A 144,179-nucleotide genomic window follows, 5' to 3' on the forward strand; every position below is an offset into this window, starting at 1 on the left:
AAGATTTTTGGACATTGAGAAAATTATAGTGAGTAAAGGTGTAAATATTGAGCTTTAGAATTACATTTTCAACATAAGATACCTTGCATTTACAGTAAAGTACATTACAGATGAACATACTTAAATGGGTTGCAAATGAAGTGTACAGCCTATTTGTCTTGGCCTATTAAAATGTTATGAATGCTTGATTTGATAACAAATTAAGAAATAAACTGTAGATTTCAAATTATTTTATTCTTTATCAAAAGGCAGATTACTCTATCTGCATAAAAATACCACAAAATCAAAACTTTTTAGCGTGCAGTGTATAGAGGGCTCTTTAAATAAATATCGTAAAATTTCCATGCTTAATGACATTTCGTTTTGTTTTGTCCTCTAAGAATAAGGTAATAAAGTAATATTTATTTAAAATTAATCTCGTTTCAAAGTTACTTATTCAAGCTAGGTTCAAGCCTGAAAATACGCAATGATAAGATTACTTTGTGTTAAGTGTCAAAAAATATCTTTATATTAGTAAGAATAAATTACCGATTATCAATGGAAATTTAAAACTATAGTTTTCCAAGGAACGCATGTGTCCCCTGCTATACATGTAACATCATTAAAGACATAAATAAAAATAAAGGGTGGTCATGTATTTTTATAAATATTATGGTTGTTTATTTAAAGGAAAGAAAAAAAAAAACAGACAGACGGACAATCAGAAAGAGACGGACGGATAAACAGACAGACGGACAGATGCTGGGTAAAGTGATCCCTAAATGTCGCACAAAAGTAAGATATCAATACATTTTATCAATCTATTTTTCATTTCAGTAATGAAATATTCGTCATAAAAAAATACTGGTATAATGTATTTTAGAGAAAATGAACATTTGAAAAGCTTGATTATTTCTCTATATTTACATTAATTTTGCCAATGTATTAATAATCGTTTTCATATCAATGTAATTTGGGGTTATATGCATAATGAAAGAATATGATATGGCTAATAGTTAAAGCAGAACTAGTAAGTTGGAAGAAATGACAATTCTGGTTAGAGGAACAATAAAAAGAGATAATAATCATTGCATAAAGCGACATTTACTTCTTGAAATGCTTCCAAGTTTAACGTTAAAACATCAACAACAACAGCAAAATACACATAAAAAAGACATATGTCGTAATTCTTTGGGAATCCCCTCTTCATGCCTAGAAAATACAATAAATAAAAACTGGAGATTTTTTATTAAAAAATATATTTTACGTCAAGATGGATAAAACCAACTGAAGATTTGACAACAAAGTTTAAAAAAAGGATTTGCTTTCGATTAAGCATTTAACCTTAATTTCTAGTGAAGCCTAAATGAGCCGTGTAGTAGGTTTCCAATCTAGTTTTCCAGCCGATGGCAAATCTGCAATGTTAAAAGATCACCAGCATCTTAACGATTAATCGATGAGAAATTTAATAGACACCAGTGTTGCTTAATTCAAACCTTTTAGCATGTTAGTGCTCTCTGACGTCGTAAAAACAAATGGCGTTTTAGTCTCTATATGTCACAATAGTGGCACTGCTTCACAGAATGAAATTGCTATACCGTATAAGTGGAAATTTTAGCGGGACGCAAATTTGGCGATTTCTCTTTAAAATCAGTATTTAATTTTAGCTAGAAGTAATTTAAGCGACTTTACAGTGTGTAGAAAGATAGCGGTAACCTCTGATGCGGAATAAATTTTTAGCGATATTTAAATTTAGCGATCTCAACACCCTCGCTAAAAATGCCAAAACTGAATCCTCGCTCAAATTTTTTACACATACGGTAAATCCTTTAAGAATATAACTAAAGTTAAAACTCAACTAATTCCACATATCGTACAAAGGCCTTTACGTAATTTACAATACTGACCTATTACTTCTGTTTCTAAAAAAGTGTATCGTATTATATTCCATTAACTTTTTTAATTTACAGATAGGGGGAAAAAAACATAGAATGCAAATGGGAAATTAAAAATGTGAATGGAAAATAATACAATACAAATGGAAAATTATAGAAAAAGAATAACATAAAATACAAATGAAAAAAAATACAATAGCAATTGAAAATTGTACAATACAAATGGAAAACCATACAATGTAAATTCAGTGTTCTCCATCATTTGAAATATTATCGTGTCGCAGACTTTACATGAATCACTAATATTCGCGGTATTTTCGCGATCAAATTCGTAACTGAAGAACTATTCATTATAATTAGAAAAGCATAGAGCAACATCAAATTTTGGTATGATGATCGTGCATATAAATAAAAATGAATTAATGGATACTAAAAGCATTTAGAATGTCTCCAATATATAATAATGTACATACTATTATATAAACGATATGTAACCCCCCCCCCCCTTCCCCCCAACATACACGCACAACTTAAAAAGGTTTTTAAAAACATAAGTACGGTTTAAAATAAAAACTTACATAATATACATGTATCTGTATCTACCAGTTATAAGTATTAAACCATGATATTTTTATATATCTTTGTATTTTATCATGCATTGAAGAGCAGCGGAAATTCTGATCGATACAATCGAACTACCTACCATCGAAAAAGTAATTTTGCCATGATATTTTCAGTTGATCGAATTACTGTTAAGTTTTTTGAATTTGAAAAAGGAACTTTAGATTAGTAAAATACTGTTAGAGGGAACGTGCCTTTAAATTTTTCATCAATACATCAATAAATGATTACACTACGATGTTTGATTCCCAGTGCCAACATAATTCTAGAGACGTGGTTTTAAAGGAAAGGCATATACTTAACTTTTAAATATTCAAATGATATTTCAAAAATGAAGTCAACATTCTAGCAATTAAACAGTTATATGGAAGTCTGAAAACAAATGATTTGTCTTTGTTCCTTCATGAAAGTCCATCAAGAGTTTAGGAGATACTTGAAAATGCAAGGTGAAGCAAGACAATGTGTCCTAATTAAGAGATTAACTAAGAGCTCTGCATTAAAAATTGAAAGACGGTAGATTTATTTGATTAAAGTTTCATTTAGAAAGAATTTATGTTCTGATTTTCTGATCATCACGGATATTACTGTGTCGCAAAATTGTTACAGCGGCGCACACATCAAATTTGAATCGTAACTGTGTCGGGGAAAATTTTTACTGTGTCGGGGCCGCCACAATAAAACGGCTCATGGAGAAGCCTGAAATTTAAAACTATAGAATGCAGATAGAAAATTATACAATGCAAATGGTAAATTATAGAATACAAATGGAAAATTGTACAATACAAATAAAAAATTATACACTGTACAATACAAATGGAAAATCATAAAGAAATGAAAACTTAGAGAATGCAAATGGAAAATTTTTACTATTAAAATGAAAAATTATACAATACAAATGGAAATTAGAGAATACAAATGAAACAAGTATACCATACAAACGGAAAATTATACAATGCAAAAGAAAAATTATACAATACAAATAGAAAATTATACAATTCAAATAGGAAAACGTAGAACACAAATGGAAAACTATAGGACAAAACTAAAAATAATACAATGCAATTGCAAATAAAAAAAAATATACAAATGGAAAATTGTAGAATGCAAATGTTCCTGCATGCGTCTTCTTTTTACAACCCTGACGACAAAACAAACCTTTTAGGCAATATAACTTAAGGGTAGTGGACAATTTTAATGAATCGAAAGAAAGGGAGACAAATAGCCATTCCGCCTACAGTATAAAAACATGATGAAAAAAATATTTGATCCTCGAAGGTTTTGAAAAGCATATGATATATATATATGATAAATTATTTGTTATTTTCTTCTATTTATATATATATTTCTGCACTAAAACATTTGAAACAATATTTCTTTATCATATAACTAATATAATTGTAAGGGTTATGAAGATGTCGCTTTTAATTGGAATTTAAAATTTGCCATTTAAACTACATGTATTATTGAAACCAACCATTATGGCCTGCTAACTTTTGAAAGAGCTCTGTAATGGTTATTATCAACTATTGGTATTTAAAAATCTGCTCCACCATCTTATTTTGAATACGGTTATAATAGACCCTCTCGTGGGGAACTTGCTTCGTGATCGGGAGGCCCAGTACGATTCTTGTTCGCCGCGCCGCGTCAAACCTAAAATGTAATCATAGGTAGTGACTGTTTCTTCGCCAAGCGCCTGGCACTAGAAGTGAAAGTCACGGGTCTTTCGGATGAAACCTTAAAAACCGAGGTCCTGTGTCACGGTAGGCAATGGCACGATAAAGAACCCTCACTGCTCAACGGACCTGAGCGCCAAGTATAGGCCTAAAATTGAAGCCCTTCACCCCCATACGGTGACTTTTCTATATGAGTAAAATATTCTCGAATGGGACGTTATAAACAACACACAATCAATCAACAAGTCTATGCTCGTGTGATAAAGTAGAGGATACATGTATAATTGTTTTTGGGTAATTCCAAAGTATGTGAAAGCCAGAGGAGAATTTTTCAATAATTCTGACTATTTGATAAAATCTACATTTTAGATACATATATCTTATTCTAGGGGATAGATTCATTGAGTGCTGCAGAGTATGAAAGTCTCTTCTCTTTTGTTTAAACATCTATTAAACATTCCGGTAGATTTCCATGTTACTTTTAAAGGGGCATAGACACAGATTAAAAGTTAATATTTTCTCATATTTTCTGTATTTTATCATGACTTATATGTTGCTATAGCATTTCACACGGAAATATGATGAAAACTTATTTTATCTGGAAATTATTGAGACTGCGAATTACGGGACGCGTTTGATTGACACATCCTTTCACTTTCACAAAGTAAACTTTATCCTTTTAATACTTAAGAATAGTAGAAATTTTGTTGCGTATTAATGAAAAAAATTAGAGATATATAATCCAGGCCCCGGGATCATGAAACATCTTAAGCTTAAGTCAAAATCTTTTTGTTGTTCCAAAATGTTGTAGAAGTCAAGTAGACCAAAACTGAAATATTTTTTAATAATTGAATTATGCAATCTGCAAATTTAGAGATTATTTTAATAATTAATGAACATTTTACAGTCGATTGAAAATTTATCTTAAGCCTAAGTTTCTTTCATGGTCCTGGGGCCTGAAAATTCAGAGTAGAAATATGAGAATGCAAAACCAACTCACCAGTTTTGTCCGTCCGTGCTAAGTGACGTGTGCAGAGTTGGTTTTCCTTGTTCACATTTCTACTCTGAATTTAGCAACATATAACTCATGATATTATACAGAAAATTTGAGAAAATATTGACTTCAAATCTGTGTCTATTTCCCTTTATACCAGTATATGTACATACAAAATTATATATGTCTATCTTTAAAATGCGTCAATTTGACTTTTTTGAAAATATAGTATACGTTACAACTTCATGTTTCATGTTTAACTGTTTGAATTGTAACATATATGTAAGGAGAGGGCGTAATATGTTTTTAGAAATTGTGCTCAATTTCTTCGTTATTATTCATTACAATAAAATATGTTCAAACCAAATACTGGTACTTAAGTATTTACAATCACGACTTATTTGAAATTGAAGTTCTTTATAACATATCAGTGTGAGAAATGCTGAAGAAAGCTTTCGAACAATAAACGTGGAATAAGATCCACATTTCTTGATGAGTGGTGATAGCTTAACACGTGAGTATTTGGATAAATAGATGGACTTCGTACAGATATCTTTATCAAACCTATTTCCTTTGCTAATTTTGATGATCTGTCAAACTCGTCACTGTGTAAGCTTAATTATCACTTTTTATGAGATAAAACAGCTTAATGAAATCCACAAACACTTCATCCTACACTTATCGTGTAAATCATCGTCTTCCTCATCAGGTCTGCGTTATAATGTACCGAGTTACCAAGATGTTTCTTTCTCTCTCGTATGGCTGTATTCTTTCGTTGTTCGTTTCCTTGTCGACAGGAGTATTTCTCTGTCTGTTGTTTCATTGTTATGTAAAATTTGTTAAAGTATTGTTAAATTTCTTGGTAATCAGGAGAGCATTTCCGGATGATCGATGATTTATGATTTATTTACATGATGGTGATTTTGTGTTTGTAGATGAAAGCTTTTAAGTTATTTGTTTTCTTGATCTCGTATTTCAGTGTATGATAATTTTCAATATTATCAATATGTTTCAGTTGATTTCTATACAAATTGAAAAATTGCCTGCCGCGAAACAGCTATTTGATCATTAAAACATTTGAAGCAGTTCTGAATTATTTTACTATAATGTATGAAACTCTTTATGTAGTTAATAAGAAGTCTCTAAATATTTTCAATTCATATTTTTTAAAGAAAAAAAGGTCTCAAAGTTAAATTTTGTCATAAGTAAGGGTAGAGTGAGCATTATCCCGTAATAAGGGAAGATATTTCTTAGACTGATCGTTGATGGTGGGTTTGTACATCAGAATGTCATAAAACTTTAATGAATACATCCGAAAAATATTTTCAATTTTTTTTAATGCACTTTCTGTACAATAATATGTCATGTGGTTAAAATATTTCGATTGTTATTCTTGAAATTATGTTGTATTTCCTGGGGGAAAAAACTACTCAGGTATGGTAAAAATTTAAAAGAACCAGTTAACTAATTCATTTCACTTTGAAGTCGATTATAAAATTTTAAAATATTTTTAAAATATTTTTCACTGAAATTCTCACAGCAACGCTTCATGTTTAGAATAAAGTTTTAATATTTTGAAATTTAGAAATTTATTGCAACATTTCTGCATCGCTGCAATAATTAAAAATGTGACAATGCAAATGTTTAAAGATGTTATTTTTCAAACTTTTTTAAACATGATTCCATGGTAATCATGACTAAGCAACCTTTTTTATATTATGCCTATAAGTTTATAGTATCAAATATTTTGTACAAATTCTGTGACTTTGAGTGTCACAGCTCCAATGCAAGAGTTCGAGTCATTACAGAGAATGGCGCTTAATTACTGAAAGACACAGTCCAAATTTTTGAAGACTTAATCATCGTCATATTTGAAAATCACTGGGTAATGAGATATTAAAATTTTCTTTGAGGATATAACTTTGGAACCTCTGATTGGAAAGGAATGAAAACAGTATATTGTTGATAATCCATCCTCTTGATTGACGGTAATATTTTATAATCAAGGTCACCAGGCAATGTAAAGTCAGAATAAGATTCATTATTGTTAAATCAGTATAGTATAATGTTGAACTATCATTACTTGTTGTTAACCATTGCATTAGATGTGTTTCGATTCAAAGACATTTTCACATTTCAGACGCCTATGAAACGAAAAAATTCCAGTTATATTTTTGAAACGATGTATGTCGACAAGAGTGATTAAAGTTTTAACTCACCATTGAAAGATATGAATGAAGTAAATATGAGTTTAGATATCACATGAAATATAGTATCTCTTTCAAAAGAGTGTTATCTCTCAAAAAGATATATTTCTAACATTACATCAGGAATATAAAGATTCTCTATCAGGTTATTGGATGAAAATATGCACGTATGCTTAGCTTTTCTCAATTTGAGTGAAAGTTACATGAACAAAAAAAATGGTGATAATGTGTTGAAAATTTGTATTGCAATATTAAAAATGAATTAAACATAACCATATCTTTAGTCAATCTTTGTGAGGATGATTGTATGATAAAAGCACATATGTTTTTGGTTTTAATTGTTTCACATGCAGCAGATGTGTTTGTGTACAAATGAAGGCTTATTGGTCGACCTTTCGATCAATCCAATATATGGTATTGATGAAAAGGCTTGTCTTATTTATTATTCATTTATACCACACAAATTGTACTTTTTTTATTTAATAAATTTCCCTTTTGTTCAATTTTAATGATGTTAATAACAAATATTATCTTATTTGAAAGTATTTTAAAAACTCAAAATTCTGTCCAAACAAAATTTAAATTAGGCCAGGTAATATTTTATCTGTAAAATACATTTGCAATCTAACTGAATAGAATGATAAGATACTTACTTTTTTTAATTTCATCCAAATTAATGGAAATTTGTATAATCAAGTAATTAACTCATGTGATTGAATGAGTGTGTGTTGTTTTACGTTCCGTTCGAGAATTTTTCACTCATATAGAGACGTGACTCATGTGATAACAAAGAAGGAAATATATTTATATTTGGAAATTTTTCAAATAGAAAATTAAAGGTTTGGACAATCTATGGCCAAAAGACCTTTGTGATTTATTCAGTGTTGATGCACTGATTATGTAAAAAAAACCCATCTAATTAAATTTTTTTTTCAAAACTTGTACAGTCAACTAAAGATACAAACAGTTATTCAGGATCTCCATTTTCAAACAAAACATACTCGTTGACATCAAATACATCTAAAAGATTCTCAAACATTCGCGACACATGTCGTCTAAAAGTTTAAAACAACTCAAGATAAGGATATTGTTACACAGTATAAAATCCATAAAAGTTGATTAATTAAAAAAAAAAACCACTTTTCTTATATCATTTCATTTTAATATTTGGCCCAAGTAGATTTCAGAGAGAGAGAGAGAGAGAGAGAGAGAGAGAGAGAGAGAGAGAATACCCCAGGTTTATAACCTTTTGTAAAACTAAAAACTTATGGTCGCCAATGCTCGGAAAGAGCTACAATATTTGAAAAGAATTTTTCATGCATTGTTTTCAGGGAATAGTTGAAAGCTGAAAATGTATACCATGTCACCATTGTATGACTTTTATCATTGTTGAAAAACTGCATATTTTAGAAAACAGTATGATTATAAATAGATAATCAAGGTATTTTGAAGAGCTAAATCAACCTATCCCGGTATAGCTAATCAATTCACAGAGCTAATCCAATTTTAAGATGCAAGACTCTTAATCATTCTTACACATGTATTTGTATCATCATTCCAGATTCAAGGGAGGACTACAGCGTAGGAATATGACCAGAAATCTATATCTATTGACTAATAAACATGTACATGTATGTTGTGAGAAGAGTAAATAATGATGACAAGTCAGAAGCTGGTTGAATATTCACAAGTTTTAAGATCCGAGTTTTCAACAATTAAGACATTCCCCCTTCCCAGCCTCCAGTTTGTTTATGTACGCAAACCAGCACTTTGTTTTGACTTAAAAAAAATTGTGAATATATACTTAATAAATATTTATTTAATAGTGTGTCTTTCAGATTGATTTTCATTCTTAATTCTAGGAGGATGGGATGACCCAAAATCATGAATGGAATGTCAAGTAATCTTATCATTGATGCAATTTTGAATTTGGTGCAGGTCATATTGTGAACATTTCAAGTTCAGAGGGTTGGGGATGACCTCCAAGGTCATATCATACCATTAGATACATAATGACACAAGAAACAAAATTATGTAAGGTCAAGGGGAATTTTTTTTTAACCATTTTTGAGTTTCATGATCATTTGTCGATGCAGGGACAGGGGGTGGTCAGGGAGACCTGGGGGGGGGGGGGTCAAGACCCCTTATATCATTTAATCTGTCATAATACAATGACTGCTTTGGGGTTTCCGATTTTATTTAAAGCTATTTGATTGTTTTCATACCATGGAATGGGAATGACCCCCCAGGGATTTTAATTGCTTCAATGTATAACTTGCTTGTGGAATCCGATGATCTTTGATCCCTTTTAAGCTATAACCTAACCAAACCATTTGCATTTCAGATCATATTACCCCATTCTATACCTAAATTTGTACTTATCGCATGTCATAGGTACTGTCAACTTCATTAGATATGATCCAATTAAAAAACACAATGAATGAATTTCTACTGATATAATAATCTGTATACCATGTGCAATCAAATGATGATAATGGTAAAACTAGTACCCGTAGGATGACGCAAGTCCAATGTGAGGCGCGAGTCCGGAAATTTTCAAAAAGGTGTACATATGGTACTTGTACAAATTTTATGTTATAATTACAAACGATGTTTTAACATAACTTTGTGCTATCTATTTCCAAAAACAGACAACTTACGACTTGTGGGGAGAGGTGGTTTTGACAAAACTGATCGGGTTTGGATTTTGGAGGGATTTTGCCTACCCAAATACTAATAAACGTTTGGACAATTTGATCAATTCTGAAAGTTGGCATCTAATGTTTCAAGTTCATCAAAAACGCCATGCACTAATATATACATGTATATTTGTTGTTTTGAAAATAAATTTAAAAAGTTCCAATTATGGCCAAAATTTTCATTAAATTCTGTAATTTCAGACTGGTAATGAATTTAGTATATGAAATATTTACATAAGAGGCCCATTGGCCACATGTTAACCTAAGCATTTTATGCTCGATTTGACAAATACGTGTACTGTGTCAATTGTAGAATTATTGTGGCTTTTTCCTTGGTTACCCAAATATGAAGAAGTGTGCATTTAGAGACAAACACCTTAGTGCGGGTATTACTGTCCTATGATAGTATCTGTTTGCAATGATAAAATACCAATAGATAACACTATTAGAAAAAAGTAGCTGTTCTAAAAACCTCCAAATTTTTCACACGTAAGTAGAAAGCAAAAAAATTTTAATTTAAAATCCGATTAGAATTAGTTCAATCTAGAAAGTAAAAGTATTGTATTACAAGTTGAATAATGGTGGAAATCCAATCTATGTGGTTTTTATTCTTACACTTGAAGAATGCAAAGATTTTTCAAAACAATTTAGAAATATATATGATAGAATAAAATATCTGTATTTTTGAGGAATATAATGTAGAATGAAATATATTGGGATAACGAACAGTATTCAACCTCAGAGTCCATTTAAACGATACAAATCAGGAGCAGAGCAAACGCGGACCTCTTAACATCAGAGGCGGGATCAGGTGCCATGGAGGAGTGAGCATTCCCTGCCGACCGGTCACACATGCCATGTGTTCCTTGTCATGATCGGGAAATAACGGAAAATTCCATCGACAATTCGGTGGCCTAACAATTTGTATGAAAAATGTCAGTCAGCATTTGATTTAATGATAGTTTGTATTTGCTGACAAGTTCGTTGTATCGATCATAGAACTTACGAAATGATGACTTTAAACGAGACTGTTGATATTCTTGTTTCATCAATTTGTTTGTCAATAACTGACCTCGTTTCAGAAATTGTTCATACGTAGAGCATGCTCTGGCGTATCGAATCAACTGAGAGATATACACCCCATATGCAGGTGATAATGGTATATTGCTGCATAAGTCAGTGAAGTTGACTAGAGAAAAGTTTAAGTCATCATGTTTATGATAAAGCTTAGTTGTTAGGTTACTATTAACTTTATTTTCTAGTAAAATATCCAAATATGAAACAGACGTGTCAGACTCTATGGTATCTTTTATTTCAAGGTCACTGGGACATATTGTGTCGACATATGAATGGAAATAACTATAGTTAATTGATAATACGTCGTCGATATTTCTAAATGTCGACTTGAAGGCCACAGCAAGTGTTTTCTTCTTCTCATGATTTTGAATAAATTCTGTTTCATAGGAATACAAATATAGGTCTGCTAATAACGGGGCGCAAATGGTACTCATGGGTACTGGTCTCCAAAACTATATAGATATTATCAAACAGAAACCCAAGCATCTTTTTAATACCAACTTTAGAGTACTTGTGTGTACAATCAGAATGTTTTTAACAACATAATTTTGCAAATGACCAACGATAAGGTAAGTAAATTATAAGAGTTCCATTTTTATTGAAAAAGCAGCCGTCAATGATATCAAAAAGCCTGGATATTAATTTATCGTGGGGAATGGTTGTATATTGAGTTGAAAAGTCGCAAGTTTTGATGTTATTGATTTTGAAAAAAAATACAGCTTGATTAAAGTGTTTCTAAAAATTAAAGTTTTTATGATTTGGTCTATTTTGACCCTCTGACAAAGCACTGGCAGTATCTTCAAACAAATTCAAAAGGAGTGCACCATAAGATTCAATTTTCTATCGCTCTTCGAAGAAAAATCATTTGAGTAAATCTTTTTGTGAACCTAAGCTTCTGTCTTCCATCAAGCAAGGCTTTTGCCAAAAACAACAGTTAAATGTGGACAAAAGAACGAAAAATCTCAGTACTAGAACGCTAATCACCATACTTGGATAGAGGCGCATAATGTTCAGGAATAGCAGGAAAGAATCCATAAAATTGTTATAATTTGATACTGGTTGAGAAGTTATATTTGTTTTTTTAAATATATTTAAAGTTTTAATAAAATAAGTTATTACTTTGAGCTTATTAATTCAAAATAAAAGTTATCACAGTTGTAAGTTTTATCTGGTATAATTGAAATTTCTAATGTAAATCATATAATATCTAATACATAAATGGGGGGGGGGGGGACTGCTTTCTTTGTGAATGTTCTAGATATTACCTGGAAAACTAATGGTATCTCAATTCCGTTGTTGAATTAATTTGAACAAATAATTTGATATAGTATCAAGCGTGTACATTTATGATTTTAAAAAAGGCTATTAAAATCCATTAATGGTTCCAAGATTCTGTATTCAGGAGAAAAGCTGTCTTTTGAGGCACATTTCTGTACAGCCTGTAATACTTTTGTCTCCCTATAACAATAAATGTGACAAATGTCAAATTTTCCTTTCCTTTTTTCATGATGTAGTTTTCTGTTCTCTTCTTCCCATTCCTTCAAAAGTACTCATGGGGTTGAATTATTAAATGAACTACCGGGTGATAGAGAAAAAGCGTATGCCTTACATAAAGAACATTGTATCTTCTGAAAAAAAAAGTGACAAAAATACTAAAGTACATTAAAAATTAAAGACAATTCAATATAAAACAGGTGCAAAAATTCGGTATTTTAATGAGCACTCGCAGGTAATCAACAAAGAAGTGATAAACAGAACAGCAAAAGCATCTCTCTCTCTCTTAACATGGGAGTAGTAAACAGTGAAGCAAAAGCATCTCTCTCTCTCTCTCTCTCTCTCTGTGTGTGTGTGTGTGTGTGTGTGTGTGTGTGTGAGCACTGAGGTCTTAATGAAGACTAATTTGAGAATTTAAGGAATTTTACCTTGATGCTGGTATGTCTCTCAACCAAACGCTTTTTGTATCTTTCTTATGAATAACTTTTTTTTCGTCATTTTAATTACGTTTTTTACACCTCAAAATATTTTCTTTATAATTTTAAAGAAACAAACAGAGCTGCTATATTGCCGTGGATTACCAGTGAGGTTTTAACATAACGTGCCTTTAAGCCTATATTAACATTAGCTGGCTAGGATTATTGAGTATACATGAACATATCTGTAGCATTAATTTGTAGTGCTGACCTTTGAAAGGCAAAGCAATAACAGACACGTAACACTGCACATAAATATACCCCTACGGTGAAAGGAGGAAAGGGACTCTTTCTTGTAGAAAGTCAACTATAATAATAATGCGTATTTCTATTCCAACGCTAATTCATATAGAAATTTGATTTCTCTCGAGAAATCTTTTGATCAGAAATTTTCTGTGACATCATTTTTATTGACTTAGTTATAGAACAAAAGAGATTAAAAACCAGAAAAAAACATAAACCGGTCTTCAATTTACAATATTACAAGCAAAAAGGCTAGGTGATAACCAAACATTTATAATCTTGTGAAGATTACATGAATTAAGAATAATATTTTTTTAAGATTGTAAGTATACGACTTCAATATCATATGCAAAACATTCTACTTAATTGCTCAGAAGGATTGAAAAAGGATAACATATTATAAATATATTGATTTCTGTTCAATGTGTCAAAGTTTATTCAATACGACAAAAGAGCTTAATGAATTCTCTTTGTAAGCTTCACTTCAAACATAAAGGCATATGTCTATAGTCCAAATTCAAAATTAACATTAGAATAAGTGTTCTTGATTGGGGTCCTAATAGGGTCGTGTGCAAAGTGCAGTGTAATTGTGACAGCATAACGTTGAATGGGTCGAGTGTGACTGCTCGTAATGCGCGATATCACAACAATTCTAGGAGTGGTGGCACCACAATGGGTATTAAAGCACGAAAGTTTGTTGGATGAAAGGGTTAGCGTGTAAGCATGACACAGTAACGCGTGTAATCATGATAATGCGTTGTTAGAAAAGCATTTTTAGCGTTTTTGCACAATATCCTATTTGAACCCCATTTAAAGCAGACCTTAAAAATGAAATTATGATATCCTAATTTATCCTTACCGTTTTATCATACGGTAAAGGTAAAAAAGCTATATACACTGTATTTGTTGTGCCAAATCCAGAAACGGATTATTAACTTAAAGAGTAAGATCAATTTTTTCTTGCTATGCAAATATATTTCAAAGACGGACATAGGAGTTTTAGAGCATTGTAAGCATCCTTACATTCATAACTCCAGCAGACAAACAAGAAGACAAAATTAATCAAGGTTCCTCTTTTGCTTTTTGCCAGGCATGTCTTCCAATCTTGGTTACATTCTTAAAACGTGAGAAGCGTGTAATGAAATCAGCCTTAATCAAAATTTGTATTCGTTCTGTATGTTATGCAAGTTGGACATAAATAATAGCGGAAACTGATTTGATAAAGCCTGACATTGTTGATAAATTAAACCTGTAGCTGTTTGTGAAACACCCTGTAGAGAGAATCGCAACACCATCTTAATTACCGATTATTCTGTTACTAATCTATCAGGAACACAGACCTTAACCTAGCAAAAGCTCAATCAATCAGACCTACTCAAAAGTCTACAAGTTCATAGAGACTGTAAGTCAGTGAGAGACAATTGTTATTGGTTTTAAAAGGAGAGGAAGAGCAACACGTCATTTTGTCTGCATCTTCTGGATGCTTGTTTAAAGGAAACCTTGGATCCTGTCTTCGAGCTGACAGAGAATAAACGCATTAAGAGGTCTGATGGGAACTAGTTCATTGTGTTAACTTGGCGCGTGTAATTTAATCAGGATTGACAACGCGTGTCAAGTGGGCGAATTCAAATTGAGCAGAAAATAAAAGACAGAAAATAAATAGAAGCTCTCATTTGAAGACTTAATTTCAGGAGTGTTTTATGTTTTGAACAAGTCCAACTTGACAGGGAAAATTTTATTTAACAGACTAAGATCGGTCTTCAGGTGAGTAAAATAAAAAAAATCGTATGATTTTCCGGATCAATGAATTTCTTTTTTTTTCATTTTCGTGGGTTTTTATTTGATTACTATCAATTATCAATATCACTTTTCATTATCACAAGAAGTCAAGTACCCTATGTTAATTTGTGTATATTATTTTATTATTATTATTTTCAATTCTTTTTTATTTGTCAATGTATAGCTTTCCTTGTAAGTTCTTGAGAATAAGCTCTCTGTCTCTCTTTATATACATATTAAGAAATATATATGCACATATATATTACAGGTAAAACTTTGTCTTGAATTTCTATTCGAAGACAATGACCAAAAAAGTCTGCAAAAGTGATAGTGCAATAAGATAAATTTAAAAAAAAAAAACTTAATAAAACTTAATTTAACAATGCCTCCCATGATAAATTGACTCGAAAAAAGGGAGTGGTTTCAAAAAAGGACCCTTTATGTGTGAAAGATATTATGTGCTGTATTTGAGCTTTTAATTCTTATGGAATATATCTTTTTATGTATGTCTATCGATACACTTTAAATTTGTCAAAACATGATTTTGGTTGGTTTGAACAAAGTGAATTTGCAACATGTTTAGCAATATACAAATTGATGGCAAGTGCTTTTCTGTAACGATGACCCCCCCCCCCCCCCGAATGTTAGAAGCAATTCTATTGTTCTTTTCTTTCTTTGCTCCAGAGCGAAGGGATATTTTATAGTTACATGTAGTATTCCAACATAAAAGTTAAGTATTTTGAGTAGGAAACAAATATCAGAAGACAACTGTACACAGAGTGATCTTTTCCCTTTTCTTCTACATGTAGTTTAATTCCATATTTTGCAAACGAAGGTTGGACATACAAATGCATCAATATTTCCATTCTTTTGATATGTTATTAGTTGCATGAATAAAGCAACTTTTCTTCAGGTTTTAAAAATATACGAAACTAATTAAAAAAATAATAAAGTTCACAATCTTAATGACACTAGAATCTAGGAAAGTCTTTTCTTAAACATAAATAAACGTTGAGCTTATATTATATCAGTCACTAATTACTACTGTTTGATTAAAAAAAGGAGTTCCAAGTCAAATATGTATTTTGATGTCATTATAAATGCTTCCTGAACACGTTGAGATTGATTTTTGTGTATCTGAAATGATATATTTGCTTTTGCATATTGTTCAGTTCACAAATATCAATTCTATAGATTATTCAAGTGGAACCTTCACGTTAACATTTTGAGAATTAATAATGCAATTATCCTGAAAAACATTTTCATTTTCCTACCATATTTTGGGGATTTAAAAAGAAAGAAAGAACAAAATCAGCTTCAATAACAAGATATGTTTAAGAAAGAATTGTAGATCAACAGTTGTAAAATATCTTTTTACAGTCTTTATTAGGTTTTTTAACACCCAGAAATGTTAGTTGTCCAGCAAAAAAGTATCTTTTACTTGTCTGTACTAGCAAGAAATTCATTTGTAATTTGTATCTAAATTATGATGATTCCAAATTTAATAGTCATAAAATAAGTGAACGTAAGTTGTCAACTCTTAGATATTAACAAGCAATCACTTGCAAAATGACGAGAAATTTCACACTTGACATCACGATTTTATATGATAGAACCACTTGTGTCAATAAGAAATTTTCAAACACCTACTCCTCGTAAATGATGCTCTCACCTGGTCGTCACCTTTTCATCTAAAGGTATTTTTGCAGTTCCTCGTTTAATATCCTCCAAGACATAATCTCTTCGTTACAATAATATTTAGAAAAGAAAAGTAATCCCCACGCATAACACGTGTAACAACTAATTGTTTTCATTTAATGATAAAGCATTCATCTAAATCCGCTTCTGACAGTCTTTCACTTGCGAAGAATTACTACGCTTGTCAATAGAACGATTTTACCAGTGTATGTTCACAGGTTAGTGTACGGTAAGAAAAAAGATATTATTTGATATACTTATTCAATTAATTTTCATAGGACCTTCATGTAGATGATTGATTATTACTTAACATTATTTGATCTAAAATGCTTTTGGGGATATCAACTGTCTAAATACATAACATTGCCAATTCAAGATTTTATATGATGTTCTCATAAATTAGTGACCAATTGAAACCGTAGCAGACAAGTTCATATTTGATTTCCTTATTTCAGAAACCGTGCTTGAATAAAACGCATTACTTAATTGATAATGCTTTGATTGAGGCAGCAGGTTTTATATGACTGTATTTTTTTGTAATGAAGACAAGAATATCAACACAAGATAATGTATCTTACTACGTTTGTGTATTGGAAATGTTTTAAGTTTCAAATACAATTCATCACGACATAGTATGCCAAGAGTGGTAAACAGAAATTCAAAACCTTTAGGGGCAGGTTTTCGGAGATTAAAGTTTTCGGATTAATATAAAAACTTGATGTCTTTCATGTTTAGCTTCACTCCCTTGGATATCAAATAAACTCACCTGTAGATTGGATAGGTGGTGCAAAAGGTTTGTCATATACAAGGTTCGTAAAAAAATAAATTGAACTAAATCTTTCTGATAGTCGAATCATTCTGTAAGTATAGTTTTTTTGTGACGTAAGATAAAGCTGATACAGAATGAGTTATGATTATTGAATTCAAGGAACATTGGACCTGATGATAAAATACTTAGGATTGGTGTGAAAAAGACGTAGATATAGCTTCTAACACACCAAGAAAATATAATTGGTTTTCAACATCGAAAAGACAAAGGAAAATTATTTCTAGTTAATTGAAAATAAATTTCTATTTTTTTTTTTTTTTTGAAACTCATTATTTTAATGTGATTTAATTTTAAGAGCGTCTTGAATAAATTTTCCATGTCTATAATATGCTGACCTTACTTTTCATAAAAAATCCTTATGTTCGTATCAAATCTTACGCAAAAACTATGTAAGAAATACATTTTCACAAAGTGAAGAACATTACTAGTAGAAAAACTGTCAAAACTCTCGTGCATTTCCACTCCTTTTGTGAAATTAATTCAAGATAAATCTCCAGATCATGGTCACTAAACATAGCACAGGAAGTTGTAAAGTTGTGTTTTTTTTAGAGAAAGTCAACACATATCTGCTTGTGATCATATAGCCATTGTACTATACACAAACGAGAGATCTACATTCAACACTTAATAGTTCAATGCTTTCTGCAACTGACATGACTAGATCTTAGCTGACCTTTCCATAAAAGAAAATCTTACAATCCATCTTGAGATTTCTCTTACTATAAATCATTAGTCAATTTCAAGAGTACACTTATTCTCTTAAGTATTTTTGTGAAAAGAACTTTATACTATAGTTTTCCTTAAGATCAAAACTGATCGTAAGATTACGAAAACCCAACATCACTAGTGTGTCCTATGTCGATTTAATTCAGCAGCATTATATTATGAGAGGATAAATACAATTGTCGTAAAACCTTAACTTTATTTCAAATTCCCCTCAGTGCTTCTACTATTGCAGCCAAGCTCTAAAATTGTGTAACAAAAATGTTAATTTTATATCTAAGGGGCTGAAGAAAAATAAAACTGGGAAAAGGTCGTATGCGGAATTTCTTTTACAGGTATTCACATAAAAAAAATTAATTTCCATGAAGAAGTACAAATATATGTAATCTATGTCCAGTAAGCCACTTGCATAAGCAAAGTGTTATATCTTGTAATTTTATACATGTTATATACATCATATGGTACCACCAACGAAGCGAAAAATCGCCTTTGAATTTAGTGGGTCAAAACAAAACGCTATGGGAAACCGTTGTCAGAGATGGAAGTGAATTATGTTTTATTCTGTCTTGTTTAAGTGTAATATCAACAGTTTATCAGTGGCAAAACCAATTCATTTGGTTTTTACTCAGCAACTTTGAATGATGAAATATCTAAATATCCAAGTTTCAATTATCATTTGACAGTAAAGAACATATCAATTACATTTTTTATAGCATGGTTACTTCACATTGTTGAAAGTCCTATTTATCTTTGATGACGTCAAATCCACATGGAAAAAGAATTCGAAGATATTTACCAACTCTTTGTAGAATAGGTACATTCCTTATTTATCAACGATCTTTTCACAGTGAAACGGCTCACTGGTATTTATTTCAAATGATTTAATTCTTATCAAATCGACCTACTTTCAGCATCTAATTGAAAGGGAAACATTCACCCCCGAACCTTAAACTATCAAAATATGTGTCGACAGCAATTTAGACGAAACAAGACAAAGATGCACTTTAATCTTTTTTTTTTTAAATTTCAATTGCTCGTTTCTTTTTTCCGATTCGAAGAGAATCAAGATAACACAGAAAACTCTTTAAAATGTATAAGAAAAAGCACTGTGGCTCTAAATTTTGAAGGCCAAAGACCTCTTTGAGGAGTGAAATATAGGTCTTGTACACGGTTTCATTGATAACATTTAAATGAAGAGATCAGTATTCAGCATATTTATAATTCAACCGTATCCATTTTAGATCTATCCTGTATAAAAGCATAACTTTGAGACAAAACCCCTGCTTTTAAAAACCATCACGAAAAACAGTTGCACGTAGGTGTTATAAATAAAATATAAATATTTTTAGGCTATGTAATATTTGTCTTGTGTCAACCAAGAAGGAAAGATGTAAAAGCATGAACAAATACATCAGAAGCATAAAATCATTTAAATGCATAATTTATCTATCCTGTAGCATTATGACGCTGCTTTTTTCTGAAAGAAAAAAAAAAGGATTGCAATTTTAAGAGCATAGCGTCGACATATTTTCACTCATTTAAAAGAGCAAAATGCACGCTTACAGAAATTAAATGCAATGAATAATGGTAAAACAAAAAGCAGGAGGAAATCTTAAAATGGAGTATATTTAAATAAAATATTCTTACTTTTAAACTTCGAAATACTTAATCAATAAATATAACTTACATTAAATTTTACAGAAGGTTAGGAAGTCTAGTATTAGGTCATTGAGAGTACGTTATTTTGATCAATATAAAAAATACTATTCTTGCGATAGAATCTTCCTTAGTTTATCTTCTTGTTCAATTAAATCACAATGTTTCAATGTTATAATGTTGTTTTATTTGATAATGAATATAAGTGTTAGGCAGTACCGCAATCAAATGTTATTTCTTATGAAATCTGACTGCTATTTATTTGCAATCCCTACATACACAATCAAAGAACGCATTTTGTTTAATTAAAAGAAACTTTTAATTCAATACTGTCTTAATCACATAAAAATACAATGATAAATCAAGTAAACGTATTGAAAACGATAAAGCAAAACTAATTAGTGGTATATTAACTGCTGTTCTTTAGAACTCCAGGGTTTTGGCAAAGAGTATGATTCTGTTTTGTATAATTCTGTAAAAGAAAAAAAAACAACAACAAACAAACACGTGTTATGTATAATTCTGTAAATAAGCACATGCTTTGTATAATTCCGTTAAGAAGCGCATTTTTTGCCTGCCTGGTGTGCTGGTTAGTGACATTACTACATCAATTTCTGGTTAGACAATCCCATGAAAAACTATAATAATTATATACCTTACTGTAAAAAAGAGGTTTATTTCTTGAAGCGAGTTTTCTTTTTATCTTTAATTTGATGTTTTGTATCTCGTCTACATATAGGTAAATGAGAGGGGGTAATTGACAACCAAATTGCACAACTACTTCTTTTTATTGTATATTGACAAGCAAATTTATTTCTAGGGAAAAAAAATCCTCCAATGTGACCGTTGAACCATTGCCCTTAGAGTCATCAAAACAAGTGTTTCACAGTTGTCTGTATTTTATTAACACTTTGATAATAGCGACACGTGCAGATCTTCATAATTTACGTTATTGATAAAACGAGAAAGTAAATCATTTTCTGGAGAAAAAAAAACGGCGATGGAAATAACTTCCCTCATTTTTCAAGGAGTTATATGTGTTAACTTTACGCAGGATTCTGGATCCGTTCCCGGGAAGATGTGTGCAAAATTAAAATTTATTTGAGCATTATTGCCCTTTCTAAATACTAGCCACTTCCTTCAGGTCACATGTCAGATGAATGGCCACATAACAATGAATGAAGTCGATTCATAAACACCATTGACTGCAGGACATCTCAAAACAAATTTCATTACAAATACACTGTGGAGCTAATTATTTTATTCTTGTACTTGTAATCAGGTTTTTGGGTGCGTAATGCTACAAATGTCCCTCTTGAGAGTAGTTGTTGTTCATTGCGAAGATAATATTAAATGCTAAAGAAGATTTTTTCTATTTTAATGTGAGAAATGTGGAGGAATAATCAGTGCAATTTATATTCATTTTGCAATAAATATTTAAAAAAAAAATATTTTAAACCGAAGAAAATGTGAAATATAATGTGGAAATAGCCTTTATATTTTTTGAGTATGTTTTGTTAGCAGAATTAATCCATTTATCAATAATGATTTGAAAAAAAAAATGCTGCTGGTCCTTAGTTATAAGGGCCGGGAAAGATTTTTCCAAAATTCAGAGAGAAAAAATATGTCAATCAACATTTTCTTAGTCTTCCTTGTTAGTCCCCTACCGGTGAAACCGGAGGGGACTATAGGTTTCCTCTGAGTCTGTCCGTCGGTCTGTCTGTCGGTCTGTCTGTCTGTCAGTCTGTCCCACTTGGTTTTCCGCACTTTTTTCCTAAAGGCTTGCAGATATTGAGCTGAATTTTTGGTATGTGGGTGTATCTTGATGAGTTACAGATCAAGTTTGCATTTCGTTCCGCTTCATTTATTTTTGACGGAATTACGGCCTTTTCAATTTTTAGGGGTTTTCCGCAATTTTCTTCTTAACGCTTTCAGATATTGAGCTGATTTTTGGTATGTGACTTAACTTTGATTAGTTATAGATCAAGTTTGCATTTCGTTTTGCTTCATTGATTTTTGACGGAATTATGGCATTTTCAATTCTTAACGGGAACCAGATTACACTTGCCGGTAGGGGACTAGTATTGCTAATGCAATACTCTCAGAATGCTTGTTATAATTTGTCAGTCACGTAGCATAAGGCCCCGATTTTTTTGTTGCAGTATGGTCGAAAACTGGCAAATACTTGCATAAAAAATGTCGAAAAGTTAAAGACACCCTAAAGGCAGTTTATTTTTTTTGTTTTTATTTGTTTGTTTTGCTTGTCAAATATTTTGGAGTCCCCACCCCCACTTCCCCCTCCATTCTACTTTGTTGGAATCGTATACTGCATCATTAAATGAAAATGGTACAGTGTATGTGAATTCTTTCAAATGAAATTTCAGGGAAAAGGGTAGGATTGGAGAGAAGAGGTTTTCAATCAAACATAAAGCATGATGCTAACAAGAACGATGATTGTCAGTAGATGAGCTTATCTCTATCAAACAATCATATTCAACAGCACAATCTGTTAATAATACCGTGTTTGATGCAGAAGAAAATAGTTGAGGTATTAACCTCAGTATCTAGAATTATACTGTCATGGTAATATAAACCATCGATTTTATTGGGGCTATTATTAAATATATAAAAGTCTATGTACAATTCATGCTAAATCAACACTTTATTGTTAATGGAAAAAAAAAGGTCTAGATAATGTGTTTATCAGATTGTATCGCGTTATTTAATCACTTAACAGACAGTACACGAAGTCATATAAACTGCTTTGCTTACTTTTAAACTAAAAAAGATTTTTTTTCTAACTCGTATATTATACAATAGAACTGAATGAACTTTTTTTTTACCAGAACTTGTTACAGGAAGGGATTGAGTTTTAATTTCAACAAAAGACAAGGCAATTGAAAGAGACAGTAGAAAATATCGTCGGCTATCACTGAAGAGGTTTCTTGGAGTTGCTATTGACCTGAGGGCTCATAGTGTTAATGTTCTGTGAGGATGAGATTTAGAGTACAAGAAAATTGCAATATGCAAAGCTATGACAACACAAAGCTGTTAATGAAGATAGATATAATGCCAACACACTAATGAAGAATAAACACGATCCAAATTGAATCATATATAATTTAAAAATTAGCAATGGTTCAGACCAGATGAATCAATAATCAATTAAAATTTAATGATTTTTTAAGATTATTTTAGTGAAAACATATTGATCAAGTGTAGATGAAATTTCATTTCAATGAATTATCAATATTAATGACTATCAATATTTTGTTGCTGTTTTAATGCTGCAGCACATGAAAATCAGAGATATGTATACATCGGAGCGTTAATATGGAATAATTCCAATCTTAATATTGATTTCCTGTGTTTTGACTGGACGAAAACAAATTCAAGAAAAAGTTTACACATCGATAAATCTTTCGACCAGAACTACATTCTTGGCCTACATGTAGCTTTTATTGTAAAAAAAAAAAAAAAAAAAAAAAAAAAAAAAAAAAAAAAAAAAAAAAAAAAAAATCGTTACCTCTAGTCTGTTTTAGCTAAACGATTACAGAAACTTTAAATTAAATAAAAGCAATACTGACGACATACAGGACTGACAGACGGGAATGTTATGTTTATGTCACTGTCAGATCATGAGTATGAATTTTTATTTAAATCTCATAGGATATTATCGTCGTTCATAATGCTAAGCAAATCAGCTCAGTTGTCGGTAGCTGATAGGAAAGAGAAACGTACCTCAGACTCTTGCCTTATTTAGCATCAAATTCATTTTTATACATCCTATATTCTGTCCCTCTTTACACAAACCATAGCAAATCAAGGGTGTCGTCGGTATGCTACTTTCATTTTAGAGCGTCTGTTGTTAATGTCAACATGGTCAAGGATGAATTCTTCTGAAGTCTACTTGTATTTATAATATTCGTTGTCTTAAACAATATTCGAAGAGTTTTTATAAGTTTGTTTTATTGAATGTTTTGACAATTTAAGTTAAACTTTATCGATGTTCATCTTGATTATACGTTTCATTTCCACATCGCGACATAAAGTATTCCTACGCTGTATACAGAAATAACGGATTGTATGGAGGCTTCAAAGAGAAATAATTTTAAAACTTCGGAATTGGAATTATAAGAATTAAACATTCTTTTTGAAAATTTTATCGATGTGTAAACCTTTGACATTTTACTCACAAACTTAACATAAAAGTGCTTCGCACTTTTATTTAGTTTGTGAGTAAAATGTCAAGAGTTTACACATTGATAAAATTTTCAAAAAGAACGTTTAATCCTATAATAAAAAGACTTAAAAATATTTATCGTTCGTCCGAGAGATATGTATACACTGCACACCTAGTATGTGTATTAACTGATTTCATTTAAACACCTACACACATACATGTATAACTCACTCTTTCATTTCCCATTTCATTTATGAATTATGAATGTTTGCATTCAGTGTTACTAGGATTCTGAGGAAATGCATTGAAACACTAATTCTGATGGTTCCTCGTGTTTTGATGTTTGTTTTCTTTTCTTTTCTTCTTTTGTTTGTTTGTTTTGTTTTGCTGACATAGAAGATCTGCCTATTTTTTATGTTTACCTGTCTACGTATATAAATTATTTTGATAATTTTGTTTGATCTATCTCACAATTTTTCATAGCGATAAGGTTCAAGATAAATATATCAACTAAAAAATTATTATATTTCAGTCGTTCTCATTTTTAATACAGATTAGTATTAATACAAAAAAAGCGCCTGCTTGAGTGTACTATCCAACATTTTGACGATATCAATCAGAATGCGGCCTTTTGTTAAACATTCCGACAGCAGACTATGAACACTATGAACATTTACGTGATGATACTTTTTCTCCATTGCTCGAGATATATACAGAAATCCATGAGAACGTACACAAATGTCATATACCAAATATCACAAATATCATATAACTGTCAACGGATTTTTCTTTTTTTTTCCCCGATCATGACAAGGAGCACACGGAGGGTGTGACCGGTTGGCAGGGGATGCTCACTCCTCGATGGCACCTGATCCCACCTCTGAATTTTGAGGCCTGTGTTTGCTCTGCTTCAAATTTGTATTGTTTCATTGGACTTTCGAGATTGAATACTGTTCGTTTTCTTCATATTTCCTACCATCTAATATATAAGTAGACATACCACATATTTCTCAATTCTAAAGGTTAATTCATAAATATTATCCAAAAATAATTCTTCGTTTTAGTGTAAGGATATTAATAGAAAATTTTAAATCGCATGGGATGACTAGATATTTTAATTACACGTGGCGAGGCAAAATTGCTTTCAATCTGGCATTGAAATTAAATTTGCTCTTTGTACTTCTCACAATTTTTGCTTTGGAAAACAAAGCTATACGCTGTATATGCATACTTTTGTCCCCATAAAAGTTAAATTAAAAAAAAAATTGTGAAATATGTTGTATTTTATATATTGTACAAAAACTTGAATTAACAAAAAATATTTTAGTTTCGAAGTAGGTTATTGACAAGTTTTTGTTTCTGTGACGTCCCAAACTATTTGAACTCGATCTGCGTTATTTTTCAGAAAGAGAACAAAATGAATAATACTTATTCAATTTTTACTGATATACGTGATACGTGATATATACCTTTTTCTCTATAAATCATGGAAATTTTAAATTTACGTCACTTTCCTGACGTCATATCTAAAAAATGGTATCATGGCTGATGAAAATATTTAATGCTTTGAATTCTGCAGATATACCTCTGGTTTAGAACATAATTATAGATTTCTCCCTCAAAGTTTGATTTCTGGGGCAAATATTGACCATTAACAAATATTGTCCTTTGTTAAATAAAAGGTGTGGAGGAATTCGCTCACTGCATGTTCATAAAGATATAATTTCTATTTTTCATAACAATGACGTGACAGGCTATCCTCTTTAATCCCAAGATATTGTGAAATTTCATTTTTAATAAAATTAATATGGATAAAACATTGATATAAATTTTCCGTTATGTTGTATAAGCTTATGACTTGTACTCAAGGTATCATCACCCTAACACTAAACTGTCTCGTCGAGACAAACCTCTGTCTGTATGACTGTTGCCTTTCCTTTCAAACGTTCTAGAGTGTATAAGTTTACATTTTTTCGTTAATTGTTTCAGAGCATGCAAGTGGCAACAGTTGAGAACATTATTCTAGCGATTGTTTTATTCACCATGACGGGGGCAGCTCAACGACGGCCAAGACGACGATTTTGCGAGTGAGTACCTTTTGTTTGAAGAAAGCAACATAGATTTGTAAGAAAGTGAAGTTAGAATTTCATTAATTGATGATTTAGGTGACAATCTAATTAAAATAAATTGAAAAAAATGTAAGTAATAGTAAGACACAACATTGTTCTAACAAAATAGATTTCGAAAATTCGGAAATAAAGATAAAATAATATTCTTTATGACATCTAGTCTAGAGAAGCTAAGATCTTAACCAAAATCCAAAAAATAGAACTGGGTTTTGTAAATATCCGTCTATGTCTCTTATTCTGGGAGTTAAGTAAATAAGATAACAATTAATAAAATAAGCAAGTAGGGGTCCTCATCACATGATTTACATGGTAACCATTCATCATAGAAGTTTAATCTAAAACAATTTTAGAAAATTGTGAAAAGATTAAAACAAAACCTAAATTTATTAAAGAAATGAAAAGCAAGTTTTACCAAGTCATCATCTTTTATAATTTTATGCTATAGGACTGAATCAATTTTTTTTAAATCTCAGTAATGATAATTCTCAAGGTGTTATTGTAATTGTCCGTTTCCAATTATAGCTATTCAATGCCAAAATGGTAGATTTGGAAGGATTCGTCCCTTTATACCTAATTAAAATCTTTTATTTGAAGACGTTTATATATAATATCATTTCAACTATCTTAATCGATACATTATATTTTGATAAACTGGTATCAAGGGCTGTAAAACAAAATTCCACTGAGAGAATCTAGAAGAGATGTGAATGGGTAACCATGACATGCAGTGTGAATTCAATTGATAACATATTCTTGATCTGCTAATACGACTTAATCTAATCATTTTCGCCCTGAGTATTTCAAATTTCCTGCGCAAAACGAGGGAAGATGGTGACTCCGGGGAAAAAAATTATATTCTTGGGATGAATTTAGCAGCACACTAATTTATAAAAAAAAATATGAGAAGGAGTTATAAAAAGTAGAGATGTGTTCTAGGATTTTTATCAATATGGATATAGTTATAATGAAGATTTTAATTCAAAATGTTGAATTGAATTAAAACAAATGTATACCATGTACCGTAAACGTATTACATTGGCGCTGTATGCTTTTTAGCGCCATTCGCGGAAAGAAACTTCCGCTAATTCAAGTACAACGCTAAATGTCTTGCACACATATATATAAATAAGAACATTAAGAAATGCGTAAAATCAAATCTACGCTAACTTGTTCTAAAATCAATTTCCGCCAAATATCGTACACGCTAAATATGATACATTTACAGTATTTTCTTCTATGCACTGCAATCATTATTGTGTGAAGTAGAAATTACGGGGCGAATGTAAGATTGTTTTATGTATGTAGTGAGTGCAAACATTGTACATGTCTACTGCAGGCATCTCACATTCATACGACAGATAATCAACTGATTTTATGAAAAATCTTCCATTTTTTTCCAGAGTATATCCATTTGCACGCCGATGTTTGGGAGTAGCTGCTAAAAGAGACGTTAGTGCTAACATGAATACAGAAAAAAGTCGGGAACTAAAATTGTTGGAACTTAAAGATCTGTAAGTAAAAAGTGATCGCTAAATAATAGAATAATAAAATTAATCACTGCCTACTATATATAATGCTTTTAGAGCGATGTATTGTCACAAATGTAGAGCAGAACATTTGGAATTTCTTGACATAATTGGCATCGCAGTTTTGACTCAGAGTGCTTGAAAAGGTTAACGTTGTTTGTAAAAAATGATTCACAAATATAAAGGAATAGAAAACACTTTTCTTATAATTCATAGGCTTGAAAGAGAAAGATTTACAGAAAAAACAGACTCACGACGAAGCATGGAGTCTCCGGAAAACGATGTCCTAATAAAGGCCCTAAGCAGGATACTCAATAATAAACGAACATCAGGATCAAAATATCAGGTACTATTCCATTTTCGATTTTGATTCTTAAATGACATAAATTTTATTAAGAAAATAATGATAATTCAGTTGCCATTTTTTTTGGAAATATGGTTTCTTGCCATGGCAAAGACTGGTAAAACTCCTCAAGATTTTTAGATATCAATTTTTTTATTTAACGATTTTTAAAAAGTCTTCTGCGGAATAGGTTTTATATTGCTAGCGGCATTAAATTTTTTGTGTATATTAGTGTATAGAAAATTTGAAATGTTAGAATTTGAATGGTGTATTTCATTAATTTGAATTATTTGTATATTTATCATAATTTTGTTACATTTCAGGACAAAGTATTTCTTCAGTTTGATGGATTTTCACAATCTAACGACGATTATCCTGTTGAATTTTGACATTCTTGCTGATTATTGATGTTTATAACAACTTACATTTACACTTCTTCTGTATAGATACAAAATGTGGCATATCTTTGGCAGAAATTTACTTCAATAGCACTGGACAGTATAGAAAAAAATCTGAAATGATATAGGAATAAAAGTACGGAATTAAAATTGGTTTTTAAATGATTATAATTATTTGATGTTTTGATCATGGAATATTGGAAAGAGTAATTGAGAATAACTTTGTATAGACATACAAATATATAACCTAATTCTTATTATATATTTGTTTTGATATAGTTGTTTTTAGATTTAAGTTTATTTTCGAAATAAAATCGTTAAAATACCTGTACCATTTGATCCTAACATTAATGATAAATTATAGGAGTACAACTATTTTGCATGCGATGCAATGTTATTATTCATAAACTCTTGGGAGGAAAAACTTCTTCAGTAATTTAAATATGAATTTCAAAATTGGATCTTGTATTCTTAATATGAATGAAAAAGTTCAAGATAACGAACAGTGATCGATCTAAATAGAAATCTACAAACAATAAAAAAAATCTGTGAACAGGGCATAAAACACGGACCCCCGAAAATTCCAAAGGTGGGATCAAATGCCTAGGAGAAGTAAGCATCCCCTGTCGACCGGATTCATCGGAGCTCTCTGTATTGATCAGGTAAACGGAGCAATTCGAAGTTTAAAAAGTTATAAAAACAAAGGCCTTGCAATTGGTATGAGACAAGTCGGCCGAAATACGACCGAGTGATAGGTTATATTTGATAAGAGAGTCATTATAACGATCACAAAATTTACGAAATGATGACTTTAAACGCTGTTGTTGAAATCCCTGTAATAAACTTATCTGTCAGCAGCTTGCCTTGGTGAGTTGATCGTATCGAATAAGGCATTCGTAAACACCATGAGATGAATTGACGATGGAAAAGCAGAATTCATCTCATTTTTCATACAATTTATTTTAGTTGGCTCTTATTGTCTAAAGTCAACAAAAAAAAACCCAAAAGCCCCAAAAACCAAAACCAAACAAACAAACAAACAAAAAAAAAAAACAAAAAAAAAAACAAAAAAAACAAAACAAAAAACATCCAAATATGAAACAGATGTGATCGACTCTGTGGTGTTTTTCATTTCAGCTTTTGCATGTAAAGCAGCAGATACCATTATTTATGCCTGGATCAAATTATTTTTTCACTGGTTTGAGTTAAAATGTGAAGATATCGAACATTGGTTATTCATAAAAGTCCATTTAAAGAAATACACGCTATATAAACGCCGATTTTTTATGTGAAACAAAATGATTAAATGGTTTAAGAAACATGATGTGTAATGAAAAAATAATACTTTCCACAAAGTTTTAATAAATAAGTCGTTGTAATTACAAAACAATTAAGCAAGATCTACAATTAAAAATTCAGTCTTTTCATAAATATTGAAAGGAAGTGCGTAAAAAGCATATAGTCACGCATGTCTGCGGGAAATCATAGACGACGAGGTACATTGAATTTTGACTACGATTATAGATGAAAGGTTAATATCTGTCATAACAGAGTAGATGGTTAATACTAGTTGCTTTAAAAGATAAGTATCTTTAAGTGTTAGACGTTTGCCATTCATGTCAAAAGTTATTTGTATACCAAGTGGCCTACCTCGTTTTCTTGACGCCAATTTTTGTTTATCAGTCTAAAAATAGCGACAGTGTCACGTGATGCATTAATTTAAAAAGAGGCATTACTTTCCTAGTAGGAAAATAAATAATTATAATTTGACATCTTTATAACGCGTTCGTTTTCAATTGTGTAATTTACAGTATTTTCGTAACTTTAATTGGTAAACATAATAAATAAATTTCCAACTTTATTCTTAACTGACGCAAGTTATAACGTGTATAACTTTAAACAATACAACAATTACAATTAAACAATATGATGTATGAGCAGAGCCAAATCGGAATCTGAAAACGGAGGTGGAATCAGGTGCCAAGGAGGGGTAAGAATCCCCTGCCGACCGGTCATACCCGTCGTATGATCGGGTAAACGAAAAAAATCCCCACAATCAGTTCAGTGTGAAAATAATGGCCTAACAAACTTTATGAAAGATGTTTTTAGTCAACATTCGACTGACGACAGATAGTATTTGCAAACGAGGTCATTGTATCAATAATAGAATTTGCGAAATGTTTACTTTTAACAAGATTGTTGATCAACAACTTATTTGTCAATAGTCTGTCTCGTTTAGATAATATTAGTACGTAGAAAATGCTTTTGTTCATTAAATAAACCGGGAGACACAAACTCCATATGCAGGTGCTAAAGGTATATTGCTGCATTAATAAGGGACTGACGATAGAAAAGTTGAAGTCATGACGTTTATCATGCATTATATTCTTTGAAAGTATACAATCTATGCATATACAATAAGTAAATGGAAAAAAATATGGAACATTGAAAATGAGACAAAATCATTCAATTGAGCTTTCACCTCACAGGAACTTAATAATCACTACACGTACAAGAACACCTCGTAAATTATGGCGTTTCTGTGAACTCCTTCTCGTACACGTGTTTTCAAGATAAAGTGGGTGCAGTTTTAGTTTCTCCGATTACTATTATCTGCAGGAAAGCATGTAATAGGCCTGTAAACATTCGTTCTTTTATTAAATAATTGCTAGAAAAATATTAATGTGAATTTTACCTCAATGTTGCTGAATTATTAAAATAATATGAAACTAATCGACCATGTACATACAATATTAATTTTAGCTTATACCAAATTTCATTTCAATAACATCACTAATTTTCAAGGTATCGTCACGGTACCAGATTCTCTTAATTCTCTAAAATGTCGATTTCAAAGTTTCAGCTTATAGAACATACACTGTACAAGGGTATGTCAAAAGTGTTTTGAAATTATAACAAACAGAGCTGTTTTGTTATTTTATAGGAAACTTTTAAATAGCATGACAAATATATGACAAAACAACCTCTATCTCATTGAAGGTCAAGGGCCTGTAGTTTGTATAACCAAACTCAAGAAATATTGATATTGTCTGTTTACTATAAGTGTTAGATTCATGTTGTGACAGAACTGACCTTGTTAAATTAATTTTATCACTTCTATGGCTCATATTTGGAAATTAGTTTTTGGGAAAAAACCCCATCAAAACAGGTAGTAATTATTAACATATACGATTGAGAAAAAAAGATCCTGACACAGTCATAACACCAAGTACAGTAAGTTCTTAATTTACCAGTCTTGCCAAAATGTTACATCTTGGAATACTTACCATCATTCAGGCTTGGGATGTTATATGTGACTTTTTTTTTGCTTGAGTAAATTGATTTATATTTTGAGAGTATTTTATTCTTACGTGCACTTAAATTTCCATTTGTGAACCAAGTTGCGCATGGATCTTCATACTCTGTTGAGCATGCATCAGCTGCTGCGTATGACCTCTATTTATTGGATGAATAATAGTTAAGACAGAGCAGGCCGATTTCCAAATGGATGTGTCTTACAATGACAACAAACCTAGCATGTGTGATTTTATATGATTTCGATGCTGCAATGGAACATTTGCATTTTTACATACCGAAGTTATGCTGAATCCTAATCAAACTTGCATAGCTGTTGTAAACGGACAATAAAGATGCTTCGGAATGATACATATGGAATATATTTCATACAGGACAACAAAAACCTAGCCAGCAAAGGTGATTTTATGTGATTTGTTTCATACCAAATGTTAAACCTTTGTTTTTATATTGAATTGACTACGAAATGTTCCGTCTACCTGATCACTACATAGGGCTCACGGTGGGTGTGACCGGTCGACAGGGGATGCTTACTCCTCCTACATACCTGATCCCACCTCTGGAATTTCCAGGGGTCTGTGTTTTATACGTTCTTCACAGAATTCTTTATAGATTTTTTGAGATCGATCATTGTTCGTTATCTTATACCTTTTTCATGTTAATGCTGCACTAAATGGAACATTTACATGTTTACATTCCGAAGTTATTATGAATCCTAAATTGAACAAGCTTGCATAGCTGTTGCAAGTGGATAATAATGATGCTTTGGAGCGATACATATGGAATATATTCCATACAAGTTATCAGATTAATAATTTTTAAAGAGATCGATTCCAAAGTAAGTACCTTGAACATTAACTTATTAGTACAATCGTTAATAAATTTCCCGCAGTAATAAACAGACATAGGGGAAGGTATACCATTAAAGAGTTGACTTCTCAGTTTGTTTACGAAAATTGTAAAACGATAAATATTTTGCTCGACAAAGCATTCACTGAATTATTGTTTTGAAAAGCATATCTTTTCGATTTTCCCTGTCAATTTATCAACTTAAATCACGATAAAAAGATGACTGACTCATTTGAATGTGTTGAAACATGGGGAGAGGAGTTTGGAGAATATACAGCACACATATGTTATATATATATCTGACCAATATTATTGTAAATAAGACATATGATTTCTGTGCTCAAACTTATAGATTGTCATGTGATCAATAAAACACCCCTATTAAGCTGAAATTAGAAAGAAATAAATAAAATTGACCTTAGATACTAAAACACAATTTCAAATAAGATTATTCAATTCATTGACATTACCATCTTGACGTACAGTCAAGATAACAAATCAAAAGACAATGACAAATTTGTAGAGTGCTGACTCCAAAGGAGATTGTGGAAAGCCCTGTAACATCAACTTACTTTTCAGTACCTTGTCTCGATTTAAAATTTATCGTGCTCAAAGTATGCTATTGCGTACAGAATCATTATGGAGACATAAACAACACATGAATGTGATAATTGTAATGTCACTGCATAAATCAAGAAGATGGAAAAGCTGAAATCATCTCCTTTGCTATATTTAATTGCTTGTTTGTCATTAACTCCTAATATCAATAAAATATACAAATAGGAAACAGATGTGTTAGACCTTGTGGTGTATTTTATTTCTCTGCATTATATCGAGTATAATGAAAATTTCTACTTTTTTAATGGATAAAAGGTCATCGATATACCTAAGTGTATCATATATTGAAGTTTTGAACAAAAAACCCAGATGGACTAATAAAGTGGAACAAATAGTTCAATCTGAATTCCAACAGATTGCTGGAAGACGTATTCTTCAGACTACACAGATATTGTAACAATAAATTGAATACAATAACAATTCAGAGTACGTGTGTATAAAATCAGAATGTATTTTTTTTTTATTAAAAGTGTTGTAAGTGTCCATCTACAAGATATGAAAAAATCCTGAATTCCATTTTCATCGAAGAAGCTGTTGTCTATGATGCCAAATACATGTAGTCTAGTCTTTAGTTTACGTAAGGAATAGCAGTATAAAGTATGAAGGAATCTTACGTCTCGATGTATAACTGATTTTGAAAAAAAATGTGTATTCAAATTTTCTCGTTTAGGCTTTCAAGATTGCACTTTTGATAAACAATGCTTCTTCTATGTTTTTGCTCAGTACGTCTGAAGTTACTCCTTCAGAGTAGTAAATAGTTTTGTTAAGAGGAAGGCAGAGGTTTGGTAGAGCATTTACTGGATCCTGCTATGTATCTTTGAATGACAAAGTTTTGGTTTGTAAAGCAAAGTTAATTGATTCTTCAAATTCTATGTATTTGTTAAAGTTTTCTCTACATAAAACATCTGTTTAAATACTTACATAAAAGTTTTTTAGTATGGTAAAGACATTTGTTAACTATTTTCTTTAAATTGGATCAGTACCACGTCTAAGACAAAATATCTCCATTGATTAACTATAGTTTACTATAGTACATACTTTGATCTACTATGAGACTTAATTAGCACTTTTTAGATTTAGAAACTTAATATATCCTTAATTCCATACCGAAGATGTACATTTTGCAAATGTACATTTTGCAGTGTAATTATCAAGAATTTGCATGAAAGAATCGAAAAACATGGAAAAAAAAATGAAATTTTTTAGTAAAAATTCTTTAAAGCAGTAATGAGGTATTACTTATATAAAACTTTGATTTACTGTAATTAAACGTTGATACTCTAGTTAATCATAGTTAACTATGGTAAGCTATTGTTTACTATAGTAATTTTTATTAGGAACAGTAAAATCATATTGCATTAAAGAAAAAAAGTGTGTTACGCTGAATTGTAAATAAACAAAAATTACTGTACATAGATCGCCTGTGACATGCGGCTGAATATATAAAACAATACTAAATCACATATAAAAAAGTACTAGGGTAATCATATTGTTGTAATTAATATAGTGGATGGCACTTTTAATCCATACCTGTAGTGCTTTCGCCTCTAAGCTCTTCACTGAATTTTGAGTTGTGACAATAAAAACATGACATGTTAAAGTCGTTATTATAAAGTCATTATAAGAATGAAATGTTTGGAGATACGAACAGTATTCAAGCTTAAAAGTCCATTAAACAATACAAATTTTGGAGCAGAGCAAACACGGACCTCTAAAACATCAGAGGTGGGATCAGGTGCCATGGAGTGAGCATCCCCTGCCGACCGGTCACATCCGCCGTGTGCTCCTTGTCATGATCCGGAAATAACGGAAAATCCGTCGACAATTCAGTGTGTAAATAATGGCCTAACAATTAGTATGAAAAAAGTCAGTCGGCATTTGACTTAATGATAAATTGTATTTGCTGACAAGTCATTGTATCAATCATAGAACTTACGAAATGTCGACTTAAACCAGACTGGTGATATTCTTGTTTCATCAACATCATCAAGAATATGGGTATTGAAGGGAAACGTGTCCCTCTGCTTTTATACCGTAGATGTTTTCAATACAAGTTTATAACAGAATTAAAATTCTAAAGAACATTTTAAAGTTCATTGATTATGTTACATATCAGCACTATTACCTATTAGATTATACTTTGTTGCAAACTAACAACGTTAACCGCTTTCAAATTTACAAACAATATTTAATGTTAACTCCTCATTATTGCATGTTTGTAAGGATGAATGCAAGAGAAATTCGAATGATAATAATTTAAACTGAATCAGCTCGGATTTTAACATGTCTCGCTTTTTACCAATAAATACCAGAACCTTTGAAAATCACAAAAAATAAGCACACAAAGAAATGAAATCAGTATGACTGATCCTATATAACCAATACATTGGGACGAAATTCGCTGGTCAATTGCCGAGGTCAAGCTTCTGTAATATGCTGTGAGGTTCTTTCGAATCAGTTGAGATTCTGTTTTTCTTTGGAGTATTCTTTCAGCTAGCTCTTCCTTTGTCCACTTGTAACCAGATCCTGTACATTTACAGACACATGATCCCACGAGTATTGTTTCCTCCTCTATTGTTGTCTGTTGATTAAAATAAGTGCATTGAAGGTAAGCCAATAAATTTTGGTGGATAAAAAAATCATAAGGATTTTTTTCCTATACAGAAAATAATCTTAAAAAAAAATAACATGACATTTAAAGTCAAATGATAAAAATCTATGCAAGTTTGTGCATCTGTTTTTAGTTTTGAAAAAAATTGACTAATCGGTCGAGTTTGAGAATACAGTAGTTCAACCAGTTGCAAGAAGATTTTCTCAGAATTGTTTCATTCATTTTCAACGAAAATGAATCAAAAACTATTTATACTTTAAATTACGTATTGCTAAACATCTGCCATTGACAAAGAAACGTCATAAGACTTTCTGAATGGACCATATTACGATAGGCGTGGGAACAAGATAGGCTTATCACTGTACTGATTTGAGTGCATTGGAGATCTGTAAATTCAGAATATCACCTTAAAATAATACATGACTGACCTGTGTGCTATATATGTCCACTTCATTGTAATTTGTTGTAGTGCTATTTGAGTATTCTGTGGTATTGCTTTGGTATGCTGTTGACGATGCAGCTGTTATTGACTCTGATGTAGATGTTGCTGTTGTAAACGAAGAAAGCATCAATTGTGAACTTGCGGTCATTATTGCCGTGGTTTCGACAGCAGTTTCTTCTGAAGAAGTTGATATTTTGTCTGACGAGGTCATGCTATCTGCTGTTATATATCCTGTAGTCCCAGGTCCCAATGTTTTTTCGGTAAGATTTGAAGATGCCATAGTAGTCATTAAATCATTTAAAGTCGTATTAAAATCCAGCTTCGTGAGATTTCCTGAAGTAGATACGATGCTATTTGAAGAGACACTTCTCACAGACGTAGCAATATCTGTTTCAGTTGTCGTTAAATATTGTGTAGATTGGTCTGAAAAATATAATAAATATTAACAAAAATAAAATGAATAAAACATTTCAATAGAATAAAAAGTAAAACAAAAATCTGAGAGAGAGAGAGAGAGAGAGAGAGAGAGAGAGAGAGAGAGAGAAAGAGAGGAATACCTGCTATCCAATATCCAGTGATTACTGCAGCATCCCCAGCCACAAACGTGCCTAGAAATATAAGTGAGTGAGAAATTTATATGAGTCAAAAATGTCAGGCCAGAATAAAAAGTACCTAGTTTCTCTTAAGCGACCGACCCAATTAAATCGTGCCGACTAAAATTTTTTTTTAAAGTTTATTTAAATTTTTTCTTCATATTAATTAATTTTATAAAATTCAATTTCTTTCAAATTCGTTTTTTGTAAAAACGGCTGATTTTGTTCTACTGCGATTTTCAATGGTTCTCACAACATGTGCTCACAAGGGGGTTATTTCGTGATATAAAACAACGGTGACTTATAAACCTTATCATATGTCTTTAACTTATTAGAATCCTACAGTCTTGAAACATTTCATAAAGAAAATATACCATGGCTCATTTATTGTGTTACGATAATATTTGCACAAGTGTCTACGTAGTAGTTTGGTAAGGTCCGCATCATAAGGACCCACCTTGTGTTCACATCAATGAATTTCACTGCATTTCATTCGTTTTGATCTCATCATCAGTTTATCTATGTTCCATTGTTAACTATATGGGACCATAGGAGTGAATGCCCTTGCGTTTTTCATCCTAATAAATGTAATTCCATATATGTCAGACGTTCTTTCTTCAGTCTTGTACACATGGAGAAAACTTCGTAATGATAACGGTAGGTAAGGTATATTTATCTTTTTAGATACGACTTGGTTCAATTTAATATTGTAAAGTACTCTTTCCAAAAAGTTTTGAAATCTTTAATATAATTGGTTTTGGTCCTTTCTGAGATTTTTAGTGTACTTTCCATTAATAATGTCCTTAAAGATTGGTTGTTTCTTTGCTTTAAGTCCTTTTGAGGATTATTAACGGCCTCCGAGTCCCGCATGAACTACGACATAAGGCTTAACTTTTTACTTCATGACTCCGTACAACCAATGCTCCACACGATTCCCTGAAAATCGAGAGGTAAATTGCCTCTGTAAGCACTGGAAGCTGATAGCAATACGTAGTATAGTTTGAAAAATACAATCGGATGTCCATTCGTTGGGTATCTGATTTTGTTTTTAAACCTCTGTATGATATTCTATTTAAAAATCGTTTTCTTTCTTAGTTTTCTTCTTTTTAAAGGTATTAATCCATGAAATTTCTGAATTTATTTTCAAAGGATCAGTCCAAAAAAAATCATTAACCTACCTACCTACCCAACTTGAGAATTTAGGACCGAGTTAGGGAAAACAATGATATTTTTTATGATGGTATGAAGGAAAATATTTTATAGTTAATTAGATATTTTCTAACAAAGTACACATTTTATTAAAAAGCAAAACTTGAAAATTTTGGATAAATAAAATAAATTTTACGTTTAAAATTATAGCATACTTTTTATGTCTTTTGTCTTGAATTGAAAATAGAAACCAATGTCATTTGTCAGTAATGTGACAACAAGGCAACGGATGAAAATTGATTGAATCGTTCGATACGGTGCACTGAGGCAGAGTCCACTTGCTGGGGTCTCAAAACGCTGAAATAAAGAGATCAGTTTGGTGATGTTGATTAAAGATGGTTAAACAAATAATTGAATGTCTTTTTTATATCCCATGTGATATAAATTTAATATAAAGTATGAGGAATATCATAAAAATTAATAACATAAAAAAGACAAGGTACTCACTTGTGGTGCACCATTTTCCACAATGTACTCGAGAGAAGCGATTGGAGAACATCTAGACATGCTGTGTTTTATGGTTAAGTTGTAAGATCGGATGTTTGTGAGGAAGTTTTCTTTTGCGCAAGCCATTATTTGATCTATGTAGATAGCTTTGTTATCATCATAAACAACCACCTAAGGTAGAAAACGAGAGTCACGAAAACATTCATTGAGATATTACATGGACTACGTAAATTACAAACAGAAAAGTTATATAAATATGATGAGATAATACATAGACTACGTGAATTACAAAAAAAAAGTTACATAAATATGATGAGATATTACATGGACTACGTAAATTACAAACAGAAAAGTTACATAAATATGACTGGTTTAAAATATAACATTTGATGGAGAAAGAAATGTACCTTCATTGTAATCACAATTTAAAGATATAGTGTATATGTATGAGTGAAATTTGTTTGAAATTTAACGATTTAAAAATATGTTAAATTATTAATCAAGGTATGAAAAGGTTAATATAGGAACTCGCATGGTTTGTGTTTGAATATACTTTTTATCTAATGAGTTGTGTGTTTTCTATCCCTGGGCCTTGGCGAGGGAAAAGAAACACCCAACGAGCTGGATAAAAATTATATTCAACCACAAACCACGGGAGATTGTGATTTTATTACGTTTTACACATAGTTATTACATGTTTTACACTGTTAGATATATATACACTGTATGAGTGATATGGGTGAATTAAAAATTATGACCGGCAAATTGAAGTTTTTTGACAAAATTCAACTTACCATATTTTTTTTCATTTTAACACCATACTGTATATGCTAGAGTTGTCAGTAAAGTTTCGTGGATAAATGCTATAATTTTCGTAATCCGCACTGGCAAACATGTATGACAATATTTTAAAATAAACCATGATCTAGTAAATATATAAATCTTTAAACAATACACACAGCTTTAAGAACATTTTAGGCGTAAACGTTTTATACAATAGCCGCTTTATTTGCGACATATAAAATTTTTATTAAGCTTTACTTGTTTTCTAAAATAATAATCATTTAATGAGAACACTTTGTTTCAAAACTTATGAAATTAAATTCTGTCCCGTGCGCACTATCTGCGACCCTTAAAGATTGCGATATTCACGAAAATATTTAGTTATTTTCATAAAAATATTTTTGTATACAAAAAAAAAAGAAGAAAATATTACTACATCTTAAAAGACTTTCTAAAATAAAAATCAAAAGAAATTCTAGTTTTTTATCCTTCAGACTTGTTTCAGGGATATAAATAATTTAACCTAAACCTTGATCGAGTTTCTCCTCTTGTATGTAGAAAATTGGCTTTTTAACTGTTGTTTTACATTCATTGTCCCAATTTTACTTCGAAAAGTTTTAATATGAAAGAAATATGATACAAAAAAATTCCCCAAAATTACTTTTTTGTCCATGTACTCAATCTTTATTTCTACCCCCTCCCAAAAAGAATTTTGATATATAAGTTTTCTTCAAAAAATCTAAATTTTGAAGTGATCCTATTTTACTTATTTTGTTGCACTCCTGAATCTGATATTTTTTTAAATTAAACATTGTTTTAAAGATTATAACACGCAATAACTCATTCAAAGTTTGTAAAGCAGTTCTTCGTTTTGAAATTTTTTTCATTTTAGGCAAGTTTTTCATATTTTTTGGCTTCAGAATAAGATTAATTGCTTCCATAATATACGTATATTTAAAACTAGAGGTACTTGAGCACTGAGCTCACAAAATAATATTCCCGCTCCCATATGAGTATAATTGCAAAGTCCATTTTTTGCTACGGGAAAGTCCAAATATCTGTCCGATAAAAACAAAAAGTAGAAGGTGCACAATGGCTCTATGTTATAAAGATTCTGTGAAAGTATCATTAAATTTTATTCACTGGTATAGAAGGAGTTGCAGATAAGAAATGGGTACCCATCGATATTATAGGAAAGAATGGCAGTGTCTATGTTTTGCTATGTGAAACCTGAAATATGTGTCCAATCAAAAAGTAAAATATAAGGTGCACAATGGCCCTATGCAATTAAGATTCTGTGAAAGATTCATTAAATTTTATTCAGTGGTGTAAGAGGAGTTGCGAATAAGAGATAGGTACCCCAAAACGTAACAGACGGATCGACGTACAGACGGACGGATGTCCCCATCACTACACACCTCCACTTTTCAAACTTCATGGATAAAACATATAAAATTGTTTAAACTTAACTATATATCTGGAATTATTCCCTTTTTATGACAAAAACTAGCTAAAAATATGTTAAGAAAAAAAGTATATTTTATAGGACATTTTACTTCATGTGATAAACACTTTTAGCAACTGAGGTCAACCAGAAACACTTTATTCATCAATTTTTTTCTTTTATTTTATTAATTCATATTTGATCATCGATATATCTGAACATTTTTGTTGCACTCCTGACGAAGTGCATGTGACTCGTTAAAGCAGAATTGATTAGAAATAAATAACACCAGAACGTGTTTTGTGAAATTGTGGTCAAAGTATTTGAACATTATAACGATTTTTCAGTGTGATTTTTGTTTTAATTTCAGAGAAAAATTGAAAAGAAAAGATAAGAAATATCTGGACTGATAAATTTGAAAAAAGAGACAGATTTCAATAATAAACATGTTAATCATTTAGTACTAAATTATTCACATAGATCCTTATTGATCAAAGAATACGTATTAGAATGAATAGAAGTCTTTTCATCATTGAACTTGGATCTTTAAAAAAAGTGTGTTGCCCTCCTGACCGTAGAAATATAGACCTGAAACACAGACGGATCCTGTAATTGATAGATTTATTTTGTAAAAATGTTATTGTGTCTTTATTTTCCAAAATAGAAAGCAAAGAATAATATATGTACTAATAAAAGTTTTTCCATGCTAGGGAGCAAAAAACCAAACGTTACACCCCTGACATAAACGGGTATGCATATTTACTTGACTCTTGTTGATTCTACTTGTGGTTCAGATATCCTTTTTAACTTTTCAATGATATATTAGTTATTATTTTACACTTTGAAAATTCTTTTTTGACTAAATTGTCATACAAATTTTTATGATCAATGATCTTTTACACCATTGCATTTTTTCTGTTGAACTACTGACATGGTATAACATTTTTTTCAGCATCAGCCATGATCATAACTTGGGTAAATAAAAATTACTACAGTCTAAATTTAAAGCTCAATACATTGAATTTTATCAGAAAGTCTTTATTTTCAGCATAACCATTTTTATTTCTTTCACAGAGCTTTGAAAAGTATTTAATCTTCAAAATGTCACAAGAAGTGTTGCACATCTGACATATTTAGCATAATTTTTGGACATAACTTTTTTGTGACTTAAGATATCAATGAGATATTTGGCAGGTACTTAGACACATGCTAAACTATAGAAATTTAGTCACATCGCCTGTATTTTTAGAGCAGATTTTTAAATATGTGCCATTCATTTTCCTTAAATTCACCCATATCTAATTAAGGATGACATCAGAGAGTACATTATGATAATAAAATATCTTAGGTATTTTGAAATCGATATATATTTATATCGATTCGCTTTGTCTTTATGTTTCATTTGAAAAATGTATTTTACCTCGGAATTTCCAGTCGTACTATGATTATCATAGAATATACCTCCAATAATCTGCACTGTTCCTGATTTCAAAATAAAAAAAAGAAGAAATCAGACTCAATTATATAATATGGATCAATAAATTGTATGTCTCCTAAGGACACATAAAACACATACACAAAAAAGATGCATGGATTGGTCTATATTTTGGTTGTAAATTATGCATATATCAAATCTCTAAATATTAGGAAAATTGTAAACTTTCTATGATGTTCAAATTTCTTCCATTTTGCCATCACCCTTATAAATCTATTCATTTTTGTCACCTTATAGGACATTATTGACAAACTTTGAATGAAAAAAATGAAATTTTATGCAGCTAAACTTAGATTTATGGATTTTTAATTGAAGAAAGTATTCAATTGCATGTATCGCTTCGTGATCGGACGGTTGGGGGTTAGTACCCGTCCACGACAAGTCTAAATCGATTGAAAAAAGTAGCATTCGTTCCTTCGCCAAGTGCTCGGCACTTTGAAGTGGAAGTTGCGGGTCTATAGGATGAGACCTTAAAGCCGAGGACCCTGTCACAGCAGACGTTGGCATAAGTTTAAGTCTCAAATTAATGAAATAATCTTGCAATAGGTATAAAATAATCAATCAATAATTGCAAGGACATCCAAGTCTGCAATTGATGTAAAGAGATTTTGATTAGTTGTATGTTGTTTTTTTGTCCATTCGAGAAATTTTCACTCATATAGAAACATCACCATATACCGGTGAGGGCTTCAAATTTAGACCTTTACTCGGCACTCAGGGCCATTGCACAGTGTGGATTCTTCATTGTGCCAACGTCTGTCCTGACAGTAAACATCCATTTAAACGGAGTTTACTGTGATTTACTGAGTAGGGATATGAATGACTATAAAAATTGTTAATTGATTGATTAAATGTTATTTTACGTCTCGTTCGAGAATTTTTCACTCATATAGAGACGTTACCATATACCGGTGAAGGGCTTCAAATTGAGCAGTGAGGGATCTTTATCGTGCCAACGCCTGTCGTGACACCGGGCCTCGGTTTTTAAGGTCTCATCCGAAAGACCCGCAACTTTCACCTCAAAGTAGTGCCGAGCGCTTGGCGAAGGAACAGTTGCTACCTATTTTTTATCGACCTAGGTCAGTCGCGGTCGTGGTTCCAACGACCTGATCACGGTGCGAGCGCTCTACCGACGGAGCTTCAGTGACGGTTTTGTTAATTGATAAAACATTTTCGATTGATCTAAATGTTTAATTTTAGGCAAAAGAAGGTCTTTCTTCATCTCACGAAGTAGGTTTTTTAATAAATTCTGCTTCAAAAGAATATATAAACAGGTCGGCTATTTAAGAACACAATTTTGTGTCCATTCAAACAGATTGTTTTAGAGATCTTCAATATTTTTAATGTACTAGTAATCTTAGAGTAATCTGTAGAATTAGAAAAAGAAATGAATTACATGTTTGAATAAATGCATATATTCAATCATTTAGTGATAAAAATCATACCAAGATAACTTTGTAGTTGAGGTATCTGTGGAGATGTAAAAAGGAAAATGGAAGAGGAAGAATTTCTATAAATACAGAGCCAAACCATATCTGGATTTGAACTTTGAGATAAAAGTAGGTCACATGGTTCATGGCTGTAATAAAGAAAACCTAGAACAATAATTTGAAAAAAAAAAGTTGTTATTCTTAAAAGCAGGAAAATTTCCGATTTCTATGTCTTTATTGATATCCTTTTTGTTTATTGGGATACATTGTTATTTGTCATGACACACCAAATCACTTTCACTAAAGACAAGTGGATAGAGAGGAGTAAATCATTAATTTTGTGTCAGATTTAAATTTAAAAAAAAAAAAAACTGTGTACACTACCCAGTTAGGATAGCGCAAACAAATTTATGACCATCTAAAATAAAACAATTAAAAATCTACACTCATAAATTTGGTATTATATATACATCGTATTCCGGAATATACGTAAAACATTTATAAACATTGATCTTCAAATATGAAAGTTTTTTTCTGTTTAAAAGTAGCTTCTCTTTTTATCAGTACATGCATTTGCAAACAATATGAATAATCATGCTATCACAGTGTAGATTTATGGAAGTTTCCTGAACCAGGAGCGGAAATTTGAAAATTTAATGCAAGGAGAATTTCATACTTGAAGTGAAATTTGGATTCATAAATGGAAGGAACTGAATTGACTGAACTGTTGAGAACATTAGAGGCTGTCATCCAAGAAGACAAAGGTCTGTCAGTACCCGAGGTATTAAAGAACATCCACCATAAAGTGTCGCCCATTGTATTCGTAACCTCCAAGGAAGTCTGTTTTGAATTGAAATTAAATGATACATGTCTTTTTGACTTTAAGTTGAACTCATGATCAAATTATATTCACTCTTAAAAAACGTATGCCACTTTTGATGCACATTCTTTCTTTGTTTCTTATGTTTTCTGTTAAGATTTTTTTCAAAATTTAAAATCTAAAAAAGTAACATGCCTCATATGTTCTTTCAAAATAGTTTGTAAATTAACCAAATATTCAAACCTATGTTTAATCTGTTAATTCAAACTAGTGCAAGTATATTTTGCAGTACACAAACACATACACACACAGCCTCACACACCCTCACACACACACACACACCCTTGTTTGTAAATCCAGCCAACTGACTACATTTGAAATTTTACCTTCATCTCGCTTCACTGATTTAGAGGCTTGAAAAAGAGAAAGTAAGACCAGAATATACCGAGGTTAACCTTGGGATTTCTCTGTATCTACAGGAATTTTTGATATCTTTTACTTTAAGTATATTGAAATTCGACATGAATCTCACTACATTTTTACACTTATTGAACACACACGTGCAAATCAGTACAGCTAATTCAACCATCAATTCACTACAAGGTTATAAACACACAGGAAAATCGCTACAGCTAGTGATCATGTTTAATTATTTAATTGCACCGTTTATTTTATTTTATTTACTGGTATAAATGGTGTATGTATGTACAAGACAGTACACAAGATCAAAGGAAAAGATTGGATATAGGGCAAAAATGTATGTAATCAGAGCTGTTCCCATGTTGACATATGCATGTATACAGCATGTACAGCGCCGGTCTAACATAAACTCTAATTAACATTAATCTCAGAGTCGATAATTGAAGATACCTTTTAATAATCAAGGACATCATCAATTAATTTTTTATTATTAATAATGGAATGAACGATACTTTCGTTTAATGAAAGAATTGAAAAAAAAATCTTTTTTTAAGACAATCTCTAAATTGATTCTTGCGAGTAAATTTTCCGCCACTGTATTGATAGGCCTATCTTCGATTCAATTGATAAGCGCATCAAATCAATTATTGCTCCCCTTTATTGAATAGTTGCGCGTATAAATTCAGCTGATGAGAGCAGTGACGTAGCTAGGGAAAAAATTACTGTATTAAAAAAAAAAAGGCAAGGGGTCTGGGTCCGACTTGAGGCCCTCAGCGTGTCCAGGACAAGCAGAGCCCTGGTTGGTGGCCCAGGGGGCGAAGCCCCCGGAAGCTCCTGTAATATAATGGTTTTCTAATTTTTATTATCGTAATTTTACTATGTATGAAGAAAAAAGCCTAGTTTTGACAGAATCCACAAAATCTGTTTCTTCAAAAGCATTTCCGTTAGGATGAAGGCATTTCATTTTCATCAGTGAAATACTGCAGATCATACTTGTATCATCCGTTGAATAAAACTGATATTTTCACAGGTATTATTTTTACAATCAGAAATGCAAAGTGCTACGTGGCAGCACAAGTTCGCCTTTTTAAAAATCAATGTACAAAAAAATATCAAATCTGTCATATTTAGCGTTCAAAATACCATTAAAGTTCAATTTTAATTAAAGTTGGCTATTTGTTCAAATTTACTGAGCCCTTTATTTCATTTTTTTTTTCATTTCAAATGCACCTTACCTTCATCGCAATATTGTTTTGAATATTAATAGAGAGACAGTTATAGTAGAGAATAGAAAAAAATAAATAAAAAATTATAAACAGAAAGATCGAATATATTTCACAAGAGAGTTTTTTTTTTAATATTTATAATTTCAGGAATGCGATATCCAACTACAAACATCGAACATCCATTTAAAATGCCATTACATTTTCAATTATTGATTGTTTTTAAAATGACGTACTCGTGCAACGCAGTAAATTTGTACTTCAAAATACCAGGGGAATGAAAAGTTTATATCATTGCTTTAAATTTAAGTTTTTATTTAAAAAAAAAATTGTCCTTGATATTCAAAAAAAAAAAAAAAAAAAAAAAAAAAAAAGATTATAATAAAAATAAATAAATTAGATAAAACGAGAAGGAAACTGTATCAAAAATCCATTAAAAAGCTGAAAATTTCATGGTTAATATGTATGAATAAAATAAATCTGTAAAAGCGTAAGTCTTTTTCTTTTCAAATTTCATGTATTTTTTATTTTTATCGGTAATTGAGCTTTTGAAATCATTTGTTGTTGAAAATTTGTGTATTCATTTGCGTTGTTGCGTAAAGGGCGCTACGCCACTGGAGAGGAATAACTGATTTGATGCTCTCACTCATTCAGAAAATGTATTTCAAGCAGTATCCAAAGCATGTCTTGTTGTATCTTTTCTTTCCATGTAACATCTGTGCAAGATTCGTAAAGCTAAAGACTAGTCCCCTACTGGTAAAAACGGTTCTTTCCTCAACTGTCTGTCTGTCTGTCCCTCTGTAAGTCTGTCGCATGACACTTGGTTTTCCGCCCTTTTTCTACACTTTGCAAATATTGAACTGATGTTTGGTATGTGAGTCTACCTTTACTAAGTTACAGATCAAGTTTTAATTTCCGCTTTCAAGAGCTTTGACGGAATTACGGGCATATCATTTTTTAGGAGAACCAGATAACATTTGCTTGCATTGCATATGCAATACTCTGAAAATGCTTGTTAAAGTTACGAAAAAAGTTAAGCACCTAAATGGTCACTTTTGCTGATAATGAAGGAAAACGCAGCATCCGAAGCAAGACTGCTATTATCAGCAGTCAATATTAGTTGCTCGACATTTAAGCTAGATAACTTGCGATTTATAAGTTCTTTCAAAATTTAGAGTAGTGGCATGTTTGAAATAAACATTCCTTCAGCATCGAATGTTCTTTAATTTTTCCCGAAAAATCCCTGTGTCAAGAATCGTGTGGTCAGTTAGTTAAAAAAACAAACTCGAACTTCAATTCATCATAGTTTCAAAACAGTAAATATTCCGTGATCTGGGTAACCAAAAAAGTTAGTGGAATTAATTGTATTAATGATAATTCATTATCATTAATACCCAATGATAATCGCCCAAGTTCAAGTGCAAGTTCAGTTTATTCACCCAACCCAAAATAATAGTACATGGGATACATTTATAACATATATATATATATATATTTCATATAAACTGTTCAGAGGTACAATATCTATATATACAATGCAAAAACATGATATAAAATGAATAATGATAAAAATACTTCGCCGTTCCATTTTTAACTATTCTCAAGAGAAAATTCTTAAAAGATTACATATAGTTATATACCCTAATGTATAGTTAAGAAGATGCGAAGACTCCCTGACCGCTTGGTGAAATTGTGTTTTAACGCCCTACTGCTCAGATTGACCGGTGGGGGAGACTTTCAATGATTTGAAAATACGCTATCTGACAAGAAGCGCTATCTGTGGTTTAGCTAGAAAATGCTAAAATGCATGCTCTAAACGGACAGGGTGTCTCAAGCCGCCTCAATACCCTTAATAAATTCAGGGCAAAGCCCAGATGATGGCGCAGAGGAGTAAAGTCCCTGAAAGCTCCGGAATTTTGACGATGCAAAGCCAGTTTATTCATAGAAGAAATTGGAGAATAGATATATTTTTGTTCTTATTCTAGTAAGGCATACAGGGCGACTCAAATTTCTCGGTACTACATTAATAGAGTATTTGAAAATTTTTTAAAGAAGATAAATCAATCATAAGTTAATGAAATAGATTATAACGTGTACATAAACAGAAAATTTAAAAGGGCGTTTTGGGGATAACATTTTTGTATCATGTTTCTACAATGAATTTCAGTATAAATATGAAAGTAAAAATTAAGAGAAAAATTCATATACGAAGATGGCTTTCTATGCAAACTTCGTGATAATTATAATTTTGTCAATGATAAAATATGTACAACCTTTGATTTTGAGTATCCAATGCCCTGAAGGAGTATTATTTTTTTTAATCAATTTATTTTGGGGGAGACTAAACGATGTGCATGCTTGAGCATATAAGGAAATATGGAAGCTCTGCCATACCAGCCAAATTAACATACTTTTTATGTTACTTGTGTTAAAGATATATTCCAATAAAGCATGTAAATTGAAATGATAAAAAAAAACATGTGATAACTGGTTAGAAATTTTAAATATTTCAGCAATATTAATAATGCCATCACATTGTTGGGGCTCGAGTTAAATTCCACTGATGAGAAGAATGAATGAATTTAATTGCTGCTAACATCAAATCAATTACTGATCTCATCAATTCAAATGATGCACGCCTTCATTTTTCTAATGTTTGCCAGCATCAATAATTCGCATTAATTCAATTGATGAGAGCAATAATTGATGGGCACTTCAATTCATATGAGAGCAATGATTGATTTAATAATATATTTCAAGTAATTTAAGATGACTTCACTATTTCGTGTTTAAGAAACTAGGGGATAAGCCAAGCCATTTTTACACTTGCAGAAATTTGGTACGTTGACCCACTTATATATATATATATATATATATATATATATATATATATATATATATATATATATATATATATATATATATATGTAAAATAAATTTGAGGGTGTTGCAGTTCTTTTGTTATTTTCCCTAAAGTTGTAGCAGTTTAAAAGAAAAAAAAATTAGTAACAGAAAACGAAGTTAATTTGTTTCAGATACAACGGTATATACTATACAACACAAAGTAGAGCAATATTTGAAAACTGCATATCGACTTCCAGTTTGCCATTAAATCTCATTAGTCACATAGCTAAATAGGTCTCCTTTTCTGTTTTTCAAATAGGGAATTCCCTTTGTTCTGAAAAATTGCCTGCTTGAAACAGAATATATTTGATATACGCATAAAGAGACAAGAATTTTCTTCAAAACTACCATTTCCGATTTTTGTTTAAAAGAGGCATATTTCTGAAAATTACAAAAATCGAATAAAAATCATTATCAATGCGAAATACAAAATGTGTACATAAAATAGCAAAAATAAATTTAGCGTCGGAACTGGTCTAGTGGTAAAGCGGGTGGACTCTATACGCATATTCTTTTACCTGAGAATGGGTTCGAAACCTGGAAGGGCTGGTATATATACGAGGGTTGTCCGGTAAAATCGTGGACAAAGCGTTTTTCTCGAAAAATAATGGGCGTACTAAGCTGAAATTTTCAGCAAATGTTTATTTATCATATTTAAGTGCATCTTAATTTTTTTGATAAAATATAGACAAAAATAAAGATTTTATAATGCTTGAATGTGCACAGGGTACGGTCCTACGGCGCACGATCAAAAAACCAGGGTTTCATTAGCGAATACAGGAGTATTATTTCGAAATAAAAGTATTAAATAGATAAGGTTGGGGTAAAAATTATCCTATTTTTAATCCACTATCTATTATTTCGTCTTTTATAAAATATCAAGGCATCTGCTTAATTTTTGGCAGTTTCCCAAGCATTTGAAATGGGAAAGTAGTAAACGCAACACACGAAAAATGGCGACGTTCGGTGACGTTACGGCGCACAGGAGAGCAGTTCAGTTTGATTTAGATGTAGTAATGACACCCTAAGAACCTTTAAATGACTACAGAAGAAAAAAAATATATAAAAATATCACTAGATCTTTAGTATACAAGTGAAATGGAAGTTTTCTAAGGGGAAGCTTTTTGATCGGGTCCCCGGGTAGAACAAAACATACGGACAAACAGCTACTGGCAATAGCAAAAGACGCTGTCACTGTAGACCGTCGATATAAGATAGTCTATTTATAGTTGAATGATAGTGAGAGTACTGTCCATAACTTACTAATAAATCTTCAGAAGGCCCCATGTGTGTGCGAGATTGGTTCCTCGACTGTTAATGGAGGAAAAAAGGGAAAATTAAGTATGTGCATCAATGAAATCCCCGAATTTAAGTGGGGCTTATCCAACTTTTATTTAGAAAAGAGGAAACGTGACGCTGCTTTAGACACTTTGACGTTATCATCCGTGCGCCGTAAGGCAATACCACACATAACATAAAGTCTCATATTTTGTTTATTTGAGCAGATATCTATTTGAAATTTGCTATGTATATTGATGAAAAATGTACTAAAAAGTAGTGAAAGTTTTAGAACGCAGTGATGATTATTTTTTCAATCTAGACAACTTGTCCACGATTTTACCGGACAACCCTCGTATTCTTTTCATTATAAAGTAAATCCGGTTTATTCCCCGAACGTCTACTCGCTAATTTAACAATATAATTATCACACTCAATTAAGAGACCCTCTAAGGGACACAGGTATAGCGTTTACCTGTGTTACCTCGATTCAGTCTAAATTAAATACATTTTTTTTCCAAAAATTCATCAATACCTTCTTAAATGTTTTAAATACTGCAAGGAATGTTCTGTCAGAAACGTAATCGAAATGCAAAGAAGGGGAAAATCTACTATATCGTACGTTCTCCCTGTAATGTAATGTACCTATAAAAAAGGGGGGGGGTCCAAAATAACCAACCCTGAGGGGTAGAGTTTTACTGGGGGGTGGGGGGGGGCAAGGGATTAACGTAGTATGGTGACTCATGTGATGGGCCGTGGAATTGGAATTCTATAGTGTGCGGTGCATTACTCATGTCGAGTCACTACACTACTTACACACATGTCGAGTCACTACACTTCTAATATATACATTACAAATAACAACATTAAATCACATGATGAGTTATACCAGTAACATACATAAAATTATACATTCCCAACACAAGCGTCACCATACTACATGTACAACACGCATAACAAATAACAAAATTACCACACATAATAAGCAACACTACTAACACACATGTCGAGTCACTACACTACTAACACACATGTCGAGTCACTACACTACTGATATATACATTACAAATAACAATTTTAAATCACACGATGAGCTATACCAGTAACACGTATAAAATTATACATTCCCAACACATGAGTCACCATATTACATGTACAACTCACATAACAAATAACAAAATTACCACACATAATAACACACGTCGAGTCACTACACTACTAACACACATGTCGAGTCACTACACTACTAACACACGTCGAGTCACTACAGTACTAACACGCATGTCGAGTCACTACACTACTAATTTATATTACAACTAACAATATTAAATCACACACAATGAGTTATACCAGTAACACATATAAAATTATACATTACCAACACATGAGTTCACTCAACATACTACATGTACAACTCACATAACAAACTTAGAGGTACTGTGAGCACTGAGCTCACCAAATGATACCCCCCGCCTCCGATATGATTGTAATGGCAAAGTCGGGGGGGAGGGGGGGGGGGTTGGGATAAAGGCTACTACATGTATATAACACCGGTCATATTTCATTACCTGGACATCATAAATAACTGTTTAGAGTAGTGAACGAGGTATAAATGTTTTATAAAATGCAAAATATTATATATGTATTATCGAAAATTTTTAGTCATATCTAGCTGCAGATCTTTAGCTCTCCAATGGTCTGGAAAAAAATTGAATGGTTGTTCATATTGACATTATGAGAAAATCTGGGAATAAAAGGGGGAAAATTATCATTTCCTGGAGGTTAAAAAAAGGTTTGAGTCCGGCCATTTTGAAGCAGTCGGTCGGGAGAGGACAAACAAACATTTTTTTAAAGACGACCACAACATATTCTGTATGGCCATGCCATACAGGTTTACGTATGAATTGATATTATTTAAATATCAGAAATGAGCGATATTCATAAATCATAGCATGTATGTTAATTAAGTTTCTGACTGAAGCATACCTGAGAATACAGAGGGGATATCTTTTATATCTAACTGAGTTTTTAAGTCCGTCCTGAGGCTTTCTCTAGGTTGCACACCAGTATCAAATTTCAATAATTATATATTAATTATTACCAAAATTACGAAAAGTATAGAAGACATAACTCGTCTAAAACAAACTCCTCGAGAAATTTCTTTTCAGACTTTATAAGACAATGCTTTCTAAGCATACAAAAAACAAAAAACAAAAACATCCAGATAGGCAAGCGAGTTTATTGTCACCGAAGTCGAACAGGTGCTTGAAAATAATGCACAGGACTTAACCACCCTTCCTTAAATACGGTATACCAAAAAAAAAAAAAAAAAAAAAAATCAACACGATTGCTATGTTCTCACATCTGGTAAAATCAGAAAGCCAACATGTTGTTCTTGACCTCATAAAGAATATCAGATCCTTCTCCTTAATTGTTGAAACGGCCGATTTCGAGGGAAGTATTGAAAAATAATGTGCGTTGGCCACGTTTTGACGTAAACCTTTAGTTTTTACGCTATCGAATAAACTCTGTCCATAATTTTCACATTTTAACAGAAAGATACACTGTATCTGAAATACAGAGGGCCGACCTTTTACACCGTGTTTATCCCAACATACGGGGTGTATGCTATGTTGTGCACGGGGTATATGTTTTCGAAGCGATAAAAAGGGGGTCAATGTATGCTTTTTGTACAGTCAATATTTCAATTTATAGATATATTTCGCCGGAAAGCATATGCCTACGGAAGAAAGCATTATGTAAGAAGTATATGGATACCTATGAATCCACTGTATACTTTCTAGTTTTATCAAACACCTCAACACAATTCCGAGGATCAGAGCAAGATTGACGCTACATTGTGTTTATGATCAACTGTACCATAGTTAGCTGGGTTTTTTTTTCTTTTGTTAAAAGTGTAGGTTATATCTGTACATAACCAACAATACTATATGAGGTAACTACTACATATCAGAACAAAGCTTCGCTTAATCATCACTTTCATATTACTGTTAAATACACGTTATCTATATAAATGTATGTATAAATTGTCTGTTTATAAAACAGTTCGTATTTAAAGATATTGACGAAAAGTCAATGTTGTACCCGGGGTGTATGGAGCATGTTGCACCCGGTTAATCCAGATAACCCGAATCGTATCCTGCTGATGTCTGTAGCTCAATGATAATGTTCAGAAAACCTACAGGTACAGATACAGGCTCACACATTGAACTAATTTTCAGTTAAAGGGGGGGGGGGGGGTGTTGCACATATAAGAAAGTCCTCGATACGCCAAAAAAAAAAAGGATCAACTGATCTTATTATCGATCGGCTCAACTGTAAATATGCTTTATTTTCTATTCTTGAGTATATATTCGCAAACTAATAGCCCCTTCCCTCCTTCCCCATGCTTCAAAGAATTAAATCTATTCAACCATACTTTAATTCTGATGTATGTTTTCAACATTGACTTACCTGTTTTAAGCTTGAGCATTAAATGTATTTTATTTCAGTAGTAGATATACATCGAATACATCATTAGGCAAATGCTTATTTTACCCTATCCATAAGTAAATAATTAAAATGTAATTATAAACTGAAAACAAAAGGCGATTGTTAAAACGAAATTGAAGAATAATAATTCGTATATTTTTTAAATCGGTTTTCGTATTGAAATCTACACTTGGAATAAGAAATATCTTAAAATATTCTCCTAAAAAGTAGACTATAATAATATAATATACAATTTTAAAGTATGGATATCATAATAGTACTACATGTGTAATTTGTTACTTGGCATAACTTATTAAAATAAAGAATTCAGAGCAATTGATATAAGGCAAATACATGGCCATTACATTGCCATTGCTACCTACCTGCAGGTACAGGTATGATTACTTCACTCCCCCCTTGTTTTATTACCTAAACACACAGACAGATTTAACACCTTTAATCGTCCCAATTTACACAAAGCAAACGCTGATAAAAAAAAATAATAGCACCATATATGTGACACTTTTTACATTTATTTTTGGGGCATAAACAGCACAACTCAAAGCAGGCGAACAGGGAATAGCAAGTCCTGCTTTAGAGATCATATTGAACGACAAGGGTAAATAATTCTTTTTTCAAATGATATAAACTCATTCTCTAAAAAAATATGCGATTATCAAGGTTTATACGGGTAGCATTTTGCACCAAGTGGACCTTTAAACGTAAGCAGACCTTTTCTTATACGGGTTGGACCTTTTCTTAAAAAAGTTATCGTATTAGCGCCCCCGGATCTTTAAACGAGGCGGAACTAATAATATGCAACATCGGTCAATCGGTAGAGGTTGCTTACTCCTCCATGGCACCTGATCTGTTTACAGAGGTCTATGTTTGCTCTGCCCATAATCTGTTTTCATTAAATGAACTTTTGAGCATGATTACGGTTCAGGGGGTCGTAACATAAAGGTAGTTAAGTCTAAGACCATGCTTAAGTAGGACTTCAGTACAGTCTTAAACTTAAGACCATAACTAGAGCGTGCTAAGATTTGACATTCTAAGCAAAACTTAGGCGGTCGGTAGAGGTGACTTAAGTATGTTTTAACTTCTTTGAACACATATTTAGAACTATTTAAAGGTTGGCTTTCGACGTCAAAACATTCCTCTATTCATGTATGCATTAAAGAAAATAATTTTCTCTATTTAATACTGGTATAAGAATTTTATTTTTTCGTCGGGGGAAGGGGGAGGGGGTGATATTGATCACTTATTCCAATTTCACTCTCCAAATGACATTCATGTAAATGCAAAATTTTATTTTTGGGATACGATTGAATGTTAGTGGGACCTAGGTTATAAACACTATTATAAGTAAATTGTACACAGTAATCATGGATTTGTTTGTTCACTGTGAAAAAATGATACAGATTAAAAAAAAAAAACAGAAAAATTGTCGTTGAATGATTATTAGAAAACTAATAGTGTCTGTAAATTAGATTAAACGTAGAATGCAACAAGCGTGGATTCAGACAGAGTTCACTAATATGAGAGAGAGAGAGAGAGAGAGAGAGAGATGTTGGAGGTATACGAAAAATTATCTTCTTTTCGATCCTTGATTAGAATTGTAAATAAGTATATCATAAAACGTCTGCCGTCTTTGCCTACTGATATGGGCTGATACATCGGAGTAAAAAGAATTTAATATGTCCCTATTGTTATGCCCCCGTAATCGAAGATTCGGGGGCATATAGTTTTTGCCCTGTTCGTCCGTCTGTTTGTCTGTCTATCTGTCTAGCTGTCTGTTTGTCCGCAAAAACTTTCACCTTGTCCATAACTTTTGATTGGTTGGAGCTATGGCTTTCATATTTCACATGTGTATTCCTTGCGACAAGACCTTTCTTTAGGTACCATCATATTTGACCTTTTGACCTTGGAGTTTGACCCACTTTTGCAAAATTTTATGAGACTTTAACCTTGGCCATAACTTTTGAACAGTTGGAGCTTAGGCTTTCAAACTTCACATGTGTATTTCTTGTGACGAGACCTTCCTTTGGGTACCAACATCTTTTACTCTTTGACCTTGACCTTGGAGTTTGACCTACTGTTGAAAAAACTTTAACCTTGACCACTTTTGAACAGTTTGAGCTAGGTTTTTCATACTTCATATGTGTACTCCTTGTGACAATCTTCTTTGGATACCAACAGCTTTGACCTCTTGACCTTGACCTTGGAGTTTGACCTACTTCAATTTTGAGAAATTTTAACCTTGGCAATAACTTTTGAACAGTTAGTGCTAGGGTTTTCATACTTCACATATGCATTTCTTGTCACAAGAACTTCCTCTTAGGTACCAACAACTTTGACCATTTGACCTTGACCTTGGAGTTTGACCTACTTTTGAAAAACTTTAACCTTGGTCATAACTTTTGAACAGTTGGTGTTAGGGCTTTCATACTTCACATGTATATTCTTTGTGACAAGACCTTCCTTTGGATACCAACAAGTTTGGCATTGACTTTGACCTGGAGTTTGACCTACTTTTAAAAAATTTAAACCTTGGCCATAACATTTGAACGTTTGGTTCTAGGGCTTTCACTTGTCCGATCATGTGAATCACTTGTGACAAGACCTTCCCTTGGGCTCCATTTGACCTTGACCTTGCTTTTTTACTTACTTTGAAAAAACTTTAACCTTTGCCATAACTTTTCAACGGTTTGTACTAGGGCTTTCATATTTCACAGGTATATTTCTCGAGACAAGACCTTCTTTGGGTACCAACATTTTTGATTTCTTGACCTAGATTTTGACTTGCATTTGAGAAACTTTAACCTGTGCCATAAGCTGCCATACGGGGGCATCAGTGTTTCACAAACACATCTTGTTTTATTAAGAGTTTCAATTTCAAGTACATAGACGTTCGGTTATCGTGCAATGTCTGCGAGAATGACAATTTGAAACCAAGTGAACATTTGTCAAAACAAAAGAATAACGACAAACGGTAAACTGAAAACATTGCAGTCTCGAGTGATAAATAATATTCATGCATTTACAGTGAACCACTATTTTGTGTCCGTGCAATATTTGTTTTCAAATATTCAGACTAATTTAAACAGAATATTTTTAATACGAAATCTAATCTAACCTTGCTAAAACTGATAGGTAAGGACGTCAACTTTAATATATTTGTAATTAAAAACGCAACTAAATCATTTTTTTTTGAAATACATGTTATATATAAATAAATATGAAAATTAGGATGATTCATAAAATATTTTGAACATAAGTTTGACTTAGCTAAGACCTAGCTAAGTTCATTAAATTATGTTACGGTTTAAGACAAATTTTAGTAGTACTTAGGCAGGTCTTAAGATTGCGCCTAAAACACATACTTATGACCCTACTTAAGTCAAAAACTTAGGCCAAATAAAAAAAATATGTGTGGTTCCGGTTACCCGACCTTCCCTATTTTATACCCCCGACCCTAAACTTTTTTTAAGCAATTTTCATATTTTTTCCGGAATTTCCATCAATGGCTCCAGTTTAAGTTTTAGTTTCAGCAATGACGGCCTCCTTGCAAAACATAGTGCAAGTGTTTAATAGTGTTAAATCCAAAGCAAGCTAGCATGTAGGTGTCCCCTACCAATATTGACTAGTATATTATCACACCACATCTAAATGCCATTTGCAAAGCAGTGATAGGTATTATTTAGAAAAAATCAAGAAAATCATTTTGTAAAAAAAAAAAAAAAAATAATAATCCCTACCTACCTACCTTAATTTTTTTGGAAGTGTAACCGGAACCACACATATTTTTTTTTTGTTTGGCCTTAGCAAGCTTTATGTTACGACCCCCAGATCTTTAAGTTAATAGTAATACTAAAGACATTAGAAAATAACGTCAGTTTTTAGTTACGTCAGAGATTCTGTGCGCATTTTGAAATCCATTAAGACAGGGATTTTTTGCATTCAGTGTAAGTTCAACAATCAAAACCAAATACATTAGCGAATAGAAAAAAAAAATCCGGAACCTTTCGGAGAGCCGTGGACAAATTTAATTGTAATCTCCTGTTTTATTCTTTACACTTTAATGCTCGTTTTATATAGCTTTTTATTTTCTCAATATCGGAACTTGCAGGACGGTAAGGGGTCTTTGGAGCCTTCCGTCATATTCAGAGTTAATAAAGAAACAAAATTATGAATTTCGATACACACCCCATTTCAGGAAACACGACCCCTTGTAAGCAGGGACGTTATATATATATATATATATATATGCATGTGAAGGAAAACTGCATGTTGATAAAAGTGTTTAACCTCACCCTTATCCCACCTTTTCGTCCCCCACGAAATATATTTATAATTACATGTACATGTAAATGAAAGTCAAACAAAGTGAAGAGAATTGACCCACTTTATTTTTACATGGTTCTATACGTAGTAGTATAGTCGGTGTTAGAAACATGCATTACATTTGAATTAAGAAAATTGTAACAATCTTTCATTTAGGCGCAAACTGAACATAATCTGGTATGACGTATTAAGTTATTTAAAGTTATTTAAAAAGTCATACAAGAATTATACATGTGCTACATGTAGTTAAGGCATCGATCGATGTGTATTATTTCCGAAGCCCTCCGTAAACTTATTTCCGTGATTTTTTTTAAAATCCAGTTCGACCAATTGGTAGAAAACACGACTCAACTCAGAGAGACAAGAAGGGCGTTCTAATGAAATTTAAGGAAAAAGCAGCTACATGCATGGGAGCAATCTATTCAGCTACTCCTGTTTGTATCTTAATCTGCTTAATTGTGTAATTTTTATTTTATCTATGTACCAGTGATCCAGATAACATATTTGCGGAATCGTAATACATTTTCCCCCTTATTATGCGGAATCGTAATAAAAAAATATTCGAGAAATTGTAACTTATTTTTTTTGCCGAAAGATATTATCAATATGCGAAAACGTTGAACACCGCTTCACTGAAAGATGAGTGATATCCAACAAGAAGACAAAGGACAAAAAGGAATATATATATATATATATATATATAATCTCGTTTTCCTACGCATGTTCAAATGGTTGGGGTTTCTCCCTCTTTTTTGTGGCCCGAATGTAGAACGCAAATTTCAGCAAAATGTACCAGAAATTAGGGAAAAGGCCCAACCACCTAACAACCCAAATAAGATTTTCTAGTTTAGTCAATAGGTTAAGGTTTTTTTTCTTGTTTGTCAAACTGTTTTGAAGCGCCCCACCCCCGTAAAAAATCGATTTTTAACCAGCAAAAAGGAAGAAAAAATAACAACAGGCCTTATATTAAAATTTCCTATGTACATTAACAACAGTTATTTTCTCGGGAGAATAAAAAAACACTAGGGGGCATCCCTGTACCCCTTCGATACTGTATGCTCAAGATCATAGTATTTCCCGGTTTAATATCAAGGCTAGAACGTAAAAGTTAATGTAGAAAGGAAACTTGTCCCATTCATATTCAAAAATCATTTTGTGTGGCTCCAAAAAACCAATTTCCCACTAAATATGCTTTACTGACAACTTTACAAACAAATCATCAACCAGTACCATTTAATAAAATAAATGTATCAAATCTTTTCCGTGAACTTTAAAGATTGAGAAAAATATTATCTCAGAGCGGGGGATTGTCCCCGCCTTGTACGCCCCGTTTCTTTTAAGAGGTCTTTTAGATAATTTCACAATAATGTGCATTATAAAACCGCCATCGTTATTTTGATCTAACTATACCATGATATTTTAGTAGGGATATTTCCTACAGTTGATTGATTGATTGTATGTTGTTTAACGTTCCATTCGAGAATTTCCTACAGTTGAAGTCAAGCATTTATCATTTAAAATTTACAGCATGCGACCGACAAACATTTATCTGCTTTTATATACACTGTACATCAGTTTGCATTGGTCTATAATTCTTAACCAATTTGATCTTCCCAGAACCCCTTCTCCCAAGCAGGATTACACGTTATATACTTTTATCATACCTCTACTGATTTTTTCTCTATATAACATTAGATCGTTAGACGTGACTAATTCCCTAGAAATCTTTATGAATGGACTAATCCCCGTGCGTTAGTCAAGTGAGCTAATCCCTGCATCAAAAGCTAATTCCCGGTTATCTGTAATCCTCTAGATTTTACTTTTACTTTGGTATGATATGTGAATGGACTAATCCCCATGTGTTAGCAAGTAAGTGAGCTAATCCCTGCTATAAAATCATACTACCTGAATCCTCTAAATTTTACGTTTGTATCAGTATAATAAAACAGTTAAAAGTATATCATTGCGGGAGTTAGCAAGATTTTAGTTCCTCTCGACCAGGACTATTAATTGATATTATTTCATTATTCACAAAACAATTGTTTTTGTTCTTCTATGTACATATATATATTATTGTAAAACTTTGTAAATGTTGTATGGCTATTCAGATTTTATGTATGGGAGAGGACTATCTAAGTTTTTGGAACTTGTGTCCAATCCCTTTGACATATTGTCAATAAAAAATGTTCAAAACAAAAACAACTGGAATCTTGCTAACTCCCTCAATGATATACTTTAACTGTAAAATAAGTATCCACCATTCTGGTCATAAAATCATTTCTAGATATTTAATACTGCAAAAGTTAGTTTTATTCTGCAATCTAATGAAAAAATAAACATATACAAGGAAAATTAAATTTCTGTTTATTTCAAAAATTAAAATCACAAATTATGCTCATTCAAAATTCAGTCAAAATATGATCTATTCATGCAGCTTACATTACATTAGAAATTCAAACATAAGTTTATCAATGGAGGTTGATATAATATTATATTTAGCATTGTTTTAATAATTATATACACATCATAAAAAAAGTGTCTTTTTATATTATGCTTACGTATAGCAAGAGGCTACTCTAACTTACACAATAAGTCAACACTCTTTTAAATTAAACTTACTCAACATGAAAACACATAATGAGCTACACTACTTACACACATATTGAGTCACTACATGACTATTACACATAAAAAATAACATTAGTACACAAAAATGAGCTACACTACCGCAGGTAAAATTCTACATTCCCAACACAAAATGAGTCCCATGCTACATGTACAACACACATACCAAAATAACAATACAAATATATGTATTACATATAACAAATAATATTTAAACACACAATGAGCTATACCAGTAACACACTTAAAATTATACGTTCCTGACACATGAGTCACCATAATATATGTACAACACACAAAACAAACAACAAAATTACCACACATAATAAGCTACACTACTAACACACATGTTAAGTCACTACACTACTAACACACATGTCAAGTCACTACACTTCTAACACACATGTCAAGTAACTACACTACTAACACACATGTCGAGTCACTACACTACGAACACACATGTCGAGTCACTACACTACTGATATATACATTACAAATAACAATTTTAAATCACACGATGAGTTATAAAAGTAACACACTTAAAATTATACATTCCCGACACATGAGTCACCATACCATATGTACAACACACATAACAAATAACAAAATTACCACACATCATAAGCTACAGTACTAACACACATGTTAAGTCACTACACTTCTAACACACATGTCGAGTCACTACACTACTAACACACGTCAAGTCACTACACTAGTGATATATACATTACAAATAACAATTTTAAATCACACGATGATTTATAAAAGTAACACACTTAAAATTATACATTCCTGACACATGAGTCACCATATTATCTACATGTATATGTGCAACACACATAACAAATAACAAAATTACCACACATCATAAGCTACACACATGTCGAGTCACTACACTACTAACACACATGTCGAGTCACTACACTACTAACACACAAAGTGAGTCAATACACTACTAACACACATGTAGAGTTTCTACACTACTAATGTATACAGTAAAACCTTTTCTAATCCGAACACCACTGGTTCCAAAGAAATTGGCTGGATTAGACCACATTCTGGATTAGACAACATTTAATACAATTGAAGCTACTGCAGGTGACTTAAAGTTAACACTGTACTAGTCAAGATTTTGGAGTACACAACATCCGGATAAGACAAGTTTCACTGTATATTACAAATAACAATATAAAAACACATGAGGAGCTTTACCAATAACACACATAAAATTACATATTCCCAACACATAATGATTCACAATACTACATGTACAACACACATAACAAATAACAAAATTATCACACATCATAAGCTTAACAATACTAACACACATGTCGAGTCACTACACTACTTACACACATGTCGAGTCACTACACTACTTACACACATGTCGAGTCACTACACTACTGATATATACATTACAAATAACAACATTAACTCACATGATGAGCTATACCAGTAACACGTATAAAACAAGTTCTGTGAGCCAATGCTCATTGGTAATCCCCCCACCGTGATGTGAATATACATTATCATGTGAATATACACAAGTTCAGCTAAGGACAGACGCACGGATAAACAGGAAGTTGACATCAGATTCATACAAAAATAAATCCCACCATATGGCATGCCTCAACAAGAGTGTGCTAAAATTTCAAGCATCTGCAATGAGTTGTTGCTTAGAAAACTTTGACAAAAATTTGTTCCATATTATACAGACAGATGCACAGATAAACAGGAAGTTGACATCAAATTCAGAAATGAATCCCATCATATGGCATGCCTAAACAAAAAGTGTGTAAACTTTCATGCATCTGCAATAAGTAGTTGATGAGAAAACTGCAACAAAAATTTGTTATGTATGGTATAGACAGACACACAGATAAATAGGAAGTTGACATCAGACTTGTACAAAAATGAATCTCAAAATATGGCATGCCAAAACAAAGAATGTGCTAAAATTTCAAGCATCTGCTATGCCTATATGTAACTACTGAAAAAACTGCAATGAAAATTTGTTATGTATGATACAGACAGACGCACAGATAAAGAGGAAGTTAATTGGCATCAAATTCACACAAAAATGAATCGCACCATATGGCATGCCTCAGCAAAGAGTGTGCTAAAATTTCAAGCAATAAGTAGTTGCTGAGAAAACTGAGACGAAAATTTGTTATGTCTGGTACGGAGAGACACATGGATAAACAGGAAGTTGACATCAGATTTGTATAAAAATGAATCCCACCATATGGCAAGCCTAAACAAAGAGTGTGCTAAAATTTCAAGCATCTGCAATGAGTAGTTGCTGAGAAAAATGTGACCTAAAATTTGTTATGGACAGACAGACAGACACACACACAGCTAGACACAAAAGGATAAAACAGTATACCCCCCCTCTCCTTCGGAGCGAGGGTATATATAATTATACATTTCAAACACATAAGTCACCATACTACATGTACAACACACATAACAAATAACAAAATGACCACACATAATAAGCTACGGTACTAACACACATGTTAAGTCACTACACTACTAACACACATGTCGAGTCACTACACTACTAACACACATGTCGAGTCACTACACTACTAATATATACACTACAAATAGCAATACTAAAACACACGATGAGCTAGTAACACACATAAAATTATACATTTCCAACACACGAGTCACCATACTACATGTACAACTTACATAACAAATAACAAAATTACCACACATAATAAGCAACACTATTAACACACGTCGAGTCACTACACTACTAACACACATGTCGAGTCACACACTAGTGATATATACATTACAAATAACCATTTTAAATCACACGATGAGCTATACCAGTAACACATAAAATTATATATTCCCAACACAAGTCACCATACTACATACGTACACAAAATTACCACACATCATAACCTACACAGCTAACACACATGTCGACTTACTACACTACCATTCATATAATGATATATATATAAATGAGGTCATATAATGAGTCAATACATTTACAATAGAGTCAACATGCTCCTAAAACACACTTACATGTATATCAGGTCATTATAGCACTTGTTACATGTACTTACACATGAATCACTATTGAGACAAAAGAATTCTTTAGATGAACGTGTACTTGTTATTTAATCTTTGTCTAACTGTTATGATATTTTAACAGCAAATTTTATACTCTTTCTTGCAAATTCAAAGATTGTTCTGCTTTCTGGAGGGGCATTTAAACACTTCAATTGACCACGATCAAGTCATACTGACTTATTCCACTCCACATTGGCACTCTGCTATGGCTATTTTTCTTTTGTCCACACATTCTTAACAAATGGAACTGAAATACATATATAATAAAACCATTAAGGCTTTTACATTAAAATGAAATAAAATATATCAATGATCAAGTTTCCAATCTTAATTAAGACACAACAACACTTCTTTAAAAGCAAAAGGACAAGAATAAATTTAAAATTCCTAAAATAGCTAGTTAACATTTTGTGTATTTGATTTGTATTAAATGATTATATCCTTTAGAACTTGTTAGCCTGTTGAATTTGAATTACTGTAAATGTATAATATTTAGCGTGTACGATATTTGGCAGAAGTTGATTACTGAGCAAGTTAGCGGGGATTTGATTTAGCGCATTTGTTAATGTTTATGTGTATTTGTGCATGACATTTAGCGTTGTACTTGAATTAGCAGACATTGCTTTCCGCCAAAGGTGCTAAAAAGAATACACAGTGAAAAGTAATATGTTTACAGTATATGGAACGCCGCGGCTGCCTTATGTGGAGAACATTCATTATATGCTGATACTTCAACATTATATGCTGATACTTTAACATTATATGCTGATACTTTAACATTATATGCTGATACTTAAACATTATATGCTGATACTTTGACATTATATGCTGATACTTTAACATTATATGCTGATACTTTGTCATTATATGCTGATACTTTGTCATTATATGCTGATACTTCAACATTATATGCTGATACTTCAACATTATATGCTGATACTTTAACATTATATGCTGATACTTTGACATTATATGCTGATACTTTGACATTATATGCTGATACTTTGTCATTATATGCTGATACTTTGTCATTATATGCTGATACTTTGACATTACATGCTGATACTTCAACATTATATGCTGATACTTTAACATTATATGCTGATACTTTGACATTATATGATGATACTTTGTCATTATATGCTGATACTTCAACATTATATGCTGATACTTTAACATTATATGATGATACTTTAACATTATATGATGATACTTCACTATATGGTGCTTTAAAAATAGGTTAAATATCGGGATCATGATACCATAATCGTCCAAAACGCATGCAACAGAACGTACGAGAATACGATCGTAGATTACCAAATCGGATGGAATATTGCAGGTTGTTCGACGTATCCACGCCTTTCCTCAGCTAAACAGGTCTCTTTGGCCAGACTTTAAGGTTCCAGTGGATATAGACATTTCGATCGTTGTTCACATTCATCATTTTACGGAAAACTAACGTTATATCTTAAAATACATGTATGTGTAATGCATTAATTCTTTTGATAAAAGTTTAGCAGATCCTTGAACCTACATGTTATGAATAAAAGTATAAAGTTTGTCTATTTAAAAAAGTTGGTAATTTTAAGCAGTCTAAAGGACAGTGGCAGATATATGTGTGAAAGGTGAAAGAGCCCCCCCCCCCCCCCCCCCAAATAAGAAAAATGAAGAAAAAAGTAAGAGGATGAAAGAAAGGAACAAATTAGAAAATTTTATGTTTTTGATATTCAATAGAGAAAACCTAAATCTTGAGAAAACCTTTGCTCTTATATACTCATTTTTACTACAAGTATTTTGAGTTTATGTTGTCATTAATATCACCCACCCCCAATCTGGAAATCCTGTATACGCCTCTGGAATGTGTTTACTGGTTGTACAAGTTACATGATTATACGCATTATTGCAAAAAATGAATTAATAAATACAAGTAAATATATGTATTTTGATATGATTTCTTAGATGAATTTATACTTCATGAGGTATAATTTAATTGAAATTTAAGAATTTCTAGTGAAATATATTAGTTGTTTGGATGTTTAAATTTTTTTTTGAGTTTATATATAATTTTTTAAAAAAAATTTGGGGAGGGGGTGGGGGTGGGGTTGGCAAGATTACAATTACGTAAATATTCACAAAGTTCTAACTAACTTCATAAGCTAAGTCTCGGTGATTTTACAGTTTTCCAGAATGATCGCATGCATGGCATCGGATGTATAGATCAGCTTAAATAGTCCAGTTAAAAAGGCAATGGCAGCTAGATTCTGGAAAAGATTTTGAGTCATTAGTAGCCGAAATTACTATGTAGTTGTCATAACAATGAAATCTCTAAACAACAACCCCCTTCCTACCGATTTAAAAATTACATATAAAAGCGGTTTAAAGCGCAGAGCTATCAAGAACTTAAGTGCTGAAGCGTGGTTCTGAGGCCGGAACGACCATGTAATGTGGGTGTGGGGGGGATGGGTGGGGAGGGGGGCTATCATATTATGGAAATTAATAATCTGTCCTTGAAAATGCTGAAAATAAATCAGTATGTCCTTCACTGGGAAGACTTCGGCGTAGTGGTAGCCACACCCCTCTCCCCAAAGAAATAGTATTTTTGAGTTAGGATAGACTTTTTTGTTCAGTTTGTGTGAAAATAAATAATCTGTACCTGGTCATCTAGAAAATGAATAATCTAGTGACATGAAAATAAATAATCTGACTCGGAAAAAAAATTGAACCCCCCCCCCAAAAAAACGAATCAAATGTGTGTCCCATAAATTGTATTATTCTGCTTTGATGTCCTGTACCATCATTGATTAAAAAAAACAACCAAGTTTTATAACCATGAAGAGTTCCTAAACTTCCAAAATATCTTAAAAATTTTGCGCAGTACACGCCCTTTTTGCAAAGCTATCTTTGTTTAGTTCACTCTTAATATTATATATTTACTCTCTACCCTTTCCAAATAAGCCAGTGTATTCAAGACTGCTTACACATTCCCCCTTCCCCCTTTCGTCCCATCAATATGCCAATACATGTACATATATATACACCAATACATGTACATGTATATATACTAAAACTATGCAATTGAAAACGATTTTTTGGGGATTTTTTCTCTTGTCAAAGAATGATGATTCCGATGTTTAACTTATTTTTTAAAGCACCATGTAGTGAAGTATCATCATATAATGTTAAAGTATCATCATATAATGTTGAAGTATCATCATATAATGACAAAGTATCAGCATATAATGTTGAAGTATCAGCATATAATGTTAAAGTATCAGCATATAATGTCAAAGTATCAGCATATAATGTTGAAGTATCAGCATATAATGTTGAAGTATCAGCATATAATGTTAAAGTATCAGCATACAATGTTAAAGTATCAGCATATAATGAATGTTCTCCACATAAGGCAGCCGCGGCGTTCCATAACAGTATATTCACAACTTAACATACACTTTCTGAAATTTTGGGTTAGGCCATTCCAAGTTTTTTCTCTGTTTAGCATCCACCCATCTTTCAAAAACCTACCTACCTATTCACAAAAAACACACAAACCAAAAAAATAAAACAGAGACTTTATAGTCGTAAAAATGACGTCATTCAAAAGATTTGATTTTATAAATCTATTTTTCTCTTAGAAAGATCTATTCTTCAGCAAAACCGAGGTATTAAATGCTTAAAATATTCCTAATATGACATCTTGTAGACAAATATTTATAGAAATTGACAGAATTCAAAGATTTTGACCAGAATAACTGATTTCAGGACTCCTTATTATGTTCCCCAAACGAAGTTTGGGAACATATTGTTTTTACTTTCTTTTTTCGAAATTTCTTCTCTGGTACTTTATTGTCCGCGAGTGTTCTCGGAAACTACTCATCCGATTGAGATGAAACCTTTTTAGGGTTAATAGGAATGTTGTGTAGATGTGCGGAACAAAGGTCATTTTGTATGCACGTGCGCGCGCGTGCGATGAGTGAAATGGCTGATATACTTAATATAGCCATAACTTTTATATTTCTTGATGAATTGCTTTGAAACTCAGAATATAAAATTACATTAGTAGTCTAGACAAATGACTTGGTCAAATTAGCATTAACCCACGTGCATGCACTTCACTCTGATTGGCTGATACAAAAATCTCAATAACTTCCTTGTTTTTTTGAGAAAACACATTGAAATTTAAAATATACATGTAAGTATATATTATAAGGTTCTACAACATATTATATAGGATATTGCTTGAAAACACGTGCATGCAGATGTGCTGCAATCCGATTGGCTGACACTTTAAATGACTATAACTCCCTTGGTTTTCAACTAAAGAGGATGAAATTTATAATATAGACAGGCACATTGGCTCCTACAGTACGATACTTTCAAAATTGAATGCAACGTCATGCCTGTGCGTGTGCTGAATTCTGATTGGCTAATATTTAAATGGATATATCTCTTTTATTTTACAATGAAAATCTTTGATATTTAACACAAATGTATATATTGTGAGACACTATAAGAAAATTTATGTGTTAAATGTAGAAAGCACATGCAAGCACATGTGCTGAAATTTGATTGGCTAATACCCATATGGCTATATCGGAGTAGTTTTCCAATAAAATACCCTTAAAAATAAAGTGTCCATCTATATTACAAAAGTATTGTCTAATTCAATGAAGCTTGAAGGGAATGGGGCATCATAAGGGATTGGGGAGCCGTTTGGGGAACATCTGTAATGGTTACCATTACAATTAGCACTAGTTCTGTATGTTTTTTCTGATATGGGGTGTCAAAAACCAAGGCACACGCAGACGCTAAACATAGAAAAAACTTGGAATGGCCTTATCCTTTTCTTTTGCCCTTGCCATTAATTTCCTTTCAAGCTTTCCAGTTTAAAGAGCCAAACTTTAATCTCATCTTCTTCTATAATTTACATATCAAAAGGTTGGAATCTTTACAGTTAGGACTATATAAGTACTCACAGAACACATGCATCTAGACAAATAAGGATTTTTCAAAATAAAAACATGCATCCAAGCAAGTCACTTATAAGAATATTAGATTCATTTAGCTTTTCCTGTATATTTATCTGTCTCTCATTAGTAACATATATTAATAAATGGAGTAAAATGAAAGACCTAATTTTAATTACACTAAAAGTCTACCAAGTAACAGTAATATGTAATTAATTTTATATGTTTCATAATGTGCATAAGGAGATGGGTGAACAAGGCATGCAAAAGGCCTATAGCTTCAAATGTATAAAAGTCATATTCAAATACTGAATTTAGTATTGAGAGTAAAGTTCTTCTTTTTGAAAGGTATAACATTATACTACAAACAAAACTTTTCTGTGGAAAATTCTTTAAGCAAAAATCATTCTATGATTAAAAAAAGTGGTATTGTTGGGGTTCAAACCCAAGCAATGAAATTAAATCCTCATTTTTTTTCTTAGAGACTAACATGCTAACCACTACACTACATACATGTAGCTCATGACAAAAATGGACATTTACATATGTAAATCACATTTAAAAATGTGACTCTTGACTAAATGGATTTCAAATATTTCTCTGAAAGATATGAATGTTGTTGTGACATAAAAGTGCATTTTTTCTTAGAAGAGTAGGTCATTTCACCATGTTTTTGTCAACCGAAATAGGAAAAGTTTTAAATATGCTTCGAGTATAATCTTACCAAAATATGGAGTGAAGACCTATACTCATATTCAAAAAGTATGATATAGGAGGAAAAAATGATCATTTTTGCCCTCTTTTGGTGTGTATCTGCTATTTCATAGATCAATAGTATTAATCTTTATAAGATTGTAGCAAACTGCAAAGATTTTACATAAAGTATACATTAATGTTAAATGAAATATCAAAGAAAATTTTGACATGATTAAGATTTAACTCTTTAAATCTTTTTTGTCACACAATGGGCATTTACTTGCCTTGTTCACCCATCTTCTTTATCAGTAGATAAGGTTTATAATTCAGACTGCATCTGATAATCCATCACTAAAATGTAAAATCATAGAAATAACTGCACTATGCTCACTTTTTTCCTCCCAGAGCTCTTCTTTTCATCTTCAATTTCTTCCTCTTAATTTCCCTAAACTTTTTCTTCTATTGCAAGTTCTGTAAAAAAAAAAATCCAATTCAATAAACAACTAAACTGACAAAAATTCAGTTTGTCAATTTTCATATTTTACCAGATTCATGAAAAATCTGGGCATACTGAACTTTTTTAGTGATTTATCTGAGGAAAGAGTGGTTAGTACCTTATTCATTTTCAAGTACTTGTTTGACTTTGACAGAAATGTTTTGGTACTAGAATGTGGAATACATACTTTCATCATTACCTAAAATATTTCCATGACCTTAAATTCACTTATATATCTTGCTGCTATTAAAGCCTTGTCAAGAAATAACATGTTTCCCCTATAAGAGGCATCAACTAACAAGTTTCCAAGTGTGCAGCTTAATTCACACAAAAGAAAAAAAAAACTTAACTGAACAGATTTACAAGTACCTGCCAAGAAGACTAGAAATGTGTCTTGATCGACATTTTCAGCCTAAGGTAAAGTCAAGGCATAGTCATGTAACATGTAACATTTTTCATGATGAATTACCTACATACAGTCCAATCTCATCATCTTAAACTAGATGACACAAAGTAAAAAAAAAAATAAAGATGTTCCTGGGTTCCAGTAAAGAGTACTCAAATACCGCTTAATCATACAATCATGTAATTATGGAGATAATGAACAGTAATCAAGCTCAAGAGTCCATAGAAAAAATACAAATCAGGAGCAGAGCAAACACGGACCTATAAAAACATCAGAGGTGGGATCAGGTGCAATATAGGAGTAAACATCCTCTGCCGATCAGTCACATTCGCTGTGTGCTCCTTGTCATGATCTGGAAAACGGAAAAGTCTGTAGACAATTCAATGTGTAAACAGACAATTCAATGTGTAAATAATGGCCTAACAATTAGTATTAAAAACATCAGTCCGCATTCGACTTAATGATAGATTGTTTTTGCTGACCAGGTCATTGTATTGACTATAGCTAATTACACACATGCAAGTCACTACATCCAGTCAAAGTTGATGTTTTAATTTTTTTCTAAAAATATTTATGAAGGAATAAGATAAGTACCCGGTAATTTTGTTGACTTGAAGAAATACATTGATTGGGAAGGGGGGGGGGGGGTACTGTGATAATAATTACCTAGTCCTTTTTCATTCTGCCTTTTTCTTTATCTCTTTCCCTTTCTCTTCCATTCCACCCTCCGGCTCATTATCTTCCATCACTTTATCCCCCTCAGAAATGGTTTCCAGTACATATAAAGTACTTGATGAATGACTTACTCAAAATTATGGACCCATGATATAGTTGTTGTAATAATGTTACATGTACACACACTGCAAGTCACTGTGCCCTGTAAAAAATGTTACCTTCTTTATTTATATTTAAGGGTCAAGAACTATATATTAAGAATTCATTCTTAAGTTTTACAAAAAAACTATATAAATCAGGATTTGGAAGGGCTTTGTAAAAATACTGTGAGATACATATGTAATAACCTTGTTCTTTCTTCATCTTGTCCTCCTTGTTCTTCAGCTTTTTCTCCATTTCCTGATCTTCCTTCATTTAATCTTCCTTAGTAGCTGCTTCTAGTAGAAATAAATATCAGTAAAATAAATAAAAAAATCTTGACTCAAGAAACAGTAATGGTTACACATCTTATAAAAAAAGAACATTCTCAGAATATTTGTGAAGAACTAAATAAGGATTTTATCTAATTAAATTAAAAGACATTCCTATCAAATAGAAAACAAGAAGTCTGTGAGCCAATGCTCACTAGTAATTATAATTCCCGCACTGATTTGAATTTGGTACGGACAAGCACAGGGATAAACAGGAAGTTGACATCAAATTCATACAAAAATGAATCCCACCATATGGCATGCCTAAACAATTTAAAGGTGTGCTAAACTTTCAAGCATCATCCTTGAATAGTTGTTGAGAAAACTGTGATGGAAATATAGTATGGACAGAATTGGAGGGATAAACAGGAAGTTCACATCGGATTCCTACAAAAATAATTCCTAAACTTAGCATGCCTAAACAAAGAGTGTGCTAATATATCAAGCACCTGCAATGAGTTGTTGCTGAGAAAACTGCAACAGAAATTTGGTAAGGACATGGATATACATGTATAATAAATATGACTATTATTTAAATCATGGTTCTGTCATTCCATGTAAACTTTGATATTCTTCTGTTGCCCTACCCTACCCCTGGGGGCCATGAATTGAACAAACTTGAATCTACACTACTGGCATTTCAGGAAGCTTTCAAATACATGTAAGTTTCTCAATTAATGGTAAATTGGTCATTTTCATTGGGTTAAATTCTCATGATTTGAGGGGATTTAACTTGTGGTTGAAAAAAAACAAAAACCTGACACTATATAGCATAAAATTTCAATATTTGGTTTCACTACAGTGTATACTAGTAGCTTAACACTGTACGGGGTTTTTTTTATTGTGCGTATCCTGAAATGATACCTTGATTTTTAAAATTTCATTTGAAAGACATGCATCTTTCACTTCTATAGTCACGGCTTAGTGATCGAACAATCTCATTACCTATTTCAAACATCTTGGATTGACAAGGTGCTAGGACAAGAATTGAACAGGGACCTATTGATTATAATGCGAGTACCGGCAACAACTAATGTCTAGGCTACTGTGATTTGTCAGTTTCAGGAATTAAGATAAGGGATATTAATAATGAACACTTAAGTAATTATTGCAAAATATAAAGTCTAAACACTTGGGAAAGACCATGAATTATATATTAATTCTACTGATTTAGTTAAAAGTTTTTGGTAGAGACTGATAAAGGAGACTTAAATTTTCAATTCAACTTTCCAGCATCATGTTTTTTTACAGTGTAAGCATGGTCTGACTAGACATATGCCTGAGATTTTCTAATGTCAGGGTTTTTGACACTAATGTTAGTCGGTTAGTCTCATCAGACTAATACATTTTCATTTGGACTAATAAAATCTGTGGGTAATAAGTCCGAACAGACCAAGGAAAAATTCTGGAAAACAAAATGAATAAATTATGATTCTCAACAACCTTTACTAAAAAAAACCGGCATGTATTTTTAGCTTTCTAGCTTCTTGGCAGGTAGTAAGGTAATTCAGAGTCACGTTGGCGCTCAAATTTTATGACTGACTGATGTGAAATTAGTAAACATTTTAGTGATCATGATTTAGTCCTGTACAAACAATTGAGGTGGATTCCGCCCAGAATTTGACTGGACACCAAGGATATTCCACTTGGAATGCACAAATTCCAGGCGTAATACAGGGGGATACTGAACCTTCTGATATTCCGTCTCAGAGATTCCGCCTAAATTTAACAGATTCCAGTCATCAAATTCTAGGCTGAATTTAGTTCAGGGGGAAAATAGCTGGAAATTATAAAAAGAAATACTTTGGACAGTTGAGACGGAATCTATATTCGGAAGGGATCCTGTTATTTCAATTCTAGGTGGAATTTCAATTTCCATGCAGGCAGAATGTCAATTTCCAGGCGGAGCTAATTTACATTTTTGCCACAAATTTTCAGCTAGTCTCTGCTTGGTTAACGCTTGGTTTCCGCTTATATTGCTTTAATAGTTATAGTAAGTTTTACGCCTGGAATTTTACCCAGAATTCTGTCTTGATTACACCTTTTTCTCCAGGTGGAACATTTTGTACAGGGTATGATACATAAAAAAAGATGTCAAACATTTTGGGTGTAAAGAACGAGATTAGGAATATAATCATACTTCCTGCATGATCATGAGATTTTAAAAAATCTTTGGAATAAAACACTTCATGTAAATGCAGTGTTTCTTTCAAAAAACTATAAAAAATACATTGTTACAGTAATGTTTATTTTCAGATAAATCGTTACAAAACACTGATCTTTCCTTTTTTGACAGACTCATAAAATCATGAGTGAAGTAGTAAAAGAAGCACTAAACATGCAAAGTCAGGACATGTTCGTTGAAACACCCTGTATTAAAGAGATTTCAACTCTTATGTATTTGTTTAATCATTCATTCCACCCAAAACAAAAAAAGAAGCTTTTCAAAACAATTCTACTTACGCATTAAAAGTACTGCCATCTTTTTTCTACTGGTGAAGATTCAAGATGTAATTAAATGGGTTTAATTTGTGTTTACTGGCCAATAGTTTTCAACACCATTTGCAGGAACCTTGAAGTTTTCCTGTATCACCATGAACCTAAAAAAATCGATGTTATATATTTCAGTATCACAAAACATGCACCTAAAACATTCACAGACAGACATTACACACAAACAAACCTTCCATGTTCCCTTTATCAGCTGTTTATGCCATAATTTGAAAATAATCATAAATTATGAATTTGCTTCATCTTGCACTGATTCAAGTCCCAATATTGTTTTGTTAAATAATTAATACAGGTAAAAAGCATGTTTTACTGACCATGGTGAAAAATAATACATTAGACAAAATTAATACATGTATCATGCTATCAATAAAATATGAAAAATGTTAGCGTGCATGTTCACACACACTTGAGTAAGTTGAATGACTGCTTCCAAAGAATGTACATGTCCTTATTCATGTAATCCTGTTCCATGAAAATAGTTTTCATTTATACCCCTTTATAAAATGGCACATGCATGTCACTTACATACTGCAAGACTCTGCGTACATTGAGTACACTACTTTCACTTTGACCTTGAACTTGACTGAATACCGATTCCGACCCTGTTTGTGAATTTTTGTGTACATATTGAATCCTTATCTAGAAATATACTCAACCTAGCTTTGAATTAATAAATAATATAAATTGACACATTAACTGAATTTACACGCTACATACATGTAATTGTAAACAACAGGAGGTATGAGCATTAGCTGTGTGTTCATAAGGGGGGAGGGGGGGGGGGGTACTCCCATATGAAACAGTCTGGGTGGTTTAAACACAGGCACATATTTAGCTTCCATAAACTTGTAACAGAGTAGCATTTCTGCTCCTATATATGTAAAATATGTAATTAGAAAGCCATGACAAAAAGTGGTCAAGGCAGGAACAGGCATGGGATAATGACTGAAATATTACATAACACAGTTTTACAAATAAACCCTTCACAGAAAGTTGTGCTAGGTTCCCTACATGAACTCATGGATTCTGAAAAACCTGTACCAGAAACCTGTGCCATTTCCCATACCTGGAGACCCTGATTTGGGAAACCGGCCATGTCAAAAAATAACCAAATATGGAGTCATGAGATCTGCATGTGCCTTAATTAATTCATCTAGATCTGGGTTAGGATCTTGGAGAATCCCCTGATGTTGCTGTAGATGCCAAATAGAGACTGAATACAAACTTTACAATGCTTTACATTATTAATTTGATTAGTTTTAGAATTTTTAAAGTTTGGAATTAATACATGTATGAGAGTGCCACATTCATTTTTATAACTTATCTACACTATCATTTTAACAATTTATAGTAGTTTCTTATTAAGAATCAAATGATTCAATGCACAATTCTATAGTAATTTAACTTAATTAGGCCAAATGAAAAAAATTATGTGTTTCTGGTGACATATGCTTAAAAAAAATTAGGCTAGGTAAGTAGGGAATAACTTTTTTTTACTTTACTGTTAATTTTGTTTACTTGTTTGTTTGTTGTTTAATGTCCCTTTCGAGAAATTTTCACTCATATGGAGATGCCACCACTTGTTGGTGGAGGGCTGCAAATTAATAGACCTATACTCCGCTCTCAGGGCCAATTTGAGCAGTGAGGGATCTTTTTCATGCCAGCACCTACTGCGACATAGGACCTCTGTTTATATGGTCTCATCCGAAGGACCGGTCTCCACGTCCCACAGTGGCCGGGATTCGAACCTGCAATCTAAGGATCAACTCCTTACTTCGCGACTCTAGAGCAAACACTCTAACCACTGCGTCACGCAAGCAACACTTTTTATTTTGAGAGCATCAATTAATTATTCTGTACATTGATTTTCTATCATATACATGTACATAAACATACATGTATGTATATGAATAAACAAACAAACACACACACATATATATATATATATATATATATATATATATATATATATATATATATATATATATATATATATATATATATATATATATATATATATATATAAATAAAGTAGGAGTACTCTTTAAAACTCTTGGATGGATAGACAGGTTTTTACAGTGTACGAGACATGCATTTTATGGACTGCACTATGAGAAAACTTTACTATGAACAAAAGTATGATTCAAAATCTCGATTTGGAATAAAAAGTAGTAGAGTCGGTGGGGTAAAATTAGGTCAGCTGGGTTATGGGAAATACATGTTGTTGTTTTTTTCAGCCTAAGTTTGTTCAATTTGAATTTAATAAAATCATAACTTTCTTTATCATGTGATGACACAAAATGAAATGAGATTGTTAACTTAGGTTAAATCATCATTGATCAACAAAGACTATTTCAATGTCTGTCAGCTTGCATTTAAACATCCAAGGATAAAGATTTCAAATGGCTTCTATATTAGACTTACTTACTTAGACTTTCAGTTCAAAAGTGACAAAATCATTCAAGTTGACCTAAGTACAATTCCAAGTGATATACATGTATATTAGTTATGTATCTTTTATAAAGTAAGAAAGACACAAGCTATATTAGCTCAGGATCATGAATCCTTCTAATCTGATTTGCACAAAGGAAGTTATGATCATGCTATGTAGAAAGCCGTGAGATTAAAAATACATGTATATAGTTTGAACCAAATCTGCCTCATTCAAATTTTGTAAGTTAGAAACTGTCTTCTTGGGACAAGGATTCCTTGCCTACACATTGGTTTCTGTGCACAAGAACACCTTGCTTTCAGCCTCAGATTCTGTGTCCATATCTTGGGTATGTGGAGCCCGTACATTTTTTCTAAATTTCCTATATGGGTTCCGTGCCTTAACTGTGTCTATATACACTATGTCTATTTCACCTCAAAATTTTGGAAGAACACTATATTGCGACTCGATTTGTTTTAAAATATGCACATTAAGCAAAATAAAAGTTGTGTATTTCATAGATTTCAACAATTGGAAATGATAATATTATTAAATCACAAACTTCAACTCAACCTGAAAGTACAATTTTTTTAACAAGTAAAATTTCTCATAGCATGCTTACCAATAGACGTACTCAATATATATGGGGTATACAGTCCACCAATACATTTCCCATAGGCGACAATGTTAACCTTTTCTCACACCGTTTTAAATCCTTGCTTTACATTTTAGGATGGAACAACTCTCAAATAACATCTCAAGGTGGAATGTCAGATTGTTTTCCGGCCAAATGCACACATTCGCAAAAAATAAACATCTGAAAATGAAAGTAATTAAAACAATAAAAGTAGAGCATTAACATTTCCAAAATCTAGGGTGTGCACATATCAAACTATACAATTCCTTTCCTTTAAAGTTGCCCGCGTGGCGCAGTGGTTAGAGCGTCTGCTCTAGAGTCGCGGAGTAAGGAGTTGATTCTTACGTCGTGGGTTCGAATCCCACTGTGGGACGTGGAGACTGGTCCTTCGGATGAGACCGTATAAACCGAGGTCCCTTGTCACAGTAGGTGCTGGCACAAAAAAGATCCCTCACTGCTCAATGGCCATAAATGCCGAGTATAGGACAAAATTTGCAGCTCTCCACCGGCAAGTGGTGGCGTCTCCATATGAGTGAAAAATTCTCGAGAGGGACGTTAAACAACATACAAACAAAACAAACCTTTCCTTTAAAAGATATAATGTCGAAATCTTTCCAATGAACAGAGCCAAGGGAAAATTGAATGCACACTTTGGTGCTAATATGGTTGATTTAATGACCATTTTAAAAATTTTTTACTTCAATGCAATTATCATGATTATGGTGCATGGCACAAGCCTTCAGCATATGCCAGCGAGTATGTTAATCTTTCTGTACGTCGATGCAGGTTTTTTAAGCTTTGTACATGCTGTAGTGTGGCAAAGCCTTAATTTGAAGAGGTGTGGAGCAACCTTTACATCTTTTGTGTGTGTATGTGAATTTACAAAAGTCTTACTTAGCCTATCTTCTTTTACGTGTTGGTATCACAGCTGTATCACGTATCACGCTCACAAACACCACAGTGAAAGGTTTAAAATATATGCACAACCAAACTTTTGTGAAATATCTGCACTTGACTGATATCACATGCATGACTTAATAATTTTATACGTGACTCGAATGACCTCTGATTTGTTTATCATGTAAATATTTTGAACTTGTCATTTACACCTTTATATAACGTTTCTTACTCTATACTTACCATACTAAAATAAATCACAGAATGACATCGAAGGTATAATCCAATAAGTATTTCTATGTTATTAGGTTCACAATCAAGCATCACGCCACAACAGTTACGATTAAGTAGTAATTCGTTCCGGTGATGACTCGGAATGAAATTTTACACAGAAAAAAAAATGTTTATTACTTGAGTAAATTTGAGTAGAATAGGTTAATCAGACAATTTTTTTTTTACTAGAAATAAACATGGTAAATAGAGAAGGGGGAGGGGGAGAGGCATTAACAATGTTCAAATAGATATTTCTATATATAGTCCCTGATTAGACTAAGTGTAAAATTTATGCAGTTCTTCATATATACGATGGACAATGTTTAGCAATTCATGCACCGATCCAGTCCAGTCCACTCATATTTTTTTATTTTTATTTTTTTATTTTATTTCATTTTATTTTTTTTTTTTTTTTTGATTTTTCAAATTTGCATGGTGTAGTTTTTCTCGGGGGGGGGGGGGGGATGGACAAGTTTGCGTTTTTTAAAATTTATCTATTTATTTTTTAAGTTTTGGGTAAATTTCTCAGTTGGATTTTTGGGAGGGGGGGATGGAACCCCCCCCCCCCCCCCCCCGGAAGAATTCCTGGATCATCTCCTTCTGATTAAACAATACTGAACATGAATCACTAACTCTAATGAATAAATAAGGTAAAGTCTTGGAAACCACATTTTACAATTACCGTAATCACACCACATCAAGTCTAGAGACTGTAATTATTTCTCTTACACGGACAGGTAAGCAACTAATGATTAAAGTTTCCAGTCTGAATACATGTACAAAAAATTGCAGATTTTCATATTTTGATTAGTTTACCAGCTTTAAGGACACATACAAGAAGAACTGAGCATACTTTATTTTTGGATGAAAGAGAACTCTGATCTTGTCTACATTAGCCGTTGTATTTTAAAAATGCATTTCCCCTTCCAATCAAGACAGTCTATCATACACGTACCTCCATTATAAAGATATCTAATCTTTCTCAATTCTTTTTATACAATACATGTGCAGGTGTTCCATTGTGACATACATCAGGGACATTGTATTAGAAAATATTTAAATGAATTTGTTCATTTGAAATTCTGTAAAATCAGTCGAGAAACATTTAAAATCGAAAAGTGTGATTCTTATATGGTGAGAACGTACTGATAAATACTTTTGTAATCATACATATTTGAAGCATTTTTTTTTTAAATAAAGAATAAATTACAAATGAAGTGCATGTCTTGGACAAAGATAAATAAGATAAATAATTTCTAACTTCATAAAATAATTTATTAAACTTCTGAACTGAAGATGTGTTGATGGCAATATGTGTGACTATAAAGGATAGAGATAATTCCAGTTCAGTTCATAACTAGAACAAAGAACCAGATACGTTTGATATATTACATGAAGTATAATTTTTTATATAAGTTGAACAGAATTAATTGATACGAGTGTATGAAATAGAAACATGTCAACATTATGAATAATTCGAGAAAATTCGAACTTAGACTCTATGACGACTGCAAATTATGCTTAACAAATGGATTGGGCCATGTAGTGGATTTAAAGTTATATGGAAATATATTTAAATAATTCTTTAACCTTTAAGTTTTATTTTGTGGATTATAACTAAGGGATTTGAACATAAATTTTTCAAGGGCATATAAACAACGAAATCTAAATACTATATGTTTATCGAGTGATTGATTAATATCTTTGTATATGGAAACGATGTGATGTTTTGTAATTAACGTTTTAATTCACGGTAAAATCAACAGAAAATTAACTTACCTGATGAGATCATTTGTTACTTTGTAGAAAAATCGAGATCATTACACACCGGAAGTCGGCCATAGTATTAGTCTGCATTGCGCATGCGCTAGAATCAAAACCGAGTAAAGTGTGTAAGTGCCATTTTTTGATCATAAGTCGGCGTGTGAAAATACGGGTGTAAACCGTCAAATGACACCAACTTTTTTTCTCGATTTTTTGGGCATAAATAATCGAGAACTACCCATTTTTCGTAAAACGGCAACTCACTACAGTGATTACTGTAGTGAGTTGAAAAACTGTAGTGAGTTGATTGATGTGTCAATAAGTACCTGAGCTGAGTTGAAGGTGTTTACAAACGCACCCTCCCTCACACACACACACACACACACATGTATATAATTATATATAATATAAAACAAGAAATGAAAGCCATAAACTGTGGAAGTGTAGTCAAGAGGTACTTTATCTGGTGGGTTATTTGACCAATTATCCACCAATATCGATCTAAAGGTGCCCATGGAAATCACGCTTTCTACCGGAAGTGTTTCTGTGTTTCCATCACCAGGATTTATACCCAAGGAAGTATTCCAAAGCTCCTCTAAACCCAAGGAAGAATTTCGTGTCAAAACCACGAGAACTAGAAATTAAAAACAAAAGATTTATACAATGTTTTATTTCAAAATTGTAGAAATTTTTGAGGTGTTCAATTCTTTCAAAAGCTGATAAAATGCAATACAAAATGCATAAAATACTAGAAACTTAACTCCAATATGCTGACGACATGAAAATTTTGTTACGATCCTTGATCACATGCGATTGTGTCATTAGTTTGTAAGTAAAGTGTAGAAGCAATAATATCCCTGTTAAAAATTTTAATAGAAAAAACAAATATATTTTAAAATCTTATATGCATGAAATGTTCGGCTTATGATGTCTTTGTACTAAAAATGTTCAAATTTGAACCTCTAAGGGCTTTTATGTAATTTTTATAGCGGTATCAAGTGTAATGTGATTGAGGGGAAAGTGTGATAACAGTATTAAATTTTAAAATGCTAAGGTAACGAAGGAATGGAAAAACAAGTGTTAAATGATTATGCTTTTATACTTTATGGTGCTTTAATTTATTTGTGCACATACAATTCGTGCGTACAGGTATGAATTTGAATCACGCTTTAGTGCGATTGTTTTAAATTCATGTGCAAATATGTGATTTATAGCACTGTTACATTATTATAAGTATTAAAAAAAAAACAACAACAACATTTATTAAGTCATTTCACTGTTGGTCATTTTCTGAAAAAAAAAAAAAACAAAAAAAAAACATGACCACAAGTTAGATTTAATTCTTATTTGCATTAAAATCAATATAGCCATATTCTCATCCAACTATTTTGAGGCAAACCAATGATAATTATAATTGTGTGGAATATAAAAGCCAAAGAAAAACTTTTTTTTTTTTAATTATTTTATTTTTTCAACACAATTCATTATATACAAAATGTCCAATATCTTTTCTTTAGCAGAATTGTGTATATATATATAGAGAGAGAGAGAGAGAGAGAGAGAGAGAGAGAGAGAGAAAGAGAGAGAGGGAGAGAGGGGAGAAAGAGAGAGAGAGAGAGAGTTACAAAAATAGTTGGTTCCACCTGTTCCACTGATCGTCAAATTTCTCTTTTTCACCATTTTTATATGATATATATTTTTGTGTTTGGTAAAAATAACTCAAGTGTGATATCGCAGAGTGCACATTTAGAGGTTTTTCAGTGCATCTAGAAGTATAAATATAATATTTCAACCATAAGATTAAGATATTAGCTATTTCATTATTTTTTCCTCCAATACCTAAAATAAATGATTTTTTTGTTATGGACAAATGGAGGTTTTTCTGCTGGAGATAATATTCAAAGTTTTCAAGGAGTGATTGTACAAGATCACATTCCCATAAGATATGTTCAATTGTCTCTTCTTCTTTTTGACAAAAAGTACATTGCTTTGAAACAACCTTCTTAATTTTGAATAAAAAAGAATTTGTTGCCAATATTTTATTTAAAATTCTGTACTGAAACCACTGGAGTTTACAGTTTTTTGTGACTTGAAATGGTAATTTATGAATTATTTTGCATTCCTTGCTATCCAAATCAAATAATTCAATCCATTTTTTGTAACCAGCTGTTATAGAAGAATTTTTATTGAGAATTTCATAGAAGTTTTTTGATTTTTTGCATTTTGATACAAGATAAAAGTTAGACATAATAAGAGGATTTTCTGATTTTTGTAATTTTTTATTGAAATTGCTCCTCTTTATCCAAGCTTTAACTGCATGGATCAAGCTAGAATATTCTAAAAAAATAATCTTTATATCTGGATAAGTATTGCAAAAGCATTCATAGCTATAAAAAAAACCATCTACTCCAATAATGTCATTAATATATCTAATATTATTGTCAAAAAGTTTTTTACTATAAAAGGTTTTCCCTCCAATATGGATCATAGGGTTATAAAACAGTTGAGAGTATACAGTAGCATCAGAATCAGTACAAATTTTATTCAAATCAACCCAGGAATTGAACACATCAATCCAGAATTTATTTTTTAAGGTTTTCATAAGTTGAGTGATGTATTCAATACCACAGGATGCAAATTTATATATATTCATATTTGGGATGAAATTTTCCCACCCTTTATTTGTAAAAACTAGATGTCTTATCCGAACTAATTTCAAAGAAACAATGAAAGCATTTAAATTTATCATTTTCAGTCCTCCGTCTTCATATTTTTTAACAATGACATCTTTCTTAACTCTATGAGTTGAATTATTCCATAAGAATGAGAAAAAAAGTTTTTCTAATTCTTTACAATAAGAATTAGATGGATTTGGGATTGACATAAATAAATGATTTAATATAGGTAAAGCCAATGTCTTTATAACAGTAATTTTTCCAATTGGAGTTAAAAACCTTTTTCCCCATTGACTAAGAATAGACTTGATTTGCACTAGCTTTGGTTGATAATTTATTTCACACATTTTATCTAGGTCAACATCAAAATTTATACCTAATAAAGTAAATCTAGTAGTTCCCCAATTAAGTTGATAATTTGGGATTAAAACCTCATCACTGTATTTTTTGGATCCAATCCACACAGTGTGTGTTTTTGAGAAGTTAATGCATAATCCAGACATATCTGAGAATGTGTTCAAAGTGTTCAGTGTTTCTAAAAGAGACTCCTCACTTCCATCAAGAATAAGGGAAGTATCATCTGCCAGTTGAGAGATCTTTTTTTCTACATTTCTAATGGTAATACCTTTTATTTTTTTATTTTTCCTAATTTGTATGGCTAGAATCTCTGCACAGATCAAAAAAATATATGGAGACAAAGGGTCTCCTTGTCTGCATCCCCTCTGAATATCAATTACATCAGAAAAATTACCACCTTGATTAACAGTAGCTTTAATATCCGTGTAAAAAAGAGTGACCCATTTTCTGATGGAAGGGCCGAAATTGAAAAAATGTAATGCTTTTTGTATGAAGTTCCAGGAAAGAGAGTCGAAAGCTTTCTCAAAATCGATCAGTAATAAAAGTCCTGGAATATCTTCTTCTTCTGTAAAGTGCATTATATCATATATCAATCTTATGTTTTCTCCAATATATCTGTTGGAGATAAAACCAGTTTGGTCAGGGTTGATTATTTTATCTAAATATTTTTTAAATCTGTTTGCAATAGAGCCAGATGCTATTTTATATACAGTATTTAGCAGTGTAATAGGACGCCAGTTTTTAAGAAAATGTCTTGGCTTGTCACCTTTAGGTAATAATGTTATAACTCCATGTCTTTGTGTAATAGACATGATATCATTCCTGTAACCATAGTTAATAGATCTTAAGACAAAGGACCCAATATATTTCCAAAACATTTTAAAAAACTCTGTAGAGAAACCATCGGATCCTGGAGATTTATTAGCCTTCATATTATAAAGAGTATTTGAGGCTTCTAACAAGGTTATTTCACCCTCTAAATGGTTTGATTCTTCACAAGAAAGTTTGGGAACATCAGTATGTATCAACTCATTATCTAAATTTAAGTCAGTATTCCCTTCTTTAATTGTATATAAATTTTCATAGAAAGATTTGATTTCTTTCAAAATCTGTGACTGATCATGAATAACCTCACCATTATTTATTTCTAATCTTGATATGATTTTACTTGTAAAATTCCTTGACTCCAGTTTACAAAAATAGTTTGTGGGCTTTTCCCCTTCCTCAATCCATCTTGCTCTACTTCTTATGTAATTACCTTGTAACTTGTGCTTTCTAATTTTTTCTAATTCTTGTTTTTTATTGTATAGTTCTTCTAAGTTACTTTCAGAAATATTTTCTTCCATATTTTTAATGTCATTGATCAAAGAATTTTCCTCATTTTCTCTCTTCTTTTTGACATATGATGAATAAGAGATAGTTTTACCCCTTATTTCTAATAGTAAGGTTTCCAAAAATAATTGATCATCTATTTTGAAGAATATATTTTCATCTGGCACTGTGTGCATGTTGTCATAATTGTAAACTGGAATTGCATATTGTCTTTTAACCTGTAAGATAACATCCTTAATACAGTTCAAGTACTTTTCATCATAAAGTAATGAGTTATTGAATTTCCACAAGCTGCGACCTCTCTTAAAGTCATTAAATACTAACGAGAGAGAAATGATAGAATGATCTGATCTGTAACTTGGCTCTATTGCACATGTATCTAATCCTGATAAAAGTGGCTCTGACAGTAGGAAAAAATCTAACCTACTTTGTTTTAATGGAGACTTTTTCCTCCATGAATATCTACGAAGTGACTCATGAAGTTGTCTAAAAGGATCTACATAGCCATTAATCTCTATTATTTCTAAGAGTTTGCTCCTTGCATTTGGATTATTTACTTTTTTATAGTTATAATAATCTAACTCGGGATTCAAAACCAAATGGAAATCTCCACACCAGATAATATTACTACACTGCAAATCTTCTATATGATTTTGTATACTTTCAAAAAAATCAGGTTTATCAGTATTTGGAGCATAAACATTACATATCAATACCTCATGGTTTTCTATACATGTTTTAAGTATTAGATAATTTCCATCAGCATCACCTTTTTCTGAGATTACTTTGATATCAATATTGTTATTTATTAAAATAGCCACTCCTCTGGAATTAGTGGTGTATGAGCTAAAAAAAACATTCGTATCCCCACAGATTTCGAATATCATTTTCCATTTCTGATGAGAAATGAGTATCTTGCAAACAATACATATTACACTTTAAAGACTTAAGGTAGTTAAAAACATCTCTGCGCTTTGCGATATCACCAAGACCTTGACAATTGACTGATATTATTTTAACCATCGGGTATTTGTATAAAAACAGACATAAATAAACAGACCCAACAGGATTTTAGGAACAGGCAGCAAATGAGATAGAGAAAAAGAGAGACAGAAGAAGAAAAGTAAGGAGAGAATAACACAAACATGAATGAGAAATGAAATAGAATAACTGTGTACAGATAAAATTTACTTTCAAAAGTCAAGTGGCTTGAGTAGCATCATTGGCATGTCTCTTTCCTTTCACTGTCAAAATCGGAATCGTGAAGAGCGTTATGAATGCGGAGTCCATAGAGGTTAGTCACGAGAATTCCGGTTCTTCAATTTATAATCAATGTCGTCTAAAATGTCAAACTTCATACGTTTTCCATCCACACTGGCATACACAGAACCATTGAAATACCAGGCTGATGTAATCTCTGGATGTTCAATAAGTTTGGCGATGAGTTCGCTGTTTTCCCTTGTCACATCATCTCCTAACCTCACATTGCCCTCCGACTCTTTGACTTTGACCTTTGTCGCATAACTTTCGCTTTTGTGTCTGCATTTTTAAATTTTATTAGGATAGGTCTTGGGGCCTTTTGTTTACTTGGGGCTTTTTGTTTGCGATGAATAGCAATAATGTCATTATCGTCGATGTCCACATTTCCCTTTACTTTCAATATTTCTTTTGCAACCTGCAAAGTATTTTCATTTTTATTTTCTTTGACTCCATATATTTTCACATTGTTTTTACGGCTATATTGTTCGTTATAATTTGCCTTAACTGTTGCAAAAGAGGCCAGTTCTTCTACTTGTTGGACTTTGGTTTCTAGCTCGCGAGTTTTTTTGTTGTTCTCGCATAGTTTTTCTCGGAGCGTCTCATTATCAAGTGTTAGTTTGTCTACGCTGTCACTCAGTTTTTCTATTTTTTGTTTATAAAAGAGTTCTTTCTTTTCTGATTCTCTTTTGTGCTCTTCGAGCAATTCTTTTACAATACTGGTGACTAGCGATTTAATGTCGTCTGTTTTTATTGTGCTTTTTAGTTGATCTTTAATCTCTTGTAGATCTTTTTTAATTAGAACCCATTCATCACCTGATTGAATTCCTTGGGGTTGACCTGCGTTATCTTGCACTTTTTCCATGTTATCAGTTTTATCCCCTTTGCTTTTCCCTGATTGTCTTGTGAAGAAAAAGAAAAACTTAGGGACTTCGCATATATACATAAACGACGTGAAAGTCTTTCTTGGATTACACATAAACGATTTACGATTGAGAAGTAGTATGATTATTTTTTTTTATTTTTTATATTGCAAATTTCATCGAGACAACTGAGGTTAAGGTATCAGATGCCAAGAATATATTCTTACACTCGTCATTAAATTACATTGAAATTTGTATACAATTATTGTAAAATATTGTTATTTTTTAACATTAATTTAGCCAATTTATTAATGTGTGAACAGTAAAATTATAGTTCAATGACTGGTTGCTCAAACTGTCATTCTATCACCCTCTCATACCAAATGCAAACATTGAACATACTATTTTCCAATCTTCTAGATACTCCAGATATTGATATGAATATATTGTATGGATAGAATATGAAAAATATAAACCATTCTAACCTTTATTATTTTTTTTAAATACGCCTTTAAATAACACACACACATTATATACTTTTTACTCGTTATACCTATAATTTCTCAGCTGCTTTGTATGTAATGGATGACTTAAGGATATATAGTGAAAGGTTTTTTTTTAATGTACTGTAACTACCAAGTCTTTCTTATATCCCATAATTTTTTAACCTCGAATTACATGTTTGAATATATAAAAATATATATATATATATATATTAATTTTCTTACCCATGAATTACCAAAAATTAATTTGGTTTCAAATGTATTCAGTACGTAATGAGATAGGTAAAGAAAATGTTATATATTCGACAGGACCAACTACGAGTATGCTCAGCACGTTTTGAGAACAAATCTAATATGATATGATCCTTAATTAAGGTCGTTTCATGAAGAGATTATTATCATTTGTTTTAACCCTGTACATTATAACAAACAGTTCATTTAATTGTTAATATATTCTTATATTAAATTTTGGCTGCAAAGACTTTCATTCTTCTGAAAGGGAAATTTCCCTCTTTTTTTTCTTTACAAGTCTCTGGAAACTTTTAATGTCAGATTTGATTTTTTTTTCTTGGATATGTATATTTTTTTAAATGATGATATTATGTAACCATGATGTTGATACCTTATTTTGCGTGCCTCCGAGCAATAAAGCCTGCTGTTCATAATGGAATTTCCAACTATCAGCGTAATGTATTTGAAAACGATCTCAAGTTGGACATTTATTACAAACCACTTGTTAATTAATTATACATTTCCAATGTATGTTATCTTCATCTCATTTACTCTGAAACAATATCCATTGTTATTTGTTGCTGAAACTTCTATGATTCGATGAAAAACAAACAAGAAACCCTAAACATGCAATAAAATCAAATAAAAGCAAGAGCAAACAAAATCTGAACATACAAAGTGAAAAAATATAATAAATAACGAAAGTACAAATAACACGTAATAAAAAGGTAATGAAAATAAAAACCTAACTCAATTTTTAAAAAAAAAATGAAAACACAGCAAAGAAAACTGGCAAAAATAATCTACCGTATTTAAATGTACTCTAAATGTTTCTCAAACATTTCCATTAGTAAGCGCGCTATGTCTACCTCCAAATCCAGATTCATTCAAGATACCGTTTTATAGGGAAGAATGAACTATGAAGATAACGAACTGTATTCAAGCTCAAGAGTCCGTTTAAACAATACAAATCAGGAGCAGAGCAAATACGGACCTCTTAAACATTCGAGGTGGGATCAGGTGCCATGTAGGAGTGAGCATCCCCTGCCGATCAGTCACACCCGCCCTGTGCTCATTGTTATGATCGGGAAAACGAAAAAATCCGTAGACAATTCAGTGTGTAAATAATGGCCTAACGATTATTACTGAAAATGTCAGTCTGCAATCGACTTAATGATAGATTCTATTTACTGACAAGGTCCTTGTATAGACCATAGAACTTGCGAAATGATGACTTCAAACGAGACTGTTGATATCCTAAGTGCTTGTTCATCAACTTGTTGATTAATAGCTTGCCTCGTTTTAAAAATTGATCGTACGTAGAGCATGCTCTTGCATATCGAATCAACTGAGAGACATAAAACCCATATGCAGGTGATAAGGGTATATTGCTGCATAAATAAGGGAAGTTGACTATTGAAAAGTTGAGGTCATCACGTTTATCATAAAGTTTGGTTGTTAGGTTGTCATTAAAGTCTTTTTCTAGTAAAATATCCAAATATGAAACAGTCTCTGTGTCCGTCTCTGTGGTATCTTTTACTTCAAGTTCACTGGGATATATCGAGTCGACATATGGATGGAAGTAACTATTGCTAACTGATAATATACAAATATCGAGTTGAAGGCCACAGTAAGTGTTTTATTCTTCTCATGTACAAGATTTTAAATGGATTCTGCTTCATACGAATACAAAAATAGGTCTGCTAATAATTGGAGGCAATTGGTACCCATGGAAATTCCGAATGATTGTTGGAAGACCTGCTCTCCAAAATCCAAAAACTACATAGATATTGTCAATCAGAAACTCAAGCATCTTTTTAATGTCACCTTCAGAGTACTTGTGTGTACAATCAGATTTTTTTTATCAAAATAATGTTGCGAATAACCAATGGCAAAGTAAGTAACTTTACGATCCGCGATTTCCATTTCTATTGAAAAAGTAGTTGTCATTGATGTCAAAATTCATCGTGGGGAATGGTTGTATAAAGTGTTGAAAAGTCGTACGTTTTGATGTTATTGATTTTGGTAAAATTTTGTGATTTCAAATTTTCTAAAAGTTCCTTGGAATTTTTAAGTATCCACATCAGATTAAACACTTCTTGATTATATTGTTGTATGTACATATACTTATTAATTTTAATGTAAGGGTTCACGAACGGAACATTGAAAAGTACGAAGGAAGCCCCAAAGTATATATGTTCAATGAATGAATGAATAATTTTCCAATCTTTACCAACAGAAATCGTTCTAAATATTGTTGTCTTATATTACAATGAATATTTTTTCTTCTAATTTCTAATGAAAACCGATTGCTGATGATCAATCAATAAACACGATCAACTTATGAACTCTATGTACATGTACACTGTAGCTAGAGCCGGTTTCTAAAAGCAACCAGTAAGAAAGATTTTTTTTCATTAGTCAAAGGTTAAATGATTCATCATCAATGTTAAATTCATATGATTTACATATCTTTATATATATATATATATATATATATATATATATATATATATATATATATATATATATATATATATATATATCCCATGTTTACCCCTTTATCCCGTGGATATGACTCATTGGCTAATTTTTTCATATTCCACAGTAGAGTGCAGTTGTGACTTCACAATGGGTTTTTGCGTTAGCGTGATGAAGTAAAATAAAGTGGAGTCCTATATAAAACAGTGTAAAACATTAGTTATGAAGTATTAAACATGGGATAAAAAGAATCTCCCATGATTTGTGGTTGGATATGATTTTTATCCAACTCGTTGTGTGTTTTTATCGCCTCGCCAAGGCTCGGGGATAAAAAAACACACAACTCGTTGGATAAAAATCATATCCAACTACAAATCATGGGAGATCCTATATATATATATATATATATATATATATATATATATATATATATATATATATATATATATATATATATATATATATACGTCGATAAGTTAAATTCTCATGCTACAGTCCAAATTAAATAAAATGTTTACTGTTAGCGCTTTCAGTGATGTCGGCTCTATAGACAGTTATGAAAAGTTCAAATCGTTGTCAATAACGTTGCTAATGACGTCGTGATAATATTATGACTAATATTATCACGACGTCATTAGCAACGTTATTTCTATATTAATATTTCTTCACTTAGGGCAGTTAAGTTAATTTAAGAGTTATTGTAAAATGTGCTTTATAAATAAAATTTGATTCATTACAATATGTATCGGTAACGATCCTCTAATAAAACTAATGTCCAAATAACTGTTTCTCACTTCAATTCTCAATGACTGTGTAGTGCAGGACAGCGCCGCAAGAAGCTATCGGCATCGAAAGCAATTTTTTTACTTGCCTAGATGGCCGAGCGGTCTAGCACGCTGTTCCTGTACTGCTAGGAGACGGATTCCGTAGGTCGAAAGTTTACCCCGGGTTGGGGCGGAAGTGGGTAACCTAATAACAAAAATATATAAAGCACATTTTACAACAACTCTTAAACTAACATAACTGCCCTAAGTGAAGAAATATTATTATAATATTACATCCTTATATTCACCTGGAAGGTCACGTGCAGGTGAATATAACAAAGTATTTTTTCTACATTGTTGGATCTCAGCCAATCAGAGAGATACATGTAGAAATTATTCAATCATAATATAAAGTGAATTATCTGCATTACAATGTCTCATAAGAAATCTTAATGAATACTCAATGCTGAAAATGTTAAAATTTGTTTGATGAATAATTTAAGATAAATACTAAAAGAAACGTATTTTCTGTTACTTTACAGAATAAAATACCATTTGCTCGGTTTGACTTTTCTTAATATTCCACATTTTAAAATTAGAGGAAATAGTAAAAAAAATCATTAGCGACACAGTTCATAGTTGGTATACTATTTGTCGTGACAGAATCGCATCGCTTATAATTATAGTGCACTCTTACTGGGAAACATATTTCAGTGTGAAACTGCTCAATCTGAAACCATAAAACGTTAACTTATTTTCTAAAAATAAAATAACACTAAGTAATATACATGGCTTTTCCCCGCCTTGAAGGAAAAACCAGCAGAGTATAACAAAGATTAAATCTATATTTTTGCCGTTATATCAATTGATTCTGCAAGTGCATTTACGTGTAAATATATCAGAAACCCTTAAAAAAGTTAATTAAACGATGTCACTCGCTGTTCGTTGTAAATAAAAGTTAAAGCGAGACAATTAATCCCACCTTGAAAAAAAAAACACTCTTGTCAAATCAGTGAAATCAATTATAAAACCAAACACATCATTCCGCTACCACAGTGTGATAAAAAAAAGTAAGTACTCGATATTTTACAAAACGAAAATTTAAAAAGTCGGTCTCATATTGCTGTGGGCGATTTTTTAGTGGATGGCCTTTCTGCATTAAAGAAATCGGGGTTCAAATATACCAGAGGATATTTTTAACGAATAAAGATACAGTATCATAATCAAACGTTCAGTCTCTTTTTGTCAGTGCATGACATTTTTTTTTTAGGTTATCGTTTTTTAGCCTCCCATAAACCACACTGAAACCACCGGTAATTATCTCGCATTTTAAGATATCTTTATGTACTTTAAATTATTTTCATGCATTTAGATCTCTAGACCAAGTATTTCCTATTTTATTTTTCCATATACTATCTCAACAATGGGCACTGCAAAAAACAACCATAAATGAAATTTCAATTCCATTGAATTTCGAGTAGGCCATTTAAAATTATATTTCCCTCTTTAAAGACCCACTTTGCCAATGATTAATTTTATCTGCAGTGCAGATCCAAACTCAGAACTTATGAGACCTACATTTCATTGAATAGTTTAATATAAATGGTTAAATAGCTTTAATCTAAATTTTCATCTTTAAAATATATGTCACTTGCAGCACTCAATATACGTTTGGTCTGTTCATCCCCAAATACAACATCTAAGCAACTTTGGTAATCATTTGGAATTTCCAAAAAATCTAATCACTCACTCATCTTGAAATTATAGGTCTAGTGCAACACAAAGCATTATTTTTCATGTTATGTACCCTAGATTGATCAATGTAAAACTTAAGCAAACATCAGAATTTAAGTGTTCCAGTTTAAGCAGAATCAAAGTATTCATCCTTAAAATTCATAACATCATGCATGTTAGGTTGAAGTCTGTAACATGTTTTAACCTGTGAAACAGCTTTAACTTGATTATTCATCCGGTATTCATCACTCATAGAGGTCACATGAGGAATTGGAACCGTTACTGGGAGTACCCATTCCATGCAAGAAATATTGGTTAATTTAGAACTTAAAGCTATCAGGGAATATATCTACTTCCCAAATATCCATCAGATCACTCACGATTGATAATACGATCCTTCCTGTCCCCTCCACGCAAGTTTAATGAACAAATAAATTATATCAATTAAAATATGATGATAACCAACAGTAATCTACCTCAAAAGTTTATCAATACAAAATGAATTTGGAGCAGAGCAAACGCCGGACCTCTAAAACACCAGAGGTGGGATCAGGTGTCATGGAGAATTAAGCATCCCCTGTTAACTGGTCACATTCGCCGTGTGCTCCTTGTTATGTTCAGGCAAAAGGAAAATTCTGTGACAATTTAGTGTGAACATAACCCCTAACAAATTGTATAAAAATCGTCAGTCAGCATTCGAATTAGCGATAGATTGTATTTGCTAACAAGGTCATTGAACCGGTCACAGAAGTTGTGAAATTTGACTTTAAGCAGGACTGTTGATATCTTTATATCATCAACTTTTTGGTCAATAGCTTGCCTCGTTTTAGAAATTGTATATACGTAGAACATGTTCTTGCATATCGAATCAACTGGGAGACATAACTTCATATGCAGGTAATAATGTATATCGCGATATAGATAAGGGAAAGTCAGCACGTTTATCATCAATATTGTTGTTAGTTTGTAATTAATGTCATTCTTTCGTAAAATATTCTCATATGAAACAGATGTGTCAGACTCTGTTGTGTCTTTTCCTTCGAGTTCGAAGGAATATTGAATCAGGGTAGGAATGAAAATGAATATTATTAAATGAGAAAAATTCGTTGATTTATCTAAATTGAAGGCCACAGAAAGAGACTTCCTCTTTTCATGAAAAAGTTTTAAAATAAATTCTGCTTCATATAAATACAAAAATAGGTCTGCTTATAACGGGGCGCGATGAGTAGCCATGGAAATTCCAACAGGTTGTTGGAAGACTTAATCTCCAAACACTACATAGATATTATCAATCAGAAACTCAAGCATCTTCGTAATATCAACTTCGGAGTGCTTGTGTCAAGTTAGTTTTAATATCCAATTTTTGGAAGGGTTCTAGATACAAGATTTGATAATTAACTTCCCTTTTTTTGGGGGGGGGGGGCATATGGGACTTTTTTCCCGTGTTATTATCACAGGTGCTAAAGTAAGGTACTGACAAGATTGCCTAATTCTACTCTTCAAAACTGCAAATATGATGTTAGACTGTACAAAGAACTAATCAAATCAAGTCACTTAGAATCATCAGAGTCTGGTCATAACATTTCAAGGCGTTTCTTTGTTTAAAAAAAGAAAGAAATCATGTATGTCCTATCCTGTTATCCAATATTCAAAACATAGTATTTCATTGATGTAATTCAGTGCATGATTTAAGTATTAAATCAAGTCAAAATTTTTGTTTTATCAGTACCTGGTTCCAACCCAAAGCAATTTTCATAACTTCATTATATTTATATCTGTGTTTTACATATTTTTTCGAGATAAAAATTCATTTGATAATCAAATCGACGACTCATAGGGAGAAATTTTTGATCCCTAAAAATGTAACAAACCTTTTTTAAAGAATATAGTACTCATTTAGATATTATTATTTCAACATAAGAGACAATGAAGATTATTATGTATGTACATGCATATGGCAAAAATATGTGACAATACAAATAAGACAATTACTTAATCTGCATACTTATTTATATGCAGTTATCGAAAACAGATAGTAGAATTTCAGAGAAAAGGTTATCAAATTTGATATGAACAATAAAAAAGTATTTAATTATACATTTAGAGAGTACATTCACTTCTGTAAGCTTCAATGTGTAACAAAAAAAAAAAAAAAAAACAAACAAACAAACAAACAAACAAACAAAAAAAAAAATACAAAAATTTATATTAGTAATGTCTTTTCATGACTTAAGCCGTAATAAAATTCATGATAAATCATTCAACAAAAATTTAAATCTTACCTTTTCTAGAATAATTTTGTCCATCTACTTTGCAAAAAATACACAGGAACGCTGTTATAAAGGAATAAGACTTTGTCGTGAACATCTCAAAATCTCAGAGCAGGGTTAACACCAAACTGATTTGCATCGAACTCTCACTTATTTTGTCAGTTATAGTTGTAAGGCATCGTTGAGGCATACTCTAATTAAAACATTGATTTTTTTTCTCTTGCCAGATACAAAAGATGAAAAAAAATGAGAACACAAAATATGATTGTGAGTGCTTTTATATTCTATAAATTAGGGTTATTCGAAGCGAAATTCAAACAATGTAAGTCAATGCGACTTCTACTAATGCATTTTGAGTTTTTGCCTTTGATATCTCCCTTTTGATCAGTAGTTATACGAAATGCATTGACAATTACTGATGCGTGATCGCATGAACTTTTTAAACCTTTGCATTTGAACTTCTGGATTTAATTTAGCATATTTTAATGACTTTACATCGATTTTTGATAAGATGTATCATCAATCAACCACAGTGTTATCGCTATTTCCTAAAACATCGACGGTTGTTACAGACTACTGCATGTTATTTATATATGGCGATGTCATTCACTTATAAATTTTTGACGAATAGTACGCAATAAACCACTAACTATGAAAGTGATATAAATAAATCATTCATTGATACAAAATCATCCACTAATGCGCCACTATATCATTCTGTATCATTTACAGGTTGAAGTGTGCAGTTCCGTTTACTGAAAGGTTACTGAAAGTCTACTGCGGTAAGGTGACTGATGGCAGGAATCTCCTTCCCAGAACTGTCAGTGATGGCGCAGTTTCGTCCCACGATTAGGGGATACTACAACAATGACTGCGATTGTTGTAAAATCACGTGTATCCTTGTTGGCAAATAAATTACCAAAACGAAAACATTATGTAAAAAACACGTCATTCTATAGTCACGTATCATAATAGGAAAGTCATTCAAGAAATATGTCTACACAATGTCGTTTTTCATCATATCATTTTTTCTAATATTCATGTTCAAAACATTATCATATGTTAAAACATTTACTGTAAATTATTAATTTATTGAGTACAAACTTTTGCGGAAATTGATTTTACAACAATTTAGCGCAGATTTTTCTTAGCGCTTTCAGCACGTGCTAGATATAAATATGAATATACATAAAACTTGAATTAGCTAAAGCCGACGTCCGCAAAAGGCGCTAAATAGAATACATCACCAAGTGTAATATGTTTACAGTATTTTGTTGATGTGTTTAGTGTAATTAAATTTACTTAGATGGAACATTCGATACACAAATTAAAATCAATATATTACGTAACCACGGAATACACTTTACTATCGTAACGTCAAAAACATAATGCCATGACAGTCATGTCGTCATCACAGTGAGGATGACCGGTCTAGAGCGGATGCTTACTCCTCCTAGGCACCTGATCCCACCCTTGGAATATCTGGGGTCCGCGGTTTATACCCTGATCACAGATTTGTATTGTTTGTATAAATTTTTTAGATCGATCACCGTTCGATATCTTCATCTTTATTCATTCTCAAAAATACTCCCCCTCTACATATCACAGATGATCTTTGGCGCATCAGAGCGTTGAAACGTTTTCATACCACTTGAAAATTAGTATATAAATAATTGGTTAAGCTGCATAAGTTGGTTCGTCAATTTTTTTTTTTAATTCTTTATCGTGTAACTCGTCTTTCATAAGTTGTACAATGGTTAAGGTCTATCGCTTTTCATGACGTCATCAACCCTAGATCTTTGAGCACATTTTACTGATAATCCGCTTCTTTCAGGCATCCCTCGTCCGATATAGGACCGCTTTCAATCGAAAACTGACTTATTCATTTATACACAGTCAGTTTTTATTTATTTCAGGCTTCCCCCAACATTTTCAGTATTAATTTTGGAGTTTCCAGAGTGCAACAAATAATTGCATTGCTACTCGCTGCTCTGCTACGTTCTGCAACGCCAGTATTTTTTGCCTTTTTCAATGTGGGCTATCTTCTGCAATTGATTTCTGCTCAATGAAATGATATATTACCTCGCATTTTGGCATGTGGAATTATGTAACTATACTCCATTTCAACGATTTAATTTTACTTCGTTTTACAGATATGTAACTATATACATCCGCTTATACATCCGCTTAATAAAGGCTAAAGTTTGACCTGTTCCTTGACCTCTTTTCCGTTGTTTTAATGTTCGTGACGTTCATCATGATATATTTGATGTTTTAGTAAAATTATTTAAGATTTATTTATGTCTCTCAAATTTGGGTATAATATGACGTTAACTAAAGAAAAGTTATGAAAAAATTACGTATATTTTAAATGACCTTCGTGAATATCAGACACATAAAGGACAAATCCTAATTGAAACAAACCCATCTTTTCTTTGTATTTGATGAACACAAGTTCTATTAAAAACAGTCCAGAGGCCTGTTCAACAGCGCGAACGTTCGCGAGCGCTCGCGAACATTTCTGTTGGAGGGATAAGGGATTTTGGCGAGCGCTTGCGAACGTTCGCTCTGTTGAACAGGCCTCTGATGCTTATGTTCAGATGATGTCTGAGTAAAAAATCTTTGGGCGTTTTCTATCTCTCTGTTCTTGTTCCAAAGATTCTTTAATATGAACGACTCCTGCAGAGGATACTTTAATTAGGGTATTTCCAGATGTAGAATGTGAGTTCTGTAGAAAATATGTATTTTTGTCTATGATTTCATTCTTTTAATGTAGTAAGGACGCTGCAGAAAATGAAAAATAATTATCAATTTTAAACACGAGTTACTTCTAACAAAAATATTAACTGCTGTAAAGGAGAAGCTTCAGACATACCGTACTCCGGCGTATTGTAGAAATTGTGTAAATCAGATGTAGTTCTCGAAAACTTCAAAGAACTTTTAGAAAATTTAAAATCACCAAATCGGAAACTAGGTCTTCCAAACTGTTGGAATTCAATTGGGCACAAATTATGTTCCTTTATTAGCCGACTTATCATTATATTTCTATGAAGCAGAACTTTTTCAATAGCTTCTCCATGAGAAGAAGAAAACACTTGCTGTGGCCCTCACATTTAAGAAATGAATTTTATTCTAGGGAATTCAAGATGACATGAACTACGGCGCTTCAAGCCGGCATATTTCATGAAGCGCAATAGCATATCAGTAACTTATATTTACATTATTTGTTTGTTGCCTTGCTACAAATTTATGTCATTCAACGATGACTTTTGAAACAAAACGGTTTACACCACAATTTTGACGTCATATATGGTATTATGAAGTCACAATGAGGTATTCTTGCTCATTGGTAGTTGGTGAGAAAATGAACTGTTTTCTGATTTGTAAAGAATCTTAAGGAAAAAATATTTGAAAATGTAAATATTAAGATATATCGACTACGTTTATCAATTAACCATATTTTCTTTCATTCATACGTCGACTCAATATATCCCTGTGGGTTTGAAATGAAAGACCCCAAAGTGTCTGTTTCATATTGGATTTTTTTACTGATTATAGATGATAACGGCCAGCTGACAAGTAAACTTTATAACAAAGCGAGATAACCTCCGTTATTTCTTATAACAAAACCAGGCCTTGAGACCATAAACTGAGAACAGACTTAAGTCAAAATTTCAAATCCAAATAACTTTGGAAATAATTTTGATAACAGAGCAAAATTTTTATCATATGTTTATACTGGAATATTAAACTAACCTGTAAAATTTTAAGTATGTATGTTAAATAAAACTCAAGACATTCAAAATCAAAATTTTGACTTAAGTCTGTTCTCAGTTTATGGTCTCAAGGCCAGATTGCTTCAGCTTTTACCTATATAGTAATAATCCATTGTTACCAGCATTTGGTGTTTATGTCTCCCAACTTATTCGATATTCAAAACATGCTCTGAGAACGATCATTTTTTTAAAGGTTACTGACAAATAAGTTGATGTTACAAGGAACTCAAAAACCTCTTTTATCGTCAGCATATCGGAAATTCTATAGCCGTTATAATTACTCTGTTAGCAAATATAACCTATCATTGGGTTTTATGTTGACTGACATATCTCATTAGGCCTTTTTTATATTAAATTTGACTAGGGGTTACTCCGTCTACCTGATTGATATATGGGGCTCAGTTTGGGAGTGACCAGTTGATAGGGGATGCTTATTCCCTTCTAGGCACCTCTTGACTTTTACAGGGGTCCGGATTTTATGCCCTATCCACATTAAAGAATCCGAATTTAAGTTTAGAGGTAGTCTCAATATTTTTTTCTTAGCGGCATCAAATTTTTTGACAAAATTCTCTTCTTGTATGGTTGATTTCAAACATTTTTGAAATTTTTGTGAAAACATTTAAAAAAAATGAATTGTACAGAATAATGTTGTTCAGGAAGGCCAATTACTGTAAACGTATAACATTTAACTGTGTATCATATATAGCGCCTTTTGCGTAAAGCAGCATTTACGAAATCAAGTACGTCGTTAATTGTCTTGTGTATATACATTCATATAAAGCAAATTCAGAAAGCATGAAATCAAATATTAGCTAAGTTATTGAAAAAATCAATTTCCGTCAAATATCTTAACATCATGCAAGTAAAATACATTTACAGTATTACAAACCAGACTTAAAGTATGATTAACCATAACATCCGTGGTTCAGAAACTTTACATAAAATGAGCTCAAAATGAAATTTGGCAATTTACTGCAAGGGCAAATTAAAAGTAGTACACTATAGATACGCCAAATTTCCCCCTAAGTTCATTTTTTTGAAACTTTGAAATTTTGTTCTAGGATATAAAATCTCTCTTGAATTGTATTGTGAAAGAAATTCAAGCGTGCCTTTTTGCCCACATAGTTTGAAATATGGCCTATCAGATCCCTGTAAGAAGATTGTGAAATCAGACACTAGCTGCTCTTTAGAATATGCATTTTCAAAAAAAATACCGATCGCTCTATTCAAATTTGTGTGAACCTTTCTATTATTAAATTTCAGAAAATTTTATTGATGCCGGTATATTTGAGTAAAATGTAATGAAAAAAATGGAACATACAGAGCCCAGGAATTGACACATGTAAGTTCATTTAACCGACAGTTTCAGATATTTTGGTGATTTGAAAAAAAAAATCAATGCAAAAAATTAAAAGAATCAGTAGATAATGTCACAATATTTGACCTTTGACCTCTAAATATGACCTTGACCTTTATTGTGTCTAAAGAATGGAGGCTCCTTATAGATATGTCCAAATATAAGGTCTCTACTGTAAATTGATCAAAAGTAACTTTACATTTATTAACAGACTGTCATATCGCATGTAGATGGCATAAACACATTTTAAAACGTAGGATTTGGATGACCAATACATAGGATTCTCTATTTTTTTTTTTTTTTTTTTTTTTTTTTTTTTTCACAAAAAATGGCGAAAAACATGGCACAGCTTAATAGTTTTCTTACAAAGATCATTGATTATTGACATTATAGTGATATTATCCTTTTTTTGTACTTATAAGAACTGAGTTAAAACAGATATGTGTTTTGTACTACCTTAAGGCATGTTTTCTTTGATTAGCCTTGTCGTACTTATGTCTGTGACATTGGGGGAAAGATACCAGAGTCAAGGTTCACTGGTTAGAATCAATAGACTCAACAAACATTTCATTTATTGTAGTACATATTTTCCATGATAAAATCGAATGAATGATTATATATGTTAAACATGTCACAAAGCAAAAATCGATGCTTTTGATTACAGCCAGTGAATCGCCGGATAAAGCATGAATCCATTTCCTCTATATCTATCCGTTTTATCAGTGTATGTTCTTTTTGACGCCAAATAATAGAACAGATCGATATTGTTATTCTTGGTTGCTTTTTTGAATTCTAAATTCGTTTTTAATAAGCTTTAAGCATCCTGATAAATATTCTAGAATAGTTTTAACATTTTCAATGACCGTTTTTTCACGGGATAGAAAATTACAGCCTGTCACACCAGAATCCAACCATTGTAAGTAAGATTCTATCTACAATTGTATATTAAAAGAACCATGGCCTTTTTCATGGGTGAGGCTACAAAGGGTCAATGTTTCCATTAAAAAGAAAATTATTTCCAAAGGTTACAGGGCTACAAATCATCACATACGATGGGTGATCAAAAGGTTCGCAAAATAATTGAATAACTTCCATAAAAGAAATCAAAATAGGCTTCAGTGTTTATTCTTCAATAAAGTGGGCCCCTCTGACAATGCAGACACACCTGGTCCAGGCGATCACGTGACATGCTTCTAAGTGAACTGTTCACAGCAGCCCAAAGATTTTCTCACGTCTTATATTTCGAACCAAGCAGGTTATGTTTTAAACGGCCAGGATGGTGGGATTAGGATTTTTTTCCCAGTGTGAGCATTGCATCCATCATAACCCGACTTATCTTTCTTGGATGCGTCGTGTGTCCAACGTGGATCAAGTGTGGGCGCTTTCTCTTTACCAGATCTGATCTGCTTACAGTCTAAAGTTACTGAAATTTTAAGGGATTAAGGATTAATAGAATCATTCATTACTACGAGTGTGGGATAGTGAAATTCCACCGAGGGGACAAGATTCACGGTCTAGGACGAGGCTTTGCCGAGTCCTATAGACAGTGAATCTTGGCCCCGAGATGGAATTTCACTATCCCACACGAGTATGTAATGCACGATTATTTTTCTCGCATTATTTTATCCAAAATAATGGCATGCCATCACCACTGAAAAAATTATATTTTTAATTTAGCATCCAATTAAAAATCTGAATACACCATCAAAGAAATCGTACCTAAAAAATGGTTTACACAGTATGTGTAAACTGAGAAAATGAATTTCAGTCCACTAAAATCATTCTGAATTATATAAATTGGATTTAAAAAAAAAAATGATAGCATAAAATTGTAGAGGAATCCTTCTGCAGCCTACAAACAATGACAAATAGTATCATTTAGAAAGTGAAAACACGACAATCATCTTTTGAATGAAAATAAACTTAAATAAATAAATTAAACAACAACATTTTAAGAATATGTGATTTTTTTTTTAGACATTGTTACAAGTATTATATAAGAAGGAATGTTGTATTGTTAATATATTGAACAATTTTTCTAACTGTTACTCAGTCATCTATTATTACAAATTGTTCAATTAAGGAAAAAAACTCTTTCCCAATTCACTTTCACCGGTCATCAAGAATGAACGTCATTTTTATCCATCTCTCTTCCTTCACTAAAACAATACATCCAATTACTAATTGAACTTTTCCAAGTCCATTGTTATTTCAAACCTTGTACAAATCGTCATAAATTACTGCAAAGGATTTTCCAAGTTTTACGTAAAACTTTACAGCTGTTCCTTGCTCGAGTTCGACTGAGTCAACCGTTTGTTACATGTCATCTACATATTGACGTCATTTTCACATTTTATTGCAAGCTTGTTTATATTGTAGATTCAAGAATTATAACGTATTATTTGTCTTGAGGGTTGAGATTGGGCCAAAGAGTCCTACTTTTTACACAAAACTAAAAATTTTCATCATGAGCATAGGACTAAAAGTTGTCAGATTCGTTCAAAGTCATTATTATGCTGTGCAAAATCAAAATTGAATTCTTTATTTTGTATTATAAAGGATTTAAACAAAAATCCCCTAACCTCCCAGCAAAAAATGATCAAAGCTCTAAAATGAAAAATTTCTTTAATTTAAATATAATTCCCGATTTTCTAATGTCACTATCTTCTAGCATTTCAAATATATGTGAATCTTCTACAACCAATATCAGTTAAGGCTGATGTATTCAGAATTAATGTTTACTCACCAAATTTTATTGAACTTTTCTAAAGACTCGTCTTAAACAGTATATGAAAGACCAATAATGATCATAATGCATAGAAGTTAATTGACGACGGTAGACTTCAATAAGGATAAATATAAAGCCAAACCGAATTCAGTTAAGAGTGAAACGTAGATCATATGGTCCAGATCTGTAAGGAAAGAAACTCAATAATCATAAACTCTTTGTTTTTCTAAAAAAAAAAAAAAAAAGCAGGAAAATAATGGGTTTGAATAAATCTTCATTGTTATTCTTTTCTTTATTTTTTATAGTTTGACGCACATCGCTTTTCATTTCAATAAACAAAATCGTCCTCCATTTAAGACGATTTGTTTGAGAATTTTAAATTTCTTTTAGAAGATCCGACTTCAGAATTTTTTTTATAATCTGCATGAGCAATACACAAATAGAAAACATCACAAACAAAAGATTATACTAGAATTTGCAATAAAAAATCAATTTAGGGCACTGAAATAGTCATTTTATCGAACATATTGTTCGAGTGCATTCGGAAACCTTTCTCTTTAAAATAAAAGGTTACGTAAAGGGGAAGATGTACACAAATGTTTTCAGTAAAAATCATTATAATTTTGCAACATTCTGTACAGATAATATATTCTTGCACAAAGAGATTTAGGACATTTTCAAAACTCTTCGATGTTAGTATAAATAAAAGTTTTAAGAATGCAGGTATTGGGCTGATGGCGATGCGTACTCCTATGTTCAACTTAACAAAATTTAATGTACATAAATATATCACTTAACTTTATAAATAACATCTTTATAACAGTGATACATAAGATACACAATGATGATTCAAGTGTATGTGTTACTCTATTGAAAATGCAAATTTTTATCCAAGTGCCCCGAATATTATCAGGAATGGAATGTTAAAAATATGAGAAACTTTCAGTAGCCATGATACATACGTTCTTTGAATAAACAATTACTTTCCTTCGAAGGTTGACTGCAAGAAGAGAACTGACTTTTTAAATAAACAAATTGCATTTTAAACAAAACGACAACCTCATAAAGAATGTGCCCGAATTCTCAAAAAAATCATTTCTATGAATCTTATAAACACTTGATTTTGAATATCCTTTGCTAAGTACAGAATGATGTAATAGAAAAAAAATAGGGTTTAAGTGGCACCTTATCCTCCTATCGCTTCATTCATTAAAAGCACTATAACTCAACCTTGGCCAGGTGACCTTACTTGCCATCAGGGAACACCTTCGTCTTGTGTAACAATCATTTTGTAGAAATCAAGATATAAAAAACAATTTAGATGTCCCGATAGAATTACTTACTTCACGTGATAAAATTGAGCCTCTTATCTTTGATCAATGCGATTTTTTGTCAGTTGTTAAAAGATTTAAAAGAAATGTATTAGATTTTTCTTTCTAGCCTTTTTTCATCAGCTTAATAATAGGGCAAATAAAATTAAGCCAAGTAAAATGCAAACTTCCTAAAATAAAGCTTATGCAAGGTTTTTTTCCCCAGGGATAACTTTGGGATGTACATTCCAACTTAAATAATAAAATGTTGAGGATAATAGAGATCAAAGTAATAAATTACAGACATTTGGAAACACCGAAGTTGTGATCAGATGCCTAAACGGAGTATGGATCCCCTATCGACAGGTCACACCCGCCGTGGACCCCCTAAAATGATCAGATGAACGGAGTAAACTGGTGTTAAAAAAAGTATCCAGACAATGATCTTACATATTGGTATTGGTATTTTAACTCCAGTTAAAATACAACCCAACGACTGGTTGTTTTTGTAAACAAGGTCAATATAATGAGAATTCGCGAAATGTTGACGATGATCGGATGAGATTGCAGAAAACCTTGCAAACCTTGGTTCAAACATTGATTGTACTCAGGATATGCTTTTGCTTACCAATTAGTATGGAAATATAAACACCATATGTACGAGGGTTGTCCAAAAAGTTCGTGAACAATGGCGTTTTTGTCAAAATGAATGGTTCAAGATATGCTTATTGTATACCAAAATATTAGTCATGAAAATCCAAGTCGGAATAGTTTGGTTTTTATTGTTTGAACTTAATATTTTTGTAAAAATCTCGGTCATTAAAGGTCGCCGATAGTGCGCACGGACCAGGGTTAAAATGCCATGAACTTTTAAATAAAGTGATCTGATTGAAATGATTATTTTCTTTTTAAAACGCGTCAAAGCTGAATAAAAATTTAATATATCACAAATAAAGCGGTTATCGCTATTTTCTGATATCTTTAGTATTGCTTACTAAATAGACAATGAAAATATTAAGTGAAAACCGCAAGAAGTATGTTTCAAAAATTGACAGAAAAAGCGACGTCAGCCATCAGAACGGGACAGCGTCCAATCATACAATTATGGTTAATATGGTTGAAACGTCGTCAAAAACGAAATATTTATTCAAACAACTTAAATTTATTGGAAAATATTTAGTCTAGTGATTTGTAATTGGTGTATACGATTTTTCAACGGTGTGTAAAATTTCGGAGACACTACAAGAAGTGGAAAACTACTGTTATTTGATGAAAATAGGATATACATGTATTCCTATTCATGACGTTGTTATAAATATAGCGCCGTCGGGCTAGGCTGTGCATCCTGTGTTTGCGAAGTGTTAATATTAATGACGCTCGTAAATTATTGTGTATTGTTTTGAATTTTAAAATTTAAATTAATTATAATCTATACATAAATATTATTGCACACATTTGGCAATGTAGCATAATAAAGAAAAACAGCGTGCATCTATGAACATGCGATAAAAATTCAAAATTCATATTTCTGACGTTATCATGAAACAAGAAAAGATATGGGTTACCCCATATCCAAGATATTCGACTTTTAATTTATTCGCATTTTCATTGTGCTCAGATGATTTCTAATAAAAAACAAGTATTTACATGTACTGACAAAACGTCAGAGATACTCAAGCTGTAGAAAGTCAACTATAAAAGTGCCATAAATATCCTAAAATGACATATTATTTAGGCTACTGAGTTTCAACATCTTTTGTTGAATAAAATATGCATGTACTAGGAAACAACCTGTATGTATATATATATATATATATATATATATATATATATATATATATATATATATATATATATATATATATATATATATATATATATATATCGTTACATGCTTGTGGTGACTTTATCACAAAGTTGCACATGCATAAAAAATAGGTTTAATTTCACATAGAACATAGACTAAATATAATTAATCGTATAATTTTAAAAATGTATTTAACACCTCACTCATAATCCAAATAGCATGTTACAGGCATAGCAACGTTTTCAAAGTGAAAGGGAGGGGGGGGGGGCTCCGAAAAAATCCCGCGTACTATGGGCCTGTGCTACATGCATCTAACTTTCCAATGATAGAATCTTCTGTGAAAAAAATTCAAGCCGTTATGGATTATCAAAGATAGCCCAATTTTTTTTTTTAAATAGCAAAACTATAGATCTATCAAGGATAGATTTTAATTTATATTTTAATTTTGTGCTATTAAAGTACTATCACTCAAAGTATAGGCAGATGTTAAAGATGGGTCAACCTGTCACCTTTTAGAGTAATCAATGAACTCGTCCAGAGATGCATTGACGGTGTCACGGCCGTTGTTTAAACGCAAAGGAAATCGCGAGATTGGTTGCGGCTGTGGAGCAATACTGAATAGTCCTTCGTCATAGAATAGAATCCGACATTTAACACTTAATATAGATTTTGAAGATACAGACGTTTTGAAAACTTCATTTTGTTTCAAGAAATGTTTTTATTTACAAAAATAGTATATTTTCTTGATTAAAAACTGAGTAAATCGATGACCTACCATCGTTTTAGATAACTCAGTCCTTCTAGCCCAGTCTAAGGCTTGAGTAAAAAACCTGCATTTGTTATGAAACTGGTGTATAGTTCTAAATTTCTTCATGTCCGTAGCAAATACTGATACCCAGTCTACATGATTTAAGCGTCACTAGCGAACGGTGCACACACCTGTGCTTGCAAGATCAAATAGCCTAGGTCTACACACGTTCGAAGATCCTTACCGACGAGCTTGGAAAATCACGTTGCTTTGCCGAGAAGTTACGATTGCAGGTGTTTAACAATAATAACCATTCCGTTGCTTAAAAAAGAGGGGAAAAAACAAACAAACAGTTAATGATTAATATTCTAACTCAAGAGAAAATACACGGCAATTAACGAACAATAATCATGACAGTAATATAATTGGTGAAAAGATTTATCATTATCAATCGAAGTATGACCTATATATTTCGTGAAAAAGACTGAGGAGGCAGCGAGCGTAGGAATACGAAAACTTTTTCTTTGCTTTTCTGGGGAAAAAGTGATTTTCTTAAAATCTTTTCACGATAATTTTGTTTTCTTTAACGTATTAGATATTCATCATTATTCTTAAAATTTGTTGTAATGTTGTATCTGCTGATCATGAATGGAACTATTTTCTTTGGAGCAATTGTGTGAAGAGTACCTGACTTTAGTAATATATCTTGAATAGATAATATGTACTGATCGAATATATTAAAAAGCGTTACGTCAGACTGGCCCGTGCGACTTGCATATACAAAGTATTTACACCTATAATGTTCAGTAAATAGTGTGCATTGTTTTAATTTTTTGTACATTTACTCAATCATGGTCTATATTAAGATATTATCGTACATGTAAACAAAAAACTGGTAGCCACCAATTTAACTTTTAATTACTTCCAGCTAGCAATTCTATGATTTATTACTGTCCAGGTTTTATGAAATCAGCAGTTCATATTCTGCCTCCCTTATGATTAATTTTCGAAAACACTGTGTATCTTGAAAGAATGTTTAAATTAACTGTGGATTTTAATGATAACAATATGATATTAATTAAAGTCAGAAATAACCCCAATGTTACACTGGTCTTTTGAGCATAAATCACTCCAAGTAAATAATTCGCATAACAAATACATTATGGAATTTGCTTTCAGGGAAAAGGCAATATGGGATTTTTTCAGAGCAAAAAAAAAAAAAAAAATGTATAATTTGTATTTTTTTGTAAAATTTTTTTTTTAAAGAGTCAAACCTTTTTTGAAAAGGCTTCGCCTCGGTCAATATTGATATTTTTCTGGTGAATAACAAACCATATTCACCACCGAAAGAGTCCATAATTGTATAATATCTTTTAGAAAGAAAAATGTCCATATGCTATCATATATATAAATAATCATTTTCAAAATGAGGGATAGTACTTAGAAATACCTCTCGGTTTCTGAAAGCAGCAAAGGTTGGCTTTGGTTAAATTGGCTATTCTGTCAATATTTTCATTGCTGCTGTACTTGCAGCATTATAATTTATAAGAAACATGAAATAGGATTAGGCATAGAAATTGAACGCTAAATGTACTTATAACAGTAAAAAAAATTTCACTATGTCACAACAATTAAATGGTAATCCAATACTAAAGGACACACACATTAAATAAAGTTGAAATTGAAACAGTTCTGTAACAGGTTTAAAAATCTGTTGTCTGTGATTCTTTTAAAGTAATATGTTCTAAAATACAAGAGAAATGTATAGAGAGGGTATTTATAGGTATTGTTTACCTGTTGCCCAATCTATTTAGTATTCTGAATAAATATTGTTTAAATCAAATACAAGATTTCTGCGTACCATCCCGGCCTCGCAAAGTATCTGGGCAAAGCTTTTTACGCTGCGGAGATTTTATATTACATGTATCACGTTTTGCTCACTCCGTTGCCACTTCTTAATGATTTTGTCGTTAAAATCAATGCGTATTAGTAAAAAAAAAAATCAAATGTTAAATCTTCATAACTTTTGATTTATTGAACCTGTTATTTAAAGGAATAAGTGTTGCACGTTTCTCAATTACTTTGTTTCTCAATTACCATGCGTATTGCTTTCCTCATGATCAAAGTTTATAAATTTTGTGTTTTTGCTGCCGATATACTGCTGTAATTAAACATTTATTGAGTCAAATAAATCCAGTCAATTAGATAGCGTTCACGTGACGTCAAAGATGGCAATGTCTGATCAGCTGTTTTCGCTAACCTTACTAAAATGTACGCAGTACAAACACAGGTGCTGTGCGTTATGGATTGCCATATCACTGATTTTGTCGACATGAGGTTGGATGTCCAGCGTAACTGTATACGTTTGAATTGCTAGCATGAGAAAACCTGCAAAATCTGTAAATATGGTAAAATAATCTATTAACAGCGACGATAGCGAGGAAGACGCGGCGAATACGAAAGAAATTCGCTTTCATAATACAATTTGATTTGTCGTCGTATAACACGTATTAAAACTTTGTTCATTTATTTAATTTAATGAACTTAATCAAATTATAATGTAAATGTAAATAAGCAACTGATTGATCGTTAAAATCGGAGGGGGTCGGGGGCATCCGATTGAAATATGCATATCGCCGTATTAATATTTGACTTTCAACTTTACATTTCTCTTAATATATGCTTACAACAAAGTTTATTTTGTTCGATATTTTAATGAACAAGGTCGTAGATAATATTTCTCATAAAATTACAATTTTTTAAGGACATGCGACAAATTCTTCAATATCTGTTGGATTGCAATGTAAAACCGGTTAATAGCTATATTATATCTGCCCGTACTTCTATAATCATAGACTATACGATTAAAATGGACAAGCTCTACTAGCTGTAAATAGCAAGTTTCTTCACGCATTAATATACATGTATATTTCTGTTTTATTTTCTTATTAACATGACTGCACCTTGTGCACCACACAGTAGTCAGGTAAGACATGTAATACATGTATATTTATAACTTCATCTATTTATCAATGTTATACCTTAAATTAGAGCTAGTTCATATTTCTACAGTAATTGAAGAGCACGTAAGGAATTATTTTTTCCAGCACTTTTCATACGTATGTTGTATTTGTCGTTGATAACTCCGTAAAAAGTATGCAGATCCTCATCTCTCTATAACTGAATTGTCGCCTACCACGTCACAGCAGTATGGCGACGAAATCCGATGAAATATACATATCGCCGTATTAATATTTGAATTTCAACTCTAAATTTCTCTTAAAATATGCTTACAACATAGCTTATTGTGTTCGGTATTTTAATAAACAAGGTCGTAGATAATATTTTTCATAAAATACCGATTTTTAAGGGCATGCGACAAGTCCTTCAGTATTTGTTGGATTGCAATCATGCAAAACCGGTTAATGGCTGGATTATATCTGCCAGTGCTGCCGTTTTGGATGACCTACTCATTGTCATTATCATTTTCTATTTTCATATTTCTTTTTAATCATATGTTGAATTAATAACCATATTTGACCCTTAACTTAATAGTTGATGTATGTCACATTGTTTTTCCTTCCAATACGGTTATAGCTTACAAGGTTGCAAATTGCAACTAAAGGACATATGGTATGTTATTAGCCGAATTTTGCAACTGATTTGATACCGTATATTAAAAAAAAACAATTAAAATTGTGATACTTTGTCATTAAGAACTTTAATTAATGATTGCTTTAAAACCAACATTGATTTATTTCAGACAAGTTTTCAAATAGACCTCAAAAGGGTGACAAATTAGAACATTTTACCAAATTACCTCAATTCCGATGGAATTTCTTCAAAATTGAGATACATGTACTATTCACTTCGAGAACAAAGAACACAAACTGATTTTCACACAAGATGTATCTGATGCCATAGTGTATATAACATGTAAATTTGGTATATAGGCAAGTTTGCAATCTGTGCTTTCTGAAAACAAAATGTGCCTTAATATTGAAGACACATTTTAAAATTAGGAAATTTATACCGTAAATCTGGAATTTTTTACTGTAGACGATTTTTTAGCAAATTTGCGCGTGCATTGCATTCGCAAAAATATTTTTCTACCGTGACTCGGGGCCTCGGTTTTTAAGGTCTCATCCGAAAGACCCGCAACTTTCACTTCAAAGTGCCGAGCGCTTGGCGAAGTAACAGTTGCTATCTAGCTATTTTTATTGACTTAGGTCAGTCGCGGCAGTGATTCGAACACACGACCTTCCGATCACGGAGCGAGCGCTCTACCGATTGAGAATCATTAAGCAAAATTAATGCAATTCATGAGAAATATCAACAAGTATTGCTCCATTTATTTTTTTGTATATTTTGTATTTCTACGTCATTCGAGTACCGCCTACACTGTTACTGACATCGATAGTAAGGATTCGTTATACATGTACTTGTACGTTACTGCAATGTCATATTTAACACATTCCTGTACTTTACCGTCAATACAATTGAATTTAAAGTTGCTAGGAAATCAGGAAATTTTTAAGAGATTAAATGGGGGAGAACTACAAATAGCGAAAATCCTAGTAAGTGAATCAGAAAATTATTTTGCATAATTATTTTGTTAAAAAAATTTCATTGTACACAAAAGTCCTCTGTAGATGTTAAAAAGTAGATATGAAGAATTATGCTTGAGTTTCTGATTGGCAATATCTATGTAGTTTTAGAGATCAAGTCTTCCAACAATCTGTCGGAATTTCCATGGGTACCAATTACGCCCCGTTATTAGCAGACCTATTTTTGTAGTCACATGAAGCAGAATTTCTTAAAAACTTATGCATGAGAAGAAGAAGACTTTCTTTGGCCTTCAACTCGACATTTAGATATATTGATGACTTATTATCAATTATCAATAGCTACTTCCATTCATATGTCGAACCGATATATCCCAGTGAACTTAAAATAAAAGATACCACAGAGTCTGACACATCTGTTTCATATTTGGTTATTTTACTAGAAAAAGACGTTAATGGTAACAGGCTACTAACAACAAAACTTTATGATAAACGTGGTGACTTCAACTTTTCTATAGTCAACTTCCCTTGCGTATGTAGCAATGTATCTTTATCACCTGGATATGGGGTTTATATCTCCCAGCTGATTCGATAAGCAAGAGAATGCTCCACATGGAAATTTTTAGAAATTGTTCGTATGCATGAAAGCATCAACGTTGGACACTTCCATCTCTCTGTTAGTTGAAGAACACAGTCAATGCCTAATTAGATTTCTGCTCCGTTTTCTTAGATTAGCTTTTTATAGAGACACGGACATGCATTCTTGTTTCAATTACAAGTTTATTATCTTGACAATCTTCATCTCAAAATCCAAAATATCACTTAGAATGACATCTGTAATATTATTAGATTGCTCATCATATGCGAATTTGTTTTACATCGAAAAAATGTTTTCTTCCTCAGAAGTAATACTTTCAACATTCACAATCAAAAGAAAATGGCGTTAGAATCTCAAGCCTTGTATTTAATATTCTTTATTCAATTAGAAAAGCACTTACCTGTAACTGTCCAGTAAGTTAACAAATACAATGAATGCTATTATTTTCTAATGTAAACAACCCCTGTACCCGGTAACTCGAATGTTTAACTAAATACAATGGATGTTTACTTGAAAAGGAGAAACAATATAATTCTAAGTGAATACATTATAAATACAATAGAGTAAATGTTTTAAGTAGGTAACAGGCTTCAAACTGTCCATTCTGTGAGCCTTACGGCACTCCAACATGTACAGTTCTTTCCTCTCACAGAATGAACGTTACCTAGGAGTCTCCTTCCAGCTGAGTAGAACAGATAATAAGAAAGACAACTCAAATATATACATGTAGTTAATATTTCATTAAAAATTCTCGCAAGAAAAAAAAGAAAAAGTATGCATACATTTGCAAAAAAGTTTAAAGACTTTGTGGCTGTTTTGATGTGAAGTAACTAATAAAATAATCATTTTTTAAGAGTAAGTGGTATACATGTATGTGATATAAAAAACATGTAGCATATTTACATGAACCCCGGGCCGAATGAAGCAATATCAAAAGGGGGATGTAACACAAATTCCTTGATAATGAATACTTGCAAATTATAAGGCAGTTGCGTATATTCCATATAGGCAAAAAGGCTGTAGCCTACACATAATTTTTTCAGGGATAAAAATTTGGTTGAATAAAGGGGCGGGGAGATGAAAATAAATCGCACCTATAAATTTTATTTTGTTGCAAATGCCAAAAAGGCATTCTTAGCAATCCACACTTTTATACTTATCCGATTATGTTTACAGCTTTGCTTTATATTAAGGGGCAAAACTATTCCCATAGCTGGAATTTTTTAAGCCAAAGTTCAAGTGTTATTTTAAAATACTAAGTCTGTATCAGAAAATTCCATCGAAAGCATAAGTGCAGGAAATGAAATTGATAACTTGAAATATATTTGATTAGTAGGAAATTAAACGTATTGTTCGAATTTTGATTATTCAGTAAGGAAGTTTCCATATTTTCTAAGCAGAGTAAAAGGATAAGTTAAGAGTTCTCAGTTTTGGTAAATGGTCTTCATATCGCCTACAATATTATTTTAACAGGTCAAATAAAAATTGTAGATGTCTGGGTTTGCAAAAATGCTCCCTTTGAAACCCCCCCCCCCCAACTATCGAGAGGGAGCTCCTTGCCTACCCACACTTTGCACCTCAGGTTAAACCTGTGACTTCACTCTAGCCTAAAAGGAATATACGCCAATGTATGGGACCCCCCCCCCCCCCTTTTTCCCTACGGACCTGTTAATATATAGAAATCAAAATAGGTATTTCCGACACAGATGTATATTTAATGGTAATGTGAAGAAAATCTGAAACTTTCAGAATGCCAATTGTTTGATCTACTAACTTTCGATCGATTCGCTTCAAAGACTTGAAATATGTCACCAATCATATTTAGAAACATAAAGTTAAAATTGTTCCCAAAAAGATTACAATTCTCAGGTACTTTGAAAACTTATTTAACTCAAGCTCTCACAAGAGACCTAAGAGTACAAACATTATAAAAATAAGTTTATACAGGAATTTATAGAAGAGTTCACAGGTGTTGGAAGATAATATAAAAGTTATACATGTATTTCATTGGTTTAGACATAACAGTTTTGCCACATTTTACTTTACCCAATAAGAATATTCATGTACTTATCCTGTGTATTCAGGAAATTAAAAAAAAAAACAAACAAACTTTTTTTTCCTTTTCTTGCATGAATCATGGGATTAAATTTACACTTTTCTTGCTCAAGGTAATCACAATTGAACAAATAATGTATGGAAGGGAATTACCGCCAAAAGTCTATTTATCTTGCTTTTATTCTTATTCTGCTTACTTCTTCCTTCTTTGTTATTATTGTAACTATATGTCACTTTATTATTTTCATATTCATCTTTATTACATTTCACTTTGAACTTTTTTCATTCTTCATTTTGTCCTTACTTCTATATTGCTTTATTCTTGTAAATACGGACTTTTTCCTTTTAAATTGATACAGTTTCTTAAATAAATAATTATGATCATCTCTATTACAAATGTTAATTCAGTCACGCAAACCATGAAGCGCATTCAACGAAGACGAATACTAGTAGTGTGAATTTAATGCGGCATTATAACGCTAGGTGGCAGGGTGTTCGCTGCGAGTGTTGGTAAAATTAGGTACGCAAACCCGGGCCGGGGTTACTCGAAATTTTCCAATTTCCTATTAATACTTTATCAATCGAACCCAAATTTTCAAGTTATGTTAGTTATAGGTTTATTTGTATACGCTGTAATATTGCCCCGAAATGCTCAATATTTTAGATTTTCTCGAAGTTATTTGATTTCCAAGTTGGTAAAATGGGAAGGCAGTATCAAGCTGACATTTTTAGTGTTTTTTGTTTTGTTTTTTTTTTTGACAAAAAGCTAAAAAATTTATAAATTATTCTGATGTTGAACATTATATTTTAACTATTTATAAGCATTTCTTCTTTCAAATGTGCTTTTGTTGCTTTAAATAACACGTTTTAAGAAAATCTGGGTCATTAAAACCGGACCAATGATGAAAACTCCAAAATAATTGTGTATTTTCTGTCACCTGAAAAATATAACTCTATTCAAGTTATTTGTTGGATTATTGAATTTCAGTTTTATTGATATAAAAAATATTAAATATTTTGTTGATTACTAGAATACCCTTATAAATTGAGTTGTTTTTCGGGACCCCTATATATTCTTCCACTGAACTGACATTTCTTCATTTCAGGATAATAACTGTTCATGCGCAGTCGCGTGATTCTGGGGACCGGGGCTAGTCTGGTTTCGGCCAACCCATAATGCTCTGCAAAGAAGTGCGGAACGTCATGGGTAGGCGTCGCCGGAACCAGGCTAGACTAGGGCATACTAGAGACTTCCCCCGGTTTTTTATGAAAATATATATTATTTTTTTGTATAGAAATAGCACTTTTCAATAAAGAAATAAATATCTCTGGTAAGCACACAGTGTTTGACATCAGAATAACTCAAAAAATATTTTGTCAATGTCTCGTTTGGCAAAAAATACGTAAAATGTCGGCTTGATATTGCCTACCCATCTTAGCAAATTGGAAATCAAAAATCGCCAAAAATAATCTAAAATATTGAGATTTTCAAAATATAAATACATGAATATGAATATTGGCAATTTTTACAGCGAATACAGATAAAACTTAGAGATGTAGCATTGTTTTTGAAAGGGGCAGCCAGAGAAAAAAAATAACTTACCTAAAAATCTTGACAAGTAAAACAAACAAACAAACAAAAAAAGAGGAAAATTCTTCAAACTCGAAAATTCTATTGAGGGTGGGGGGTGGAGGGGGGTCCAACTTCTTTCAGTACCAAATTTTACTCATACATCACTACGTACATGGCCCTTATTTGACTAAACTGCAACAAAAAGTGGGAGGGGGCAACCAAACTTTCATTGAACATTGTTAGTAACTAAATGTTATGGCTAGAAAAATGTTTGGTGGCCAGCCCCCCCCCCCCCCCCCCCCCCGCTACCGGTGTCATATAGTGAGACTTCCCCCATAGTGAGTATTCCCCCAGGAAGTCTGGCTATATAGTGAGACTTCCCCTCCGCGAGGGAGGGGGGACAATGACTATAAAGTGAGCCTTCCGCCCTAAACGACCATAGTGAGACTTCCCCTTCCGTGTTTGGTTTGGATTTTATTTACATCGACGATGTATATATTGCATATTTAGGTAATGATCTTATATATATATATATATATATATATATATATATATATATATATATATATATATATATATATATATATATATATAAAGATGCATAGTTTCAAATGAGTCAATATAAAAGTGCGCATTAAAAAAATTATCGTGCACAGCAGATTATTGTATTGTTCCGAGACGATTCTTATCAAAAGAAAAAAGACATAATTAGTTTAACAGTAAAGAGGTCATTACCCATAGAAACGTGCAGTTTACCTATGTTTACCTGCATGGCTAAGATGTTTAATTATAAAAATCAGTATTAAAATGTTTTAATTATTTATTCATATATTCATTTATTCATTCATATAGGACGGATAACTTTTATCCAAACACTGAAGTCGTTAGTATAAAAACATTGTTTTACAATAAAAAAAATATTCGGAAACTAAATTAAAGGGGGAAGTTTCGCTACGAAGGGTGAATACTGACTATATAGTGAGACTTCCCCCGGAAGACTGGCTATATAGTGAGACTTCCCCTGGAGAAGTCTCACTATATAGCTAGTCTTCCGGGGAAAATCTTACCATCTAGCCAGCCTTCAGGGGGAACGACACCGGGTACACCCACGAACCTATAACATACATCATTTGAAAATTTGGGTTCGATTGATAAAAAATTAAGGCAGAAAATTGGAAAATTTCGAGTAACCCCGGCCCGGGTTTGCGTACCTAATTTTACCAACACTCGCAGCGAACACCCTGCCACCTAGTGTTATAATGCCGCATTAAATTCACACTACTAGTATTCGTCTTCGTTGAATGCGCTTCATGGTTTGCGTGACTGAATTAACATTTGTAATAGAGATGATCATAATTATTTATTTAAGAAACTGTATCAATTTAAAAGAAAAAAGTCCGTATTTACAAGAATAAAGCAATATAGAAGTAAGGACAAAATGAAGAATGAAAAAAGTTCAAAGTGAAATGTAATAAAGATGAATATGAAAATGATAAAGTGACATATAGTTACAATAATAACAAAGAAGGAAGAAGTAAGCAGAATAAGAATAAAAGCAAGATAAATAGACTTTTGGCGGCAATTCCCTTCCATAATAATGAAACTCATTATCCAGTTCTTCTTCATTGCTTGTTTGTTTGTTTTCTTCATTGCAAAGATTTAAAATTCTTTCAGTTCTATTTAAAAAAAAACAAGCAAAAAACTACCTGTCTCAATTGGGAGTCAATGTTTACTTCATCTAAATTTACAAAATGTATACATGAGATCAATAGGTAATTCATAAAAATACTTTTCAAAGCCAAAATCAGTATTAAAATCTCTTTAATTTCAACACTTTGGTGAATTACGTAATTGCTTTATCCATTCATCAATAAATTGCATTGCGTTGTTTCCCATTTTTAGATACTAGTGTCTTCTCCCAAATTTAGTATTGGTTCAATTTAAATTTGTCACAGTATTTGAACAAATTCTAAATTTTGTATTCGAGAAATTTTCTCTTGTTAACCTCTGAAGATTCGTTAAAAACACAATTATTAACCCCATACTTAAAGGTCAAATTCATAGGAAATAGAAACACTTGTAAATGATATACATGTATTTTGTAAATAATAGTTAAAAAGAAGGAATCACAATATTCGTTAAATTTTAAACCTTGTTGTTTTCTTTATTTACCTGATTAAAAATCGCTAAAAATAACGTTTATCAATAGAGTTACTTACCCTTTTTGTGACGTCATAAGAGACAATCTACATCAGAAACTGATAATATCTAGTAATATAAATATAGTGCAAGTAATATAAATATAATATAGTGCTCTCGATTATCTTAAAATTGGCAAATTTTAGGGAATGGAGATGTTGATATACCAGAGGTAGATCTTTCAGTTAAGAATAGGCTCTACATGTTTGAGCCAACCAAGGAAAGTACATGAATATGATTATTCTTCTCAACCCATTCTGTTTCGTCCGAAGGCTCCAGGCGCGTAGCTGCCCAAAATATGCAAATACGCAAGTGCGTATACATCACCCACCATCCCCCCCCCCCAAAAAAAAAAAAACCAACCAAACAAACAAACAAACAAACAAATAAATAAATAAGGAGAGAGGGAGAGAGATCCGTAAAAAAAAAAAATCATTCCCATCCAACAAATATTCGTGTTTTGAATTATTTTGTGTCATACTGTTTTGATTTGAATTTTCAATTATCATGACTCTATAGTAAAATTTGAAATCCTTTATTAAACCTTTGCCAAATCATTCATTGATTTGTAATTGTTCTTTAATACATTGATTTTTATATAAAAAGATCTTCGAGAAATTAAAGTTCAAACGCATCGTTGAATGATATGATCTGTTAGTATATAATTTAAAAATTAGCATATACTATAGTATATATAGTTTACGTGCTTTTGATACTACATATCCAGTAAGTTTCCATGAAAGTATTAGCTTTGTGTTAAAACAATAAACATACCTACATCTTTTATTTTGTAAAGAAAAACTAAATGGCATAATTTTTATTTTGCCAGAAAATGAATGAAATAACTGTTAAAACACAGAAGCTTCTGTCCCTTCAGCAGCAGTCATTAGTTATGGGGGGGGGGCACCCAACATCCCCCAATTATTTCCAAACCTTACCTTTCACTATTGAAACTGTTATTTGAAAGGGTGATTAACCCCCCCCCCCCACCAAACATTGGTTGAAGCGTAGTTAAATCATGGTAGTTTGGTAATGTATTAATAAAATTTTGATTTTTGAAAGTTGGAGCCTAACACCCTCACCCCCCGACCCCCGCCGCTCTCTGCGTACAATATCACTTCCATTCTGGTCACGCCATAAGACGCTTTCATTAAAAAATATCTAAAAATCAATTACTTCACCCTAATTCAGTTTTTAGATTAAAGAAAAAATAAATGTTCTTAATAATTAAATATCTATTCTGATTTCTTGTGGTAATTGTGTGATAACTGTGTTACGATGCCGACAGCAAGAGAAAGTTAATGGGGTAGAAAAACAAATATTGTGTACAGTAAATTTGATGAACAATCACTTTGTTTAATATCCGATGAAAATGCCTTACGTACAGGCAGGAAGTATCGGGGGAGGGGGTGCTCTCCTGACTTTTTCCTAGAATTAATTTCTTGCTTTTAACCCCTACTTTTTACGAAAGCCTATTAGGATCAAACTACGGTAAAAAAAAATTAAAAGGCGCTATAACGCCTTTTTAAAAGGCATTATTACGCCTTTCCAAAAGGTATTTTTACGCCTTTCCAAAAGTCGTTATTATGCTTTTCCAAAAGGCGTTATTACGCCTTTTTAAATAGGCGTTATTATGCTTTTCCAAAAGGCGTTATTACGCCTTTTTAAAAGACGTTATTACGCCTTTCCAAAAGGCGTTATTACGCCTTTTATTTTTCAATACATGACTTACTTAGCCCACTCTGGGGGCGGATTATAATTAGATTTGCAGGAAAAAAAAAAGATTTTTAAATGTGTAAAATATGTTCAGTGTTAAACCAACTTAGTCCTTGTCTGATGCCAGACATCTCTACAAAGGTGTTTGGATTTCATAAATTTGGTTGAAGGCTAATTGCTCATTATACCTATGAAAATAGTTTGCCTGCTTTTTTCCAAGAGGAGAAAAAAATATTTCAAATTTGACATTTTGGAAAGGAGTAATAACGTTATTTCGCCTTTTTTCGTGTTATAACGCCTTTTAAATTTTTTTAACGTAGTTTGATTCTAATAGGCTTTCGTACTTTTTTCTAGAAGTAATTTATTACTTTAAATTTTCATGAAAGGATGGTAACAACCCCCTCCCCCTTTTTTTTTTTTTACAGTAAGGTAAATTTCCCACACCTCAATATATCCAAGTTTTCATTCAGAAAAAGACTACCCCCCTCCCCCACCTTTTAAGGGGTTTTTTGAGTATGGATTTCTTTCTTTTAGCTTGTCAAAATTTTTATCAATAATCTTTTTGGCTTGTCAATTACCCCCCCCCCCACCATATTCAGACTGCCCCCCCCCCACCCCTTGGCTATTGATTCTTTCACCATGCTAAACAACTTTTTTTCCTTGAAAGAATAACATTTATGTACACAATGAAAAAAACATGCACATGGTATTTCCTTGATCATACATGTCGCTTATCGCAGATTTGTCGGATGGGTATATCAGCGCCTCGGGAAGAACATATGAATTCTTGTGGCAGGCACCTAACGAATTGTTAGTGTATATACCCCCATCCCCACTGAGTTTTTTTTAGACACGATACATAAATTCCTTGTCTATCATACCAATACTTCGATATTTGATATCATTTTCCGTTTTTGTCAAGTTTTAGAGATTGTTCCTTTACGGTATTACTATATCAGTCATTCTACAATAAAAGGACCAATTTAGGGTATAAAAAATGAAAAAAAAATATTGTTTCAAATAGCAAATTGAACATCATAATTCTTTAAAGGACATATCAGTGAACTTGAAAAAAAGAATTGTCCACAAATCTGGTATAGTTAGCTTTTTACATCAATTTCATTTTACCATTGATTCTAAAATGTTACGAAGTTAATGCTTGAACATCTTATTATTTTTTTAAATAAAGCTGAATTTGACCAATTTTTTTTTTAAAAATTTGTTTTTTTGATGTTCAATATAGAACGCTAAAGTATGATTCTTGACCTTTAATATCGTACAGTAAAGTGGCTATTTTCATAGCATCAAAAAATTTAAAGAAAATATTGATATGTAGAACAAAGTTTCGTTGATTTACACAGTACAGAAAACATGCCTTTCTATCTAACTTGTCAAGAAAGGGATTAACAAGCTTTGAATGAACCCATTCTAGATAAAATAAAGTCCTCTCCTACAGTGAGAGGTTCATCATTGTACAAAAAATTGCCTTTCTTTCACCTTTTCTATTTTTTTTAAATACATGACAGCATTAGTTCGTGTGCATGCCCATTGCTAGGGTTATCGTTTCTTGTTGAGGAAATGCACATGAATAGACAGTACATACATATCCGTCATTAAAGACTTTCCTGTTAAGGGGTGTAAGTAGCAACAGTTATAGCTGTATATGCAGTCAAATTTGTTCAAATAATAGAAACTATTATATTATAGGACAATTATGCATACAAAAATGTAAGATTTATCGATTATTTAAAAAAAAAATCATAATACATGTATATAATCTCAAAACGTACATACTTCAGTGAATTCATTCACTTGCACATACTATATAACTTTTAAAAACAAGACAAGATAAATGACATCCAATTTTTTTTCTTACTTGAAAAAATAAACATAAGCGTATTGATTTCGGGAAATCCCCCGTCATGTGCATGTGTCGTAACATTTCCATGAAAGGCAACTTTCGTTTTTCCCTGGTAAGACATATGAAAAATGTATTTATAGATTACTTTGACATAGATTTATATGTATTTTAAAATTGATTGCAAAGATCAATATTTGAATTTTCATATTTGTTTCATTTTATACATTAGTTATTTTTATTTAAATCAATATTTAAAAATGGAAGGCCTTATGAGTTATTTACCTTGCTGTATTTAATTCGAGTTTGCTTCGTTTTTTATTTGAAAGATTGAAAACTACTCTTTGTAAGATTATAGCCATTTTCTAAATAGACATAATATAAGAATAGTTGGTTTAATAAAGAAGTGGGTTTACAAATGGGAAATTATATATAAATCATGGCCACTTCCTGTTTATGTAGATACATGTTTTTAAAATTTATTTTTAGAAAATACTTTTTCTAGGGATTCTTATTGACCTCTTTCACCATTAATTATCAAGTTTGTGTGGTCCTTAAAATTTATCCATGCAACAGACTTAAACAATATAATGGGAACAAAAACTGAAAATGTAGATAAATTTGGTATCTACTGTTTGTATTCTCATGCAGCGCCGTATATAAAGAAATAAATTTACTCAATTCATAGAGTGTAAAGTAAAGAAGTACTTTTTGAAAAGGTGCGTTCATAAATTACGAACTTTCACCCAAAATAAAAATCTTTCAATTCGTAACTTTCAATGTTCAGTGAACCTTGGGCATTGTATTTCTACATGTACTATTATTCTGTTTGATGTGCATATTCTTTTGTAAATATACCCCCTTTTTCTATGTATTTCCATCTCCTTTGATAAACGTGCTACATGTAAATATCTTCTACATTGAAATGTTGTTGTTTTTTTTGCGATCATGTCTTTCTTTTGGTTCCCATAAATACCCTTTTGAATAATCCTGTTTATTACCAATCTTACCACAGTCCATACATCCTCGATCTTACCACAGTCCATAACATCCTCGATCTTACCACAATCCATAACATCCTTGATCTTACCACAATCCATAACATCCTTGATCTTACCACAATCCATAACATCCTCGATCTTACCACAAGCCATAACATCCTCGATCTTACCACAAGCCATAACATCCTTGATCTTACCACAAGCCATAACATCCTTGATCTTACCACAGTCCATAGCATCCTCGATCTTACCACAATCCGTAACATGCTCGGCTTTGGTTATTAGCTGTTAACCACGAAATCACTACAATAACTTTTAAAAGTGGCAGAATTTTTTTCTTTTTTACTAATTTTCGGTCATATTTTACGTACTATGCGAGGTTTGGTCTTAAAAGAACAAAAAATACATGTAGATATATGTAGCCGCAAAATTTATACTTTCTTTTGTCACTATCCTTCAACCTACTGTTTATTATATCCCCCGTTTGAAAAGCGAGGTTGTATAGTGATGGGGGCGTCCGTCCGTCCGTTACGCTTTGGGGTACCAACTTCTTATCCGCAACTCCTCTTATACCACTGAACGATACTTATGAGACTTTTACAGAATCATTGTTACATATTGCCAATGTGACCTCTTATTTTACTTTTTGATCAGACACATGCATGTATGTCGAGTTTTCAATATTAAAATATAGATACTTCCATTCTTTCTATAATACTGAGGGGTATCCTTCTTTTATCTGCAACTCCGACCATACCACTGAATAAAATTCAATGATACTTTCAAAGAATCTTCATTGCATCATTGTGCATCACCTATTTGATTTTTTGATCTGACACTTATTTTGGGTCTCCCATTGCAAAGCATAGACTTTGCCATTATAATCACATGAGAGACGGGGGTATCATTTTGTACGCTCATCGCTCACATAACCTCTAGTTTTGGCCTTGAATAGTCTACCAATTCAAAAAGTTTTTAATGCTTAAGTTGTAGTTTCTTTTCGGTCCATCTGTTTGTCTGTTCCACAGGTTGTAATTTTGCATACAAAGAGAGGAATGTTCTTTGATGTCACAAAGAGAAAATTGTATCAAAGAAGCTGCTCGGATAAATGTACCTGATCGCTTTTATCAAGAATTCAGTTAAAAATGTATCAATATTCACTTGTTGTTATGACATTTTATGCAATAAATTCCCTATATCCTAATGATTCAATTTTATTTTATTTATTTATCCTAATGACTAAATTTTGCTTAATATATCTTTATTTATTTGAAGGAAAGAGATAATTTTACAATCATTATTTTGTTTTCTTGGATTATTTTTTTTAACTTCTCTATGGGATTTTTCAAAATGTCATGTGGGTAACGTCAGAATTACTGTCCAAACAATTAGAGTAGTAAGAAAAAAAATCTTTTTTCGCAACCATAAAAGTTTGACAAATACTGCTATTTTTAGCTCACCTAATCTGAAAGCTCAATTCAAGTGAGCTTTTCTCATCAAACGCTGTCTGCCGCCCGTCATTCCGTCTCTCTGTCCAACAGTATATTTTTCACATTTTCGACTTCTCAAAACCACTGAGCCAATTTTAACCAAAATTAGCAAAAAGCAATCCTTGGATAAAGCGAATTCTAATTGTTCAAAAGAAAGACCAAGTGTAATTACAAGGAGAAATAATCAAGAAAAGGCAAAAATAGGATGGGATCATTACTCACTCTTCTCAAGAACTACTGAGCCAAAAGAAATGTAACTTGTGTGAAAGCTTTCTGGGGATAGTGTAAATTCTAAAGTAATCAAGTTATGGCCCCTGGGGTTGGATGGGGTCACAATAGGGGATAAATGTTTACATCGAATATTTTTAAAAATCTTCTCGAGAACAACTGGGCCAGAAGAGATAAAGCTTGTATGAAATTTTTCTGAGGTAGCGTAGATTCTAAATAGTTCAAATTATGGCCCCTTTGGGTTAAACGGGGCCACAATAGGAGATTAAAGTTTTATTGAAATATATTTAAAAAATTCTTTAAAAATCTTTTTCTCAAAACCTTCTGTCCCAGAAGAGATGAAACTTATACGAAAGCTTCTCGAGGTAGTATAGATCCTAAATTAAATAAATCATGGCCCTGGGGTAAGGTGCCATCACAATAGGTGATCAAAGTTTTACATGGAATAATATAGGAAATGAAAATCTTCTCAGAAACTTTCATCGCATTATTTGTAGGCAAACATTCCAAAGTTGAGTGGATTCAATTATTTTTCAAATTATGCACCCTGGGTTAGCTAAAATAGGGAGGACATTTCACATAATGCATATACACTGAAAAAATAATTTGCTTCTCCATAATTGCAAGGTTATGATAGTCATAAAGATATTGAAGCACCACCATATTGTGTGAATACAGAGACCTTTAGAGTCAGATTGAGGCTATAATATGGGGTCACAGTTTTTCATAGGAATATAGAAATCTTTTTTGGAAATCTCCTGAAGAACAGCAGGACTAAAGTTACTCAGGTGAGCATTGTGGCCCATGGGTCTCTTGTTCACAAAAATCTTTAACAATACTTGGTTGTTAAAGATTTCTCTCTGACTAAAAAAAGAGTATATTTCTTTACCTTTCATATATACCTTGGTAAAGTAAAGTCTTTTCCCAAGATAGATATCGATTTTACATTACATCATCACTCAACGTTTGAAGTTGATAGCCAGCGAAAATGTCTAATCAATATCGATCCTTAAATTTATCGATAAAACTTCCATTTGTTTACAACACTTAATAAAGAAATGTAGTTCAGTGATAAATGAAGGGCTGGTTTTAGTCCTTCTATACTTTATGTTTCAATTATCCTTTGAAACCTCTATGAAGAGTATACATTAATTGCATAAAATTAACGTAGACTTATTTTTTTATTCCCTATTGTTGGGTAACCTTAGTCGTTGAGAACCGTGATTTTAAATATTCCTAGTCTATGCCTAGAAGTTTTCAAATAAATTATGAAACTGATATCTTTCTTTAGAGCGATAGGGTCGTTAAATTTAACATAGGTACATGTTCTTAACTTGTGTTTTTTGTGGACTCTGGTACCCTCGTTTTGGAGAAGAAAGTGATAGACGGACAGACGAGTAATAAATGTCAATCAGAAAAGCTTAGTGCCTCTGAAGTGAAAAAATTATAGGTTACTTTGCTAGACATGTCTGAGCATGAAGTTCAGTATGGGATGGATTCTACATTTTCTCTCATGTGAATTATATGACATTGTGATGGTATGCTACTTTCGATTCATCTTTTGTGGTAACAATGTAACAAGATGCACGGCATTCGGTTTGTAATATGTTGTGATTGAAGCAATTTAATTTACATTTCATGGTACACCTAACATTTATCTCTGCTTGTGGTTCGGTCGTACTTTTGCAACATGAGTAGCCCACAGAATAACAAAAATAAACTGGCTAATGCGTTTCTAGTACATGCATAGTCCGAAATATCTGACGTTTTCCTGGCTTTTTTACTATTTTTATATTTTACGTGCTAGGAAAACGTCAGAACCGGCACCATTACGAAAACTGGAAAGAAATGGTAACGGCCGAATCTAGCCCCTTATTTGATGTAAAAATCCGAACGCAGGTAAAATTGTGATAGATTGTAGTTAAAAACTTCAAATGATGCGTGTTTTAAAACATTTCGGACATTTTAGGACAGTTTCCCGAATTTCCTCAATTCTGGTGGAATTTTGTCAAAGTTCAGATACTTTTCACTTCGGGAAACATAGAGCACAAGCTTGCCTATATATATTTTTTTATACATAAGATGCATCTGATACTAGGGTATGAAATATATAAATTTGGTAGATAGGCAAGCTTGTGCTCTATGTTTTCTGAAACAAAATGTTCTGTAAAATCGATCAAAATTTGCATGAAAATGAGAAAATTCGGAAATTGACATATTTTCTGACCTTCCTGTGACCTCTGTGTATCCAATAACTTAGAAACCAATACTCATTTCGTGGCAGGGGTGACAACAGGTTTTTACTGATAAACTGTTGCATCATTCTAAAAGACATCCCAAATCAGGGGCCAAATCTTGTCCTTTCGCCGTCTCCAATCGGAGTTGATTTTCGATACCTGGAAGAGAACTAAATGCCGTTTTCACAATTTATCAAAAGCACAATGCTGATAATACTCAATAAAAAAATCGATGAAAAGAAAACATCACTCATCATTTCGATACAAGACTTGAAAGATTTTAAAAAGCACGAAATAAAAATAAATCTCGGAAGTCAGATAAAATGTTTTCATCGGATTGTATATTTTATAAACAAACAATAAAAACGATGTTGATGAGTACTAAAAGCATTGTACTAATCTATTGATAAATTGTGAGTTTGACATTTCATTCGCTTTGCAAGTATCGAAAATCAACTCGGTTCTGACGTTTTCAAAATCGTGAAAAAAAACTGGAAAACGTCAGATATTTCGGACTAGTACATACATAACCAGAAGTCTCTGACGAGACTGTAGCTCTACTAGTTGTACTTATAAAAGAAGATAAAAGTAGCACTTGGACTTGAAACTTTGCAACAGCAATAAACAGAATAATGATCCCTGGTTTAGTCTCTTTTTGTGGCAAGATTTATTGCAATCAGACTAAAACTGTAGGAGGAGTAGCCTTTTAAAACAATTTTACAGAAATTTGGATTTAAGTAACCATGGCAACATCATTCAACAAAATCAAAAAACATTAACGACAATTATGTATCTCAATGTATTCTACTTGTAATTGCCAAGTTATACTGAAAGCAGACAAAAGTGTAGGAGGAGTAGCATTTTGAAAGTATTTCAAAGAAATTTGTATTTTTAGTAACCATGGCAACACCGTCCTTTGAAATCAAAAACCGATACACAGAATTATGCATCTTATTATAGTCTACTTGTGTGCCAAATTATACTGAAATCGGACCAACTGTAGGAAGAGTAGCATTTTGAACGAATTTCACAGAAATTTGTATTTTTAGTAACCATGGCAACACCGTTCATTGAAATCAAAATCTGATACACAGAATTATGTATCTTATTATAGTCTACTTGTGTGCCAAGTTATCTTGATATCAGATCAAAACTGTAGGAGGAGTAGCAGTATTTCCCAGAAATCTCTATTTTTAGTAACCATGGCAACACCGTTCATTGAAATCAAAATCCGATATACAAAGTTATGTATCTTAGTGTAGTCTACTTGTGTGCCAAGTTATATTGAAATCAGATAAAAACTGTAGGAGGAGTAGCGTTTTGAAAAAGTGTTTACAGACAGACAGCCGGACGGACGGACGACGTACACCTTACTCTCGCATAAGCTCTTCTGGTCTCTCACCAGTAGAGCTAAAAACGAACTCTTTTCAGTCTTTAAGGGACACAGACTCAAAGAATTCGGCTGGTTTCTCTCGAATTATCATTCGGGATACTGTCGTACGTGCAGTCGTCATATAACCCGTTTAAGTATAAATGCAACAATTCATATAAAAATTGAATAATTTTAAAGTTTCAATTAAAGATAGGCCTATATTAGTTTCTTTTTCGGATCCATATCTTATATTTCTAAAAGTTTTGCCAAAAAACTGCAAAATATGTGATAATTTGTTTACTAATTGTTCATTTATCAGAATTTAACTCTCACTACACAAAGTTTCAATAAACTAGCTGTTGGAATTACCTAATCGTGCCCCGGTATTAGCAGATCCGTTTTTGTATTCATATGAAGCAGAATACAATCAAAAACTACTACATAAAAAAGTCTCCTGTTGTGGTCTTCAGTTCGACAGTTAGATATCTACGACGTTTTATCAATAACAATATTTATTTTCATTTCTTCGTTTATTCGATATAACCCATTCAAGTCGAAATAAAAGACACCACAGAGTCTGACACATCTCCTTCGTATTTGGAAATTTTACTTCAGAAAAACATTGGTAGAAAACTAACAACTAAACTGTTCTATCGTCAACTTCCCTTATTTATGAAGCCATATGTACTTTTACATGTAGTCTCTTCTGGTTTCAACGGTAGAGGACTAATGATGTCTACCTGGAATAACATCATGCATTAAATAAAAAGGTTATTCTCTTCTGTGAAACGAACAGTTATCATGCTCAAAGTGCAACAGAATATTACAAATTGGAAGTAAAGCAAACACAGACCCCTGGAAACATCAGAGATGGGATCGGGTGCCATGGAAGAGTAAGCATCCCCTGTCAAGCAGCCATACCCGACGTGGGCCCTCAATCTTGATCGGGAAAATGGAGAAATCCGTAGGACAATTTGTGTTAAAAATGTCAGTCGACCTAACGAAAGGTTGTACAGTGAAACCTGTCTTATCCGACATGCTGTGGGAAATAAAATCAATGTCGGATTAGACAGTGTGTCGGATTACTCAGTGTTGAATATTTCTTAGCATTATTATTGGTGTCAGATGACTTCAAAAATCATTTATCATTATGTCAGATTACCCAGGTGAAATCATAATGTAATTATCTGGTTTTGTTGACAAAAAAGCGCCGAAATTCGAAATGTACAGTGGTCGGAATATACAGTGTTTTGTTCTATATGAAATATAAAGAAATTTTTGGGAATAAAATATGAGGTCGGAAAGTCCAGTGTGCCGGATTGCACAGTTGTCGGATTGGACAGTGGGCACTGTATTTGCAAACAAGTTAATTGCCTCGACCACTGAATCTGCAAAATATATTGACTTTAAAAGAAATTGTTCATACCCTTGCAATTTCAACTTATAAGTGGTTTAGAAATTGATTATACATGAACAGAACATGCCCTTGCGTATAGATTCAACTGGGGGGGGGGGGTACATGTATATGCACCATATGCAAGTAATAATGGTACATATTGCTACAAAAATAATGAAATTGACGATAGAATAGTTGAAGTCATCAAGTTTATCATTTTGCCATCAGTTTTTTCTCTAGTAAAACATCCAAATATGAAACAGATATGTCAGACTTTTTGTCTCTTTTACTTCGAGTTCAGCGGTAGATATCGAATCAAAATGAATATTGTTTATTGATAAAACATCGTCAATCGTATATATATATAAGTTGAATTGGAGGGAACAGCAATGTTATTTTAATATCTCTTTTTATTGTCGATACACGATTTAGATGTCGAATTGCTAAGGACATTTAACATGCTGAACTCTCCACGCAGTTGTACAAGCTATATGATATTTAAAATAGTCATTACTGAAGATTAATTTGTCATTTTATATTACCTACAAATACTATAAAACTTTCTTATATAGATACTCAGAAGTTTTAACATATATAGTGAATATAAACGAGAAAGCAGAAAGAGCTACTCTCCGAAAATACCATTCCTACTTCTTTTATTTCATGAAACAAAAAAAAATCTGTATGATATTTATTTTACTTCGGTAGATTGTAACAATGAATTAAACACTGAAGAATTTGATTTGAAATCGACTCGGGAGAAAAGTCATGTATATGCCTAACTGTAAGTTTGAATACTCAAAAAATATATTCCACTGCATCAATTTGCTTGCCTGTTTTATTGACATTATTGCTTATTAAGAAAGATGATTTAGTTAATAAATGCTTTTTGAAAATAGTTTATAATTAGTAGTCAGATATCATTTCAGATTTAACAGCATGGGAAATTGAAGAATTGTACGAGAGATGTGCAGATTTTGCAGAAGAAACCGACTACAGACATGTTCCAATATACCAAATGTGGCGCGACAAACCCGACCATTACTGGAAAGATATTTTTCAAAATAAAGGCGGCGCTATGATTCCTTACATGAAAGATTTCAATGGAGATCAGAGGTCCGCCATTAACGGAAATATTAAGGGTCTGTTTTTTGGATGCGGGTTAGATCGCAAGAGAATAAAGCCGCCATATTTCTCCTATTTTGGAAATCAACGTCTGCTTGTTGATTCAGATTTTATCTTAAACAAGTCCAAAAATTTGTATTTTGCGGATTTTTACTGTCACTACCAGTATCACTATGCGACGTTAGTCGTGACGAATCCGGGGTCAAAGCAAGACAGCTTTTGCCAGGAACACGAACTTTTTGAACTTGACATTTTTGATAACCCGTTTCTCTACCTAGGCGACTCAAGAGGAAACGAGCCTAAACCAGTGTACGTTACCCTTGGGGTCCGAGTAGAAGTATTTGTGACCAATAAGATGAATATTCCTCATTTGCTGAAAATAAGAAAAGGACGAATGATGGATGTACAGCCCCGCGGCCGCGGTCGCAGTCATAAGAATGGGATCCCCAAGAAAGAGGTGTGCGACATTTGCAACATAAACCCTGTGTCTTACAATAGGTGGATGGGGAATATCTGGTATTAGTGATCTATTGGCTCTGTCATCATACGCTTTGCGCTAAGTTTAATTTCCAGAAAACATGAAAAAAATATGGAGGGATTATATGAAGTGGGTCAAAATATTTCTTTCAATGGGGAGAACTCGAAAATGAAATGTGTATCTTGATTGCACCCCCTTCAGTGAACGAGCCAATAGTATGGTGTGTAAAAAAAAATACATGTACATGAAAAGTAATTGAGTCAATCAAAAATATCTCTATCGTAGAAATATCCCAAAAAGCAAATTTCAATATTGCACAATCTTTGACATACTCTACAATAAATTCCAGAGTCAATTCTTTATCCGAATAATACGATCCCCTTGACTTTAATGCCATAATAATCCGACTGTCAATTATAATTACTTTAAAATTATATGGATTTTAAATTTTAAAATTTCCAGTGTACATGTATGTTATTTCACCCTTTTAACTTATTTTAAGCTATGCCAAAGATTTGGATATTGTGTTCTTGTTAGTATCAAGTTATTTTATTGAAGAATATTTTTAAAGAAAACGTTATATTAAAGTTTCTTTTAACCATTATATGCTCATTTACATGTACAGTAGTTAAATTCTATTATTTATAAGATTTACTAGATGCATGCATATTGACGGCATTTCATTTACGGTATAGATAATACAGCCAAGTCAAAAATATTTTGAAGACATTTTCAGATACATGTATATAGAGTGTGACATACTGGTCCACCGTCAAATGATTGATTCACGGGTCTTTCGGAGAAGGCCTTAAACCTTTTGGACTATTCTGGCACAAAAAAGAAATCGTAAAGTATTGGCAAAGCATTTGGAAACTTCAAATGTTGCCACTACAGCTTTACATGTAGCAGGTGACGTCTCAATATAAACACCCTTTCATAGAATTTTTTTTTAACTATGTGTGCATTATTATCTTATATTTGGGGTTTAATTGTTCATATCTAAAGAAAGTGTTTTTGTCCAACTGTACCTTTAAAGATAACCCATATTGTGTATTTTCTTCCCCCCCCCCCCCTGCCCCCGCTGACCCGATCCACTACCATTTTTTTTTAATTTCTTCTATTTGTACATGTACTTTATAGGACTTCCCAAAAAGTTACGTTTTTGCGGAGTTTCCACTCTAAATTTTCATATAGATCTACAAGGTGGGAGTGACACTATACTCTGTATAAATGTTCTTCAATTCTTGAAACACGGGATAGGGTCTTCAGCCCTCTGCAGATTCCGCGCTTTTCTCTCGATCTGCATTCAATAATAAATGCATGTTGCAGGCACGTACACTATAGTATACCCCCCTTCTCGCTGTTTTTTGTTGCAAAGAGAGGGGGACCTCCCCAACCCCATCCTCACGAAATAGGTTTTGGGCAGTTTTCGATTCATTATTTTTTTAAAATTATTTGTGCCAAAGTTCTTTCAGGTACATTTTTGCTTCTCAGTTATTTTTGGTTGGCCTATCCCCCCGTGGTGCTGGGTCCCTGTGTTTTCTCAATTATTTTTGGTTGGCCTATCCCCCTCATGGTGCTGCGTCCCTGTGTTTTCTCAATTATTTTTGGTTGGCCTATCCCCCTCATGGTGCTGTGTCCCTGTGTTGAGCCAATATTTTTGACCAATACAGTCATATAGATTGGACGTCGTTAATTATGGTCAACAGTTATTATTTAATTGAGTCTTTTACGTAGTATATGATTTCAGATATACTTTCATAATATATGTGTATAAATTTTTGAATTTATATTAAATTGGTGAAATAAAATATGGCAAAATACTAAAAATTGCGTTTTTGTTTTATCGAATCAAAGCAAGTAATAAAATACACCTTCTGTTATGTGATCCAGGGGCTATACAGTGTATAGACTTAATGTACAAGTAGATTAATAAAAATAATTTCTCAAAAATAATTCCGCATCCTTCGACATGTCATTTATATTTTAAATTTATATAATGTATTAGGAATTTAAAAGATAATGAAGTAATTTGTTTTTGTTTTTTTTCATGTATTTTTTAACCTTCATACAAACCTTACATTCGGTTCGATATGTGATACGGGTTTTCGGACCGGTCGTTGATATTGGGTATTGTGACGTCACCCGTATCGCACAGTGCGGAATCGGTGCATATTACTTTTAGTAGTACACACCAGGCCACCATATGAGTGAAAAATTCTTGAGAGGAACGTTAGACAGCACACCAGGCCCGTAGGAAGCAATTTCAGTTGGGATGGCACAGCCATACATTTTCAGTTGAGGGGGCACTATCAACTACAAAAATTCCTTGACAAGAAAAAAAAGGTCATCAGATGTTTTAATTGAGGGGACACAAGCGTATAGTATCTATTTTTTCTATAGTACTCTATATATCGGCAAAATTATTTGGGGGGCATTTGCCATCGTCTCAAGCAGGCGCGGATCCAGGAATTTTTTCCGGGGGGGGGGGGGTTCCACCCCAATCAAAAAAAATTTCCAACCCAAAAATTTCTTGGCAAGCAAAAAAACAAACAAACAAACAAACAACCCCCCTCCCCCCATTAACGTGAAAAACACATATTTCGTGGTGGTGATGGTGAGTCCACGTCTTCTAGCGGGGGGGGGGTGTCCAAAGTCATTTTTATTTGCCTCAGTATATACGTTTAGTAACTCTGCAAATTCGGGGAGGGGGGGTCTGGACCGCCCCGAACCCCCCCCCCCACCTCTCTAGATCCGCGCATGTCAAGCCACGGTCCGGAGTCGCTCATAGCTCTCTCCGAGAGGATCGTACATTTTGGCCGTGGTTTGCGACGATGGCCAGGTAAAATAAATTATGAAATATAATGTGTTAATTCAATTCTGAAAAGTTGACAGGGGCCCGGGCGGACCCAGAATTTGAAGTTGGTGGAGGAGGGTTATGCGTGCATCTAGAGGGGTGTCGGGCATTGTTTATTGGAAATTTATTGATTGGGGTGGACCCCCCTGGAAAAAATTCCTGGATCCGCGCCTGAGGATTAATTGTAAGGAGGTTTGAGGGCCGCCTTGAGGCCTCCAGAGTGTCCAGATCAAAGGTCCTCAATTCTAGAGATTTAGTAGTGCAAAAATGAAGTCTGTAAGAAGACAATTTTACTATTTCTTTTTGTCACAATTTATGATAAGAATTAATAAAACTTCTAATATTTTAAAGGGATGGGACACAGATTTGAAGCTCATATTTTCCTAGAGCACTTCACACTGAAATATATTAAAAGCGTGCTAAGAAAATTTTTTATCTGGAAATTATTAAAACAACGATTTTCGGTTGTTTTTGTATGCTTGTCAAAGAACTTCTGTGTCGGATTTTTTTTTTCATATATGAGATCATTTTAAAATTCCTGGATCCACCCATAGAAAATTAAAGAGTGGCTTTTCAAATCAAATGCCTTTGAATAAAGGGGGAAAACAGAATTGAAACACTGAATCACATATTTACATGAGAAAAAGTACGTGACTTTGACTTTGTTCTCCAGTCTTTTGGGAGGGAGGGGGGGGGGATTATTCACATAATTTACATTTTTTTAAAAATATAGATACGTTGTGTATTACTATTTGGTTTATTATCCAAATCAATCTATAGACCCCCCCTCCCCTTTCCACACGCACACACACACACATCTAAACAAAAATCAACATGACCGATCAGTTCTAAGTCGCAGTTGAGTATTCTGAAAGGGGATATTCCGGAAAATATATTGCTGTCCGTCGACACCAAAATCGCGTAAACGTAATTTCCTGTTTACTCACCAAGGTGCTTTTTCGAAGTGCACGAAGACGGAGGTAAATTTGAATTTTTAGATTATATATAATATACCTTACGTTTCATCATCAAGGATCTGTATTCGTCTTAGACTTGTTTGAAATTATATATAGTTCACGTCTCTGATTCAGAGTAAACAATACTAAGTGTATTAATTAGTGGTCTTCTACAATTACAACAATGTACATGTATTTGTGGAAGTGACCACTGGTCAGACCGTGGCCTACTGAGGCTACTACATGTACGTAGACCTACTTGGCATCAAGTGCAGTATGTATTCGCTTACGGGCGGATCCATTAATAAATGGGATACGGACCCCTTCAACTGTTTATATCGCAAAAATCGTTTTATTTTCTCAACACTCTACATCTGTCATAATTCATCATTTTAAAATTAAATTTTAAATGCTGTGTATGCAGAGTCACAATATGGGGTCCATATTTTTTCATAGGAATAAAGAGGGGAAATATTTAAATGATTTTGAAATCACCTGATGAAGAACAGCATGGCCAAGTTGTATCAAGTTAGCATTGTGGCCCATCAATTCCCTTCTTCCAGAACCAATGGACCAATAAAATTTCAGCTCAAAATAGACAATTTTTAAGGGAATCTGTGTTCAAATGATAAATCATGCTCCTTTCCAAGGGGAGATAATAAAAGAAAATTTTAAAAAAAATTCTCAAGAATTATTGGATCATATAGAATATGTGTAAAAAAAAAAAATCAGTTTTCTTGTGGTGTACATTCAAATTGACAAATAAAAACCCTTTGGTATAAAGTAGGACGGAATACTAGAGAGGGTCAAAGTATTACAAAGAAGTGTGCAAAAGTCATATATGGCAAGTTTTGACTAAGTTCAAATAACCAGAATTAAAAATATCTTTCTATTTGATTTATAACTTTATAAAAAGATAGGACTTATTTGTAAATTACACAATTTAAATCAACCGCGTTTCAAAGATATCACAAGATTAAAACAATAACCGATTTATTTAATATCGACTCCACATTTAAATAAAAGACAATTATTAAATTTAATTAAAGAAACGTGAATTTATTCGAGTTCAAAATGGGTGAAAATTTTAATTTGAACGTAAATAACATATATATCATGTAAATCTACACTAATCTCCTATTATCATTTTTTAGCTCAGATACGATATACATGTAGCCATATATAGCTTTAAGAATTTTATTTTAAAAAAAATCTAAAAATCTTATGAAAACACTTTCAGCACGTTCACAGCAGAATTTTCAACATAATTACTGAGAAAATTTGAGGCGCGTGTGTGGTGGTGATAGGGGTGGGGGGTGGGGGGGGCAATTTTATTTGCATCAGATTTAAAACGGATTTAATCAATATGCAAAGAATTGAAAGGAATGTACTTTGACCCATTTTTGAACTTGCATATGTAGCATTTGACCAAATTGACCAGACAAATAAAACGATAGATTTTTTTTTTACTTTTAAGTAATATTTTCTATCAAAAAAAAAAAAAAAAAAAAAAAGAAAGAAAGAAAAACAAAATTTTTGACCATTTGCCTCCCCTAACTGGAACACTTGGATCAGCCCCTTTAATTATAGGCATATTGATGTACAAAGTACATACATATACATGCATTGAAATAAAAAAAACCTAACAATATTTATTGTGCTGAAATTTTTTAAAAGGGTCATCGAAAGAACTTGACTCGATACGTTAATATCAAAGAAACATGTATACTGTAATGTTTTCATGTTATAAAAGCATGAAATATGCACAAATAACCAAAGAAGTTCGATAAAATATACGTACTAAGATGTACACGTGCATCTAGTCACAAATCTTTTTTTTTTAATGCTCCCACCCCAGGTTTGTCATGTAAATGTTTGCCCATGTTATGGAAAGTAAAGATATGGGCACTGCCGATGCACATTCAGTGTTTGTTGAAGATTGTACATGTAATTACTGTGTAAAAAATATCAATTTCTTATGAAGGTTTTATGACTGTTATTGTTCATTTAAGACATAAAAAAAGGAATAAAACGTGACATAAAAACAAATTTCATTGTATGAACTATAAAATTTTATTACTATTGTGTTATTTCATTCATTTATTTTTTTCAGTCTGTCACTAGAAAACCAAGACGTCCAGAGAGAATTTTAAAATGACCTCCAGCGAGGGTACATGTAAGTTTTAATAAAATATTTACGTGGATAAAAAATAAACGAGAATTATCGATTATACTCCAGTTTATAAATTGATAAACTATCTATACCTTTGTAGAACTACTTGATATTTGTCAATTTTAAGGAACTTTTTCTTTCAAGCGATATCAGCAAACTAAATAGTATGCACATTTTTGTATTTTAAATATATTCTCGATTCGAATTGTGATTTCTTTGTAATCTGTTCCTTGAAGGCCGTGAGTTGTTATCTTCTTGGAAGATGTCATTTTTAACTTGTATCTCCTATTTTTAAAGTTTTGACAGATCAGCAGCTGACGATGCTATATGACAAAAGCGTGGAGGTGATCTGCAAAAGAGATCGCCGCTTCGCTCCCCTGCCGGCCATGTGGCGTGACAAGGCTACTGCGTACTGGGACAGAATCCGTCTTAAATACAACGGTTTTATGATCCCATACAGAAAGGACTTCAACGGAACGCCGGGATCCGCCATTAACGGGAATCTGATGGGGCTTTTTTTCAATGCTAGTCTTCACAAGAAGACTAAAAAGCCTCCAACATTTTCTTACTTCGGAAATCAACGTCTGATGGTCAACTCCTCCTTCATCGTTAACGTCCATCAGAATATTTATTTTGTTGACTTTTATTGTCACAACCTTCGGGATCATTACGTCACACTTGTTGTTGCACGTCCAGGGTCAGTCGTTGACAATTTCTGCCAGAGGAACTTGAAGCAAATTAACATCTTCAATAACCCGTTCTTGAAGATTGTCAATGGAAAATTGTACGTAACTTTGGGTGCGAACATAGAAGTATTTTACACAGATATTGTGGACGTTAACCGAGTTGTTCATGATAGGATTGGCAGGTTTTCCCCCGTCACATTCCGAGGGATGGGCAGCAAGGAATTTGGAATTGCTAAAAATCTAAGCTGTAAAGTCTGTAACCTGTGGTAAAATGACAAATTAAAAAAAAACATTTTTCAAAAAATTAGAAAAGACTCGGAATGATTTTAGCAGATATATTAACGTATACAGATCGTGCGGATTTAGTGCCTTTGTTTTTATTGAATCTTTTTTAGCTGTATAGAGTCTCAAACATTTTGTAGCTATTCGAATGAATTGAATATTGTTTGATCATGAAGAATTACAGAAAATTCTCATTAAAATAGTGCTTGTGAAATCCATGGATATAGTATTTAATTTTATCTTTGTTTTATCTTTCTACTCTTTCCGATTCTCCCCTCCCTGATATTTCATTGCTTTACTTAAATGTTATTTGCTATCTTTTGTTTGTACCAAATGTTGAATAAAAGAAAAAAAACTCTTAGTTCATGCTCTTTATTTTTGTAATATTTTATTCATGTTACGGATGCCAATTATAAAGAACAATTGGTTTATTTCAACGCCATTATTGATGATAGACATCAATTTACCAACATTTAAAGAGAGTAAAACAACCTCTTTGATTGCATGCAAGTATTCAATTGTAAAAAAAAAAATAATTGTTTTTTTTAAGTTATCTTTATCTTTGCAAGCCAAGGATTTTCGGTTTGCCATACTCTCCGTAAACCCCTTTGTCTTACGGACACATTGTGAGTGGTCATTGGAGAAAGTATTATTATTATGTGGTACATGTAATTGAATAAAGTTGAGGTCATTACAGGAAATAACACGGCTCCTCCTATTTTATGATGTATGAGGTCCAGAAATATGCGAATTGTCGGTTTTCTGTAGTATGTGGGGGAGAGGTGTACTCCCCCACTCTTTCCAAACATAACTTATTACTAGGCCTAGTGAAAATGTTCATTGAAAGGCTGGTTTCCCTCCCCCTCCCCCCCCCTTTTTTTTTTGCAGTATAGTTAAATTATGGTAATGTGGTAACGTATTATCCCCACCCCCAGGAAGCAGAATTTTGGAATTTGGATAATTATTAACAATCATTAACTTTTTTATTTGATTGTCAAAATTTTTGCAGGTAAATTGTGCCCCCCTCCCCCAGTTCCAAAACGATGCTACGTGCCAAAGTTTTGACATGGATTTTAATGAACAAAATTCGCTGGAGATAAATGTTATCAATTTCCTTTCTAGCTTCATAATATTTAGGAGCATCGAGTGCAATGAGGAAACACAAGTTGACAAAGGACAAAATATAGGGCATTATATGATATAACAAGTTAAATTGATGCAAAGCATCAAATCGGCCGCAAAAATATATTTCATTTTAAAGAATTTCCACAAGAAAGAGTCCAAAGAAAAATTCCAAGTAGAAAAAGAACATGTATATGACACATTTTTACACTTGCTTTACTTTTCTGTGCATTTTTAGGTCACCTGAGTCACTCAGGTGACCTATTGCTATCCGTTCTCGTCCGTCGGCGTGCGTCGTGTGTTAACATTTGAACATTTTTAGCTTCTTCTCTGAAACCGCTTAACCAATTTCAACCAAATTTGGCATATAGCATCTATGGGTGAAGGGGAACAAAAATTATGAATTCCATGTCATGGTCCCTGCCCCCCTTGGGGGCTGAGGGGTGGGGCTAAAACCACCAAAAATAATGCAATCTTTAAAAATCTTCTTCTTTACTCCAGGACATCAAGCAGTCAAACTGTTGGCATCATTGTAATAAGCAGTGAGCCCTCTACCAAAATTGGGAAATTCATGGCCCCAGGGTCAGGGGTTCTGGCCCCAGGGTGGGGCTATATAGATCATATAGTGAAAGTGCATTATTTCTTTGAAAATCTTCTTCTCTGCTCCTGGGTATTAAATAAATTAACTAAGTACATGTACATAGTTATGAATAGCAAGAGTGCCTCTTCCAAAATTGTGAAATTCATGGCCCCAGGGTCAGGGGTTCTGGTGTTAGGGCGGGGCTCTATTGATTATATAATGAAAATGCATTAATTATTTGAAAATCTTCTTCTCTGCTCCTGGGTATTAAATAAAGTAACTAAATACATAGTTATGAAGAGCAAGAGTGCCTCTTCAAAAATTGTGAAATTCATGGCCCCTGGATCAGGGGTTCTGGCCCCAGGGTGGGGCTATGTAGATCATATAGTGAAAGTGCATTTTTTCTTTGAAAATCTTCTTCTCTGCTCCTGGGTATTAAATAAAGTAACTAAGTACATAGTTATAATTAGCAAGAGTGCCTCTTCCAAAATTGTGAAATTCATGGCCCCAGGGTCAGGGGTTCTGGTGTTAGGGTGGGGCCCTATTGATTATATAGTGATATTGATTATCTAGTGAAAATGCATTAATTCTTTGAAAATCTTCTTCTCTGCTCCTGGGTATTAAATAAAGTAACTAAGTACATAGTTATGATGAGCAAAAGATGCCTTTTCAAAAATTGTGAATTTCATGGCCCCAGGGTCAGGGGTTCTGGTGTTAGGACGGGGGTCTATTGATTATATAGTGAAAATGCATTAATTCTTTGAAAATCTTCTTCTCTGCTCCTGGGTATTAAATAAAGTAACTAAGTACATAGTTATGATGAGCAAAAGTGCCTTTTCGAAAAATTTGAATTTCATGGCCCCAGGGTCAGGGGTTCTGGTGTTAGGGCGGGGCTCTATTGATTATATAGTGAAAATGCATTGATTCTTTGAAAATCTTCTTCTCTGCTACTGGAGATTATTTAAACAAACTAAGTGCATGATTATGATAGGCAAGGATGCCTCTTCCAAAATTTTCAATTGGCCTCAGTTTTTGGGGTTCTTGAGGAAGGAGGGGGGGGGGGGGGGGCTCTATTGATTATATAGTGAAAAAGCATTAATTCTATTAATTAATCATTAATTAATCCTGTCTGCTCCTTAGCGTTGAGCTGATAAATAAATTGCTTAGCTATGATGAAAATGTGAGCTTCGAACAGAATTTTTAAATCTTGTAATCCTAGGGTCAGGGGTTCTGGCATAACTGGGGGGGGGGGGGCTTTTGATAATATAGTGGAAAAGTGTTAACTCTTTGAAGTCCATAGGTATGATGATGAGGGTAACTCTTCCAAATTTGTAAATTTCTTGACCCTTGGTCTTGGGTTCTGGTGTTAGGGTAAGGCTTTGTTCAATCTGTAGTGAAAATGCATTGTACCTGTGAAATTCTTCTCTGCTTCTGGGCATATTGGAAGAAAACTGAGTAAAAGTTTAAATGATATAAGTAAGCGTATTTCTACCAGATTTTTGAACATCTGGACCATTTGTCTAAGCATTCTAGTCCCGGGCAGGGCTCTATTAATTTGTATTCTACTGACAGAAGTTATTCCCCTTTTCCATTCACCTTTCATAATTAATCACTGTAAATAATGTATTTGAAAGGTTAATAGAATAAGATAATTATGCAAGAATGTTTATCATATAATTCAAAAAGTATTTTCTTAGTTTTAATAATCAGGTTGACCTGTAAGTAATAGATAAATAAAAATGAGACAAAAATAACTTATCTTATTAAAAGTTCTTCAAAGACCATAAGAGAGGTCAATGCTAGAGCTCTTAATATGGGTTTAAAAATAGTACAGAAGCACTAATAGTTTGTTAATAGTCTGCATGGTGATAGTGTTAAGTGGGGGACAGATTAGAACTTAATTTATGAGTTGATACTGAATACTAGACTTATTATTTTATTGATCCTGATCTTCCTACTTCTCTTGCTTTAGGGCAACAAAGCTTCATCTAGCTATCAGTGTATTTAACTTCTAAATTGTTGTATTATACTCAGGTGACCGTTAAGGCCCTTGGGCCTCTTGTTTACACTAGTTTTCAGTGATCAATTGCTAAATATTTATTCAAATAAAAATAAATTCATTAATTAATATGAAAATCGGACTGCAATAAAAGATAGGACTGTATTATCATCAAATTATTTGATTCAAGGACAAATGCAACAAATATCTAAAATAATTGATTATGAATGTTTGAATGCTGACAAAAAGGACACAAGCTTCACGTGCTGATACTTTAGATTTTTGTCACTTTATAATGCCGATCAGTGTTGTGATAGATAATTATGTATGTGAAGTGCAGAAGAAAATTCACTGTGTCGCAACTGCACTGTAAATTCAAAACAAAATTCAGTTCTTATTCCAATTTATTAATTATTTTAGGCATATTCGGAAACTCAATACGTTTTCTTTCTATATCTTACGCACGCCCTTGTTAGGAGCAGTTCATGAAACAACCTTTTGTAAAATCATTTAATTAATAAATGTCTGATGAGAAATGAAAAACAAATTGAAACATAATAACAACTATTTAGACTTAGTTTTAAGCAAATTTTTAAGGCTTTTATTCGTTACTTTTATGTTTGTTATCAATAAGGAATTATTCTATCAAAGTAATAAGAAAATAACGTCTCATTTCCCCATGTGCACATTCTAGAACACAACCACAAATAGATCGGCCGCTGCTGCGGCCGATAATGAAAGAGAAAACTATTACCAGTACAACTTGGTCTGTCAAAAAGAAAATCCGAAGATGGCAATTTTTTCTTTATTCTGTTATAACAATAATGCTACACATCTTACATTAATATATAATCTGTTCCATTCAATCATAACGATTTATTTACTTTATGTTACAGATGGTACATGCTTTCTTTTTGGGGATGCCTTTGGGTCTACTGTGCCCATGTCCACGTGTTGAAATTGATGAAAATTTTGCCAGCTTTTGAGTCAATAGAGTAGAAATATCCACAGAATCGGTGTGAAATAATTCCACGTTTACTCCAAGAGTAACAAACAGTAAACCATTCTTCTGAGTCAGGAAAGGATTGTCGGAAGCATTCAATTTTATCAAGTGGTGTGATTGACAGAAAAAGTCTGCATAAGAACCCGGTGACGTAACCACCAATGTGACGTAATGATTTTTATAATGACAGTAAAAATCGGCAAAATATACATTTCTCCATGGATTGTATATGACATAAGGAGCTACCATTAATCGTTTTTCACCAAAATAAGAATATTTAGGTGGTTGAAGTGAAGATTTGTCAAGAGAACAGTTGAAGAAGAGTCCGTTTATATTTCCATTAATAGGAGAGCGTGGGTCTCCGTTTTCGTCCTTCCGGTAAGGAATCATGAACCTTTTTATTTCATCCCAGTATTCCTGTGGTTTATCTCGCCACAGATAAGGTAGTGGAGCAGATCTGTTATCATTCTTTCGTATATACAGAATACTTCGTTCGTAGAGGTCTAATATTTCTTCTTCTGATAAATCTGTTTGCAGCAAAAAATACATATATAATTGTACAGTATATCCATATACATGTACATGTATTAAAAAAGTAATTTAAGTGCATTGTAAAGTGTAGTTGCTAGAAAAAAAGAAGATATTAGCTACATTCAACTACTAGTAGTATACATGTATGTTTGGATGTATACGGATAGGACATTACCCCACCTCTGATGATTTTTCGATGAAATCCTGGCTTACGATTGGTTGAAGTCTGTCACGTGAAGGGGGTGTATTACTAATAGATAGTCGCTTGAAAATCAATACATGGTCGATACGGAGTTATCGTTCTTTTGTAACGTTCGAACAACTCGAGTTCACGCGATTTACCGAGTGTCTGTTGACGATGTTACAGTTAACTAATGTAAGTAACGAAGATGGAACCTTTTTCTCCCTTTACTGAAAGTCTTCAAAACTGTCAGTACGTTGCACAAAACACTCGCAAAAACGACATTACGTCACACAACGTGACGTCATAAAAGGCATTGTATGAGTGATAAAACATTATATAGTGAGTAAAACAATTTTACAAACCACAGACAATGCATAAATATTTTATCGGTGGGGTAAAATCGTTACATAGTTTTTTAGTGACAGGGTACGGGATGATACCTGGTTAGTAAATTCCATACCTGGCTCGGCTTCGCCTCGCCAGGTATGGAATTTACTAACCAGGTATCATCCCGTACCCTGTCACTAAAAAACTATGTAACTAATAATTTACAGTGTGTGGGTTCACAAATAATTGTTTATAAAGATGTGAAAAAAGTTTTACCAGAATGCTTAGAGTTTTCATAATACATTTGAACCTTGATATATGGATTATTATCTGATAGGCTAAAGGACAAAAGTGAAAATATATATATATATTTTTCTTTTAAATGAAATCATCATTGAAAGAGCAAATATGCTTATGCTGAAAAATTAATCAGTGTTCAATAACCTAGATATATATCTATTTCATATAATATTTTAAAAAAATAATAAATCCATCTACTAATACCATACAAGGTGCTTTTATTGATAAAACTAATCCACTGTTTATGCAGAATACTTTCCTTGAATCAGTTGCAAGCGTCTGAGACTAATATTCTGTTTGGTCGCATACCGGATAAATGTATGTTTGTCTGTTGGCTATGTTTTACTTCCATGTCCTTCACTTTTGTGCTTTGGATAACACTTAGAGATAATAACTCAAGATTTGGAAACCATGAAGTTTTATATAGAAAAGTTAAATTGAAAAAAAAAAACTGCCGTAAGTTTCATGGTATTTCATCCCCTTTCCCTATATTGACCAAAATATCTGTTTTGCAGGGGGTTTTCTTTGTTTAAAGTTTGTTTCATTTATTTCTTTCATATTTCATTTAAACGTTGAGGTATCGAATTGAGATTTAACACACTGCTGTGCATATCATGTTAAAGATCAACCTTATTATACAGAATTTAGACCCTTTGTTAGTAAAAATAATTTACTGTTTTTATATTGAAATTTTGTCAACTTTATGCATTTTAAACAAGATTTCCAGATAAATCAACATAACGTTAATAAAATTTAATCCTTTTTGTAAGGTAGTACTTTATTAACTGAAAAAAGTGCTTAACATTCTT

General features: G+C 32.3%; 4 protein-coding genes and 2 long non-coding RNA genes across 8 annotated transcripts; 3 read left to right on the forward strand and 3 right to left on the reverse strand.

The window, feature by feature from the left end:
- The first annotated feature begins 14,589 nt into the window (after nucleotides 1-14,589).
- LOC133175830 (uncharacterized) lies at nucleotides 14,590-28,860 on the forward strand. Its single transcript, XM_061310959.1, has 5 exons — nucleotides 14,590-15,122; nucleotides 26,216-26,313; nucleotides 27,756-27,866; nucleotides 28,098-28,227; nucleotides 28,548-28,860. Exons 2-5 carry the CDS (start codon nucleotides 26,219-26,221, stop codon nucleotides 28,611-28,613), a joined length of 402 nt encoding a protein of 133 aa, XP_061166943.1. The 5' UTR covers nucleotides 14,590-15,122; nucleotides 26,216-26,218; the 3' UTR covers nucleotides 28,614-28,860.
- A 6,573-nt stretch (nucleotides 28,861-35,433) lies between these two features.
- Nucleotides 35,434-43,965, reverse strand: LOC133175897 (uncharacterized protein F26C11.3-like). Its single transcript, XM_061311033.1, has 7 exons — nucleotides 43,874-43,965; nucleotides 42,354-42,415; nucleotides 38,707-38,877; nucleotides 38,415-38,556; nucleotides 37,015-37,065; nucleotides 36,444-36,880; nucleotides 35,434-35,985 (listed from the first exon to the last, which is right to left on the reverse strand). The coding sequence occupies exons 1-7, from the start codon at nucleotides 43,959-43,961 to the stop codon at nucleotides 35,683-35,685; spliced, it is 1,254 nt and encodes a 417-aa protein (XP_061167017.1). The 5' UTR covers nucleotides 43,962-43,965; the 3' UTR covers nucleotides 35,434-35,682.
- A 25-nt stretch (nucleotides 43,966-43,990) lies between these two features.
- On the reverse strand, nucleotides 43,991-80,904 carry LOC133175898 (uncharacterized). Its single transcript, XR_009719344.1, has 3 exons — nucleotides 80,745-80,904; nucleotides 44,535-44,698; nucleotides 43,991-44,007 (listed from the first exon to the last, which is right to left on the reverse strand). It is a non-coding gene; the product is annotated as an uncharacterized LOC133175898 (long non-coding RNA).
- LOC133175914 (uncharacterized) lies at nucleotides 64,153-74,350 on the reverse strand. Of its 2 annotated transcripts, XR_009719349.1 has the most exons (6): nucleotides 74,237-74,350; nucleotides 71,651-71,740; nucleotides 71,295-71,505; nucleotides 70,889-70,980; nucleotides 70,118-70,197; nucleotides 64,153-64,310 (listed from the first exon to the last, which is right to left on the reverse strand). It is a non-coding gene; the product is annotated as an uncharacterized LOC133175914 (long non-coding RNA). The 2 variants fall into 2 exon arrangements; XR_009719350.1 differs by lacking the exon at nucleotides 70,889-70,980.
- Nucleotides 80,905-121,139: 40,235 nt separating the features above from the next.
- LOC133175742 (phytanoyl-CoA hydroxylase interacting protein-like) lies at nucleotides 121,140-130,852 on the forward strand. 2 transcript variants are annotated; one of them, XM_061310850.1, is made up of 2 exons: nucleotides 121,140-121,158; nucleotides 129,697-130,852. In XM_061310850.1, the coding sequence occupies exon 2, from the start codon at nucleotides 129,786-129,788 to the stop codon at nucleotides 130,413-130,415; it is 630 nt and encodes a 209-aa protein (XP_061166834.1). In that variant the 5' UTR covers nucleotides 121,140-121,158; nucleotides 129,697-129,785; the 3' UTR covers nucleotides 130,416-130,852. The 2 variants fall into 2 exon arrangements, with proteins under 2 accessions (XP_061166834.1, XP_061166833.1); XM_061310849.1 differs by lacking the exon at nucleotides 121,140-121,158 and adding an exon at nucleotides 129,508-129,551.
- Nucleotides 130,853-134,188: 3,336 nt separating this feature from the next.
- On the forward strand, nucleotides 134,189-137,608 carry LOC133175788 (phytanoyl-CoA hydroxylase-interacting protein-like). Its single transcript, XM_061310904.1, has 3 exons — nucleotides 134,189-134,207; nucleotides 136,297-136,359; nucleotides 136,654-137,608. The coding sequence occupies exons 2-3, from the start codon at nucleotides 136,338-136,340 to the stop codon at nucleotides 137,310-137,312; spliced, it is 681 nt and encodes a 226-aa protein (XP_061166888.1). The 5' UTR covers nucleotides 134,189-134,207; nucleotides 136,297-136,337; the 3' UTR covers nucleotides 137,313-137,608.
- The last annotated feature ends 6,571 nt before the right edge of the window (nucleotides 137,609-144,179 follow it).

Source organism: Saccostrea echinata, unplaced genomic scaffold (genome assembly GCF_033153115.1).
Source record: "Saccostrea echinata isolate AGI-Se365-2 ecotype Australia unplaced genomic scaffold, CSIRO_AGI_Sech_v1 ptg000064l, whole genome shotgun sequence".
Classification (NCBI taxonomy): Eukaryota; Metazoa; Mollusca; class Bivalvia; order Ostreida; family Ostreidae; genus Saccostrea; species Saccostrea echinata.

Excerpts from the sequence above, each read along its gene's own strand:
- LOC133175830 (XM_061310959.1), top strand. The coding sequence starts at position 26,219 with ATGCAAGTGGCAACAGTTGAGAACATTATTCTAGCGATTGTTTTATTC. Across the intron at positions 26,314-27,755 it reads CCAAGACGACGATTTTGCGA|AGTATATCCATTTGCACGCC; the intron begins GTGAGTACCTTT and ends ATTTTTTTCCAG. Across the intron at positions 28,228-28,547 it reads CATCAGGATCAAAATATCAG|GACAAAGTATTTCTTCAGTT; the intron begins GTACTATTCCAT and ends GTTACATTTCAG.
- LOC133175897 (XM_061311033.1), bottom strand. The coding sequence starts at position 43,961 with ATGGTTTGGCTCTGTATTTATAGAAATTCTTCCTCTTCCATTTTCCTT. Across the intron at positions 38,557-38,706 it reads TGGAAAATGGTGCACCACAA|CGTTTTGAGACCCCAGCAAG; the intron begins GTGAGTACCTTG and ends TCTTTATTTCAG. Across the intron at positions 37,066-38,414 it reads CAAGACAAAAGACATAAAAA|GCACGTTTGTGGCTGGGGAT; the intron begins GTATGCTATAAT and ends TTATATTTCTAG.
- LOC133175788 (XM_061310904.1), top strand. The coding sequence starts at position 136,338 with ATGACCTCCAGCGAGGGTACAT. Across the intron at positions 136,360-136,653 it reads GACCTCCAGCGAGGGTACAT|TTTTGACAGATCAGCAGCTG; the intron begins GTAAGTTTTAAT and ends CTATTTTTAAAG.